Source organism: Hemicordylus capensis, chromosome 1, assembly GCF_027244095.1.
Source record: "Hemicordylus capensis ecotype Gifberg chromosome 1, rHemCap1.1.pri, whole genome shotgun sequence".
In the NCBI taxonomy this organism is placed as follows: Eukaryota; Metazoa; Chordata; class Lepidosauria; order Squamata; family Cordylidae; genus Hemicordylus; species Hemicordylus capensis.
Genome location: NC_069657.1, coordinates 210,388,433 through 210,514,143, shown reverse-complemented (window position 1 = coordinate 210,514,143; position 125,711 = coordinate 210,388,433). Strand labels below are relative to the sequence as shown.

The following is a 125,711-nucleotide window of genomic DNA, read 5'->3' as shown; positions in this document are numbered from 1 at the left end:
GTTAAATCTCTGGAAATATGTATTTCAAATGCAACTTACCTATTGAACATCTAGCTTGTAAGAAAACTACTTAGTTTGTTAAAATGTTACAGGTAATGTACTTCAATATGTGAACCCTGCTCAGGCAAAATTAGTGGTCTTCTGTCTCTTCATATATATCCCAGAGGGTTTAATACGTACAAGGTGAAACTGCCTACTTAAAAGAAGGATTCAGTCCAGGGAAGTGTAATTAAGTATTTTAAAATGAGGGTTCATTCAAACAAGCCTGGTTTGCACTGTTTAGAGAGGACTGAAATCAGGAGCACTTAGACAAGGATCTCTCTATTTATAGGTTTATCTCACTTTAGCTGTTCTCAAGTAATCTCTTGGAACAAAAGTTCCCCTAAAACTTCTCATCACTGCTATTCTTGAATGTATGGACCATTGGTCCAATAAAGAAATACCATACTTCATACTGTAGACCTATACCATACATGCATCCAGGCTAAATTATGACTATCTCTGAAAAAGCAGGATGTTAGTTTGTTCTTCTAGAAAGGCTCAGCTCCTGTTGTGTGCTGTGATCTGGGCAGGAAATAGCATGACCTGAAAAGTTGGAAGTGATGCAGCCTCTACTAGAAATGTTCAACCAAAAAAAACCCCACTCAAAGGAGTTTGCATAACAAAAGGAATGAGAAAATGATTCTCTGTTATGAGCGGACTAATCTGAAAAAGAAACAGAAGGTGGACTCCAACAGATACTGCAGAGATGCTGTTCTAGAGTTGAATAACTAAATGCAAGCCACCACTTCAAAAGGTCGTCTTGCCCAGTTAGCCATACTGATGGACAGTACTTTCTTATTGGTGAACAGCACTGTCTTTTTCCTACTTGCCAAAATGGTTATGCAGCTATCTTCAACAGGAAATAATCCATCAATGATGGAATGCAGAAATATAAGCAGTACATCAAAATATACACATGGAAGCTGTGTTAAATTTAAGCTGAAAGCAAATAAGGCTAATCGCAGTAGGTGGTCTTGGGAAAGCTGTGGGTTTTCCCCCCTGTAATGTAAGGATAACACTGACTTACCTTACATGCATTTACCTAAATCCAAGATGGGGTTCTTGCCAAGTTTTTTGATGTTAGAAATGGTGTGGGGAGGGGGCATCTTAAATTCAGAGTTCTCCAGGTAAATACAGTTAACTTTTAAAAAGGGAGTTGTCTTCAGTTTGGATAAATACAGTACTAAGGCTTACTGTGAACATAAAGGGAGTGGGTCTGAGCAATTGAAAATGTACTGCATAAATACTTATACTGAAACTATTAGACAATTCAGTGTTGTTTTTACAGTTGGTTACTCTCTTCCCTCTGTTTAAAACTTATTATCTATGGGACTAATGCGATTAAGTGCTGTCAAGTCGGTGTAGACTTCTAGCAACCACAGATAGATTATTTCCAGGATGATCTGTCTTCAACTTGGCCTTTAAGGTCGCTCAGCAGTGCATTCATTGCTGTCGTAGTAGAGTCCATCCACCTTACTGCTGGTTGTCCTCTTCTCTTCAACTTTCCCCAGCATTATGGACTTCTCAAGGGAGCTGAGTTTTCACATAATGAGCCCAAAGTATGATAGTTTGAGCCTGGTCATTTGTGCCTTGAGTGAAAATTCTGGATTGATTTGTTCTATGATCCATTTGTTTGTTTTCCTGACTGTCCATGGTATCCTCAAAAGTCTTCTCCAGCACCAAAGTTCAAAAGCAGCATGATTATTTAATAAAATTTATCCCACTGATTGGAATGCATTTCAGGATGCCTGAATTCTAAGTAAATGTGTTGGACTGGGTTTTGTTTCTAATGCAACCAAGTTAAAAATATTCCCCAAACAATTCTGTTCCTGGAAATCCATTAATCTAGAGTTAACGTGTCATGAGTAACCAAGCATCACTGCACTTCTTTGCCCTGGTGTGTGGTAGTTTGGTCGCTTCTATTTCTGCCTAAGAGCTGTACTCTTCATTTTGATACTCATTTTCAGCTGCAATAGAGGGACTTGTACATGTGGTTATCTGGTTGTCTTAAGGTTCAGTCCCTACCTGAGACCATGGAGAGTGACACAAAGTCAAGGGCAGTCACAGTAGTGGCAGTTCTTTGGCTGAGCTAGGCAAGAGTTCTCTCTTGGCAGACACATCTAGTGAGTGGCCAAAGAAGTGTCGTTGCTGTGCTGCCCTTGACTTTGGGAGCAGCAGAAGGTCCATACGGCTTTCCGCTCCTGCCAACCTACCTATGCCTTGGAGAAGTTGGAGCAGCTCCTTGCTTTACATTCTTGATGGTGTCTTCCTGAATTTTGGATTAGTAAGATTCCCTTTCCTTGATTCTCACTTGTGTGGATTGGTTTTCAGCAGTTGCAAAGCAAGTTGCAAGCAAATACCTGGTGAAAATAACCTGGGAGTCCAAAATTACATAAGCAGGCTCAAATATAAAATCCAAGTTTGAAAAACTATGTAGGAACAAGCAAGCTCGTCATTTAAAAGGTAAATGTGCTTTATTTTAACCTAATCAGTGGCTCATATCTTGAAGTGTGGGTGCTCCTAAGTGAAGCACTAGCCTCTGTACTAGTCTGTTGTTGTTATTATTATTTACATTTTATAACCTGCTCTTCCTCCAAGGAGCCCAGAGCGGTGTACTACATGCTCAAGTTTCTCCTCACAACAACCCTGTGAAGTAGGTTAGGCTGAAAGAGAAGTGATTGGCCAAGAGTCACCTAGCTAGCATCTTGGCTGAATGGGGTTTTGAACTCGGGTCTCCGCGGTCCTAGTCCAGCACTAACCACTACACCATGCTGGCTTCCACTCCTGTGCAAGAGTGCAAATCCTTTTTGGAGCTTCAGAGTGCTCTGCAAGACGGGAAACATGTTGCTTGTTGTTCAGCAACATGTCAGGATATCAACCAGTAGCTTTAAAGGGAGGGAGTCACAAAACTGCTTCATGTACAATTTTAGGGGGTCACACAATATCAAAACACTTGAGAACCCTGCTTCTGTTGCTGGTGTCATGTTTCTTTTAGATTGTGAGCCCTTTGGGGACAGGGATCCATCTTATTTATTTATTATTTCTCTGTGTAAACCACCCTGAGCCATTTTTGGAAGGGCGGTATAGAAATCGAATTCATCATCATCATCATCATCATCATCATCTCAAGTGGGTGGGATGACTGTAGCTATTCAGTGGCAAGAAGGAATGTATTTTGCATATGCTCAGACACACTCCCAGCAGTGAATATAGTTCGTGGGGCTAAAAGAGAGTCTTTAGGGTTCTTTGGGTCAGGATGTGTTAGGCTCCTCTCTGTTGATCTCATTAAGCCGATGCCCTGATGGCTTGAGCATCTGTGCAGAGAACCTTTTTGAAGCTACCTTGTGACATAGCAAGAAATCAGTTTCACTGTTTAGTTTGACACAGTGTCTTGCTTATGTTTAAAATCACTTAATTTCACCATCCACTAATTAACATCACCTAAAAGTGCTATTTGTGCTGCCTGCAGATTCTGCTGTGTGATGTGGGAACAAGCTTCTCACCTTAAAGAACTACAACTCCCAGCATGCACCTCCTACCACATAGCTTCCGCTCTGTATAACAAGAATTTCCGGCATCAATTGTGAAAGGGCATTTGACCATTCTGAGCATGCTCAGATGCACCGGGCAGGACTCGTTGAGGGGCAGGGGAAAGAACTGCTACATTTGTACCAGTACTTTCCCCTGCCCCTTAATGAGCCCTGCCTGGCAGGGTTTTCTGACACGCTAGTGCGTTCTTATCCCCTACCACTTCAGATTTCACTACTTCTTCCGTGTCGGTGCTCATGCTCAGTCCCCTTTTGTAGCCACTCAATTGCCCATACCTTGAAGAGACTTTTGCAGCAATGTAATGTTTAATGTTTAATATGTTTTAAATTTTTTTTTCTGAACAAAACATTAAAATATTTTGGTGCTTTGGAACAATGCATTATCTCTTTTAAAACTGATGTTTAAGATTGTTAAAAATTATGTCTAAGATGTTTTCGTTTGACCATTCTGAGCATGCTCAGATGCACCGGGCAGGACTCGTTGAGGGGCACGGGAAAGAACTGCTACACATGGACTTTGGCAGCTGTATGCTTCCCAACAGCCCTTGAGAAAGTGGTTGATGACAAATCCCAGAGTTCTGTGTGCTTGAGTTTTTGGAGGCGATAATTTGATCAGATTTTTCTTTTAAATCCTGCTTTTTGATTGACTAGAATATAATTTCCTCTTATCCCATCAGATTTTCTTCTTCTGGTACTGTTTTCTGATGAGCAGAAAGTACGTTTTCAGGATCCATTCCTGTCAGATTTTAGTCCAGAGGCACACTTTTTTTTAATGGGTGCTGGATTCTCAACGTCGGGTCCCCAGATGTTCTTGGACTTCAACTCCCATAATCCCCAACCAAAGGCCACTGGGGATTGTGGAAGTCCAATAATATCTGGGGACCCACATTGAGAATCTCTGGACTAGTCTGTACGTTTTCATGACCTGTCAGTCCTAGTAGTCCTGAGCCATTTTTGGAAGGGCAGTATAAAAATCGAATAAATAATAATAATATCCCCTCAGGTTTTAGAACTGGGGTAAGCTTTTATGATGCGTACGGCTTTCTTATAGACTGGACGCTATTGGTTTCCAGTACCTTGCCAGATTACAGTACTATAGGTTTTCTGGGCCTGTCAGAACCCCTTACTGCTGAGGTCCTGAAAACCTATGGTGTAGTCACATCAGAAAAGTGTACCTTGGTATTGGAATCGGTCAGAGTCCTGGGAACCAATGGGGTCCAGTCCATCAGAAATCAGCACTCATCAGAAAAACTTGCCTTGGCACTAAAATCTGAGTGGGGTACTAAGGACTGATAGGGACCTGAAAACTTATGGTTTAGTCCATCAGAAAACAGCATCCAGCAGAAAAGTGTACTTCAGTACTGAAATCTGACAGGGTACTGGAAACATGGACTAGTCTAAAACAAGGCAGGACAGGAACTCAGGACCTGCAAATTCATACAGCACTCTCTTCAGATTGGATAACTTTCCAGTAGAAAGTTATCATGGGTAGTCAGTTGTCCAACCCTTAAGTTGAGTCAGAAGTTCAAGATACTGTTCATCATCACTGTCTCATTAATTTGCAACTCCTGGTAACTAAAAAAAAATATTTAAAGGTCTCTGTGGCCAAATGCTTACAGTGCTATTTAATGTTTCAGTGTCATTCAAAATCCTACACAGTCATCTAACTTTCACGGGAATAAACTGTAACTAATTTTCAACAGCAAGAACATGCTCCACCCCCACGAAAAACTGTCTTCATAGTTTCTTGTAATTGTAGATTAACATAAGCTACCGTCACATTTGATATCAGCTTTATTTCGTCTGTAATCTAAGAAACCGAAGGCTTAACAATAATATTTAACAGTTTAGCAGTGTGACTGCCTAATTATCTCCACTCCATCTTCTTCCCATGTTGCACAGGAAGCAAAAGAAACCTGTAGAATGACACTATCAACATTATTATAGACAATTAATCCACTAGGTGGCGGCAAACAGCAAGATTGAGAGGAACCTGTTTTCCATCCCCAATACAACATTTTACAGAACATAAATTAAGAAATGTTCCCCAGTAGCTATTAATAAACATATGCAACTTCTGATCTTCATTACAAGCACGTGTGTTTCACTGATACTGAGGACTATGTTCAAGAATACAAGTTACTTTATCATAAACATTTCTCTGACCCGAATTCAGTTAATTCACCACCCTGCCTACTCAGGTCTGGCCACTCCCAAAACTGCATATCCAGGGCACAACTAGCATCATTCATATTTACTTGCCACTTTGGTACTTCAAACGTGCCAATGCCTCCTGACCGCTTTCACTACTACAGCTTCTATCAATGCTCAGACAGTATGTCCATAGTATCAGGAGTATCGGAACTCCTGATGGTGTCATTTCCTCCCTCCACCACAGGGAGGCACCAATCATGCGGCAAATACCCCAGGTAGTATTGGAGAGGGGATCCGGACCCAACACTGGCATGGGGAAGGCCAGGCAGCTGGGGAGAATAACCGCCAGGGGCGTCTGTTAGGGGAGCGGGGAGATGCCAGACAGTCAGACAGGGGACGCTGGGAATGAGCTGGGGGAAGCTGGGAGAAAGCGCAGGGCTGCCCAGAACTTCCCATAGGAATCCCTGTGTGGCTCTCTGACCTCCCCACAGACACTCCTGGCAATCTTGCCACCTGCCCAGCATTCCCCGCACCAGTCCTGGGTCCATATTTAAAGAACCCCATCCCTCATCCCCACCGTACTACTTGGGGCAACTGCCCCACAATCGGCTAGCACAGCTACCCCAGAAGATCTATGTGGGACATGGATAATTAAAATCTATTTTATTTTCTATCAGGCTAAAATTCATCCCCCCCCCCGCCCTGCCCCCCCCATCTTTAGGCCAAGAACATCTAAATCTAAATAAAAGGTTTTTGGGCCTACATTCAGGTCAGTGGCAGAGCACATGCGTTGCATGCAGAAGGTTCCAGAGTCAGTGCCTGGTTATCTCCTGGACTGGTAGTAGGACTAGGGAAAACCTCTTCTTGAAACCCTGGTAGTGAAGGCAGTTCTGAGCTACATGGACCACATTTGATCAAGCGTAGTTCTATTAATGGATATTAGCCACAATAGTTAAATGAAAGTTTTATGTCAAGAAAAATAGGATAGTAAACATAAAGTACATAGGAACATAGGAATCTGCCATATACTGAGTCAGACCATTGGTCTATCTAGCTCAATATTGTCTTCACAGACTGGCAGCGGCTACTCCAAGGTTGCAGGCAGGAATCTCTCTCAGCCCTATCTTGGAGAAGCTGCCAGGGAGGGAACTTGAAACCTTCTGCTCTTCCCAGAGTGGCTCCATCCCCCAAGGGGAATATCTTACAGTGCAGGGGCAGAGCCACTATTGGGCCAATGGGTTCAAAGAACCCAGACCGTGCCCAATCAGGGGCCGCACCTCATGGCCCCGACAAGCATGCAGCCCCTTCTGGAGTTAAAAGGCTGATGCTGAGAATGCAGCGCCAACCTTAGTTTAGCTCCTGAAGGGGCCATGTGGCCCCTTCGGGAGTTGAACTTCAACTCCCGAACGGAGCCTCAAGGCTCCACTCGAGAGCCAGACCATGTCAGACCGGGGTGGGGTGGGGGTCAGCAGGGCCGCTGTCACGGCCACACATGGGCCACCAGCGGTCAGGCTTCACGCCTGTTACAGTGCTCACACTTGTAGTCTCCCTTTCATATGCAACCAGAGCAGAACTTGCTTAGCTAAGAGGACAAGTCATGCTTGCTACCACAAGACCAGGTCTCCTCATTTACAAGCATCTCTATCATTTGCAAGCATCCCAGAGGCATCTGCCTAGCTGTTTCTGGAATGGTGGGACAGTGATGGACAGGTGGACTTTGTCTTGATCCAGGAAGGAAAGTATTATATTTTTACATCTTGCACACAAATTATAAACTGAGTTCAGCAACAACAGATGAAGCAATTTTGCTGTTACAATGGTTTACTATACCACTCCTTGCGAAGTCTCTTGAGGAGAGTGGTCTATAAATATATTAATATGTTTGTGGGCGCTAATTTCTTTGACATCAGCTTTGGGCATTAACAATATTCATGTAAAAGATGAATCACACTGCAGTTGCAACTCTCTTTTCAAATGATCAAGTCTAATGTTCTCACAAGATCTTCCAAGTGACTAGATCTTTATCTTCCCTGTGCTTTGCTTGAACTTGCTGTGATGTGCTCTTACAGTTCTGTATGTACCCAGTTGGAATGAGGAGTGAGCAAATGTTGCATAACTCTCCCATGGCTGTTAGAGCTACAGAGTTATAAATTATTTTGGGGGACTTATATGAGACTGACAATGACAACGTACTGTTTTATTACCCTTTGATAACAAATATGTTGATAACAAAACATTATATGGGGAAGCCATATAACTTTAGTTTCCTATGGACTGAAGCTGAAAAACCAGTCTTTCCATTGTGCTACCTTTCATTTGTTCTACGTAATTATACTGGCGCCATAATTAAGCATATGGGCACCATATACTGGATGTTGAAACTCCTCTTCATCTTAACTACAATGGCACTAGTATAGTTGGTGCCAGTATAGTTAAGATGAAGAGGAGTTTCAACATCCTACTATTATTTATACTGAACATTCTAGCCCCGTTCACACATCATGTTCAGCACTTGTACAATGAGTGTACACAGGTGCAGATCTGTACACAGGTACAATGATTCACGTTATGTTAAACACAGGTATAGCAGTACATTTGCTATTTGTGTCATGCATTTGAGGGGCCACCACCCAGGTTTACTCTAAAAATGAACCCAGGTACAGTCATTCACACAAAATGTTTGAATGGGGCTTCTATTGGTTATGAACCAAAAGTGTCTTCTGTCCAGCCTGCCTGAACACTTGCAGTTATCAGCTAGGTGACACAAGGGACAGTTACTGATCTGATATGAAATGTAGCTTTTTTTTTTTTTTAACCCACAACATATGTTATCTGATGACAAAAAGCAGCAAACAATTTGTTTTTAGAGCTTAAAAATCACATTTTAATGTCCCTTTAATTCTTTTTAATGAAGGTATGTACGGTATTGTTTTGAAAAATATTCATCCTGTATTTCCTGAGTTTTTAGCTCTGAAGTCCCCATAATTTTAAGGTGAAATCAATTAAAGGTGCAGAGCCATTTTGCCCACTGAGTGTTCTGAAGCCAGAGTTGGGAGGGTGAAAGTCCTGGAAAGTCCTAGATAGTGACTTCCTGGTTCTGAATACAGCTTCCCAATAAGGTACATTTCCAGAAGGAGGACGGCTTTGTTTGTTTATTTGCAAGAGGTTCAGCAAATTACCGCAAGAACTGCTTATCAGAGTCATTTTCGGGCATCCACACCCAAGCATTCCTTACAGTTTTCCCCACTTTTTTTCTTTCACCGGGGAGCAGATGTTGCAGATTGTGTTCCCTCCCTTTGTAGTCCCTTCCTAAGTCACCACCCCTTAAGGTGTTTTCTGTGCACATGTGTAGCAAGCCAGGGCACTGTGCTTTAATTCTTATGGTTACATAAGAATGCGATGCTGAACCTTCCCACATCCACAACTCCTTCCCATGTGTTTCCACTGCACTGGAGTTACAGAGATACCCCCAAACACATTTTTCAATACATTACTGCTCACATATAATAAATTTCCTCCAAATATACTTTAAGGTCGTTCACACATGCGGCCCTACCTGGGCTTGCACAGCTCTACCAGGTAGGGCTGCTCATGTGGAGTGCTGCTGGGATCAGTCCCAATCCTGGTGCTCTCCACTGGGGTAGTCTGGCTTTGGTACCTGGGCTTATAGTGAGGTATAAGGGCTCAAACGCACTCTTCTACCCCACTCCCCAGTTGTGTGGACACACTTGGGAAAGAAATCACGGATGTATTTGTTTTGTGTTTACCTGATGTGAAGAGAAAAGCTTAGGAATGCTATTGCAGCTGTGTGACACTAGACTGGTACAATGCAAGAACACTGAAGTTGAGAGAGAGAGAGAGAGAGAGAGAGAGAGAGAGAGAGAGAGAGAGAGAGAGAGAGAGAGAGAGAGAGAGGTTTTTCTGGAAATTTGCAAAGTGAAGAACCAGTGTTGCAATAGGGTGTTGACACTAAAATCAAACAAGCAAAGAAAAGAAAGTACCCTGGTCAGTTTCGGCTGTGAAATCCATGTCTTAAGGGGAAGAAAAAGTAGTATTAGTAGAGCAGCAGCAGCAGCAGATCAACCACTCCTGTACCGGTTGGAAACATAAGAATCTGTGGACTTGTCCCCTCAGGGGCCAATGCCATAAAGCAGAATGTGTGTTACCAAGAGGGATACTTTCACACCATATTAAAAATGACATGAAGTCATCATGTGAGCATGTATTATTATCAGTTACTCAGCATCATTTTTAGAAAGACTCTGAAGAAAACTAGAAAAAACCTAACACACATTCCAAGTAAGTTAAATGATCTATGCCTATTAGAGATGGTGTATAGAGTTTTGTTGTTGTTGTTGTTGTTGATGACGACTCATGTTTGTTTGCATCATCCATTCCCATCTTGTTGTATATACCAGATGAGTAAATAAGCCTTCTAGATTTCCTTCTCTCCTTTCCTTTCCCTCCCCATATCTTTTTGATTGGGTAGGTCCCGGAAGAGTAAAATTCCAGAAGCATTTGGAGTATGATCATATATTTGTATCACACATTAAATATTTACTTTTTGTGACCTTATAGGGGACGGGGAGCACTTCTGATTGTCCAAACGGGGAAAGGGGTTGATCATTGTAGGCAATGAAAGTACAGGAAGACAAGCTAGCCAATCAAAGAGACCAAAAAGCTGCAAAGTGAAAAAAACCACACATCCAAGAGACATTGAAGGACATTGCTAGAAGGGTTTCTATGCAAATGCTAGATGCCTCTGAGCCAAATTGGTGGAGCTGGAATGCTTGATTCTACGAGGAGAACATAGATCTAGAGCCAGGTCTCACGATCGGTGAGACCCGGTTTGGGAAGCACAGTGAGGAGAGCGGGCTATGTCCGCTCTCTCTGCAGACGATCCGGGCGGGAACCCTGGGCGGCCAGATCAGCCGCCCACACGACTGCCGGCTCCGTGATGGAGCCGGCGGGGGCTGGGGGGAGCAGGGATAAGTACACAGGGCATGTTGGCGAGACCCCCAGAGCCAGAAGGCAGCTTTTCGCCTTCCCTCTGGGGGTCTGCTCATGAGTAGCCACAGTGCGGAGCCGCGGCTACTCACGATAAAAAAACCCGGGTTTGCGGAGCACTCGCTCCGCAAACCCGGTTTTAGGGGAGGGGTATTTAGGCGGGTTAACCGCCGAGAGGCTCCCACGATTAGCCAAAATCAGGCTAGGCTCCCCTAGCCAGATTTTGGCTGATCGTGGGAATAGCCTCATAGTGTGCATAACTGAAACAGGATGACAGCAGGGTCAAGAAAGCTATTAAAATCAAGGCAGCATTCTTCAGAAAATGGAAGTACTGCCCAGATCTGTGTATCACATTTGTATACCGTCAGAAACTTGTGTCTTATGGTGGTTTGCACAAAAGTGGAAACAATAAAATTGCAGTTAAAAACGGAACTGCTAAAATGTAACAACAACCAACCAACCAAACAACCAAACAACAGTAAAGTCTATTTACAGCTAGTTGAAGAGGAGCTGGTGGCAACTGCAGGCAGACTAAATGAGGAGAACAAAAAGGAGCACACTCTGGCAAAGGAAATGCAAGCAGACAGTAAGAAATGCAAAACACGACTTTGGCGAAAAACATTAAGACCACCAGCAAGCAGTTCTTTAAGTAAATTAGAAGCAAAAAACTGACCAGAGAGGTGGTGGGACTGTTGGATGTCAAGAGAGTTAGAGGTATGTGCTAAAGGAAGATAAGGAGATTGTAGAGAACTTGAATGACTTCTACTGCTAGCCCCTTGTGGGCGCAGGGCTTGAATCAGGGCAATCAGTCACCCTGGGCCCCTCGTCATCTTAGGCCCTGTGCAACGTGGAGGTGTGGAGACCACATCACCCCCACTGAAGCCAGACCTGGAGCACAGCCCCCGCTGTAGGAGCCACAACCCAGCATAGCGCGCCATGGGGAGATGGAGTGAGCTGGAGGTGAGGAATGTTTTCCTTCCCACCTCCTACTTAAAGTAAAGTTGTACTCTCGAGTTGGTGTCAACTTCTGAGGACCACAGAGCCATGTGATTTTCTTTGGTAGAATACAGGAGGGGTTTACTTACAGGGACCAATATTAACATAACATGGAAATCTCTCCATGCTTATGTCCCAGCCTAATCTCTCAAAGGATGAGGGTGAGGATGTGTATGTAAAGCAAGTGGGATGCAGATTTTTATTTTAATTTTAACGCAAGTACATATAAGAACACCGAGTGTCAAGTGCCATCTTAGAAGAGGCAACCTCTTTTTCTTTCATACAGGAAAGGATGCCTCTGCTGAGATCTGTTTAGAAACTGTTGCCTTAGGTACCTGCTGCTAGATGTGCATACAACATTCAAAAGGAGACAATGCTTTTTCTCTCACAACCATTTTTTTTTGTTCCTATGCAAATCTGGGTAGCTTTTCCTCCTACCTTGCTTTTACACAATCACTTCTGCCCCGGTTTTCCTCTTACTTTACTTTACCTTTACTTCCACACAACCAAAAATTTGGAGCACACACAGCTCCCAAACCCAGGTAGAACACCATTTTTGACTGTGTGAATGACCTCTATACAGTATAAAGGCACAATTCTGAGAGGATTCAGAAAGCCTGCAGCAGAATGTTTTCCTCAGGAGAAGCCAGCCTGGGTTAAGGCCTATTGATAAGTGATGGTTGATTGATTAACTGCTTAACTATTGATTAACTATTTCAAATATTATTTATTTATTTATTTATTCAATTTCTATACCACCTTCCAAAAATGGCTCAGAGTGGTTTACACAGAGAAATAATAAATAAATAAGATGGATTTCCTGTCCCTAAAGGGCTCACAATCTAAAAAGAAACATAAGATAGATACCATCAACAGTCACTGGAGGTACTGTGCTGGGGGTGGATGGGGCCAGTTACTCTCCCCCTGCTAAATAAAGAGAATCACTACATTGGAAGGTGCCTATTTGCCAAGTTAGCAGGGGTATGAAATATGAGGGGCTTCTGCCTGATTTTTGCTTAAGGTGGGGTAGTGTAATAGTTATTTGCTATTTTATAGCTTGTATTTGTGTTATAACTGTGTTTATATAAACACAGTTATATAAATTGAGCAGAATTGAAGCAATTCTGAGAAGATTCAGAGGCCTGAGGCAGAAGGCTTTCATCAGGAGCAAGAGACACATCTAGGCAACAATTCAACATGTGCAGCTTCTCCAATCACTTCCTAGAGATGCCACTGGTGAATATCTGCCTGATGCATCTCTACAAGGCACAGTGCTCCCCCAAAATACCACCCATTTAGCAAAGGTACAGCTAAAAAGCCACAGTGTATAAAACGTATTTGTTTGGCCTGGCTTTGCAGGGTTTTTAAATTTTAACCCAATTTTGGGGCTTTTAATTACTGTAAACTGTTTAATCCTATTTTAAAATGTTTTTATATTGTTAATTGCTATATTGTTTTTAATTTGTTTTAGTTTTTATTGTTTTAGTGGCTTGTTTTAATTGTAAACCGCCCTGAGCCATTTTGGAAGGGTGGTATATAAATCAAATGAATGAATGAATGAATGAATGAATGTCTGATGTGTTGTGATACACCAACATTGTGATACACCCAACTGCTCATGAGTCTACAGCATTCCACAAATGCACTGCTAGGTGAATATGCCATTAATACCTGGCACTAAATTGCATTTTTCAGTTGTAGTCCTTAACAGTGTTCCCTCTAAGGCGTGCGTATGTGCACTCACTTGCACGGTTTTTGATGTCCACTCAGTCCGTTTTAGATCCTGTTGCTCAGGGTGAACCAGGAAGGCCCCACTCTGAATGCATGTGCACACACTGCCTCAATACTTGCTGCCCAGAACAAAACTCATTCCACGCACAGATGATGAAAAAAATTAGAGAGAACACTGGTCCTTAACAACCTGCACTGATCCAATGGGCAGTTTCAGTTCTAGAAATGTGTCTGGGCTGACACCAGTTCCCCACACCTCAGCCAGAAATGATAACAGCAGCTGCAGAAATTGCATATAGCTAGATCCAGTCTTTGATTCATCCCAAGCAGATAAGAAGAACTTTTTTCAAATCTGACAAGTGATATATTAATAGCATGGCTACAAATAGAAAAATATATGTTGAATAGCTGTTACCATTTATTTGGTTAATGGATCCATGAGCTCAGTGACATATTTTGATTATGGCACCTCTGACTAAAAATGGAAGGATAGAAGAAAACATTGAGGGTGTTCTCACGAGCAGCTAAGACTGGGCTAGGGAGGAGCTGCGTGGCTCCCAGTGGAGACTTGGCACCCGCCTAGGGAGCCCGCCAGTTAGCTGAGGTTAAAGGTATGAGTGTGCCCTTAACCCGGCCTAACTGCTCGTGTGTTGGTGCTGGCTTCTCCCAGCTGGTGCTGACACAAGAGTGGGCTCCTGGCCATTGCCAGGGGGTTCCCCATAATGCACCACTGGAGTGGTGCATTGTGGGATATTTATTATTTATTTATTTATTTGATTTGTATCAAATGGCTCAGGGCGGTTTACAATTAAAACAAACCACTAAAACAGTAAAGAGCTAAAACAAATTAAAAACAAATAACAATTAACAATTTAAAAACATTTTAAAACAACAATTAAACAATTACAGTGATCAACCCTCCCCCCGAAATTGGGTTTTCAATTTTAAAATAAACCAGATGTTAAAACCCCCCAAATTTAGGAAGCTGAGAAAGCTTGGGTGAAAAGATGGGTTTTCAGGTGTTTTTTGAAAATTGCCAGAGATATCCAAAGGTGTTTCAAATCCCGGTGAGGGTCAGGACGAAGTGTTCCGGCCCCCACGCTGCCTGGAATGGCAGCAGACCATCTGGCATGTGGTTCATGTGTCCACACAGTCCTGGGGATCATCCGCGGGGAAGGTGGGCTTTTCCGGCCTTCCCCGCTGCCCGCCAGCTAGCCCACTCATGGAATTGTGAGAAAAGGCTCAGTGGTCAACAAGAGCAGCAGCTAGTCCCTTCAGAGCAAGGTCAAATATATGTGAGTGTAATTCACAAATATGTTAGTCCCCATCCCCCGAATAAACATTTTTTGCTCATTTTGGGAAGGAAATAGTGTCACAGTGCTTCCTGGCATGTGCAGAAACGCAGATAAACACAGTGCAGAACATCAGGAAGAGTTCCCGCCTGGCAATCTTGTCTCTCTCCTCCATTGAGACTGGGGGACAAGAAAGCAGCGTGAAGAGAGAAAGGAGAAAGTTTTCCTGGATGAATGATATGTGGAACTGCTTCATGTCCTGAAGCATATGCTGAGAGCCCAGCAGAGCATAGTAGCTAGAGTGTTGGACTAGGACCGGGAAGATCCAAGTTAGAATCCCCATTCAACCATGGAACTTATTGGGTGACTCTGGGCCAGTCAAGTATCTCTCAGCCTAACCTAAACTGCATATGTTGAGCGTCTTTCTGGATGCATTCCTCCCGCGCTTAATCTTGAGCTGAAAAACCAAGGCAAAATGTAGGTGCATGGGGCTTTATTTCTAAAGCCAGCATAATATACCAGACTGTAGAAAGTCTTTACAGCTTATATGGCATGGAATTAAGATAGGCACCTTAACTTGCAATTTCCACACTTTTTAGAGCACAGTTGAAAATGTTAAAGCATCTTAGCTCCCATCGTAAACCGAAGATTTTGGGATTATTGAATACATTGGTCTAAATAGCACAATACCTGGCCTACTCATTTATAAAAAATTGTCTTGATTTTGCTTATCAAGAGAGTACCAGAAAAACTAATATGGTACCTCCTGCATACAGCAATACATCTGGCTGCTGACAGTTTTTGTTTGTTTTTATTTTGTTCCTCATCTGAACAGCAGGCAAAATGATCATAGGCTGAACTTAAACATTTTCCATGTGCTTAATGTTGTTCTTTGCCCCTGTGGGAAAACCTGTTCCATGGGCACAATTATTTCAAATCCCAAGATACTTGATGATAAACATTGCAGTAAACATTACCTCGATTAGAAATTATTTCTATGGTAGAACCAGTTTAGCTGTGAATAGCTTAGAAACACCTGTATAAGAATATTACCCTTGTGATAGTGAAATATTCACAAGCAGTTCCACTGATGCATTTCTAAACTTTTAAGTGGGACCATCACAAAATGTGTCTCTTTAATATTTCAAAAACATAAATAGGTGCATGAGCAAGCATCTCCATGGTTTAAAGTGAATATGTTAGACATCAATCTGTGTATCATCTGTGACAATCCCACATGCATGATAAATTGACTGACAAAGTTTTTGTGCTCGTGTGTTGCCACAGTTTGCGGCGACACATGAGCCCCTCCTGGGCTCGCATGCGTCATCCTGGAACTTCCAGGGGCGGTGTGGCCCCCGATCCCTGTAGCCCCCACTGGCTCTGTGATGTGTGGGAGGCCGATCTGGCTGTCTAGCTACGAGCATCTGCTCATCTGCAGGGAGAGCGGGCTTAGCCCACTCTCCCCACAGAACCCCGTCAGGTGCTTCGCATGTGTCGTGTGACGCACCTCAGTTTGTTTGTGTGTATTTTGAGCAAACAAAATGGCCAAAACATAAGAACAGCCCTGCTGGATCAGGCCCAACACTCATCTGGTCCAGTCCTGTTTCACACAGTGGCCCACCAGATGCCTCTGGAAAGCCCACAAGCAAGAGGTGAGGGCATGGCCTTTCTCCTGCTGTTGCTCCCCTGCAACTGGTATTTAGAGGCATTTGCCTATGAGGCTGGAGGTGGCCTACAGCCACCAGACTAGTAGCCATTGACTGACCTGTTCTCCATGAATTTGTCCAAGCCCATTTTAAAGCCATCCAAGCTAGTGGCCATCACCACATCCCTCAGCAGATCATTTCATATATTAATTATGCACTGTATGAAAGATCACTTCTTTTTGTCCATTCTGAATTTTCTAACCTTCAGTTTCATGGGATGACCCCTGGTTCTAGTGTTGAGAGGGAGAAAAATTCCTCTCTGCCCACTCTCTCTACTCCATGCATCATTTTATACAACTCTATCACATCTGCCCATAGCCACCTCTTCACCAAACTAAAGAGCCCCAAATGCGTCTTGCCTCATAAGGAAGGTGCTCCAGGCCCCTGATCATCTTGGTTGCCAGAGAAGGATAGTTCTTGAATTTAGGGGGCCCTTAATAAAATCTACAGCCCCCTCCTCTCACTTCAATTTTAGCCAAAAAATGTCCCCTTTGTCTACTAAAAACAATAGCTGGGGACTGTCCCCCACGATAAGAGGGCCTTCTCTGATTCCCCCCAAATTCATGCACTGAGGAGGCCCACCTTCTCTTCCCCTTCCCCACCTCGCTGTCTGCTGAGACTCTTTGTGCTTAAAAATAATAATAATAATAAAGAATAAGAGAATAGTTGGAGGCATGTCACATCAGTACTGATTGTGAAACGATCTCTTTCTAAAAGAGGAGACAGCAGGGAGGAGTGATTAGAACCGCAACCGCGGCTCTCCTTGCAAATTCTGCTGCAGCTCGTGGGTGTGAGCCAGAAGCAGCAGGAGACCCATCCAGAGAGCAGCAGCATCAGTCGGGGGAAAGGCTGGGTGGCACAAAGCCAGGCCAGCCAGCGAGGGCGGGCAAGGAGCAGAGGCTTCCCCTCGTTCTCTCCCCCTCCTCCTCTGACGTAGTTCACGCAAGTAACCTGATCTCGAACCTTGGCAGCCCGCGCAGACCCTGACTCACCAACTTTCGCCCCCTCATTCCCCGGCTCATCGTCTAGGGCTGGGCGAGGCTCCTCCCCTTGGAGGAGCAGCATTCCCCTCCACCCTGCTCTACTTTCAGATCCATCCAATTAAGTCATTTTCCTTGGGATTCCAGGGGAGAGAGCCGAGGAGGGTGGGGGTGGTGCTCTTGTCTCCCTCCTCCTCTTCCTATCTGGAGCTGGACTCTGCCCACACTGACTCTCAAGCCCGCTTGGCAAGCCTCCCTGCCTGCTTCTCTTCCCAGGCAGCAGCCATGAATCGGGTGGGAAGAAAGGACGAAGAAACCCTCATCGAGATGTCTTTGGCCGCCGATGGGGGTGAGTAGGGCGGAACTGGCAGCTCAGCACTTTGCAAGAGCGTGGGCATGCCGCTCAGCACCCGCACCCCCCTGGCGGTGTCAAGGGCGGACCTGCCTAGCCGGGACACTGCCGGTGGCCACAAGTCCCTGCAAATCCCGGGCTGCTCTGCCCCGCTCACTCTCCCAGTCCCGGTGCTGAAGGCTGCCCGCAAGCCACAGGGCCGGGAGGGACATAACGGTGCCGCCGGCCTGGGCAGGGTGCGGCTGGGAGGTGGTGCAGGCCAGCCCGTGCGTGAAGCGCCGCCGCCGCCGCCTGGTTGGCTGCTTGGGCTGGCGGTTCTTGACTCTGCCGTCGGGTGTTGAGCGGCAGAGAGAGGTGTCCGCCGCAGGGTCACTTTTTCCAGCCGGACACCGGCTGTGTGTGCAGGAAGGGCGGGCGGGGAAACACGCTTGGCTTGGTCGGGCCAAGGCATGGGCAGGAATGTCCCTAAGGCCGTGGGAGAAAGGAGGGCGGCGTCTCCTTCCGAAGGGACTAGCGGCTGCCTCGCATGTTCCTAAAGGTCTCTAGGAAGGCGCTGCCGTGGAGGAAGAATAAACATGCAGCAATATGTTTGTAGCTAGGTGGGAATGTGGCCATATGGTTCGACAGTCATTTGGGCCCTTCTCGTAGAATTTGTCACATTACATGGGCTGCCTTGTGCCAGCGTCCATTTCTAAAGGACAGTCCCCTCCCTTTAGGCATTTTTGAGGAGTGAGTGAAACAGCAAAAGGTACTTCACGTGGGCGTGGCGGGCAGTGCATTTGAGAAGGAGGGTCAGTCGGCTGTCTTTACCCGGGTCGAAGACAACTCTGAATTTAAAAGTAGAGGTTATAGCTGCATTTACTTGAAAGAAACAGGACTCTAAATTTAAGCCCATCTCCTATTAAAAAAAAAGGCTTGGGAAAAAACTATTCTTGGATTCAGGTAAATACAGTGAGGTCGTTCACACGACCGGGCTGGTGGGGCGGTAGGTGGGGGGAGGGAAGGCTGGTTTAACTCTCCTTCCCCCCAGGTGATGGCTGCCTGTGCCTGGGTGCTCGGAGCACGCTCCCAGGCGATCTGAACTGTGTGCCTTCAGCAGCACGGAGCTCTGGAGTCTGGGTCCGGGATGATGTATCCCAGCCTCCAGAGATCCCCCAGTGTATCATGTGACACCCATGGGATGCATTGGAAGATTCCCCCAGGAGACGGATACTCTAGGCACCAGTCTCTGAGTCCACTGGGGTTAAACATAGCCCCAGTGAACACACGAGCCCATAGCCCAGGTTAAGTGAGTTCTCTCTCCCTTTACCTCGGCCAACTGCCAGGCTAAGAAGGAGGGCTAGGCGGCGTTGCCCAGCTGGGATTGGGCCTGATCCTAGCAGTTCTCAATCCTAGTGCAGCCTAACTCAGGCTGGACATCCCTGAGTTAGGCTGCGTGTGAGAACAGCCTCAGTATATTTTCCATAAGGCAGGGGTTCCCAACCTGTGGTACTCCAGATGTTGCTGAACTATAACTCCCATCACCCCCAGCTACAATTTATTGTGGCTGGAAATGATGGGAGTTGTAGTTCAGCAACATCTGGAATAATGATGGGAGTTGTAGTTCAGCACTCAGGGTTGCCCAAAACAAAGCCTGAAAGAGGACTGATGTTTAGAAATGACTGCCTGAGTGTGCTGTTGCCGAATCTTTTTAAGCTGTTTTTTTTTTTGCCAATGTTGATTTCTGAAGGAAAGTCCCCTCCCAGGGCTGCTCAACTTTGGCCCGCCTGCAGATGTTGGCCTACAACTCCCATAATCTCTGGCTATTGGCCACTGTGGCTGGGGATTATGGGAGTTGTAGTCCAAAAACAGCTGGGGGGGCCTAAGTTGAGCAGGCCTGAATAGTGAAACAGCAAAGGTACTTCATGTCGGTTTGACCGTGCACTCGAGCATGATGGTCCGCAACGTATCTTTCTATTGAAACTAAGATGGTAGATTTCATTGACTCAGGGTTGCCCAAAACCAAGCCTGAAAGAATAATGATGTTTGCAAAGGGACCGCCTGAGTGTGCCACTGCTGAATCTTTGTGTGTAGAGGAAGCATGTGTGTGGAGGGAGCTGTGACTTTCTGTTGCCAAGTCAGTTGTGGGTGCTAGGGAAGGAGTGAAACTGAGTGAGGAAACCAAGTTTTGTTGTTGTTGTTGTTGTTTGGAGGTAGCTATGGGAGGGTTGGTGGTAGAACGAATAGTGCATGTTTGTATTACTGTTTTTTTGGGGCATGCCTCTAGTGATCTCCAACTGGGCAGAAAAGCCCAAGGCTGAAAAAACTCTCCTCATCTCTTATTACAAATCCTCCATTCTTAATTCCTTTTATAAGCTGGATCAAGTGGACTAATAGGACCTGAAAGGCAGAGTGTTTTGGAAAACACAAGTGTGAAACATCCTCAGGAGTGTTCCACATTACCACGCAGTAATTTTGAAATACTACCATAAGTGACTTCTTCTTCTTCTTCTTCTTCTTCTTCTTCTTCTTCTTCTTCTTCTTCTTCTTCTTCTTCTTCTTAATTTATTCGATTTCTATACCGCCCTTCCAAAAATGGCTCGGGGTGGTTTACACAGAGAAATAATAAATAAGATGGATCCCTGTCCCCAAAGGGCGCACAGTCTAAAAAGAAACATAAGATAGACACCAGCAACAGTCACTGGAGGGGTACTGTGCTGGGGGGTGCATAGGGCCAGTTACTCTCCCCCTGCTAACTAAAGAGAATCACCACATTAAAAGGTGCCTCTTTGCCAAGTTAGCCAGGGTTACCAAGTATCTTCATAACATAAGTCTCTAATGCAGGGCTGCTCAACTTCGGCTCTCCAGCAGATGTTGGCCTACAACTCCCATAATCCCTGGCTATTGGCCACTGTGGCTGGGGATTATGGGAGTTGTAGTCCAGAAACAGTTCCCCTTCCCGCTTGCATCCTTGTGCCTTTTGACTGGTGAGATTATTTTCAGACTTTTTTTTAAAGCTTTCCATGACATCATACAATGTCAGCTAGTGGCTTAGAGGCATCATATTTGAATATGCTCATATTTATGAACACGCTCATATAGAGGCATCATATTTGAATATTTTAGAAGCTCTGACCTAATGGCTTCTGACAAGGACCAGAGAGACCAAATTCGAACCACTGTTCCCGCTAACAGGGATTCCCAGATGTTGTTGACTACAACTCCCAGCATCCCCAGCTGCAGTGGCCTTTGGCTGGGGATTATGGGAGTTGTAGTCAACAACATCTGGGAATCCCTGTTAGAGGGAACACTGGTTCAGATCACTGTTCAGCCATGAAACCTACTGGATGATTCCGGGCCAATCATATATCTTTTAGCCTAACCTACCTCACAGGGTTGTTGTAAGGATAAATATAAGCATGTATACTGCTCTGGGCTCCATGGAGGAACAGCAGAATAGAAATGTAGTAAGTAAATAAATAACATTTCATTAATTTTAGACACTTTAAAAGTACTATTTCCAATTTTAAAATGGCCAGTATGCCACACTTGTGTGGTTTCTGGTCACATGTGTAGTTTCTGGTCTATGGGAAGAGAACTGGTCTTGTGGTAGCAAGCATGACTTGTCCCCTTAAGCTAAGCAGGATCTGCCCTGGTTGCATACGAAAGGGAGACTAGAAGTGTGAGCACTGTAAGATATTCCCCTTAGGGGATGGAGCCGCTCTGGGAAGAGTATCTAGGCATCTCCAAGATAGGACAAGATTTTTTTTTTTTTAATAGGACAAGATTTTTTTATTGAACCAACAAACTACCAAAGCATACAGTACGTTGCCAAAGTACAATTATATACAAAGTGGTTGTTTGTACATGATATATGTACAAAGATTTACACACAAGGATTTGGAAACACACAAGTTATGAAATATATGCAGGTAGTACTGTAACTCGGGGGTGGGGGATTTCAAGGCACATCAGGTTAGGGGGGGGGGTTTACGTCCGACGTCCATTTCCACAATTTGTCCCATTGCTGTTTAGAAGAGATACTCTTGTCTTTTTGCACATAACCATACAAACTTTTCCAGAAGAGATTTACTGTCTCATCTGCGTGAACCTCTTGGTCGCGTCTTCCCTCCCTATTCCTATGCACGAGCATTGCATAAATGACATACAAGTTTACTAACCTGATTACGAGAAGGGGAACGTTCCAATTCCCTAGTATGGGGGTACCCGTTCCGTCCCGTTTCCTTGAAGGTTTCTTTCTGGGACCTCGAAAGGAGGTTCTATCGCTCAAACCCGAAGTTAGTTCTTCCCAAGTCTGTTTTTCCAAATCAGGCCACTCTTAACAGCTTGCTTACTCCCTGCCACACTCTTTTGGCTACCACACACTCTTTTAAGAAATGTGAGTGGGTTTCCCTGAATGTTTTGCCTAGCTCACTAGCTTTCTGTTTGCAGGTGATTTTAGGGCACTCTTGCTGGTCCTCTGGGAGCCATGGCTTAGCCGCATTAAGTGGTAGTACTTGATGGTATAAGTTTCCCATAAATGGAAAGGGACTTTTTTCTCTTTAAAGAGAGCGATAGGGTGATCGGGTTGCAACTAGTAGTGTGAAGTGCGGTGTTTGTAGCGTTTACGTTCTAAATCAGGTTTTAAGAAACCCACTTCTAGAATCTCTCCATAAATTGTTTTCCTTAGCTGCTTAATTGAGGAGGATCCTTTAAATAGATCCGGTTCAACCTTCCATTTTTTAAGTGTGAATAACAAATCTCTCAAGTAGTCTGGGTGTTCTCTTTTTAATACTTGTGTGATATTGCCATTGAAAGATCCTTTCCCCCACCATGCTATGCCCCATGCTGACTTGCGCCAACGCAGAGCGAAAAGTGAGACCCAGGTTTTTTGCAGGAGGTTGGACATATCATGGACATTCACGAAAATCCAGTTTCCAAAATTGTAGGACATGAATTCAGTGACAAAATAAGATAGGGCTGAGAGAGATTCCTGCCTGCAACCTTGGAGAAGCCACTGCCAGTCTGTGTAGACAATACTGAGCGAGATGGACCTATGGTCTGACTCAGTATATGGCAGCTTCCTATGTTCCTATGTTCTTTCTCTTATATGAAGATATTCCTCTTCTGTTTGCACACCTACAGTTATGTGGAGCCAGAATGGTGCAGTGGTTAAAGTGTTGAACTAGGACCAGGGAGACCTGAGTTCTAATCTCAATTCAGCCATGAAACTAACTGGGTGACTCTGGGCCAGTCTTGTATCTCTCAGCCTAACCTACCACATAGGGTTGTGAGGATAAACATAACCATGTACACCACTTTGGGCTCCCTGGAGGAAGAGCGGGATATACATGTTTTTTAAAAAATGTCCAAACAGGTACATTTTCTTAAAAGCATAGCTGCTCAGAAGTATGAGCTTCCCTCTGTTAGGCAGTGATAGAATGAAGCAGATGAGAAACCATTTCTGGCATTCCTTTGATGGAAATTCATTGAGTCAGGCCCCAATTACAAAAATTCCTTTTCAAATTGTTAAGGATCCTTGAGATAAAACTGGGATAAGATTGTGTTGCATATTGCTTTCTATCTGTACATGTTTAATTGGAAGTAAGTCCCATGCTATTCAATGAGGCTTTCTCAACAGTAAATATGTATAGGCTATGGGAAAACACCAAGCCACATAGTCCCAAGCCATTTAGGGCTTTAAAGGTTAAAACTAGCACTTTGACTTGGGCCCGGCCAGAAATGGACTGGGAGCCAGTGCAGCTGACGAAGCACTGGCGCAATACAATCAAAACGTCCAGTCCCAGTTAATAATCTTGCAGCCCTATTTTGTACCAGCTGCAGTTTCTGGACCGCTTTCAATGGCAGCCCCATGTATAACACGTTGCAGTAGTCTAAGCGAGAGGTTACCAGAGTGTGAGTAACTGGCCAAGCTATCTCTGTCCAGGTAAGGTCGCAGTTGGCGTATCAGCCAAAGCTGATAAAAGGTGCTCTAAGCCACAGAGGCCACATGAGCCTCTAGTGACAGTGCTGGATCAAGGAGCACCCCCAAATTGCGGACCTGGTCCTACAGGGGGAGTGCAACCCCATGGCCTTAATCTTCAGCAAAGGCATAGTGATGTGGCAGGGGAGAATAAGGCAAGAGGCCCCCTAAGGCCCATCTTTTCTTCTTGTTCCAGGGCTCACTTCAAGCTTCCTATGCTCATGATTATATATGATGTTAAAACGCAAGCTCGGCCTCAGTGGCACAGTCAAGTATGTAGTCCTCCTCATAGAGCAGGGGAGTCAAACGCAATTAGGTGGAGGGTCGGATTTGATTTCACCGCACCGCTGGGGGGCTGCACATAGCGTATCAACCAAAAGCTACCATATTTCTATCCTAAGTTAGTTTAGCATATTAATATTATATTATACTAGTGACTGTTAAGCCCGTTACATTAACGGGCGCTAGAAGAGCTGTGAACAGGGGAGCCGGCTGCGCGCCTGCGCCGGCTCAGTCCTCTCTCTGACTCGCTGAAGAGAGGACGTCCGTAGCAGCTCCTAGGCCGGTCAGGAGCACGTGGCCAGGCCTAATAGGAGCAGCTGTGCTGGGGGCTGTAGCGGCGGCGGAGGGCTCTTAAGCCCCCCCGCCGAGAATCAAGGGCGGCCCCCTGCTTAGAGGCCGTGGGTGCGGCCTCCCTCAGCAGCGCCGCGGACGCGGCATAATCGAGCGGCCGCTCCCGGGGGCTGTAGTGGCGGCGGAGGGCTCTTAAGCCCTGCCGCCGGGGATCCAGGGTGGCGAGCGGCCTCCCCACCACCGGAGTGGCTGCTCCGGGCGGCGCCACAGACGCAGCCCAATCCGAGCGGCTGTTCTTGGGGGCTGTAGCGGCGGTGGAGGGCTCTTAAGCCCTGCCTCCGGGGATCCGAGCGGCCTCCTCACCAGCGGAGCGGCGCGCACGCCACGCATGCGCAGAACACCTGCAAGAGACACGGATGCAGGTACCTTAGGGTTTTATTATATAGGATAGGATTAATTATACAATATAATAATAATAAATAGTAATAAAAGAATTGTATTGTAAAAGAACATATTTATAGATTAAAATAGTAATAAAGAATTGTCAAATAAAATGTAGAACTAAAACAGAAATAACTTAAATAGGATAAGATAAAAATTAATAATAAAGTAAAAGATTTGTCACACATAAAATAACAGAAAGTAAAATAATTTCAGCAAAATAACATGACAATAAAAGTTAATAATAAGATATTAATAATAAAAAGATTTGTTACACATAATAATAACAAAGGTTAAAACAAAAATAACTTCAATAAAATAAAAGAGTGGCTCCCAGCTTTTCATTGGTGATACAGGACAACAAATCCAAAGGGCAAGAAGAGAAACCAAACTCAGCCACAAAGCAAAGATTCTACTCCCCAGCAAGGTTCAAGCTTTGATATATGCAAAGGGCAAGGGTGGGGGGAACCCCTCAGAAACCAACCATTCCACCATGGCAAGAGTGGGTCCCAGAATTTAGCCCCATGGCTTACCCAGTTCTGGTAAGCAGCAAAGGTTTCTCTGCTATACTTAAGCTTTGCGCTTAAGAGCCAGAAGGACTGAGTTGGGGAGGAGTGTGGTTGCGCCAGGAAGCAAGCCTCATCATGCTTCCGCTTCTGAGCATGGCTTAGAAGGAGAAGGATCCAGCCAGTGCAGCAAGTGGGAAGGAGCTGGGAAGGCTGCTGCTTCTGTGCTGGGTGGAAGATGGGTGGAAGATGGGGTGGGCTGGGTGGAAGATGGGGACGTGGCAGCAGGGGACAGAGGCTTGTCAGCTGTGGCTTGTCCACAGCCGTTACAGTATTTCCAGGCCGATGATCGGCTTCCTGCCCCAATGTTCAGAGGCTGGACAATGGAGCCCCACAGGCAGCATCTGTCCTGTGGACTGGGAATTTGACAGCCCTGTCACAGAGGAAGACCTTCCTTAATTTGGCTGCTACTTTGCAAACTATGATTTGCTGGGATTCAGCATTGCCTCTTTAATAGGACAGTGTTTGTGCAGGCCTAATTGCTTTTGTGATATTGGCAGTTAGCAGGTATTTTGCAAACCCAGGCCCAAATAATGACAAGACACATGTAGTTGGAAAAAACTAGGGCCACTTTATTGAATATTTACAAAACCTGCAATGAGGAATCTTAACTAAAGTGCGAGTATCCCATATGCGGGTCAATCTCATAGGAGGTATGCCCATAGGAGGGCGAAGGACCGGGCTTTGATTTGGCTCTGATCCAGTCTGAACCTCTTCTCTACCATGAGGTTACCCCCGTTGAGGGGATGCATGCCAGCCCACCTCAACCCAGGTTGCGAGGCACTGAGCGATGTTCACTGGCATGCATCCAAGTGGGAGCAGATCCAGTCTGAGAGTCATGAGATTACCAAGCCTCTTTCCATATTCCCACTCACCATAATGGCCCTCTAGCCCAGCACCAATGTAAATTAACCTACCCTGACCCGCACTCTTCTGCAAAGTGACCAATTAACCCCAGGGACTACCTCAACAAAATCAGTGAGAAATAGGTGAAAAAAGGCCCCAACATTAGCCAATCAGTTGAGACACCAAAAATTCCTACTTGGCCCCAGTGGCAACTGGAATATCCTTCACTGAGTCCAGGGACGGGTGGGAGGGTGACTGCCCATAGAGCAACTGAGAGACAGAGCGAAGGAGCCGGCTGTTTTATGCAGCCATTCCTCGCGCCTGATTTGTCTGCCAGCATCACGTGTTAGGGGACCAAGATGGCAGCCCGCATATCTGTCTCTCTGGCCGGTCCCACAACTCTCTGCCCCCCGCTCCTTTGATATCGCCACTAATGCAGTGAAAGGGGCAGGGAGCAGGTTTTCATCCATTAGTTTTAAGAGATCAATAAATTTTCTTTGAAAGTCAATATCCCTCAATTAAGATGAGCTCACTGGCCAATGGGCATTCTTTAAAACAAACACATTCAAATAGACAAAGTTGTCACTAAGATGGCCACATATTAGTAGGATTACTGCTTTGTTTCTCAGGCTACCTTGTGTGCTAGTGAACTGCAATTTAGTGAATTGTTGAGTTTTAGAGATGAATCGGAGGCAGAGACAAAATGCAATGATCCTTCAAGACACTCCAGTTTCAAGAAAAATAGTTTTCTTAGATTAGTTTTGTGTGTACAAGTCTGCAAAAAGGAGATAACTTCTGGCCTTGGCTTTGACATGTTTTAAAGAACTTGCTTCACCGTGTTTGTATCAATCTGAGCGAGAACTCTTAACAATTAGAGTTTATGGAAACAATGCTAAAGTAAATCACTAGTTCTGTGTCTGCTAAACACGGATCACTAAACACAGGCAGCTTCCTGCAGGAAAAGGGAAGGGGACTCTTGTTACTAATTCTGACCAAATATAGCCTCGGTGTGGAGCTGAGTCATGACAAGTAGAAGAGGAATGCATATTCTCATAGAGTATTAATGAAAAATCATCCACTCCTCCCCGCCAACGAATAAATAAAACCAATAACAACTTAGAAGTCCAGCCTTTTGGCAAGCTTCTCAAAAGTAGTGAAAGAGTGAGTTTGAGACATATCCTCAAATCAATTGTATATCTGGGACTGGTGGCATACTTACCTTAGGATCAGTGCAGATGTTGGTTCAAAACCTGGCAAACTATTAAAAAAACCTACCCTTATAAGTCCTGATCCCTATACTGCTCTTTTGAAACGCCATGCATGGGATTTAACGAGGCGATTTAAAGAGGGGATTTAATGCGGGCAAGACAATAATGGAGGTTCTTAAATAAAACTCCTCTAAGCAAACTCTGACTGTTTACACTGGCGAGAAGTTGATGTTTGGATGGGGATCTTCTGCAATTCCTCTCCTTTGTCAGATGAACAGTGCCCACACAAAATCTTTCTGGGTCAAGGACAGCTTCGGATTGGGTTGCACATATAACTAGAACAGAATAAAAAGGCATAAGGCCCTATTCACACTTTATGTTCAACACTTGTACAATGAGTGCACAGTGTACACAGGTAAAGTTTTTTACAAGTTATGCTGAACCCAGGTACCATGTGATAATGTCAGGGCTGTGGCGAGAACACATCCGCTCCAACATCACTGGCAGACCTGCTGGTGCACCCTCAGCATCAGTGCTGAGGCATTTTTTTGCATCTGTGTGCGGGGTGAGTTTTGTTCTGGGTGGCAGTATCAAGGCAGCGTGCGCGCACATCCATCCAGAGTGGGGCCTTCCTGATTCAACATGAGCGGGATCTAAAATTAATTGAGAAGACATAAAAAAACCTTGTGTATGCGCACGCCTTAGAGGGAACACTGTTCACATTTGGATGGGGCAGTATAAAAATGTAATAAATAATAATAGCGTGTGAGGGGTGTTCTCTATGCACACTACAAAACATAGTTAAATATGTACTACAGTCCATGAATGCTTATGCTACCAAAAGGTGGGGGTGGGGAGAGAGAGAGAAAAGAAAATAACAGTCAGATGGAAGGGGAAATGAGAAAGGCCTAGTCTCCATCACTATAGGCCTCAATTGGAGACAAAGGGGTGTTTTTTTTACCACATTATGAAGATTTTTTTAAACTGCATTTCTAATCGCATGGGCAAGTAATATATCATATCACCTGCCCTTGTGGTTAGAAAGGAGACATGCCGAGTGCTCTCCTGTTGTGATGAATTCTGTGATCATTCCAATGCCCTCTTGACGTGTCCTTTTATCACATGGGACTATCCCTGTGGAAATTGTTTTTGCATGTATTATAATATTTCTTGCTCTCAGCCACAATCTCCACATGTACATATTAAAAATATATAAGAGGTGTTATTGTTGCTTTAGAAAAACATAACTGAGTTAAAGGATCTAATTAGGCATTGCAAGTTATTCCTTCTAACAATTGTCAAATATTGTAAAAAGAAATGGGAGGATATTCCCACGTATGTAGTTGCAATTATGAAATGATTTTATGAGGCATAAAGTATACCACAAAGTGAAAAATATCAACATATTGAAACAAGAATATTTGGGGATTTGGAAACACCGGAGTGGTTTGTGGTTTTGTGTTTTCTAGCTGTGCAACTTTTTTTGAATGGGTTGACTACAAGGTATAACAGCTGCTTAAACATTTGTGACAAACACTGTTCAAATATGTTTGACACTTAGGCATTGTCTGTTTACTAGGAACATTTCCCTCTGTTGACAGTGGATGTCAACAACAGCTGTATTACACACAGATGGTGCTACACTCTAGAGCAAATGGTATTCAACACAATCATTTCTTATATAGTCCTTCAGAGTATTCCAAGCACTTCACATCCAATATCTCAGAAACCTTTACAACCACCCTATAATATAGGTCAGTATTATTATCCCCATAATTGAAATGAAGGAATGAGAGAGACTCCCTAGTCAGTTCATAGTGGGGGGAGATTGGAACTGGTTCATGGTTCTGTCTCCAAGCCATTGAGCTGGGAATTAAGGATACCCAAGAACTTGAAAACCATAGCAGAGGTGATTCTTATCTGGTCCTAAAATTCAGCGTATACAGTGGTAACTGAATTGTTCTTACTTTATGTTCATTCTATTTTATACTATTTTATTAATTTATTTGAAATATTTATTTTTTGGGGAATGTTTTATTTATTTGAAATATTTGTATTCTATAGTAATAAAATGCAAAGGCAAAATCAACATAAGAGGGCTAGTATTATTACTGATAAAAAAATGTTCCTGAGAGCATACTCTTAAATAGAAAACAGTATCTTAGGTGTGGTACAGGATTACCATGCCTAATATGGTCTCCACAGGGTAATTAGGAATTTCATAATCACCAAGAATGTGGCAAGATGGCAGAAGCCCCCAAGCCAGGAAAGCTTTTGGTGGAGTACATGCTGGCAAGCAGCTAAATTTAACTTTTTTCAGACCTTTAATTTTTCTGTCGTTTGACTTTGAAATTACACAGTGACATGCGGTTTGTTTTTCAAAGAGGATTTCTTAGCTAGAAGTTGGGAGAGTTGAAAGACTAGAATCAAATTTAGAACAAGCCTGACATGCATCATGTTGACCCCTAGAAACGAAAAACAAACCCTCAGAAAAAGGACTTTTGCAAGGCCAGAGTGGATTTTGTGTGTCCAGTGTTTTCTTTGCTATGGGCGTAACCTTCTGCTATTAAAGAACTGGAATGATCGACATTAACTCTAGGGAGGTGTGGGTGACACTTCTTCTAAGTTTCAAAACAATGCTTTTAGATTTGATACAGAAAACCGTTTTCTGATTCCTTATTGTAAGGCCTGGGAGCCAGTGATGGGTCCTATCAACCCTGAGTGCAGCTCCCTGACTAATTATTTGTTAGGCTTTTGTGAAGCTTTGGCCAAAGCTGAAAACTCTGCACAACCCCCTTGGCACCGCATGGAGGTGATGTTTCCCACTGCACAGTGCCGCTCTTTGCCCGGCACCAGTGGGGCTCCTTTAATGGAAACAGAGCAGCTCTCTTGGAAGGCAGTGTAGTTTTCCCCCTGTATACAGAGCTGGATGGGGAAAGCATTTGGAAAAACTACACTTCCCAGCACACCTTCCAAGTGCACACCTTCCAAGATAGTGTTGGGGCTCAGTTGGAGGTCAGGGTGATGGGAAATGACTTGCACACTGAAGCCTTTTTGCCAAAGTGGCCCCCGCTTTAAAAATAGTGATTATTCCCACCTTGTTTCTATTGGCTGTTCTTGTCCAGATAATCTTTGTATCTAATCAAATGATCTAGAATTTCCAAGTAGCTATGGCAATAAGCTTGACTGACTAAAGTAAGGTACTTTATAGTACCTTACTTCAGTCAGTCAAGCTTATTGCCATAGTTCCAAGGCTGTTGCAAGTAAATAAGAATGGGTGTGGGGGAGGGAGATAATAAAAACAGAATAAAAGACTATATATATCCATATATATATCCATATATATATATATGGATTATACATATCCATATATATATGGATTTATCCATATATATATGGAGAAAAAGAAATTAAAACTACATACTCAAGATATTCCTGATAACAGTTCAAATCAAGTCATCATTGTGATAATCAACGGAAACCTTGGAGATTATTTTTGCTTGCTAGCAGAATAATGCTCAGGATCATCTAACACAGATTAGAGCCCTACGTGGAAAGGGAAATGCTGGATGTTCAAGCTGGTTTCAGAAAAGCCTGAGGCACAAGATACATCATTGCTGATGCTCGCTGGATAATTGAGACAGCCAAAGAATACCAAAAAGAAGTCAATATGCGCTTTATTGACTACAGAAAAGCCTTCTATGTCAAGTTGTGGAATATCCTTAGGAAAATGGGTGTCCCAGAACATCTCATTGTCCTCATGAGAAATGTATAGACAGGACAGGAAGCCACAGCCCAGACGGAACATGGTGAAACAGACTGGTTCCAGATTGGCAAAGGAGTAAGACAAGCCTGTATACTTTCTCCTTATTTATTCAACTTATATGCTGAACATATACTGAGGGAAGCTGGATTGGAAGAAGATGAGCGTGGTTTTAAAGTTGGAGGAAGAAACGTCAATAACCTGCGATACGCTGACTACACCCCTCTGATAGCTGAGAATGCAGATGATCTGCAACCTCTAGTAATGAAAGTCAAAGAGCACAGTGAGAAAATGGGACTACGACTAAATGTAAAGAGAACTAAACTAATGACAACGGTACAGCAACCAGCCTCAGAATTGACAATGAAGACATTGAAGTGGTGGATAGCTTCTGCCTTTTAGGATCGACCATCAACAGTAAAGGATCCAGCAGTAAAGAAATATGCCATAGACTTGTACTTGGCAGGGTTGCAATGAAGGCCTCAGAAAGGATATTTAGATGCCGCGATGTGTCTATACCTACAAAGATTAGAATCGTTCGGACAATGGTTTTCCCCATGACACTATGAATACGAAAGCTGGACTTTGAAGAAGCAAGATAGAAAAAGTATTGACGCTTTTGAACATTGGAAGACTTTTGAGGATACCATGGACAGCCAGAAAAACAAACAAATGGATTATAGAAGAAATCAATCCATAATTTTCACTCGAGGCACAAATGACCAGGCTCAAACTATCATACTTCAGACACATTATGCGAAAACCCAGCTCCCTTGAGAAGTCCATAATGCTGCGAAAAGTTGAAGGAAAGAGAAGAGGACGACCAGCAGCAAGGTGGATGGACTCGATTACGACAGCAATGAATGCACCACTGAGAGACCTTAAAGGCCAAGTTGAAGACAGATCATCCTGGAGGAAATCTATCTATGTGGTCGCTAAGAGTTGACACCTACTTGATGGCATTTTATCAATGAATCAATCAGCCTCAGACACTTGAATCTATTTGTCACAGGGATGGTAAACAACCAAGAATTAATCTGACAAAATGGTCAATTTTAAGTTGTTTCTGGTCAGCTGATAGAAAGCTGCCTTGGGCTGTTATTTGCTCGCTTCTTAGGACTCATAACCACCACAAATTAAGATTAAAAACAGCAGCACCACCACCCTTCCAGAGCAGAACAAGATTAGATTGCAGCAAAATGCAACAATTGAAGGTGCCTCAGGCCAAATCTCTGCGGCAGCCACTTTGACAGATATGGGGAGGGGGGAGGAGATGAGATGGTATCTTCTTTGTAGAAACCTCTAGCCACTTCCCACTTGTTCACCACACGCTGAGAGGCAAAGGACAAGAGTCCTTGGGCTCTCACCAAGGGATCATGCCTCTGGCAGGCATCAGGCTAAAATCCCTATGTGTGAGGGATGTGCAAGTCAAACACTCACAGCTGGCCCAGATGCACACAGTCCTCCCCAGCCCCATGTAAAGTAGGAATTAACCAAAGCAAATGGGGCATTTAAATGTTTGATTGCATTTTTAGTTCACAAGCTAAATAAAATGTTCTAAATTCAAATGTAAGCAGAATTAAAAGAGACTTCTGCTGTTGTGTGTTAAGGAATGCAACACTGTTTCACGTTTCCCCATTAACTTGCCTGCTGCAGCTACATGTTGGAATTTAGTGAGCCTGGCTGGAAAAAGACTTCGTGCCTGAAGCAGTAGTGCTGCGAGATGTAGAAACCTAAAACAGGACTCTGGTGGGGTAGTCCATGGATTGTGGCCCAGGCTGGGAAAAAGCAGCAGTGACTTACAGTGCTGGAGGGGAAACGAAGAGAAGGGATGATGTTTCTGAAGGGATTAGGAAGAAGTTATGCTGAAGATGTTTTGGTGACAGAGGATTAGAAAGACTTCGTCAAGGATTCAGGAGCAGTGGTAGAATGGTGCGTATTGTGGTGACTCTTGGAGTTATGAATATCTGTGTAATGCAAAACTGTGTGTGTGAATACATGATGGTTGTATCCCCACAAATACCTGACAGATTCACATCCAGTAACTGTGTGACTCAGACTGCATTCCTGTGCACACTTAACCAGGCGAAGTTATTTCTGATGAAATATGCATAGGATTTCTCAGCATGTGAGTTAGGTGAGAAAGTTAAGAGGTGTGCTTGAATCAGGAAGTTGAGAACCAAGTGAGGAAGAGAAAGGATGGTCCAACCGCTGCAAGCAGCAGCTAAATCAGTACTTGAGAAACAGTGCAGAACATACAGGCCTCCAGAACCTATATCCACATGGCTGTGATGTTTCTAAATCTCTGGTCACTTGTGGCAGGACTTCTTCATTGCACAGGTTTTAGTCATTTACATTGTGGAGAAAAGCAAAATGTTTGTTCAGTGTGGCTCTATAAACAAACTCCCAGAGTTATTCCAAAGAGCAGTGTGATGATACTTACACAAAGAAGCAAGATGGGCAGCAGTTGGGGATTATACATCCCTCACATCCTTCAGGGTACAAACAGCATTGCTTTTGCCATTTCCTCCATGGAATACTAGCCCTGCTTCTTGTGGCTGCCTGGCTGCCTACCATTCAGCACCTCATAGTCTCATCAAGTCAGGGATAGGTTTCATGTATTATTATCTGTCTTACATAAGAAACAAAGTACATGCACTTTAATTAGGGTTTGATTTCTTTGTGGGAGGGAAAGAACAAGCTAAGCAACACAGTGTTCACTGCATTACAAAGAGCCAGGGATGTTTGTGGGGACTGAACAATTTGTTCATAGCTAAAGCAAAAAAGTATCTGGGTGAAGCTGGTTCAAATTAGATTTATTATCAAGTATTCTGTCAAGGCCACTTAAATTCATTTACTACAAGAGAATTCTCATTCTGCTTTAGAAACATAAATCATTTTCCTGTAAGGAGTATACACACAACACTGGGTATTGTAAAATGAAAACTCGGTTCCTTTGACATCAGCTCTGTTTAAGTGAGACTGTGTTAGCCAGACATCTCTGCAAACCAGGTAGAGTGTGTGCTGCTTAGTAGATCAAACCTAAATTGATTATTCGCTCTTTTCTGTCTAATGAAGAATGATGTGCTTGTAAGAGTCAAGAGAACATTAAAGCATTTTCTATATATTTGGGGAGAAAGTTGTGGGGTGGGCTTGCATCTCAAAATCTGTGTAAGTATGTGTTGTATTTGCTTCAGCCCTAGGCTTCCAGTGGGGTTGTTGTGTGTTTCTTCTCATTTACTTGTATCAAAGAGGCTTTGTATATGCGAAAGAAGTGATGGGAAGAGAAATGCCAAGTGAAATACATTTCCTTGTACCATATCATGTTAAATGTTTTTTTAAAAAATGAACTTGGATGAGATATTAGCTAATTGTTTTTGCATCAGTCTGCTTGCACTCCCTACCTCCCAAATGCAAATTCCTTTTAAAACACACGGGGAAGCATAGAATGAGGAAGTGTTTCTTCTTCTACTGATTCTGCAGAATATCCAAACCTGTTCTTAGTTAGGCATGAGTATCTCAGGTAAAGTGTGCCGTCAAGTTGCTTTTGACTCCTGGCACCCACAGAGCCTTGTGGCTTTTTTGGGTAGAATACAGGAGGGGTTTACCATTGCCACCTCCCGCGCAGTATGAGATGATGCATTCCAGCATCTTCCTATATCGCTGCTGCCTGATATAGTACCAGCAGGGATTCGAACCGGCAAACTTCTGCTTGGTAGTCAAGCATTTCCCCGCTGCGCCACTTAAATAGTTAAACTCATTATATGCATTAAACAACTCACTACTCAGTTATAGGGTTAGTGACCAACTTCCTGACTAATGAAGAGCAGGTGCAAAGAAGGGCTGTGGGGATGTGATGGTGGCCCACATGCAATGTCCTCAGTCACTCCACATGTGTCTTGTTATGCAAGCAGACGGAACAGGTTTTCTCTTTTCCAAGCATATGCAGAGGGGGCACATTTCATCCCCCCCATTGCACTTGAGCAATAGTGCACCCATGGAGGGACTGGTGGAGTCACATGTGGGCCTCTGTTACATCCCTGAAGTCCCTCTTTACACGTGTGCTTCATTCATCAGGAGATCAGCCACTGTTTTTGAATAATTGCCATCACCTGCCAGCAATACCCTTCTTCTATCCACACTAGGACAAACAGTCTCTAACAAATACGTGGACACAGATCTGACCAAAAAAAATAAAATAAAAAAATTCAGTCTCCCAGGACACTCCACTGCTGACCTAAATTTACCATTTTACAATAAGGGAACTTCAAAGTGAGATTCTAGCAGGAAATAGTTGAGCTAGAATGTATTCGTGGTTTTTGCCCCCCTTGTTACTTATGTGAAGTAAATTAGTTCAGCCAGGAAGTCAGTATTTTCACCTATGATTGCTGATGTCAATTATCATTGTACTTCTCTTATGCATTTATCCTCACTTAAGAATGGTCACTCACTGTATCCTTGGCATTCTATGGTCACCTTATATTTGAGTAGTTTTGCTGTCACATTCTGTCTCCAGCTTTCCTTTAGTTAATTGAAAGCTTGTCATTGTAAATAAAGTCGTAACAGAAGCAAGTTGCATAGTGCCCAACAGTGACATGCACAAACTCAGTAACAAACACAGTAGTTTGTTCAAAACGCTCCTCTGATATCCATCAGATTTTACAAGGCAAAGCTTTTAATTAGAAGAGTGCAAGCACTTGTAGCTAACGATTGTCATAGTAACTTGCATCTATGATAAAGTGAGATACTAAGTTAAAACATGCATCTGCCTAACCATGACTTGCACTTCCCTTAGAGGAGAGCTTGACAAATCCCAGGCATTAGGGAGCCATAGAGCTTAAAAATGTAACCATGGTGTCCATGCTAGGATATTCAGAAGTAGCAATAGCAATAGCAATAGCAATAGCACTTACATTTATATACCGCTCTATAGCCGGAGCTCTCTAAGCGGTTTACAATGATTTAGCATATTGCCCCCAACATGATTTAGCATATTGCCCCCTGAAGAGCTTACCTCCCTACACATGAGCAATTTCCATTCCTTGGGCGGGCGGATTGCCCCAGATGAGCAGTGGCTGCTCCCGGTAGCTCCGAGGGTTGGGATGTTGAGGTTTGGGATGCATCGCCCCACGTCATCCACCCCCCAGAGTTCCAGTAATGCTCTGCGGGAATGTGCAATGCATTATGGGGATCCCGCCTTCCCGAGAGCACCTCAGTCTTCTAGCCGCAGCTGCTTGCAGGCATGGCGGGTAGACGAGCAAAAACAAAACCATCCCCCCCCCATAAGGGCACGCTCCCTTAACCTCATTTTAGAGGGAGGCTCCATTGGTGGGTTTGCTGCTGTGGTGCTGCCGGGATCCTGATCCCGGATCCTGATCCCAGTGGTACACACGTGCATGCAAAACTGGGCTGGTCTTCCTTAGCCCAGTTTTGCATGCACATGTGAATAACCTCTTTATTTCCCCCAGGGAGGCAGGTTTCTGTTCTAAGAATGTGACTTCTAAAGGGGATAAAAAGAGAAGCCCATTTGGCCTCCCCACTCTGTCATGAAATCCTTTAATTTTGTCAAGTGTCTGGCTCCTGAATTTTGGAGGCTGGCTCCTAGATGCTAAGAAAATTTGTCAAGACCTGCCTTATAGAGGCCTTTGAGAACTATGAAGATAAGCAGGCTGTTTTCTTAGACATCTGATGTTCTGTGGCAGTGAAAGTATCTGATTTGAGAGCTCTGACTATACTCGGCATGTGGAAGAAAGAATTCATCCTCTTGTATTTTCTTTGGCAAGAGGAAATGCAATGCTGAGTGCAGATGCAACTGTCATGTACTGCTGGTTGAACACTGAATAAGATGTCTGTGGAAGAGAGTAATCATGGATATAAATGCTAGAGCTTTGTAAGGGGTAGCTTTTTCAGACGATGCTTTTGTCAGATCTGTTTATTTATTTGCATGCTAAGTATTTTGGTGGTGGTTGTTTTCTCATTGAGCAAGTAAGAGTATATGTGGAAAGCAAGAATATATGTGGACTAAACGTGGGGAAATGGCTTGAATACCAAGGAGGTTGTTGGTTCGAATCCCTGCTGGTGTATTTCTCAGAATATGGAAAACTCCTATATTGGGCAGCAGTGATATAGGAAGGTGCTGAAAGGCATAATCTCACACTGCATGAGTGAAGGCAATGGTAAACCACTCCTGTATTCTACCAAAAAAGCCCCATGGCTCTGTGGTCTCCAGGAGTCAACACTGACTCGAAGGCACAATCTTTCCTTTCCTTTATGAACAAAGTAATGTTAATTAGAATATCTATTGCATAAGATTTCTGCCTTTCCCCCCTCACATAATAAAATGTGAGGTTTCTCACATAATAAAACAGTATAATGACTGGCGCAACAGGGAAATGACTTGACTAGCAAGCCAGAGCTTGCCGGTTTGAATCCCCGCTGGCCTATATCGGGCAGCAGCAATGTAGGAAGATGCTGAAAGGCATCATCTCCTGTATTCTACCATAGACAGCCACAGGGCTCTGTGTTCACCAGGAGTCGAAACTGACTTGATGGCACACTTTACCTTTAAACATGGAAAAGCCCCCCACCCCCCCAAAAAAGTGGATGCTTTTTGAGGGTTTGGTTCATATACTAATTTTGTCATCCCCCCGCCCCCTTTTAAGATGATGAGATAGTTCTCACCAAGTTCAAGTCATTGAGCCTGTCGGGTATTGTAACTAATCAGTAATGCTCCTTCCACATGTGTGTGTTCCACCTTTCCACCTCTTTCTGTGAAAGAGTGTTGGAAGTCAAGATTTCAATCAAATCATGGTGGATAAAAATCAATGATTTTTTTTAAAAAATCTAAAAATTAGGATTTTTTAAAATTTAAATTGGATTTTTTAAATTTAAATTGGATTTTTTATTTAAATCAGATTTTTAAAAAATAAAATGCTTTTTGAGGAAAAAATCTATCTAAAGATAGTTTTCTATATAAGATACATTATAGTTCAAAGGTATCCATCATGAAATAAAGATTAGTTTTTAATTATGTAGCATGAGGCTGTATATATGCAACGTTTAAATTTTTTGGAAAATGAATTCCATTAATCCATTCACAATGTCATGCTCTTCCAGAGGTTTCTGTAAGATTATTTTGGGCAATTTTTCTATCTAGAAGAGGACCAAAAACCTTCATCTGGTTGTAAATATTAAGATTATACCAGCAAGAATGAGTCTTTATGTAAAAAAACAAACCCCATGATTTAAATCTAGTTTTACTGACTAGTGATTAAAATCGTGATTTAAATCGATTTGATTTAAATCAAATCCACCCTGATCAAAAGTATATTACATCACTGCTTTATTTGAAATACATGGATATAGACTATGATCCAAAGCACCATGTTCCTCATGTATAGTAGGACTTTTCCAGTCCCTTTACTGCTGCAACCCTTCACACTTCCCAAAAGCCAGCCTTCTGGAGCCATAGGGGAGCAGCTATTGGAAAAAGGGTAAAATAAAACCCCAATGAAATGCATGTGGATCTGGAAGTGCTTTCTGCTCACACATGGGGCTGTTTGGATCCCAGGCATAGAAGGTCTTTCTTTATTGAAGCACTTTATGATGGATGCTCCTATGAAAGTGTTAATGCAGGGCTGTACAACTTCAGCCCTCCAGCTGTTGTTGGACTACAACTCCCATCATCCCCAGCCACAGTTGCCAGTAGTTAGGGATGGTGGAAGTTATAGGCCAACATCTGCAGGAGGGCCAAAGTTGGGCAGCCCTGTGCTAATGGGATGGGTGGTAATTAGATATGTGCATTAGGTACTGGACCAACATATTAATACTAACAACATTTGTTCAAATTTCACACTTAAGTACTATTTTCCTGTGCTGTTTCTTATGTTAAGTGTAATTTCAGTATTGTTGTGTATGGTATATGTGTGTTGCATTTGAGGTGTGCCAAATTAAAAGTTTGTTGGAAATAGATTTTATTCTCTTTGTCATTCTGAAAAATTCCACTGGTCCTTATTTATCTTAACAACAACAAAAATCTAAAATGGGAAGTCTTGCTTCTAGACACAACAATATTTTGTTTTTCACACAGGAATATCTTCACCATAATCCTAAATGCGCGCATTTGGAACTAAGTTACATGACCCAATCAGAATTGAGCCTGCACCAGTTTCAATGTGTTGACAGACCTCATTCTGTCTGTGATCATAGCAAGCAGACAACTGCTTTTCATCATAGCTAAGCATAATATGCTTTGAAGCTTCCTCTGACTTAATGATTTCAGTGAACAACTTTCTATATGTGTGGGCTTAGGATCACTGCCTAGGAGTGAGTCCACACATGCATATTAGTTTGCCCTGACTACAGCATCTAGTGTAGCGCTTCATGTGTGAAGCAGATTATAAATTAGACACCACATAATGCCTATTCATAGGATCCCAACCACTACACCTTTTTGATCAAAGCAGTACAGAAATCTGTGAGTCTCTGAGATATGATACATCATTCCATAGCAACATCAGGTCAGGGGAAGTCTATCCATGTGGGTGCCAGTGTAATTTGGTTAGTGCTAAGGCAACAAAAGTAAAAAATCATGCTAATCTGGTGCTGGTATTTCAAAAGCGCTTTACACATTGACTCCGTAAGTTTAGCTAATAGGTTTTGCATGTTCAAACACATGCATTTTAGTTTACAAATACTACTAGCCTCAGGAATACAAGTTATTGTTAGTCACACTTGACTATGAATGCAGTAGGCTGATGTTCTAATCACATTTTGAAAAGTCTAATGAAATCATTGGTGCCTACAAATAAATGCTTATTTTCCAGAATGGTCAGTGTACTCTTCAGTGTGCACATAAAACTTCTCCTTTAGTGCCCTTCAGTGTATAGGTTTTCTCCTCAAATGGGAAAACCTTTGCAGATGGGGGATTCCATTGCCTTGTTTCCTTATTAAACTGTGGCTATACTCTACCCAGGTATAGTGTCAATGGGAGTGCACCAGCAAGCACTGAGCAAAATGACCCTTTAACCATGCTGCCCAGCATCCCACATATACAGCATTTGTCCGAGACACAAACCCTCTATTCAGAGGAAGATTTTCTCTGTGATGGAGTATAGCATTCCAAAATTCTCAGTTGTGGGAAGGTACAGCCTCTCTGCAGATAAACACTGTATGTATGGAGAGGAGGGCATGTAGTTTAAATGTTGTCAGTAACAAAGGAGGTAAGATTTGCTGGCATGCTCCCATGGGCACTGTATATAGTCCAACATCCATGATATTAATAACAAATGAGCAGGGCTTATATGTGCAGTGACACTTCCATGACCACTATAAATTGGAAAGAGATGGTCAACATGTTTTGGAAGTGTTTCCATTTAGTCAAACTGGTGTAAGCTGTTTTGAGGCCATGGGATAGAGCAGGATGTGAATAAAATAAAATCAGTAAATGAATATTTGGATTGGCTTACATATAGTGCAGTGAGCTGTGCACCCAAGAGGGAGGCAGGCTTGCTGGTTCCACAGTAGTCCCCACTCTGTTGTCACTCATTCATTCATTTGTTCATTCGATTTCTATACCGCCCTTCCAAAAATGGCTCAGGGCGGTTTACACAAAGATATAACAAACAAATAAGATGGAACCCTGTCCCCGAAGGGTTCACAGTCTAAAAGAAACATAAGATAGACACCATCAACAGTCACTGGAGGGATACTGTGCTGGGGTTGGATAGGGCCAGTTACTCTCCCCCTGCTAAATAAAGAGAATCACCACATTAAAAGGTGCCTCTTTGCCAAGTTAGCAGGGGAGTGCAGGTAGGGGTCTGTGCCAAAGACACTGTGTGTCGGAGCAGCTTCACCCAACTCCCAGCATTCCCATGTGCAGCTGCTCTGACACAAAGCATGATTGGGAGTACTAGTAATTTATTTTCAGTCACCGAGCAGCAAAAATACAGGGAAAAAATACCCAAGATTCATAAAAGTATTTGGAAAAAAAGAAAATAGTAATACTCAGCTATTCAACTACATAACATGGTCCTATGAATCCTACTAGTGATTAAGCAGAACTTGGCAACTGCATAAGAAATCTTGTCATAATGGTCCAATAAAAGAGATATATAAAAATCATCAGAGCAGCCCAGAAAATTTGAGAAATATGGAGTATTATATACACTGCAGATGTCACTGTAAAAGCTACAATTTAATAATACATGTGCTGTCGTTTCAGTGGCCCCCGAATCGCAGGGGCAGAATCGCTTCACTAATGGGACTTTGTTAAATCTACTTTCAAGTACTGCAGTGTGCAGAATGTTGAACCGTGCCTGGGTAAATACCCTGTGATACTTAGCTATTGTGATCTGGTATATCTAGCAGGGCGTGTATTCAAGATTTGATTTCCTAATGCTGCTCCTTTTGGGATAAGGCTGTGATCAGCCTGCCGTTCTACATCCAAGACCCTTTGGCAGAGCGTCAGCTTAGCCTGATCAAAGCCCATTGCTATTAGTGCTTGCAGTGATAGGCCATAAGTATGCAACTTCTGCTTGAGTGAGCATTCCCATTTAGAAATGAATCGTCCAACAGCATCAACTGAGTCAACCCCAGGGGATAAAGATTTAATGTAAGCCAGAATTTAAATATAGACAGCCAAATCTTGGATTCTACCCTGAGAAGATCAGCCTTTAGCCGAAGGGCTGCACTGGGGACACTATAAGCTATTTGGAATAACTTCCTAATGAATTTAGATTGTACTGCTTCTAATACTGAAAAATTGGAGTATGGACCAAGTTGGGCTCCATATAGCTATTTGGATTCAAACAGCCGTATTTCCGGGTCTTCAGATTTAAAACCAGCAAATGGAGTTTGTGCCAACAATTACATTATTTGGTCCAAAAGCTACGAAAATCATTTGTGAAGAAAGTCTGTCATTTCAAGATGCTAAATTAAGGTTGTACTGATAAAAGTATATGCAACTAATAAAATGCAAATCTGGTTAACAGAGGTTTACAGGTAGCAACATTTGAATAATGGACTGGAGTGCAATATACTAAATTTATTTCAGTTTTACCTTCAAACATAGACATCTTGGAAAGAGAAGCATACATTGCAAGTAAATGCATTTTTTTCTTCTATATTGTTTAGGAGAAGAGAGCAATGGGCCATTATACGAAAATTTATCAAACACTGATTCAGAACATCCTGGTAACTCTGAGGTAAGTGCTAACTGTCTATACAACTTGCTTGATAAAAATGAGATTTTAAAGCTGAAGGGAAGTAATGATGTGGCAAGAAAAAACCAAGCAATGATGTGGTAAGCAAAAGCCACAAATCTCTTCTGGAGGCCACACCCCATTTGGAAATCACTTAAATGTCTTATCTTGTAGTCAACATTTAGTTATTATTTCTCAACCATTGTTACTATGACAAACTTCTACATTAATGTAAGCTTCTAATGGTGCAATCCTATGCATGCCTTTTCAGAAGAGAGTCCCATAGGGTTGTATTGTAAGATTTCCTTCATAGAAGGTTCTCAACCTTGGGTCACGAAAAGTTGTTGGACAACAACCCCATGCCAAGTGACTGTGTAGATAAAACACTGACTGATATTGTGTGCAGTGTTAGAACTGCATATGTGTCAGTGGAAAATTCTTCATTGCAGCTCTGCCCTGCATATTGCTGAGCAGGGAAGTGCGTGCTGACGGGGAGTAATTTTTGCTGCTCTCTCCTCCCTCCAAAAAGGATGTCATCAGAATATCTTTGAGGGCCTCACAGAGTGAGAATACTTGTACTTTGTGGCATTAATTATGCAGCTGTCTCCATGATTGCTTTCACCCATGTGCTTTTCTCAGCATGGAATTTTCAAGTATAGAAAAAAAGATAAAAATTAACTATCCATTAATTTAAAAAAGAACAAGAGGCAAAATAATGTAATGGGCAAAATTGCTCATGCGCTCAGCTTACTTGCGAGCGGGGGTGGTGAGAGTGAATAGGAATGAATGAATGAATGTTAGGATTAGTGGATGGCCACATTCTGTAATTTAATTGTAGAAGTTTTCCGAGGAAATCAAAAGATAGGGATACAGGGCATCACCTGTCTATTGATGACAAATAAAATGGAACCAGGGAAATCTGCCCACTCTTAATTCTGATGTGGATTTGGATGCTTATCAGATTGATGCCAATGATTTCTCATCCAACAAAGTGATGTAGATGTAGAAGCCAGGTTACTTAACATGTGTGGGTCTCCTTAGCTGATTTTGGTGATGTAAAGAGAACCACAGGGCTCTGTGGTTGCCAGGAGTCGACACCGACTTGACAGCACACTTGACTTGACTTTACATACAGCACATTCAAAAAATGTACAGTGAATTTTTTTTAAATGCCTTGGACATCATGTGTTTAGTCTCATATGATCATATAACTGATGTTTTGCTCATTAACAGTGCTCATTACATTTTCCTGTAAAAGCATTGAGCTCTTTATTATTTTTTTAAAATGTATAATAAACTGTTTCTTATGTAACTATCGGCAAGTTTTAGAACTGATCAGCTGCAGTGTTTGATTTTAGATTATTTACTAGCAGACTGTCATATGTTTGTCACTCTGGATACTGTATTAGTGAACTTGCTGTTGGAAACAGACAATGATTTGTATTCATGTTCACTTTATAGCTCCTGTGAAATTATTCATGAGATGAATCATTATTGGTAGGAAAGTACATACATTTGGGGTAATGGCACTGAAGCATTTGAGCTATGTACAGGTGAAACTCGGAAAATTAGAATATTGTGCAAAAGTCCATTAATTTCAGTAATGCAAATTAAAAGGTGAAACTGATATATGAGACAGACGCATTACATGCAAAGCGAGATAAGTCAAGCCTTAATTTGTTATAATTGTGATGATCATGGCATACAGCTCATGAAAACCCCAAATCCACAATCCCAGAAAATTAGAATATTACATGGAACCAAGAAGACAAGGATTGTAGAATAGAACAATATCGGACCTCTGAAAAGTATACAGTGTACTGTGCTTGATTGGCCAGCAAACTCGCCTGACCTGACCCCATAGAGAATCTATGGGGCATTGCCAAGAGAAGGATGAGAGACATGAGACCAAACAATGCAGAAGAGCTGAAGGCCGCTAATGAAGCATCCTGGTCTTCCATAACACCTCAGCAGTGCCACAGGCTGATAGCATCCATGCCACGCCGCATTGAGGTAGTAATTGCTGCAAAAGGGGCCCAAACCAAGTACTGAATACATATGCATGCTTATACTTTTCGGAGGTCCGATATTATTCTATTGTACAATCCTTGTCTTCTTGGTTCCATGTAATATTCTAATTTTCTGGGATTGTGGATTTGGGGTTTTCATGAGCTGTACACCATGATCATCACAATTACAACAAATTAAGGCTTGACTTCTCTCACTTTGCATGTAATGCGTCTGTCTCATATATCAGTTTCACCTTTTAATTTGCATTACTGAAATTAATGGACTTTTGCACGATATTCTAATTTTCCGAGTTTCACCTGTATTATGTAAACAATGTGATCACCATAGTGGGAATCAGAACTAGCTGACTTGTATCATCAAAAGTGGTTTCCTATGCAACAAGAGCCAGCAAGTGGAGAGCGGCAGTGGCTGTGGCTGTGGCTTCAGAAGCAGAATCCCCCCCCCCCTCCTCTCTCTCTATATACACACACATGCATATAGAAGTCTTGTGTGTGTATATATACCAAAGCTTTGCATACACAGAAAACTAGCATGTCGGTGGGGGGGAATTGTCTCTAAACTAGCCTGACATAGTAGAATTTTATTTGCAGGCGATTATTTGAGGAGTGGGAGGCATTCAATACTGTGATCCTTATCTGCAGTATGAACTGTTTTGCTTAGGGGGAAACATGCTGTCTGTCAGGGGTTTTCAAACTTGGGTCTCTAGATGTTGGACTAAATTCCCATCATCCTCAGCCACAATAGTCTTCAGCCATTGTGGCTGGAGGTGATGGGAGTTGTAGTCCAACAGCATCTGGGGACCCAAGTTTGAAAACCCCTGTTTTAATGGGATTGTTCTCGTTGTAAGTTTCAGCTCTAAGGGCCAAATGAGAGGTGATCTGCATTGGGCAACATCTGGACTAAGACTTCTTCTCACATGAAAGGAGAATGGCCATTTTTTCCAGATCTCCCTCCATCCCACTGCAGCCTCCTGTGTTATCTGAAAATGTGTTCTTGAGTGTTCAGGAGCCCTCCAAGGCAGAGTTTTGAGGGGGCATGGGGCTGCAGAAGCTGGGTTTTTTTTTGATGAAAGTTATCTTTTGTACAAGCAGAGCATCTTCCAGTCTGTATACAAAAGTCATAGTCTGAGTGCTGTCCATTGTTTAGCCCTGCATATTTGGAGCTTTTTAAAAATCTGGATTGGGTTTACAACATGGATGGATGGAAGATTTACTCTTTTGCCCCACTGAGGTCCAAATCTGGATTGGGGTCACTACAGCTGCTAGTTACAGAAAAAAGGGAAGAAAAACAAGAAGAAGCAAACAAAAACCCTGCAAACGTGCAGGATCAAATGACATACTTAAAAGCACAACTAATTTGATCTGTAATTATGTCTGGAAAAAGAAGGGGAGGGGGCATTTGTCTTGGATTAGGACGTACGGGGCCCTTATATAGATAAGTACTTGTTTATGACTTTGAGAACTGTAGGAAAATTTTAAAAGTGATTTGCTGTTGCAACATGAGCCAGTGAGTGGAGAGCAGCCGGGGCTGCAGTTTCAAAAACAGATACCCATGTGCACGTGGAACTATTTAGGAACATTTCAGTTCAGGCTAGGGTACTACAGAACCTTATTTTGATTTTGGTTTTGGTGTCTAAAGATACATGAAAGCGAAGCAATAGAGATGAAAATCAAGATACCAATATAATTATTTTTCAAGGCAAAGCTCTTTCATATCAGGTCAAGTTTCAGCTTATGGAGCCGGGTTCTCTGATGTCTTATCTGAAAGTAAATGTGTGTTGAATGTAAATTTCAAAATGATCTAAATTTTTTTGACAATATAAACATTGCTTATCTGTTATAAAATGCCAAGTGAATAATGATAGAGGCAGAAGGTTATTTCAATACAAGTTTCAAGATGTTTAATTCCACTTTATTGACAACAGGTTTCATACTTGTAATGCACAATATGCAAGGTGAATTATGGAAAAGCCATTACCAAAATGCTATGACTACATGTTCAAGTAATTTTTTTAATCGTAATGTAAGTAGTTCTCTCTGCCCAGAATTAGTTTTCCTAGACTTCTATATTTCACATCATGCTTCATCTTTCTTTAAAACAATTTTTTTAATAATGTATTGGACATCTTCACTATAATGCAAGTTATTAGCTAACCCAAGTGCAGAGATTATTCCCCCCCCATATACTCAGTCACAAACAAGTTACGCTGGATTCGTTAACTAATTTGTGGATCAAGATACCTAGTGAACTGTCCTCATCTGGTATCATAACCCTTATTTATTCACTCAATGCATTCTGCTTCAGTAAATCTAGCCCAAATTAAACTAATTTTGTTTCATGTGCTGTACTCATATTAGAAACTAACACTTGAATCCTAAACATTGGTGTTTATGTCTTTTTCATGTTGCATCTTTATACATAACCCAGGATGCCAGCGTAACTACCTGTTTTGTGATGTTGCACTATCATAGCCACTGGTACACCTAATAACATTAAATATTTGATCATTTTTCATAGCAAATTCACCAGCTGACATCCTGGCTAAATTTTCTAGAGAAGTCCTATTGAAATTTAGTACAGTAACTCCTGGGTAGTCTATATTGAGTAATTTAGTCAGGATATCAGCCACTGTCTTCCTGAGGGACACAATGATTTCTGATTTACATGGTAAAACTTGAATATATTAAAAAAAACCCCAACAATTCTAGAAACCTTTTGGTGACTTAAGTGAAATAAATAAAAATTTGGAAAATGCTCTGTCTCATCACATTCAAGCATGTGTGGGTTTACTTTTTGCTGAGAGTTTTTGCAGCAAAAATACTAAAAAGGTTATTGGCTGGCACCTTTTAAAAATTGCATTCTTTTTATTTGCAAATGTGCACATAACCATGTAAAACACGAAATGCTGTGATCTAAGCACCCAGTCTTCTCTAAGGAAATAAAGATGACAAATGACTTCATCGATTTATTATTTCTTTGGGAATTAATATGGAAATTACTCACTGCAGATTTAAACTTTAAAAACAAAACCACAAAGCTTCATGGTGGTAGACTTTTTTTTTTTTTTTTTTTGGTAAAGCATCCTGCTGCTTTGGCATCAACACTAACAACATTGTATCTTTCCCATAATGCCACTGGCAGGGCCTAAGTACCACTGAGACTACATTACTCATCTCTGACCTTCAAGGGGTAAGCAGCAAGCAGTGGTAGTGGTTATGCATCCCTGCATGAATGGTGTTTCCTCTTCTTACTATGTGCCAAAATGCAACCTTCCTGAAAAAAAGGAATTTTCCAGTTTTTGTAAGATACCTTCCACTACTGTATATCGATTTCCAGATTTAATTGACATCTAATGTAATATGGTCTTCTGTAGTTTTAGCATGGGAGGGTAACATTTTAAAATAATTTTTCCTTGGGCACCCAAAAACATTGAGACATTGCTTCATGTCTTAGTGCGTTCAGTTAGCTTCCTTTTTCTGGGACTATCAAAATGGGCAGTTGTACCAGGGATAAATAGTAAACATCAACATAAAGTTGAAAACTGGAAATTTCCTTTTTTTAATTGGTGGGCTTGCGGTGAAAGGAGTTCATATTAGGTGTTTGGTCCTGTTCTATTGTTCTTAACAACTGTTGGTATTTCCTACTGACATAATGGTCTAGCGTGGTGGGAGTCTGCATGTTATTTCTAAATAAAGGAACTACTTAGAGACTTAGGAACATAGGAAGCTGCCTTATAGAGAGTCAGACCATTGGTCCACCTAGCTCAGTGTTGTCTATCCAGACTGGCAGCGGCTTCTCCGAGGTTACAAGCAGGAGTCTTTCCTCCAAGCCCTTTCTGGAGATGCCATGGAGAGAAGGTGGAACTGTCTGCATGCAAGCATGCAGATTCTATTCCACAGTGGCTCCTTCCCCTAAGGGGAGTGTCTTATAGTGCTCACATGTAGTTTCCCATTCAAATGCAAACTAGGGTTGACCCTGCTTAGTACAAGACCAGCTCCCCCCATATCCCCGTGTCTTGCATTTGAGCAAGCCTCTCTGATATCTGTTTCGTTCCGTACATTTTTATTCTCCTCTTTCTCCAGGACCATGCATGGTGCCCCTATTTTATCCTGTAACATAGGTTGGGCTGCGAGATGATGATTGGCTGAAGGTCACCCAATGAGCTTCATGGCCAACTGGAGAATTAAACCTAAGTCTCCCTGATCTAAGTCAGTAGAGAGTATGTTGATTTACTGTGTAACTCTAGTTACCTGTGAGAGCTGGTAATGGATCAGTTGGAGAATGTTGTCAAAGCAAGCATCATGCATCTACTTTACAACTATATGCAGTCAGTAAAAGCAGGATAAAAGTTGCACCTGCTTACATCCTCCTCTTTCCATAATCAAAGAACTGCTGCCAGTCCATTCAGAATGTCACCTTTATATCTCATTATTAGCCCAAGGGTGGAATTTTGCCACAGCTCTCCTCCAGGATCACCTAGATGTCCTTCGCATCAGAGAGATGGAATTATATCATTGCCTACTGACTTCTATCTTGCATTGGGTATTGTTATTAATATAATTTTCTGTGTAATGGGTCTTTCTAGTTCTTTGAGTACCTCCTCTGGTCACAATTTTAATGCAGAGCACAGCAGAATTGTGTTCAACAGAAATGGTTATTACAGCCTTCCCTCTTGTAATTAGCTGAATACAAATGTAAAAATTATGATTAAATTGCAGGAAAGTATTGGAAATTCCTAGAAGCCTGTAACATGACAGTAACATTTAAGTCTTTCCGTTTTGTGCTATCTGCATGAATCAGTATGTGAAACAGTGATATGCATGTATCTATAATTTTTTAGTTGCTATTTGTCAATTGTAAACTCCTTCAAAGTTATACTGCTTCTGTGTTTTAAGCAATCTGATGGGCACTTGATGTTGATGCAGTCTGTACTGTAGTAACTCTGTTGAAGTAATTTCAGAGGTAACATGCAAGGATATGTTCCTTTGATCATTTAGAATGTGTTGATATTTATCTGTGCCTGTATCATTTTGACTGGATTTTGCTGTGGAAATGAATTTTATAGTTATCTACTTAAGAATCCATGTTTCTTTCTGTTTCAAAAACTCAACCATCCGAGTCAGGTAACTTAGCAGATTACCATCACATGGAAGAGGTCTCCCATGGGGTCCCTCTCAATGGACACTGAGCTTCCAGGTATCAAGGACAGGGAAGAAAATTTCCCCCCAAGTGTAGCAAGAGTAAATGAGAAGTAAAAGGATGTTTTTAGGGACACTAGTCCTTCCTCTGGCCACCCTAATTTCTTTCGGGGAGATCTTGCCCTGAACATTACCTTTCCAGCTAATTTTTCTGCTTGAAGACCTTTTACTTTGCCCTGTGGCCCTAATTGGAAGTCACTGAAAGCAGATACCATCCCTCTCTGTGCAGCCCCATTCTATGTTCTATTTCTTGATTATTATGCTAGACCACGGTTTCCTAAACTCTTGGTACCTAGGGTGTGGATTTTTTTTGGATTAAAATAGGAGGCACACATTGTTCTTACACTAAAAACAAACAAAAGACCATCAATTAATATTTTCTCCCACCATCTTACCCATGGAACCCTGCCTTGTGAGCAGTAGTGATGCTTCTAGGATTTCATAGTGCCTGTCATCAGTGGTACAGACTGTGTCAGGGAATCATAGTGGATTCCTTATTCCCCCATTAGGATGATGTCACTGTCACTATATTGGCAGAGAGTATGGGGTGGGATCAATGCTGAATGGTACCTCCTGCTCCAGTGGCAAAAGCATAATGGGATGTATCCCATGTAGTGACTTAATTTTTCAAGGCACCTTCAGTCTGTCTTGCAGCACGCCCCAGTGCTACTTGAAATACTACTACTGGAGCTGCTAAGCACACAGCTGTATTTATTTAATAATTTTTAATATACTGCTCCCCAACAAAAATTTTCCTCAAAGTGGTTTAGACAGCAAAGGAAATGAGAAAGCAAACTTGTTTGCTGTCTCCAATGCAATATTTTGTGAATTTGAAAGCTTAGAAAAATGTGGCTGTGAAACTGCTGCTTTTTATGATTCTGCTCTTCCAGATAGACTTCCTTGGTGTTCCTGGTCAATTGATCATTCATAAATCCACATCATCCCAGAATGTCATCAGACTTTAGTAACATTTGGACAGAACAGTCATGTAACATTTTCTTTCACTTTTATAAGCCGATTTTGTATGCAATAAATATTTTTTACATTATGCAGCTGACACAATACATTCCTAAGAAACCAAGCCTTTCTTTTCTTTTCTTTTTTAAATTAAAATTTTCTGCTAACTTTTTTCACTGGTGTAAGTCATAACCATAATTTGCTTTTCTCTTCTGTATTATTGGTGGTTGGCCTCCCTGGTTGTTTTGGATTTTGAGAGTCAGCCAACTCCCTTCAGAGAGTGAGATGCTAAAAATTTGTACTACAGCCTGCAAAGCTGTTAAGAGACAGATGGTTTATATTTTACTTTTACTACTGCATGTAGGTATAAGGAGAACCGTGAGCCTTTATTTAACAAACGCATGGTAAAAACTCCAGGATAGCAATGAAATGTGAGGCTTCACAGCTGTTTTTAGCTCTCTGCAGTGGATCTCACATCCACGCTCCCATTTCTGCTCTGTAGCACACAACTGGAAACATGGAAAGTGTCCTAGCAAAGAGAAGTCTTTCTTCCCTTGGAAAAGTCCTGGGTTGACAGCAGGGACCCTGCCATGCAGATTGCATTGCTATTATTCCTACATTATTCCTATTTGTCATATGGACAAATAGGAATACACAATGTCACATTTGAGCTGGGGCAAGTCCAAACACTCAGAATCTTCTCCATCTGATTTACCCTTACTCTCCTCAAGCATTCTTTCTCTGTGAAGAACAATAATGTGATCTGGAATGTCTGCAGATACAGCTGTAGCTTCCTGGCAGCAATTTCCATGATTGCAACAGGATGTGTTTCGGCTGCTGCAATCACGGATTTGATGCCAAGCTGCTATGACTGTATCCATGGAAGTCTTTTGGATCATATTACTTTGTCAGCATGACCCTGGAGACCTTGAAGACTCTGAACATTGGAAACAAACCTGAGAGTATCTGATGTGCTACAGGGTGTGCACATCTAGTTTCTAAAATCAGTGCTGTTTGTTCTGAAATTGCCAGCCCTGGTCCTCAGTCCAGAAAAGGTCCCTGGTGTTGAGCAATGCCAGTCTTAGAATTTTTAATCTGTGTGCTCACGTGCTAACTTCCTATTGGTTATTCCAGCAGAGTGGAAGGAGATTCAATCTGTTCCTGAAGCGACGTCTCAGGGTAAACTAATGATGAACGCTGCTGCTACTAATGGCTTGGATGTGATAACAAGCTTCACTATGTGGTGTGTCTAGTCAATTGGAAACCAGCTTTGCAATCAGAGAAATACTTCCATGATTTTTGTATTTACACTTATGTAGCCGTTTACCTAATATAAATACTTTATATCATGTTTGAAGCAGGCAAAGAATTTAGAGCAGAAAAAACGGCAACAGGTTTAAAAAAAAAGTTAATTCAGGCTCTTCCAAAATAACATTTTGACAGATTTTTTTGGTATTAGACCAAGAAATACCATCTTCTTGGTATTTTATTTATTTATTTATTCATTCATTCATATATCAAATTTGTACACCGCCCCAAACCTTTGTCTCTGGGCGGTGTACAAATTCTCGGCTCTTTATACATATACATGTATAAAATATAGCACAGTATAGATATAAAATCCAGATGCAAAATTGCAAGGTGGTTCACATTTCAAAGTCAGCTGGAATCACAGGCCTGTGTGTGGAATGGATATTCTCTTTTGTACTCATGAGGAACAGATCATAGTAGCAGTGCTTGCCCTCTATGTGCACCTGTTTCCATGATTAGTTAAACATTTGCAAAGCAGCTTATACATGCAGATCAAGTTGCACAGTCTGTACGCAACATTTTTCCAGTGCACAAATCATGCAGTAGGTGCTTACGCATATATACTCCCTACATACACATTTGACCAACTCTTAGAAATCGGGCTCATGGGTGATGCAGGACCTTCTGCTAGGATCATTGGCCATATCCTTGACAAGCAAAAAAAGATCATCTGTACAGTGTGACTCTTTCCCCGGTTCTGGAATCTTAGGCAGTAAAACTCAATTGGATAAACTGAGTGGAGTGTTGAATATCTTGGGTCACTCCAGCCACATTCTTTTCCCTGGACTTCCACCCTGCTTTTCTAATCCATTTTCTAGAATGGGATGGACAATTTGTAAGTGCTCAGGGCACTCTCGGGGGAAGGCTAGGATCATGGAATGGATACACCGTAAGTGGTACATCACTGGAATGTATTGACCAAGTAGCTACTTATTAGCTTCACTGATTAAACAGTGAATGTAGAAGAAATGAGTTGTCTTTTCACTCAAATTGAGTGCTCAGATAGATGCACAACAGATTTTAAAAAATTAAAAACATTACAGCAGTACAGATTTTGTTAATAAAAACAAAAGCAGAACACAAATAATAAAGCAAGCATCATTGACTAGCAGTAGCACCTGCAACAACAGCAAAAAAAGCAGGTTCAGCTGTCAGAAGAAATAGTGCAAGGGTGCAAAAGGATCGCTCAGGGAAGGGCATTTCATAGTGTGAGCACCACAGCAGAGAACTGGAATGATGAACCAGCTTGTAGAACTGTTGTGAGGATGAATCAAATCAGGATTAAAAAGCAGTTGACACTATCACGTAAGTGGCTATATGTGGTTACTACTACTACTGATAGCTCCAAGTTGTAATTGGGGAGTTTGGAATGGCAGGCATCCCTTCCTCTCCCTGAGCCCATTTTAAAGTGAACCCAAACCCTCACCGAATGCAGCCCATGAAGGATTAAATTTAGTCCTCTCCTTTCTCTTACTACTCCAGTGGATAGCATTGGAAGTATCAGTCCATTGCCCCCAGAAAGCCTGCGGGGAGAGGATGCTATGGAGCCAGGAGAAATTGAAAACTGTCCTTCTCAGGCTTACCTGTGACAATGGAAGCTTCAAAGCATGCTCTAAGCCTCTGCTGCTGCTCCAGAGTCTGAGAAGATGAGTATGAGGCTTTCACTGTTGTCAGACTTCTTTGCCCTTGTTTTCCTTGCCATCCCAACACACATGCTAAGCTTGGGTGATGATGGCTGAAGACTGGTGATGGTGGAGCACTGGTGACAAGCTTCCCTGGGCCGTGCATTCTTGGAGATCTCAGGGAGACTGAACCAACCAACCATTCATTCATTCATTCATTCATTCATTCATTCATTCATTCATTCAAATAATCTCAGGGCAGTTTACAAAACATTTAAATCTATATAAAACCATAAAAACTACACAATAATAATTAAAATGGAATATAAAAATACAAATTAATTAAAAGTTTAAAAAATATGTACAATGTAACCATAAGATACAAAGAAGCAGGAAACAAAATACTCATTTCAAAGCCTGGGTAAAAAACCAAGGTTTTGCTTGCTTTCTAAAAACTGTGATGGAGACTGGAGAGCAGAAGCTTACCAGAAGGGCATTCCAAAGTCTGGGGGAAATTACTGAGAAGGCCTTGTCCTGCATGGATGACAGGCAATAGGGGTGTGCAAATGAAATGGTTTGATGTTGAACTGGTATGGTTCGAAGGTTTGGGGTAGAGCCAAACCCCCAGAGGTTTGGCTCGGCCCCAAACTGAAACACCCGCGCACCCCCCCCCCCATTTTGGGGGTTCGAGCCTTTAATTTTTTTAAAACTTATCCCTTCCAGGGGGCTTCTCCAAGGTTGTGGGGGGTGGGTGGGTGTCTGCAGAGGTCTCCCCCACCCCCGCCAGCTTTCCTTCTTTTAAAATTCACCCTGTTCAGGTGTCTTCGGCCTATTCCAGGCCTATTCCCTGGCGCGGTGGCCATTTTGGAGGCTGCCGCGACTGCGCAGTGAGACCCTGTGTGGCCGGGTCATGACCCAGGCCATGCAGGGTCCCACTGCACAGGCAAGGGGGGGATGGTTTCAAAGGGGGCCCCAAACAAACTTGAACTGAACTGGGCCAGGTGGTTTTGTGCACATCCCTAACAGGTGAGCCTCCCTCATTGTCGGCACTCGGGGCAGGCCCACACCTCGATGACCTCATTGAGTGGGCAGAAACCCTTGGGAGCAGATGGTTCCTCAGGTATCCAGGGCCCCCAAAATTTAGGACTTTAAAGATCAAAACCAGCACCTTGAATTGGACTCAGAAACAGATGGCTAGCCAGTGCGGTTCTTTCAAAATGGCGGTAATATGGTCCCAGCAGGCAGCTCCGGATAACATGTTAGCTGCTGCATTTTGCACCAGCTGCTTTTTCCAAATATTCTTCAAGGGCAGCCCTTAATTATGAGCAAATTTTGATTAATTATGAACAAATTAAGAAGAGTTTACTCATCACTAATATTCCTTTTAAAATTATCTCCTTTTTAATGTGTGTGTGTGTGTGTGTGTGTGTGTGTTTGTGTGTATTTCTCTCTCTCTCTCTGTCTCTCTGTCTCTCTCTCTCTCTGAAAAGACACCCAGGAGTTCTACTATAGGACTACTTAATTTCAGTAGGGCTACTCAGGAGTAATCTAGTCTGGATGTCAGCCACTGTTCTCAGGTTTGTGGAATCTTTCTGGAAGCCACATGCAAAATTACTTTTGTTGGTTCCCAGTCAACTAGCTAGGTTTCTATGCTGGGCATATATTGCTTCCCTAAATCTTAATATAAAAGAGGAAACTGATTTTTCTGTATTTTCAGAGCCACTGCTGTGCTTCCTGCTTTCACATATTTCAACTGGTGTTTTGGGTTTTTGTTCTTTTTTTTTTGGCAGCAGAATACTATTATTTTACCTTGCAAAATTACACAGGCACTCTAATGCTTGCTTTCAAAACATTTGCAGGTGCTTCTAAAAACAGGCATTCGGCAAATAATAAAAGGCTTTTAAAGATGGCAGTCTTTCGTCAATGTTGCCTCAATGTATGTTGTGTTTAATAACTTGTATGGTGTATGTGCAACAATACATGAAGTAGTCTTCAGATGTTATTATTATTTATTAAATCTCGAACAACAATAGAGGATGTTCAAATTATTTTAGAGCCTTAGTGTTCGTGTGAGTGAGAGTGAGTGTACAAAGTGAGTTGGTGTGTTTTTGTGTTGACATTTGCTCGTGCATGAAGGGGAGTCAGCAGTGTGAGCCTCAGGGAGATTAGTGGTGGACAACTACAATGGGAGCAAGTATAAAGGAGTCAGGGAATATGTAAAATATATATACTACCAACCCCCACCCCCATCTCCATGAGTTATATGAAGTTTCTTGTTACTTCATTAATCTTCATTAACAGAAGGAATAGCCAAACTTTATTACAGTCATAGACTTCATATGGAACAAGAAGCCCATGTCCCTGAAACAAACTGAAAGAAGTGTCTTGTGCCACCTTCAGCTTTCAAGAACTACAGTTCACTTCATCAGATGCATGAGGTGAAATCGTCAGTAGGCATGTTATATATAAACTAGCTGGGCCGGGTGCAGAGCATCTGTGCCTCTAGTTTCCTCCACTCGCCCACCACCGCTGATGCCGCTTCCTTCTCCTGCCCGCCTGCCCGCCTCTGCCATTTTCTCCCCCCACCCGCCGCTGCTTTCTTCTCCTGCCCGTCACCATTGTTTTTTTCTCCCCAACCCCCATCATTTTCTACCCCCCCCCTGCTGTTTCGTCCCCTCTGCCCACCATTTTGTTTTCCGCCTTGCCTCCAGTGCTGCTGCTTTCCCCTGCTGGCAGCTTGTTCGCAAACTCTCGTGAGAACTGCCACGCATGGGATTAGCAACAGGTACACCTAAGAGAAACACACACACACAGACATATATAAATATTCATGGATATAAGGACTTTAAAAAAAGGAAAACAGTGGAGTGGAGTTCAAGAGGAAAAGCAAAAGGCCTAATGAGGATTTCACTTCATGCAGCTGATGAAGTGGACTGTAGTCCACAAAAACTCATGCTTCAATAAATTTGTTAGTCTCTAAGGTGCCCCAAGATGCTTTGTTGTTTTTGCTGCCCTAGGCAACTATGAAAACAATGTGGTTTCTGAAGTGTTTATGAACATCCATAGATGTTGATTGTGTGTGCTGTATTCTCTCTAGATTGACAAGCGACATCAAAGCAAAGACTCAATTTTCTTCAGAGATGGTGTCCGACAGATAGATTTTGTACTTGCTTATGTGGACGATGCAAATAAAGAACTGGAAAAGAAAATGGTAAGTTTCTTTGGTAACAGCTTCTAAAATGGTAACTTAGGAACATCTATAAATCCTTTTTGCCTCTTCTATTTCATCAGAACAAAGCAATTTGTCTAGAAGGCCTAAAATCAACTCTGGTTCAGAGGCAGGATGAACCTATGCTTGATATTTTGTTACAAGTTAGTTCCTGAAATGTCAGGATGTCATTCTAAATGGCAGCTTTTGCTGAAGTTGATAACTCTGTTAATAACATCTGAAATGTTGTTTCTAACTATAGTCAGAAGTAGAATTCTTTGACTTGCGTGTAGCAGGAGAGAGGGGAACATATGCTCTGGAGACTGGGAGATATCACGTGGAATAAAGATTTAATTGCGATTCCCTGTGATATTAGAACCAGCCCTCTGAACTTTATTGAACCCACCCTAAGTAGCTGCAATTTACATGAACTTTGAATTACCTTCAATATACATCAAAAAAGATAAACTAACCACAGTAACAGATGAAAACAACTTTCCCATAGGTATGTATCATCAGTTGCGTTATAGTGGAGGACATGTCCAACTACCAGAATCTGGAAACAAGCTGGGAGGGCTAATTCCTTTTTGTGAGCTTCTCAGATCTCATTTCTTGGGCTCTAAACTTCCCACAGGCAGCTAACTAGCACAACTGGAAACAGAATGGAAAGATTTCCTTCTGTTTCCCCAATATTCTCTTTCCTCTTAATCCCTCCCTCCATTCTTTTCCCTTCTTTTCCCTCTCTCTTCACTTTCCCCATTCTCTCACTAACTCTCTCCCCACATATGCATATTTTGGTCTGTTCTCTGTTACCCCTCTCCCATTTCTCTCTTGATTTACACAGAATCAACTTAGGCTAGCTGGTGTTTGTTAGCTAGCTAAACTGTGAATGGCTGGCTGTTGCTATGAAGTCTCCCTTCCCCACACCTGGCTGTAATACAGAAGCAGGGATCAGTGTGCACTGTGCTATGTCGCAAGATAGGCTTTCACCACCAAACTCAGGATAATGTGTTCAGGAACAAGAGAAGCCTGGAAATCTGTTAGAAAACACATTAGAAGAAGTCCATACCAGTGCTGCTTGTTTTCTTCATCAAAAATATATTTCTGAACATACATGTGTGAACATCTAATAGATGTGAACTGCTAGAAGTTGTCACGGATCTAGTAAATTATTTAACCCTTCTTGTATACCTGATTACCCCCAAACATCAGCACTTCAGCAAGTGCTTTCCGTTATTGCTGCTGGCGAAATAGTTTGAAGGCCAGATTGTGAGTGATTTGTGTTTCCTTATCCAGCATATGGCCATAGAAATAATCTTATCTCCTTAGATGTGAGGGAAACTTTGGTCATTGCACTTTGTGTCTTCACGCAATAAAAGGTTTTACCAATCTTTTAGGTCAGTTTTGAAATGATTCTTTAGAACGTTTTTCATATCATTACAAATACAAAGGAGCCAGCGTGGTGTAGTGGTTAGAGTGCTGGATTAGGACCAGGGAGACCTGAGTTCAAATCCCCATTCAGCCATGATACTAGCTGGGTGACTCTGGGCCAGTCACTTCTCTCTCAGCCTAGCCTACATCACAGGGTTGTTGTGAAAGAGAAACTCAAGTATGTAGTACACCGCTCTGGGCTCCTTGGAGGAAGAGCAGGATATAAATGTTGTAGTAGTAGTAGTAGTAGTAGTAGTAGTAATAATAATAATAATAATAGTAATAATAATACGAGACCCAAGATATTTTATACAGAGCAGAGAAGCTTTACATGTTGCTCATCTTTAAAAGGAAAGTTGATCCAATTCCCCCCCCACTATTTAAAGCAGGAAAGAAAAAAAGAGTATTTTGGAAAATCTCAGGATTTGCAGTAATCAGCAAGGGTTTCTGACTCCATAGCAAGCTGCCTTTACTGAGTCAGACCATTGGTCCAACTAGCTCCTATTGTCTATATTGACTGACAGTAGCTCTTCTTAAGGAAACAAGTTTAGGCATGTAACAAGCTTAGACATGCACTTGGCCATGAGTAGACTGGTAATGCATAGTCAACTCACTGCATCACCAGAGCTCATTTCTGTTGCGTGAAGTGATCCTTAATCTCTTCTCCTGATAAAAGAGGAATATATCTGGATACCTGACTACCATCCTCTGCTGACAATATTTTTCTCTCTGGGAAACAGGCTTATGTGGAGTCAAATAAATAATATATGAATCCATTAAGTTAATCATATCTTTAAGTTAATCATATTGTGCAGCATATAAGCCTCTAGTTTTTGTACTTGTGCTGCATTTTATAAAGCAGCCGGAAGCCATGCAACCTCCAGAACAGTTACTATTTTTTTCTGAGTTATTTGGTAGTTTCCTGGACTTTATTGTAAATGGTTTCCTGTTGCCTTGTACTATGCAGAACAACCAAAACCAAAATGTACCAGGATCTGAAATCCAACCAGACAAAAACCAGAAAAAAGATGCACCAACCAATAATTGTAACATTTAATACCTAGTTAAAATACTTAGTTAAAATAGACACATTAGAATCCAGGTGGAATAGAGTTAGTACTCAATATATGGATCTAAATATAAACATACTTGAAAAGGAACCATGATGTTTACAAAACAAGAAGTCCTGAGATGAACAATATTTCATAAAGCAGAAAGTGAGTCTATAAATCAATGACTGTCCATAAAAACCACAACTAAGATCTGGTGTGCAACTGTTTTGAAGCATTTTTTCCAAATGGATCAGATGTTCATAATGATGTATCTTCTTTTCCAAAATGATGTATTCTTTTATAAGAGATGTCTTGATCTTCTTAATAACAACAACAAATATTTATATACTGCTTTTCAACAAAAGTTTCCAAAGCGTTCTACACAGAGAAATAATAAATAAGATGGATCCCTGTCCTGAAAAGGGCTCACAGTCTAAAAACAAACATAAGATAGACACTGAAACAGTCACATGCTGGGGTTGGATAGAGCCAGTTACTCTCCCCCTGCTAAATAAAGAGAACCACCATGTTAAAAAAGTGCCTCTTTACCAATTTAGCAACACTTGTCGTAGACCCAGGCGCGTAACAACGATAGGGCAAGGGGAGACAGTTGTCTGGGGGCCCCACTGCCTGGAGGGGCCCCCCAGAGGCACCTCACGTGACTCCCCATTGCCCCCTGCCCAGCCCCAAGGCTCCTCAGCCACTTGCCCTGTTCGCCGTCTCTCCAGCTTGTTCTCCTGGCCGGCAATCGAGGCAGCAGACAGGCTGCAAAGAGCTGCTTTTCTCCCGCCTCTCAGCTGATCGGCGGGTGGGCGGGGCTTCCACGGAGGTCTGGTGTAGGCCTCTGTGAATCCTGAACTCGAGTAGGGCCCAAGCCAGCCAGGAAGGAGGAGGCAGCCAGAGAGGCCTCCACTGTTCTCTGCAGCAGAAGACCCCCTGCTGCCAGGTAGAGTGTGAACTCCTTTTTGTGGTTACCTTCCCAACCCCCCCCCCGGATATATAGGCATCTGCTTGCCATAGGGCTTTGATATGGGGGGGGAGGGACTGAGAAGTCTCTGAATATTTATTTTTAAACAGCTTGGAAAATTTGCTGGCTTAAAAAAAACTATCTAAAAAGTCCTATAAGTGGCTTGTTTCATGGCAGAAAATTACAAAAACTTCTGGAAGAAACAGTATTATATTTATTTTATTCATTCATTTATAAATGCACTTATGTTCAAGTTGTTTTGCAACCCAGAAGGTCTGAGTGAGAACTGTGAAGCATGTCTTCTGCTTTTATTTTATTTTATTTTTCTTGTGTGTGAACTGCTCCCCAATAACTTTCAGGGACTTCAGGGTAAATCTGGCCAACATGTGAATGCAGCACCTCCCTTCCAGAGGAGATGTGTGTTAAAGGGCTTTAAAAGCCTCCTGTGAAAAACCTCCTGGAATCAAACTTGACTGAATTTGTTCAGAATTCTGAGAAAGCAAACATAGGCTCACCCTGCATGGTTGAAAGTCTCCTTGGCTAATCTGCAGCGAGGGGCCCATTTTAATCATTCATCTTTCTAGTGTGTTCTAGGCATTAAAAGTAAAACAAATGTATAGTACTCAATGTATATCACTATATATTGTGACGTGTGCGTGTGTGTATTCAGTGAAATGTATTTCCAGGCAGCATACTTATTTTGGAATATCAGACTTAAATCCTTGGGGGCCTGGGGTGTGCGGAGGCCCTGGACTTTGAGTGGGGGGGCCCCATTTTAAAATCTTGTCTCTGGGCCCACTCCAACCTTGCTACGCCCCTGCGTAGACCATAATCTCTGTGTTCCTATGTGAAAAGTCTCTTAATCTTCTAAAAAGTTTAAATGCATTTAATGCTTCCTCCTCAAACTCAAAGTCCAAGATCTTCACTCATTGAAGCCAACTTAAATCAATGTATGCTTATATTAAAAAAAAAATTGAGTACTAATTCTTATCCATCTAATTGGTCGTGTCTATTTTTTATGAGGTATTAAATGTTACAGTTATTAATTGGTGGATATTTTTTTCTGGTTTTTGCCTTGTAATATGTACCTCTAGCCAAAAGGCCTCTTCACTCTTCAGCATTATTTGTTTTACAAGTTGAATTTGTTACTGTATTCAAATTTACCTGTTGTGCAGCTCCTAATATCTGTTTGCAGAGAAGTTTGAGAGCAATTTGGATGCTCTTACCCACAAAAGCATAAAAATAATGCCATACAATGCTCCACATTCTATATTGTTCTGCATACTGGTGGGCCTTCCTCCCCTTTGGAATGGCTGCAGGTGTTTTTTTTAAATATTTCATTTTTGGTATTAATTTTACATATTGATAGTTCTTTCCTCTTAGAGGGCAAAGAAGGGAGACAGGCAAATAAATGGCATGGCGCAGTGGGGAAGCAACCTGCTTAGAGAGCAGGAGGCTGTTGGTTCAAATCCCTGCTGGTGTGTTCCCCAGAATATGGAAAACTCCTATACTGGGCAGCAGTGATATAGGAAGATGCTGAAAGGCATCATCTCATACTGCGTGGGTGAAGGCAATAGTAAACCACTCCTGTATTCTCCCAAGAAAGCCACAGGGCTCTGTGGTCTCCAGGAGTCAATACTGACTCGAAGGCACAATCTTTCCTTTCCTTTATGAACAAAGTAATGTTAATTAGAATATCTATTGCATAAGATTTCTGCCTTCAGTTTCCTCACATAATAAAACAGTATAATGACTGGCGCAGTGGGGAAATGACTTGACTAGCAAGCCAGAGCTTGCCGGTCTGAATCCCCGCTGGTATGTTTCCCAGACTATGGGAAACATCTATATCGGGCAGCAGCAATATAGGAAGATGCTGAAAGGCATAATCTCAGACTGCATGGGAGAGGCAGTGGTAAACCCCTCCTGCATTCTACCAAAGAAAACCACAGGGCTCTGTGGTCACCAGGAGTCGACACCAACTCAACGGCACACTTTACCTTTAAAATGACTGCAGGTACAACCCTCTGCATGCATGGAAACAAGATTACATGTGAACTTAGCTCTAGTCGGAACATTTTGTAAATGAGGTTCTTTGGCAACCACCTGGTCCTATCTTCCCTTTTACTGAATCTTTGTTTAAAGGACTTCCAAGCTCACTCAATAAACATGCTGCCACTATGCTGACTCTGTGAGAAAAGAAAACTCAAGTTCACATACAGCCTCACCTTGGTTAAGATACTATGTTTCTCTTCTTCCAATCCTCCCCTTATAGATTTCTGTTCCTGCTAGAATGTAACCTTTTAGGTAGTGTGGTGTGGCCTTTTAAAAAATAAAATAAAATAAAGGGATTTTACAAAGCAGAACTCCACATAAGTTTAAAACAACTAGGTTTTACTATTTTGTTAATAACATATGTGGTTCATTTCTGATAGCTGTATGCAAATATATATTGAGGTCATTCTCATGACCAGCCCTACCTGGATGGGGAAACTGTAGCCCGGGTAGGGCTGGTTGTGAGAATAGCCGGGTTTGAAACCTGGGCTAAAAGTGAGGTAGGAGGATGCGTGCAGCCCTTTTACCTCGTGGCCTGGTTGTGTGGAAGGTCGGGCTGCCAGCAGCTCCTTTAGGGCTGCTGGCAGCCAGAGCTTCCCTAGAGCCGGAGGGAAGGAGTGGCCTGGCAGCCGGGAGATATTGCAGTGCACTGCATGAGCAGCACAGTGCATTGTGGGATACCCCCACCTCCGTATTGCTGCACATGTTCACTGCTTGCAACATGTGGGCAGATGGTGCAGCAGAGTCCAGGAGCAGGAGGGGTAGTGTGGGGGAAGGTAAGTATGCTCCTGCCTTCCCCCTCCCCGCCAGCCTTCCCTAGCCCCAGTCTCCACAGTCGTTAGAACGACCTCATTGTCTGATACTTTTAATTTACTGAAAGCTAACAAACAATTGAGATCAAGCTTCTTATGAAGTAAAAGGAGGGAAATGTATTCATATCTAACTTTCTAACTCATACTGTTTTCCCTATCCTATCTGACACTTTCCTAACCTTTCATAACTTATCCTTCTTCAGAGAAATCCTCTCTCTCCTCTCAGGTGGTCCGGCTTGCCAATCTTTATGCATCACCAGGTTGTTAGGAACTGTCCCTTATGAACAGCGTTGTGCTTCTGTCTCTTATACACTCCAACTCACCTTCCAAAAGTCACTAATGTCACTCTTCCCCCACCGAACATTCCATCCCACTCTACTAATCCTGTCAGAGGACTCAAGCTCCTTCTCCTGCAGAGGCGTAACTATAGGGGGGGCAGGGGGGCACGTGCCCCGGGCGCCATCTTTTCTGGTCACGTGGGGGGCGCCGCCATGACAATTTTTTTTTTTAATTTTTAAATTTTTTTTTGTTAATACAAATGTTTCCTGCTCAGTGCAGCAGCGCTGCAGCAGTCAAGGGAGCGCATCGGCGCCCCCTCCCCCCCGAGCGGTCCCTTCCGCGCCACCCGCGGCCCCCCCCCATTGCTTTGCTGGTGCCTGGCGGCCAGTCAGTGGCCTGGCTTGGCGGCGGGCGCTTGTGAGGAAAAACCTAAGTATAATGTAGTATGTTGGGGGGGCAGGGGGGGCGCCATTTCAGTGCTTGCCCCGGGCGCCGTTTTTCCTAGTTACGCCTCTGTTCTCCTGTTTGTATATCTTCGATATACATTAATATTAACATACTAGTATTAAAATAACGGGCGCTAGTCCCTTTTTGTTGTTGTTGTTTCCTTTATTCCTTCTCCCTCTCTCTTTCGCCCTCCTTTCCTTTTTTCTTTCTCTCTCTCTCTCTTTCACTCCTTCCTTTTCTCTCCCTCTTCCTTTGTTTTCTTTCCTTCCTTTCTTCTCTCTCCTTTCCTTCCTTTCTTCCACCTCTTCTCACTCCCGTCTTTCTGTTTTATTTCTCTTTTCCTCTTTTCTTTCTTTAACGGGCTCACTCTTTGGGGCTGGCTGCTCCTCCCTCCCCTCTGTCTTTTTTTTTTTTTTGTCCTTCTCCCTCATTCCTTTCTCCTTTTTCTTTCTTCTTCCTTCTTTCCTTACTTCTCTCTTTCCTACTTCCCCTCCCTCCCTCCCCCCTTGTTTTTTTTGTCCTTTTCCTTCCCTTCTCTCTCTTTTCTCTCCTTCTTTCTTTCCTTCTTTCCATCTTTCTATTGTCCTGTCTCCCTTCCTCCCTCTTCTCTCTCTCTCTCTCTCTCTCTCTGTCTTTGCCTTCCTCCCTCAGTCCCTTGAACGTAATGTTGAGGAGGTATCTTTTCCGCTTCCCTCCAACTTACTTTTTGGCAGACCATGCAGACCTGCCCATTGTACCATGCACTTTTTGAACTTAAGTCTGCTAAATAACTGCTTTAGCTTTTTAGAAATGCAGGACAGAATTGTTTTTTTTTTTTTTAAAAACCAACGCAACATAGCAAAAATAAACATGGGAGGGCAGCGCTACTTCTCTCCACAAAAGCCTCAGTTGAGAGGTGAGGGGATTGAGTTCTTTTGGACACTCCCTCCTCCCATCAGACTGAATTTGCTGCTGCTGGTTTGATCTGGGACATTTTCCTCAGTCTTATGGTATGGATTTGGGCGGGGTGGTGGTGGTTGCTTTTTGTCAGCAACGTTTGTCAGCCGGGTTTTTTTGAGTTGAGGACTGCTTGCATATGGATACAGAGGTGAGGGACCAAAAGGTTATGGAACAGAAAGGGCAGCAGCTGTAGGTTTGTGACACTTGCATGCAGCATTCAAATGTATACATTTGATAAGGGCAGTGGCCTTATTATCCGTAACATCTTGGGGGGCAGCATCACCTTTCTCGGCAGAACCTGAGGACACGTGCAGCAGCCGCTTTGCTGCGCTGAAGTGAAGCAGGTCTCAGTCCCGACTCGGTGGGCAAAGGGTCACCTTTCAAAGTGGTTGTGAACAAACGCGTTTGTTTAGCAAGGGGAGAGCAACTGTCCCTCTTCAGCCCACCACAGCATCCCTCTCAGAGGCTGTTGTGTTGCTTCTTAAATTGTGCCTTTGGGACAGGAACCATTTTCGTTTTATTATGGTGTCTTGTTCTATTTTCCTGCGTAAGCCACTTTGATAACTTTATTTGAAAAGCAGTATATACAGATCAACATATAAGGTCTGGTCAGTGCCAGGATGGGGCCCCATGTGTGCTGTCTTGAGTTCCGTCACACTCAAGTTGCTGTTTTGGCGGGCGGGGGGTGTAGTGCTTAATGCAAACTTTGTGTGTGTGTGTGTTCCTTGCAACCGGCTGGAGTCGCTGTCAATTATTACCCACCCGCCTCTGCCGTCAGTGCCCTCCCCGGTCCACGCTTCTTATTAGTTTTAGCGGCAGGGCTGGTCCCGCCGCTGCCGCATCTGCCCTCGCCGGTTTCTGCCGGGGGAGGGGATAGATTTCGGGCGGCTGAGCTGGCGGGGAACACTTTTGTTTGCGGCACTGTGTGTGTGTTTTACATGTTTTCATACAGTTTGTTCGTTTGGGGGTGTGTGTGTGCTTGTGTGTTACTTTGTTCCCCGCCTCTACTTTCCCCGCATGGCTGGTCCTCTTGTCGCCGCCTCTACCCTCCCCCCGGCTTGTTCTGGCGGCACTGAGAAAGCCAGGCGGGGGGAAGAGGACCCCCCCACCCGGAAAAGGAGGCAGAGGAAGAAGCCGTGCAGAGGCGCCGCTGCGGCCGCTGCCGGACGGGGTGAGGAGGCGGCAGGGAAGCCGGAAAGGGGAGGGTAGAGGTGGCGGCAAGAGGTCCGGTGCGCATGCGTCAATTCTTCAACTGATTTTCCTGGTCTTGGCCGTTTCGAGGGGGGTGGGGACTTCTGTTCTTCTTTGTGTAGTGCTTTGTGTTACTTTATGTTACTTTTTGTGTTTTGGGGGTTTGTGTAGTGCTTAGTGCTACTTTTGGTAATTTTTTGTTTCCGTGGGTGTTTTGTTGCCTCCGCCGCCTCTGCCTTACAGTGGCTGACACAGCCACTTTTCTGACTGCTGTCTGCGGGTGGTCCCGGTGCCGCCTCTGCTTCCAAGCGGCTGCCGCAGCCGCATCTGTCTTCACTGTGGCAGGCCAGTGGAAGAAGGAGAATGGGGGCTGTTTCTGATGCCCCTGTGGCTTGGGGGCGGCCGCTGCTGCTGCGGGCCGCCCTCTGCGTGCTGCTCCTCCCGCCGGTAAGGGGAGCTTGCCTGGCCCGGGAGTGGTCTTCGGGACTGTGGAGTTCCCTCCGCTTCCTTGCTCCGCCAGGACTGACACAGGCGGGGCTGGATCCGATGCCGCCTCTGCCTCTTTGCGGCCGCCGCAGCCGCTTCTGCCCTCCCCATTGTCGTCTTAGTTGTCTCTGGGGGCGGGCCAGCTGCTGCCGTCTTTGCTCTTCCAGTGCCCGCCTGTGTCAGTTTTGCGGCCAGTCAAGCAACTGCCTCCTGTGGGTGGCCTGGAGCCGCCGCCTGTGGCTCCCTGCAGCTGCAGCAGCCGCTTCTTCCCTCCCCGTGGCCGCCTATGTCCACTCCTGGTCCACTCTCCGTAGCCGCCTTTGTCCACTCCTGCCTGGTGCCTTTGGCCTCCCTGCGGGCTCCCCTGCGGCTCCCGCAGCTGCTTCTTCCCTCCCCATGGCGGCAAAACAACAAACATGGCTGCCTGGTGCCTTTGTCCATGTTTGACTCAGCTGTTCTGCCCATGCGCTCCGCGCATGCTCAGAACGGCCAAGGGAGGCACGAACGCACGCTTGGTGTCCGTCCACGGACGGACACCAAGCGTTTTATTAGAGAGGATTAACCCCATATGGCCTCCAACAGAATTTGCAGTAATTAAATATTTCAATCACTGCAAGATTAAACTTTCCCCAACAATTTTCTGTGCTTTACTATCTATCCTTTCTTCCTCAGTGACTGTTCTTAGTTTTAGTTTTTGGTAGTCCTATTTAGATCTGTGAAAAACCTTCCTTTATTTAATGCAACATCCAACTCTCTCACTGGTGACAGGCTGGTCTCCGTGGGAAAGCTGTCCCAGTTTCCCATCCCAATTTTCACCAGCTCCATAGGTTTCAAAGGCTAAATTCCATGGGAAGATTTTGTGTGTTCAAATGATGCTTTGTCCTTTTTTTTTTTTTTTAGTGCTCACTCTCTCTCAACATTTTATTTATTCAGTTTTTATACTGCTTTTCATAAAGCATCCCAAGGTGCTTTACAAAAGTTAAAATACAATTAGATTCCGTAAAAATCACATTTAAAACCTTAAAATCAGTTAAACAGTAAAAACCATAAAACACCAAAACAACAACAACAACATCCATAAAAAAGACAACAGAAGCAGGAGAGCTGAGAGACTGGCAGCCCCTAAGGAGTAAAAAGCCTGAACAAATAAAAAGGTCTTTAGTTGTTTTTTAAAAGCAGCCACAGATGTCAGAAAGTGGACATTCACTGGGCGAGCATTCCAGAGCCTGAGGGCAGCAGCAGAGAAGGCCCTGTTCTGTGTGCACAACAATTTAGCCTCTCTCAACATCGGCACATGGAGCAAAGGCCCCTCTGATGACCTTGTTGGGCAAGCAGAAACCCTTGGGAGTAGGCAGTCATTCAGGTATCCAGGGGTCAATCTTTAAAGGTTTTAAAGGTAATAACCAACACCTTGAATTGGATCCAGAAACAAATCAGCAGCTAGTGCGGCTCTTTCAAAATATGTGCAATATGCTCTGAGCAAGCAGTTCCAGAGAGAACCCTGGCAGCTGCATTCTGCACTAACTGAAGTTTCGAAATATTCTTCAAGGGCAGCCCCACGTAAAATGCATTGCAGTAATCCATGTGCAACATAACTAAGGCATGGATAACTGGCCAGATCTGCCTTCTTGAGAAAGGGCTGCAGCTGGTGCTGGCCACCGCCTCCACGTGAGGATCTAAAAGCAGAGCTGGGTCCAGCAACATTTGACATATTCATGTGGAATATTGTTTGGTGACATCCACATTGGGCTTGACATTTTAAAATAAGGAATAAGGAAGTGTGCATACTGTGTTGTGTTGTACACAGTAACCCCTGTGAAGCCTCTCAGGCATTCCTCTTTCTGCAGCACAGTGACTTGGTCAAGTTCCATGAACCAAAAATAGAATCATTCTTGGGAAAACATTTGATGAGTGCACATTTTGGAAATCTGCAAGCATTAAAACCAAATAGAAGACATGGCATGTGCCTTTCTCTACTCTTGCACCACTGTTTAGGAAAGTGGGATTGTTGAAAATAACCACAGATGCAAAATGCCCTTCACAATTTAGGATGTCTGAGAGATCTGAAGAAAGGAAGATTTATGAATCTGTTAGAAGGAGCTCAGTAAAGCAAACAGCATTATGTGAGATCCTGTGTCTAAGAGTAAGCATGTTATAAAAATATTCCCTCTTACATGTCACTCCTTTGTTTATTTATTTCTTTAATGTTAGCAATAAGCCTCATTATTCTTCAAAAGTGGACTGATGTTTACATTTCTAACATATCTTTTTAAAGATCACGTGTATCAGAATCACTAACTACTGAACTTTGAGTCTGGGTTTTCTTTCTCTTCTCCCTTTTCGTCTTTATCAAACTGTAGCAGAATTGAATGTCTGCTTTCTACTACTATTTTGAAAGTTTGTAAGGGTGAACTTGGGATCCATCTGCATACAAAAGAGGAACCTGTTAAACAAACTGTGCAGGTCATCCCACATAGCTGCTAATAAGCATTTATTCTCATAGCAACATCACAAGAGAGCAATATGCATATTACAATATGCTGCAACTTGTATTTGGATTTGGGATCTTGGTGGGGGGCATGCTTTGCTTGTTCTGGTGGGGATTTGTACTTCTTCTGAAGGGGCCAATATGGAGTCTGGACATGCTTCTTTATCTGGTTTTGGTGCTTGGATGCTCAAGGGATGGTGCTGCCCAGGAACATCTTTTAACAGCTTTGGCTGGTGAGCTTGCTGTTCTCGCTGACCTGAACCTGGCGCCTGTTTTCCATGCAAAAATAACCTTGGGCAGCATCTAGACAAGCTCATCATAACTAATAATTAAAATAAATAAGAAGTTAGTCTTGACTAACATAAATCCTAGGGCTGGGAATATAGGATCCCACAAATCTTCAGATATTGGCAATGGGAGGGATCAGAGAGCACCCGGATCTGAAATAGGGAAGACTACTTCGGTCTGGAAGCCATCTATCTGCCTGCCTGCCCACCCGCCCATGCATTTATTTCTTAATTTAGCTGATTATTGTACTTACAAATTAAAAAATAAAGTGGTAGATTCTCAGATGTTACATCACTTCCCCCCAAATGGATGTTACATTACTTTCCATGCAGTTTTCGGTTGTTACATCACTTTTCTTCAACGATTCTCTAATGGAGGCCTGCTCAACTTTGGCCTTCCTGCAGATGTTGGCCTATAACTCCCATAATCCCTGTCTACTGTCTACTGTGACTGGGGATTATGGGAGTTGTAGTCCAAAAACAGCTGGGGGGCCTAAGTAGAGCAGGCCTGCTCTAATGTGAATACAATTTCTGTGTTATTTAAAAAAAATAATTTAAGAACATTAAATAGCCAGACTCACTTGTAATTAAATACACAGAGTCCTGCCATCCTTACCTACTTGTATGGCAGATTTTGAAGCTCCCTGTCTTGCTGTTTTTCTCTCAACATTTTTTTTTTTTAATTCCCCATAGACTTCTATGGGAATTTTTGCTGAAATTAATTGGATTTCTCGAAGGAAATCTGATACCAAGCCCGAGATCAAAATTTTGAAAGGGTCCAACAGAACCAAAACTTATATTAATGGTTCCAGATTGAATTAGGATCCAATCTGGAATGTGTGATCTCTAATAAATTCCATTAATTCCAAAAGGACTTTGGAGTCTTTCCTGCTAACTCGTCAAAGAGACACCTTTTAATATGGTGATTCTCTTTATTTAGCAGAGGGAGAGTAACTGGCCCTATCCACCTCTAGCACAGTACCTCCAGTAACTGTTGCTGGTGTCTGTCTTGTATTTCTTTTTAGATTGTGAGCCCTTTGGGGACAGGAATCCATTTTATTTATTTATTATTTCTCTGTGTAAACCACCCTGAGCCATTTTTGGAAGGGCAGTATAGAAATTGAATTAATCATCATCATCATCATCATCATCATCATCATCATCATCATCATCTTCATTATTCCAGCATGAACACTGATTCTTACTGTGATTTTGTGGGTGATCCAGATGATGTTTTGCACAATCTATAGTATTCTTGCATGATCTGACTGCAAATCCATGAAACACCACTCTCTTTTCATTACTACATTTGTTCTAACTAGACCATAGAAAGGGGAGAACCTGCATAAGGAAAAAAGGGTGTAGATGGGCCATAGCACAACTTGTAGTGGAGTGGTTTCCTGTGTAGGTGTGGTGATGAATGAGAGGTTGGTTCTCAAGGGTATACCCTTGCAGATCCTGTCACTTCCAAACTTGAGTTCACCCTTTCAGTTCTCACCTTGTGCAGTCGGTCCTCCTTTCCCCCTTTTAAAAAAACTGAAATCAGTTTGTTTATATTATATTATATTATATTATATTATATTATATTATATTATATTATATTATATTATATTATATTATATTTTTATTTGCAGTTGCGCTCTTTTAGGAAAATAAATCTCTCTCTGCTCAGCCTATTTTCTCTGTCTGTCCACATGACTGCTGCTGCTCTTTATTCAGTATTTTAACCAAGAGAACTCTAAACCACATCAAAAGCCCATTAGTGACTGTTTCATTGTTCTAACTTTGCTGCGATTGTGCAAGGATTTAAGTGGGAAAAGTTAAGCCTCAAAACTAAAGTGTATGGAAATACATATGGTATAAACACATAATGGTCTACCCATGCATGCTATTTTCATGCTATTATGACAAGAAACAAACTAGTCATGAGCATTTTAGTGATTTCCTATTATAATCTGTGTCCAAAGCACTGGTGAAAGAGGCAAGGACAGCTAAATGTAGCAGTCTCCTTAGGTGTTGAGCAATTACGTGTGTGTGTGTGTGTGTGTGTGTGTGTGTGTGTGTGTGTGTGTGACTTACTCCCAAGAAAGTGTGCATAGGATTACAGCCAAGGCAATCAAGCAGGAGGTAAGGTAACAATTTAGGGTGTTTTCAGGACCTGATTTATTAAGTGGGATTTTCAGGACGTGATTTATTAAGAGAACAAGGAGACTCTGAAAACCACATTCAGACATGGTTTCTCCCATTCCAAACTACACAGGAGTATCAGTAGGAGTGTGTATGTGTGAGTGTGTGGCATGGGGGAAAAGAATGCTGTATAAGTCTGGTAAGGCAAAAGTAAACTTTAGTATGAGGGATCCCATCCTGCAGTGTTCCCCAATACTCTGTCTCTGTTGCAGGCAGAAAATAGATAAACTGTTAGGCAAAGACTCCATATGGTTAATGGCACAAACCCACAGAAACTTACATTAAAAAGCCCTCTGTTTCAAAACATTGATGACTAACTCAGTTGTATGCTTGTGTTTATAGTGGCCACCTTCAGATATAGTGGCCGCCAGTGGACCTGTGGTTCTGCACCCCCTTCCCCTGCTCTCCCATCTGCTTTCTGGCATTCAAGAGAGAGCAGTCTCTCTGCAGTCAGCGAGACTGCAGAGAGGTGGGGGAGCTGGCTGTGTGGGCTTCCTGCTTGACTGAAGAACAGCCTGTACAGCCAATGAGGCCGGAGTGAGTGAACCAGGCTGCACAGCCAATCAGGCCTTTCAACTCTAGTTCTGTGGAGCCCAAACTGCGGTGCCAGTGTTTGAGTGTAATGCTGGTGCTGCAGAACCAGAGGTAAGGGTGGTGAAACTCCACTCTGACTGAAGGTTCAGAGTGGGGTTTGGGAAGGGAAACCGCAGGTCCCTTCTCACCCTTGACTCCGGTTTCATCAATTCAGACATGCGGCTTGGGAAACTGGAGGTGAAGAGACCTCCTAGTACATTTGAATTTGGCTGTTGGGTTTATACTGTGCCTTATGTTGGAGGGCCCTTGAAAATATTTCAGAATGCAGATAGTCCCACTTGGTTTAGGACATAAAGGAGAAATAACATATCACCACATTATTGGCAGTTTGCACTGCCTTCTAGTTAGGTTGGGCCCACTTCCTGGTGCTGGTGAACCTGTGGCCTGGGATCCTGCATACCTCCTCCCATATATGCCTCCCTCCTCTTTCAGATCATCAGATGGAAGCCTGCTGCATGTTCCAGATCTGTGAGAACATACAACAGCACTTCCTCTGTGGTGACACCGTCTCTTTGTGACTCCCTCTTTGAGGGATCTGGCTAGCCCTCCTCTTCTGTTGGTGACTGAAAATGTGTTTGTTTTCTTAGTCCTTCTCTGGTCAGTGGTGACGGTTTCCCTATCCCCCTTGAGATGCATGTGTCGTTTTTAGTGATTTTTGCTTTAAAAAATTACTTTAGTATCCTTACAGGAAACATTAATGAAAAGAAAAAAGATGTTTCTCTCTCTCTCTCTAAGTCTTCTTTAAATAAAAAACAATATCCTGCCTGCTTTTCTTTAGGAAAGGAGACGAGAATTTGAGAACAATCTAATGAAGGCAGGTCTGGAACTAGAAGTTGAAGACAAAAAGGTAAAGAAGCATTGTGGGTTATTATCTCTTAAAAGGCTATAATGAAATAAGATGGGGATGAAATAAGTTGGGACCCAGCTCATTGTTTTATGCCTTACTGCTTCAAATGCTGGCTTGCAAAATCAGTTACCTAATACACAAATTGTTTTAACAGTTTTGTTAATTGTTTGAGCTGTTTTGTTTTAACGGGAAGTGGCTGAAGTTCATTTGCTGGTGATAAGGATATGTTTCCAAAATAACTGAGTGTAAACTTTGCAGAGTAACGGTAAAAGGAAATGGGCCTGGAGTCCTAGTTCTCACTCCCTATGCCCATATATTTATTTATTTAGTACATTTATATACCGCCTCATACAAAAAAAGGTCCCTGGGTGGTTCTTAATATCAAACCAATTAAAATATCAACACAATCAAAACAATTTAAAATGCAATAAAACCTCTAAAATGAAGCTTTAAAACTATAAACCAAAAACCTGACTATTTTAGATGACCCTTTGCTTGGCTCTCCCTACGTGATAAAGATGTGAGCACATCATGAGCATGCATGCTTCTCTTCCCAGGGTACCACTTCTTAATTGCAGTTCATCTGAGTATTCCCTAAATACGACTGAAAATATTAATCAAATGATCCATCCGCCCCTATGATTAAGGAGCAACATGACTGTATGGTGGGAGGAGAGGGGAAGGATGTGCTCTCATGGTCACCCTGTCTTTATCACAAGTAGCAGACTGATCAGGCAAAGTATTATCCAAGCCAACCCTATGAGAGAATTTGTCCTTCGCTCTTATCAGGATAATTGAGAAGGCTAGAATATTAGAACGTGCGGTGCTTCTTTTTTTCCATGTGTGTGGCAGAATATGGAGCATTTCTTTGATCAGCACTATGAGCTGTTCTTGATCTGAATTACATGCTCATAGTGGTTCATATCCATAGAAAATTAGTCATGCTTAACCCACCAGAATTAATGTGCAGGTTAGCCACAACCAATTTAAAGTCCATTGATTTCAGTGAGGTTTAAATGGAACTAACTTTCTCTGGATCAGGATCTAAATGTGGTGTGTGCTTCACAATACAACAGAAGTGGCAAAACAGCACCTTGAATCTGTCATTTGCAGTGCTTTGCCTGCCCATCCATTGCCACCAGTTGCACCCATTTTCTGCCCTTGGGAAGTTCTTCCAACTAAAAACTTCTAAACTAAAAGGTTATTCCAACTAAAAATGCAAGGAAAAAGGACGATGGTAAAATTGGTAAGTTTATAATAAACGTTGACAGACCAATGCCTGTTAGTGAAGTATATTCAATTTTTCCAGTTAAGTTTGTATGCCAGCATTTAAAAGAGGTACCTGCAAATTAAGGTGTCTAGGGACATCGGAAACTGCCTTATACTGAGTCAGACCCTTGGTTCATCTAGCTCAGTTTTGTCTATGCTGACTGGCAGCAGTTTCTCCAAGGTTTCAGTCAGGAATCTTTCCCAGTCCTACTTGGAGATGCCAGGGATTGAACCTGGGACCTTCTGCATGTGAAGCAAATGCTCTAATGCACTGAGCTGTGCCCCCATCCCCCCAAGAATGTGTTAATTAGGGAACTCAGCATTGCTTCCTACACTGCAGCATAGCCAGCACCCCCCCCTGCACATTGAGTGTACACTCCTTCTGCCTCATTGTGTTATTTCATTCATTGCATCTGCACTATGTGCGCAAGTGCTAGGTGACCACAATTGGCTTCAGCTCTCCACCATGTGTGCTCATGCATGCGATGAAAAAACAGATGTGTAACTTCTGCAGACATTCTGGGGTTCACTATATGGATATAGAAAATGTTGCTTAGTTTAACTTCGAACCTTACTTTTTCCTCATTTGTAGGAATCTGAAAATGGTAAAACTTGCTTTGTGAAGATTCATGCACCCTGGGAGGTCCTAACCACATATGCCGAAGTGCTGAACATCAAAGTGCCCATCAAGGAAAACGATATTTCTTGTGCTGTAGAGAATCCCTTCGACTGTGTGTTTCAGCCATTTAAGCTACCAGAGATTGTGATGCACCCAGAACCAGACTACTTCACAGCCCCGTTCAGCCAGGAAAGGCAGGAACTCTACCTCATTGAGGACAAGGATACATTTTTCCCTCCATCTGTCAGAAACAGAATTGTGAGTACACCAATTCTTGTACACATACACATGCCCTTTAATAATGCTCAGATGCACACCCAGTGGCTTGGGCAGGTTACAGAGAAAGGCCTATAAGGTTTCTGCAGCTACTCAGTGTCTACACAAGACAACGCTGTTCCTAGGAAAACATCACATAGGTTTAAGAAAATGAATATCATGAGCAGGTGAGGCAGGTGTTTAGTCTACAGAAGGGTTTCATAACCTTGGGCCTCCAGATGTTTTTGGACTATAACTCCCATCATCCTCAGCCACAAAGGCCTTATCTGGGGATGATGGGAGTTGTAGTCCAACAACATCTGGGGGCCCAAGGTTAAGAAACCCTGGTCCACAGTATTTGTCACTAACTGTCACCATTTCCTAAATGGCTGGCTTGGAATGTAGAATAGCAGTATAAAAAGATGCATAAATGACTGCACTCTCTCTCCTTAAGTTCATGTTATAAGAACATGAAAGCACTAATACTATTTGCATAAACCTCCTTCGCTGCTTGTGATTTATGTTTTCTTTATGCACGGTTTCCGGTCTTAGGGGAAACTCTGTGTGTGTGTGTGTGTGTGTGTGGGCATGCATGCGCGCGCGCACACACACACACGTGTATCCTTCTAAACTACAGGAACGTGGGGAGGAACAATAGAACAATAGAAAAATAGAGTCCTATTTTGAATAGGACTGTAAGCTTTAATCAAGTAATTGGTAGGATTAAGCAACTAAATAAGAGCCCCTGGTGGCGCAGTGGTAAAACTGCCGCCCTGTAACCAGAAGGTTACAAGTTCGATCCTGACCAGGGGCTCAAGGTTGACTCAGCCTTCCATCCTTCTGAGGTCGGTAAAATGAGTACCCAGAATGTTGGGGGCAATATGCTAAAATCATTGTAAACCGCTTAGAGAGCTCCGGCTATAGAGTGGTAAATGTAAGTGCTAAATAATAACGAGCAGATTTGAGAAGCATCCTGTATATCATTTTGCTAGCTTTGTTTTTTTGCTCCAAAAAGCACCCTTCCTTGAGCAAAGACAAGGAAAGGTCTCTGTATCTTGGCTTCATCTGCACCCTGCCGATAAAGCTACATGCATTGTTAATAAGCTAAACTGAAAATCTTGTCAAAAGAACATCCATAGTAATTATTGAAGGGATTAACATTTCAATGCCCTGATCCAGTTAGCTTTCTGCTTGGTTCTCTAGCTGCTTGAGGAACATGGGTGCAACTGGGTGTTGCATGCATGCCCCCCTGTCATCCAATTCAGCAACCAGGAATATGTGCATGGAGCATTTTCATAGCAGTGGTTCAGGTGATCTCTGGCAAGGGGTGCTAGGGGCACAGTTCTGCCACCCCACTTCCCCTTCCCCACCAAACAGCTAACTGGTGAGATGTAATTTTTTAAAAAAAGATTCTTTATTTGGTCAAAGCAAGAAACTGGAGGACTCAATCCTAAAATCTCATAAAGTACTTCATATAATAAATTATAAAATGATCAAATAATAATGATAGCTGTCATCTTAAATGAGGAAGTGCACATGTACAGAGGGATTGCAGGGAACATAGGAAGCTGCCATATACTGAGTCAGACCATTGGTCTATCTAGCTCATGTGCTAGATATGTGCCGGGGGATGTGCCGGGGGCCCACACACATGCTGTTGCACAAGCAGGCCAAACACCCCAACTTTCCCAGTGTTCTAGAAGTGATCAGTAAGAGAGATTTTTGCAGTGTAGGGAAGAAAGATATTAGCTGAGATCCTACCTGAGGGAGTAAGGACCCTCTCAGGGACATATTTTCAGAAAATAGGAAGCTGCCTTCTACTGAGTCAGACCATTGGTCAGTCTAGCTCAGTATTGTCTGCACAGACTGGCAGCAGCTTCTCTAAGGTTGCAGGCAGGAATCTCTCTCAGCCCTATCTTGGAGAAGCTGCCAGGGAGGGAACTTGAAACCTTCTGCTCTTCCCAGAGCAGCTCCATCTCCTAAGGGGAATATCTTACCGTGCTCACACATGTAGTCTCCCATTCAAATGCAAACCAGGGTAGACCTTGCTTAGCAAAGGGGACAATCCATGCCAATGACCACCAGACCAACTCTCTGGAGGCAGAGAAGAGCAGCAAAAATCACCCTCCCCCAATGCATGGTGCTAGTGGAAAAGCCACTGCCTGCATTCAGAGCAGCCTCCAGCTCCAAGGACACCCCTCCTGCTGCATCCTTGTTCCCTTACCCAGGCGGATCTCCGCCATTTTGTTTTGCATTCTACACTGCAGTGACATACCATTCACATTTGAAAAGCTTAATATAGTAGTAATTTTAAACTGTGGGTCTGTTCCTTCTTCCATCTAGGTTTTCTATATTTTAACAAGGTGCCCATATGGATCAGAAGAAGGGAAGAAGAAATTTGGGATCAGAAGACTGCTAAATAATGGTACCTACACTGCTGCTTACCCACTTCATGATGTATGTATTTTAACCATTCATTCTTTTATTCATTTCCTTGAATGTCCCAGTTTTCCCCAGGATCCCCCCCCCCGCCCCTAGCTTTGTGGCTTTTAAACTGACATCGTGATTTACGCTGCTTTGTAGTATACAATAATATCTGTGACTATTACTGCACAAATCGCCTGTGACATGTACTCTGTACATCTGATGTGAAGGCGTTAGCTGAGCTAAGACAACACCTGTGCAGGCCTCGGGAAGGGAGAGGAAGAAGAGAACAAGGAAGACTATGGTTGTACGAGACTTCACTCACCCAAGTCACACCTTTATGAATTCAACCAAAAAATAACAGTCATGAACAGCTTCCTTTTGAGTTCTTTATCAGACTGGGTGATTAGAAAAGCCAAAAGCGTGGATGAGGAATCTGAGACTACTGAAATTGGGCTTAAAAGATCTGAAACTCAGTGGCAGAGCATCTGCTTAGGTTCATCTGGTCCCAGGTTCAATACTTGGCATCTCCAGGTAAGGTCGGGAATGACTTCTGCCTGAAAGCTTGGAGAAGCCACTCCCAGTCAGTGCAGACAATACTGAGCTAGATGGACCATTGTTCTGACTCCATATAAGGCAGCTTTCTGGGTTCCTATGTAATTTTATCATAGGTGGGGCCAGAGGGGTTCTGCAGTGCAGATTTATTCTGATTAGTCTCTCTAGGTTTTGTCAATGATCAGGTTGCACCAAGCGCTTCTGGCATGAAGAATAAGTGGCAATGGCTGTAAACCAGGGTTTAGAAAATATAAAATCTAGTTTTTTACTTTTTCCATCTTCAGTGTGAATCAGTTTAAACAATACCTTCTTCAACATGAACAGGAAGCGGGTGCACTGAGAGTGTGTCTGTTGGGACTTCCTCCACAGACATCCCCACACCCTTCTGACCCCACCTATGATAACATTACATAGGAACACAGAAAGCTGCCTTATACTGATTTATATGTCCCTGTATTGCTTATGGGGGCTGTTCATCCAAGTGGCCCCTGAACTGATTCTCCCAACATCACCTGCCAACAGTTGTAGTACTAGAATTTAATATCACAGTGCCCTCTGCTGACAGAGATTTAGAACATGTTTCCATTTCTTTTTTGATTGTGTAAAAAGGATCTGTTCATATAATTGTGTTTTTTTTTAAAAGCTATTTTCGGTTCATAACTGATATTTTAAGTTAGTCCTTTGAGAATTCAAAAATAATTATTTCTTTTGTTTGTAATAATTTAAGTCATATCCTTTGTACTGTGTCAGAGGTGCCAGTTAGGTGGGTGTTTGCTGTATAACACATTTAGGAAAACTCTCCTTCAGAGACAACTGTGAAGACAATTTGCCAAATACTATACAAACTGTGAAGACAATTTGCCAAATACTATACAAAATTTATACATATATTTATATAAGAATGATAAAAACTCAAAGCATAAAAACATCAAAAGCCTTCATATATTAAAACTATGCTGTGAATAATCTTTCCATAGTCTGATCATTCTCCATTACTTAGCACAATTATACAAGAAAACAATCAGTTATCTTGTATACAAAATGCATTTCTTACACTAAAATAGGCAGCCTTCAAAATAAATTTTGAATATAAGGAACATTTCTCAAGTATAAAAACATATAGTAATGAATCTGAAAGGTGATCAAAAAATGATCACATGAAACTCGAGAACAACTATATATCCACACACACACACACACTGGGGTTTCTAAGTTAATCTGTTCAATTTCTTTTCTTTACTCTTATTCTTCCCCCCTCTCTGGTTTTTAAAGAGAAATTGAAGTAGTTGAGCTACTGAACAGATTATTTCAGCGGTCATTTTTTGTTAGTTCTCCAAGAATGTCTGCATTGCTAGTCTGCAGTATGAATAGTGGCATGTTACTATCCCAATCCTGTCAAACACACCAAAACTTACTGACACAATGGTGGTGCTGTGGGGAGGGGCAGTTTTTCAGCTCTTCCCTTCCCTTGTGCAACCCACAGGTACATATTTTTGGGAGGCACAGTGGGCTTCAGAGGGAAGGGGAGATTGGTGAACATCACTCCTCTCTCATAGCACCAGTTCTGTGTTAGTCTTGGTGTCAGCCTTGGAAACAGAACCAGCACTCCTGGCATATATTCAGAAAAAGACAAATTTTGCAGAACATATGTTGTCCCCTGCTAACTGAGCAAAGAGGCATCTTTTAAAAGTGGTGATCTTCTTTATTGAGCAGGGGGAGAGCAACTGACCCTATCCATCCCCAGCACAGCATCGGTCCAGTGGCTGTAGCTGGTGTCTATCTTATGTTTCTTTTTTAGATTGTGAGCCCTTTGAAAGTGATATATAAATATTTGTCGTGTTTGTCATATATGTTGCCATTTACTTGTCTGTGTTTCTCCGCCCCCCCCTCTGTTTGTTTATCTACATTATTGCAGTGTCAATATTGGAAGAAGGCAAATGATCCAAAGTGTGAAAATGAAAGATACACGCTATACAGGGAGTGGGCAAGGTTTCCTCAGTTTTTCAAAGAACAGCCCTTGGATCTTATCAGGTGAGTGCTTGACACTGATATGCTTATGGACTCTGGGACTTTTGCAGTGAATGCAATATTGGTAAACTATTCAAGATGCAACGAGCCCTTATGTGTCATAAAAGGCCTTTATCATTTGTGTCTATATAATTCGCCAGCCTGGGTGTAGGCCAGCTTTTATTGAAATAATTTCATCTCAGACCCAGCAACAGCATATTCTAAAGCAGAAGATATTTTCTGAAAAATGTTCTCCATGATATTTTTGGATTCAACTTGGGAAAAAAAATAATCTGTTCAAAACTTCATTACTTGGGGCTTTTCCCGCAAATGCAATGAGTATACTTTCTGATCCCACAGTCAGGTTTGCTTCATAAGCCACCCACCATGCTGTTTTTGATGGAAAAGAATAATATACAGTTGCCAAATGGCCTACTTAGGTCTCTTTTCTATACTGCCCTTCCAAAAATGGCTCAGGGCAGTTTACACAGAGAAATAACAAATAAATAAGATGGCTCCCTGCCCCCAAAGGGCTCACAGTCTAAAATGAAACATAAGACAGACACCAGCAACAGTCACTGGAGGTACTGTGCTGGGGGTGGATAGGGCCAGTTACTCTTCCCCTGCTAAATAAAGAGAATCACCACATTAAAAGGCACACAAGCAAACAAACTCTGGACATTTCTCTCCCTATTCTGAAGTTCTGCTTGAGTTAGAAGTGATGGTAAGTGTTGCTGGTCATGTCTGTACCATCACTTCCATGGCTTCATTCTGGTCAGGCTCAGTAAGTGTTAAACTGGAACGTGAGGGGAGATGAAAATGGGAGCCAGGGATGGATGGGAATCAAATGGTTGCTGAACAAAGACTCAAACAGGGGGAGGGGGGAAGTGCCCTCTCAGATAAGTAGCTGACTCTACCTGCCCCCCTCCATTTCTTTTTCAGAAATCTAACATGTGGGATACAGTTCACCCACCCAGAAATGTATTTTGCTCCTTCTGTGCCCCCCCCCCTTGCTGATACTGTGAAGACTAGCTATATTTTTTAAGTTATTGGGGCACAAATATTTTGTTTGGCCATCCTGTGCAGTTTTCACGCACAAATCAGGTTTAGGGCAGGGAGCAAATTGTCAACAGATTTTTTTTTTTTACATCAGTAGGATCTTTTGTTTTGTTTAATAACGTTACAAACAATTTTTGGTTTTCACTTTCATCTACAATTAGTCTTATGCACTTTCCCCCAAAGATTCTGACTGTCTCTTGTATTACTTTATCCCACTGCATTACTTTTCTGCAGAAAATATTATGGAGAAAGGATTGGAATCTATTTTGCCTGGCTGGGTTTCTACACCGAGATGCTATTCTTTGCAGCTCTTGTTGGCGTTATCTGCTTTCTGTATGGCTTATTCACAATGAATGAAAATATGAGTAGGTAGGTGTAATTGACATGACAACATTGGCTAAAGTGAATTTTTTGAAGTTGTCCTAACCATTCTATTGCTTGCTGTTCTGGATCTGTTGATTTATTTTAATCTGTTTTTCCTTCCTGATAAGACACTCTTATTTGCCTTCCTCAGCAAAGAAATCTGTGACATTAATATTGGGGGAAATATCATCATGTGCCCACTGTGTGATGACAAATGTGAATACTGGTGGCTGAACTCCACTTGTAAGTCTTCAGAGGTCTGTAGCCATTCCTGCAATTATGGTAAAAAGAAATTTGTATTGGTTTTTCAGAGTTGTTTTAACTCAAATGTTGGCTTGTGTTTCTGTTCCAGTACTCCCATTTGTTTGATAACGTGGCAACTCTCTTCTTTGCAATCTTTATGGGCATCTGGGGTGAGTATATGTGGTAGTCCTGCTCTGATAACTCTCTAGTCCTGGGGGTTGGCTCACTCCCTGGGCCAGCCCTAGGTCTCTCTCTCACAGGGCCAGCTCTAACATGAAGCAGGGTGAAGTAGGCAACTTCGGGCGGTGGATGATGAGGCCGTTCTCAGAGGCAGGTCTCCTCATAGATGGCCTGCAGAGGAAGGAAAGCAAAATGGTACCATGCCGCTTTTCATCATGCGCCCTTCCTTCCTTTTCTTTTAGGAAGGGGGGAAATTTGAGAGAAGGAATCAGAGATATCATTTTTAACAAAACAGAAAAGGGAAGGGAAGGAAAAGGAGGGGGTGCTGTTCATTGGTCCACTTCAGGCAGCCAAATGTCATTAGCCAGCAGAGCTGTCACATACTGCACACAGCCACTCAGTATCACTTTTCATGACAGAACTATGTAAACAGTCATAGGTACATTATGAACACTTCCAGCCCCATGCTGAGTGCAAGCGCAATCCAAAGATGCATATGCATAACATTCAGGATTTCCACATTTTTAAGCCTGTCCTGTGGTGAACCCCACAATGTGGAAAACATGTATGCACATCTGCAGTAATGACTTTGACTGTTTTTGTCAGGGACCCCAAAGATCTGATATTTGATTCAGAACTGAAGAATGGATTTCTCCAACAAACTTCAAAGCAGCAGGTCGTATTTTATGTGCAAGTGACGCAATAGATAAACATCTTCTCAGTAACAAAGATCATCGCATCCAAAGATATATTTGGAAGTGTAGACATTTAACTGTCAAAAAATTATTTTGCATGAGCATTAGTTCTTGACTGCTTAATATTTTCAGTGACACTTTTCTTGGAGTTTTGGAAACGGCGGCAAGCTCGACTTGAATATGAGTGGGATTTAGTTGATTTTGAAGAGGAACAGCAACAGCTCCAGCTGAGGCCAGAGTATGAAGCAAAGTGTACCCAAAAAAGAAAGAATCCAGTCACTCAGGTAATGTGAAACAAATAGGAATGTAGGAAGCTGCCTTATACCAAGTCAGACCCTTGATTCATCTAGCTCAGTATTGTCTACACTGGCTGGCAGCTGATAGGTTGCCGGCAGGGGTTTCTCCCAGCCCGACCTGGATATATCAGGGATGGAACCTGGGACCTTCTGCATGCAAGCAGATGCTCTACCACGGAGCTATGGCCTCATCTCCTAAGAAGCCTAAGAAGAATGTCTTTCAAACAGACAGTGCTCACATGTAGTCACCAATCCAAATGCAAGTAATTCAGACCCTACTTAGCACAGAAAACAATTCACGTTCACGATCGCAAGACCAGCTCACTCAGAGTTTGGGAGACAAACATGAAGCCAGCTGTGACTCTTACATCTTGATCTTAAAGGAGCTTTCCCTAGTCTCCAGTACTTATGTGTTTAGAATGGACTGATGCCGGTATAAAAATATGTTGGATAAATAAATAAAACAGCATTACAGAAGCGTGTTGTTCTGCACATGTCAAATTAAAAATGAAGTTTTATATTTGTTTAAGTTTAAGGTGCATTTGAATAAGTGATTATACTTGGAGTGTTACCACCATTGATTTTAAAATAATCAGAATTTATGTGAATGCCAGAACATAGCATTTCAACAGGGAAACCTTTAGCTGAAGAGAATTGAAGACGTGATTTGCACTTTTCTAGGAAGTGGTCCAACCATTCAGAAAGACGTATGCGTGACACTTTTCTAGGAAAAATAATAGCAGTTAGCAGGAGTTTTTAACCGAAAAAGAAATGCAAAGGAGGTTCCAGTCACATCTACTGAGAGTGATGTTATTCTGGGATATATGGGGGAAATCACTCTGCCCCACTAAATGCAAGAGAGCCACAAGTTTAAAAGGTGCTTCTTTACTCAGCGGCAGTGTGGTGGGGTGGTGGGTTGTGACCTTCCCTGAGACCAGATTAATTCAGAATGCAGCTTGAGAGTTACCTATTGAATGCTTCTCCACACCAGAAACTCCTTGCAATTGAAAAGCTAGCATTTCAGAGAGAAGAGTGGTCTAGTATTTTTATCTATCTATCAAATTTGTACCCTGCCCCAAACTTTCATCTCTGCGTGGTTAACAATAACATAAAAGTAAAGTGTGTCGTCAAGTTGATTTCGACTTCTGGCGCCCACAGAGCCCTGTGGTTTTCTTTGGTAGAATACAGGAGGGGATTACCATTGCCATCTCCTGCACAGTATGCCTTTCAGCATCTTATCGCTGCTGCCCAATATAGTAGCAGCATGAATTCGAACCAGCAACCTTCTGCTTATTAGTAAAGCATTTCCGTGCTGCGTCACTTAAGGTGATAACAATAGCATACAACAAGCTAAATCATACATAAAACTTAAAAACAATTTAAACAATTTAAAAAGTCAAAACAGATTAAAACCTAAAAATTTAAAAAGCCGAAAAAGTTGGGTGAAGTGGTGGGTTTTGAAATGCTTTTAAAAAATTGCCAGAGATGGGGAGGATCAGTGAGTAGGCAGTGCATTCCACAATCTTGGGGCAGCAACCGAGAAGGCCCGTCCCCGTGTGACTCCCAGCTGAGCTGGCAGCAACTGGAGACGGGTCTCTCCAGATTACCTCAGTGCGTGGTAGGGCTCATAATGAAGAAGACGTTCTCTTAAATACCCAGGGCCTAAGCCATTTAGGGCTTTGTAGGTTTTAAGCAGTACTTTGTATTTTGCCCGGAAACCTATTGGCAGCCAGTGTAGTTCTATCAGCAGAAGAGTGATATGGACTCTCCGAGATGACTCAGAGACAAACCTGGCCGCCGCATTCTGTACCAACTGGAGTTTCCAGACTATGTACAATGGCAGCCCCACATAGAGTGCATTGCAGAAGAAGTCTGAAGATTGCCAGCATATGTACCACTGTTTTGAGGTCACTCATCTCAAGAAATTAATGCAGCTGGCGTATCCGCTGAAGCTGATAGAAAGCCCCTCTGGCCACCGCCTCAACCTGAGAAACCAGGGAGAGGTGTGGATCCAGAAGTACTCCCAGACGGTATACCTGTTCCTTTTGGGGAAGTGTGACCCCATCTAGAACAGGGAGATCAAAATTGTTTCTGGAGTTCTGACCCCACACAATAAGTACCTCTGTCTTATCTGGATTCAGTCTCAGTTTATTCTCCCTCATCCAGCCCATCACCAACTCCAGGCAAGCATTTAGAGAGATTATGCCAACTCCTGATGATGTTGACGTGGAGAAGTAGATCTGGGTGTCATCAGCATACTGATAACTCCCCACACCAAATCCCCTGATGATCTCTCCCAGCGGTTTCATGTAGATGTTAAAGAGCATTGGAGACAGTATGGAGCCCTGTGGGATGCCATATATTAGCTCATACATTTCCCCTGGCATCCTGGCTTTTCAAGTGCAGAGAGTTTTTGATATGCTGGGTAATTCAAACATGCAGTTTTTCTACTGCATTCTGGAGACACTACTTTTGCAAGTAGGATTATACCACATGATTTTTCTGAACTCTTAAATTGCCTCTAAGCTTTTGTCTGCATGCCCAGACTACTAAACCAAAGGAGGAACACAGTAGACCTAATGATTAGAATTTTACTTTAAGGTGGAGGAATGATCCATCCAGCATTTTTAATCCTATTGCTTTCCCATTCTAGCTTATAACACCGGACTATTGTTAACATGTTATGATCCCAAGTATGTATTTGTTGGTTCAGAAAATCTTAGGATCAAACTGCATTGACGGCCCACAGGAACAAGTGAGGAAAGTCCTGCACTTAATTTTTTTTTTAAAAGGGAGAGAAGTGCTGGCGCTAAGGCCTGTGAGATGCCATATGTACTTTAAGCTTAGCGCCTCAATTTGACATGTGTAAATAAACTGTAATTCTTCAGTCAGGAGGGAAATGCATTCTGCATCTGTGGCACTTTCATTCCTATATTCCAGAACAGATTCCTGGATTGAATTTAGATGAGGTTTGGCATATAGGAAGCTCTAATTTTTTAATGTTTTTTTTAAAAATTTGCTTTAATCACTAAAAGGAAGCTGTAAGAGAGGAAGAGGTAAAAATGCCCACTCATGCATATGTGCCAGAAATAACAATTGGCGCCTTGCCCTTTTCTCCCTCAGTTCTGTCAGGGATGCCTTATTTGATCCTTCCCTCATAATTTGTTGCAGGCCTCAGGGCAGGGTTTTATCAGTTCCGACCCTTCGTGCTCTAAGTAGTTGCTTCTCACCACAGGATTTATCTTCCTTTCATTCCCTACCAGGAGTGAAAGTTAAGAAATATCACCCCCCACTGAATAAGTTCTTCCTCATCTACTACAACTGAACTGAAGGAGGTTGGCCCTAGTTTGAAAAACATTCAGTTCTCTGCCCACCTACTCCACATTTTACCAGGTGAACAGCAGAGAATTGGTAGCAGCTTAAGACCTGGAGGTGAACTGTTCTTATGCACGTGCTTCCACATGATAACAGAGGAAAGCACCTTCATTACTTATGGCACAATAAATTGGTTAGTCCTTAAAGTGCCACAGGTCTCTTCGTTAGATAAAATCATTGATTTTTTTTTCTTTTGAAAAATTAACAGTGCCTTTTCCAGCGTTTCACCACTTGGGTGTGCATTCATAAGAACAAATAGCCACGTAGTGATAACAGGGGTTTCTAAAATTACAGTAAAACTTTTTGTGCAGTATTGATTACATGAATATGTTCTTCTCCCTGTTGATTTCAGATGTGTATAGGAACAGCATATATCCAGAACTTGCAAGTTTGTGGATTTGGCTGTAGTACAATACAAAGTAGCATTGATATCAGTGATTGCTATACAGCAAAATCTTTTTTTAAAAATTCCTGAACTGTTCTTCCTGGTTAAACTGTCTGGTCTGATATTTTAGGAAGTAGAATTGGTTAAGAGGAAGACCGTACATGACTATGGGAAACTGAGCTTGTTGTACTTTGGAATATTGTTTTGGGTAAGACTGGGCTGCCCGTTCCCTACAGCTTAGAGCGGAAACTAATGATATAAGCCATTTCTTCAAGTGGGAAAGTAAAACAAAACAAAACAAAAAAACTTGAGAAGATGGAGGACAATGTCTATACATCTTTGCTGTAAAACAGTTTGGGATGAGACCTATTGGAAACTGAGTAGGTTTAACTACATTAGCTCCTTTCTTTTTGCATATTGTGTTTAATTCCATTGAACTATCAAGAAGCAGACATGTGTAGCATCTCCACATGTGCACTTCATTTCACGCTAGACAAATGAGGAGGGAAACAAAATGGCCCTTTGGCCACCTCATAAATGGGTAAAACCTTAAGAGTTCTTGATTACTTGCTTTCCTTTCTTTATATATTTTTCACAGGCTCCTCCATTCCTGTCTTTTTCCCATTAGAAGAAATGTGCCCTGTGCATTTTTGGGAGCAATAAAAATTGTTTTCTTGGGGTGTGTTTGCTTTTCCCCAATGGTTGAGGTTGCTTTCTGCAGTGGTCAGTAAAATAATATGAGAGTGGGTGGTGAAATGTGCTGTGCTTGCTTAACTGTTTCAGGAGATGGAGCCTTATTTGCCTCTAACTAGCCAGGCTGTACGGTTCTGCATCTCAGGAACGACAGTGTTGTTCTGGGTGAGCATCTTTTTGAATCATCACTTTAACATGTGTAACAAGAAACTGAACACCTTCTACGCTTGAATTTTAACACATCTAAAGCTTTTGCGTTGGGTCTCATTTTGGGTGTACTCTTTCCTGTAACGGCTACTAACTCACATTTGCCTGTCTGTTTTCATGCAAAGTATACACACTGAATTGCATAGTATGCAATCCACTGACATCCTGTTTCAGATTGATCCCTTTGGTTTTAATAAACCGCCCAGGAACTTAGGTATGGGGTGGTATACAAATGTGTCAGAATGAATGAATGAATAAATAAAATTTCTTCTGAGTAATGGCAAACTTCAAGATTCCAATCCTGTGCATGCCTACTCAGAAGTAAGTGCCACTGAATTTAGTCGGATTTATTCCTAGGTAAGTGAGCATTGATTTGCAACCTTAGGCATTTGTCTATCATTGACTAATAATAGTTTGTTACATGTAGACCAAACTCTGGTCTCTAATTGAAACTAGGAGTGTGCACGGAACCGCCAAACTGCGGTCCAGCACTGGGGTGGGGGGTGGCTTTAAGAGCGGGTGGAAGGTTTACTTACCCCTCCCGCCTCTTTCCCATTCTGGCACCGTTAGTTTAGTAGTAATTGGGACGGCAGGAGACCTCCCTGCCGCCCCTTCCCCGATGCTGCTCTGCAAAACTCCCAGAAGTCCTTTGCGCGCACGCAAAGCCCCCCACCCACCCGAACCGGACCGCCCAGGTGCGGACCATTCCGGAGGCCTTTAGAATGGCCTCCGGACCGGTCCGGGCCCATCTCTAATTGAAACCCCAGCATTGCCAGCTCTTGTTATTTCACATTGAAAAATTATGCCCAGCATCCAAAACTGGGCCTTTAAAAAAAAAAAAAGCTTCTACTTTGGGTGATTGTTAGTTCTCTAGCAATCCTAAACTAGAGGTTCATTTTGCCAAAATATTTTTACTTTCTCAGCACCTAATTACATACTATGTGTCTGTAATTACCAGTCCTTAACCTGAACCCAACCTAATTGAACTTAACACTTCGGAGAAATGGGGTTGCTGATTGCATCTGTTGTGTTTAATTCCATTGAACTATCAAGAAGCAGACTGTATGGTATCCTCTACATGTGCACGCCATTTCATGATAGACAAATGAGAATACTGTAGAGACTTGTAAATAAGAAGAAACATATTTATAATGAATAGCTATTATATTTACATAATGAATTCTGCAGCTCTTGTTGGAACACAGCATTCTTGGATTTGTAATAGCATTACAAAATAATGCTATTATAATAGTAATGGATTTAGATAATAGCATTAATAGAAATAGCATTGCTATCAGTGGTATGCTTTGCATGAATTTACATGGCATTCTTAGAGTTAATCTAAAATGTCAGAATAATACGGTGTGTCAGCTTTGTTGGAACTGTACTGCTTCAAACTAAAGGTGGAAGACTACATATTTAACCACTTCTGAGAGAGAGAGAGAGAGAGAGAGCGAACACTCTAAATAAAAAGGTGACCTCTGGGCTGCTGGGGGTGTCAAACCAGAACTTTCAGCAGCTGGTCTCCAATGCCTTAGCTTCTGCACCATTATATTAGGCACTTTGGCAAGCCAGGCAAAGTAAACCTCTATGGAGGAATGATACTCAATATTCTCTAGACTGCAGTGGTGTCATCTGACGCTTGGGCACAATGGGAATGCATCAGGCCCTATGAAACCAGTGCCTCCATGCTGGCCAGATAGTATCAACAACCTGAGTAGCAACAAAGACTTCCTCATCCTGCCTTGCCTCCTCTGGTACCTGACCATCAGTGTGGCTCTGAGAGCATCTTCTGCTTCTGGCTCTGAGAGCATCTTCTGCTTCGGTCTCACCAGGCATCTGATCCTGGCCCCTCCTCAACCACAATTCCTGTTTATGGCCCTCTGTTCCCTATTTGCCTAATCCAGCATCCAACCTTGGCCCCTTTCTTAACCGTGTGTCCTGTCTTCAACCCTGCTGTGGCCTGTCTTGGCACTCAGTCAAGGCTAAGGCACCAGGAGAAAAGGTTCTAGCTCAACTCTCTTTCTCATGTATTAGATTTTTATTTTCAGGGAAGATATGGGCATGGGCATTGGAGTTTCATTCAGACTCAACCCCCAAATGGAGCCTGAAATGGTATGGTCCTGACAGGGCCATATCACATAATTACATAATTATTCACAATGTATAGATTGGCTCTTAGAATCCTCTCTCCCTCTCCCTCCATATACGCGCATTGAAGTCTGTTCTTATGAATTTTCCGTGGCTGAGTACAATCCTGATACAATAGTAGTGCTCTTAACTCTCTGGTTTTCCTTAGATCTCCTTGATCATAGCGAGTATGATAGCTGTGATAGCTTATCGCCTTACCGTCTATGCTACTTTTGCCAGTATCATGGAGCACACACAAACCCTGAAGCCCATTCAAAGTTTACTGACACCACAGCTGGCAACATCAGTCACTGCGTCATGCCTGAATTTTGTCATCATCATGATCTTGAATTTCTTATATGAGAGGATAGCTGTCTGGATCACAGATATGGGTAGGTATTATGCACAAAAGCAGAACTGACAGAGATAGGTTTCTGCCCATGGTCACTGGCATTTAGAAGCAGAATATGGATGCAAGGTTGGCTCTCATCCTTGAGTTTTTTGGGCCCCTCCTCTATATCATGTCGCTTGACTCCTTAGGTGTATTCCAACTTTGATCTTATCAACAAGAACTGGCAAGGTTGATATTGCAGCTGGCTTACCATTGCTAATTGCTTACACTGTGCTAATTGCAGTGTGCTTACATAACCAGCATCACATCAGAGAAGACTAATAAAAAAATCCCTTTTCCTTCTCTTCGATTAGAATCTTACAGTTTTCCTAATTACAGAGAAAGAGGAAGATCTCCCATGAGTCCCTAAAAGTTATATTGCTCACAGAAGTGGATCACCACAACTGGTTAATTCTCACAAATAATATTTGTACCAGCATGAAGACTGACTGTAAAGTCTTTGTTAACTACCTCACCAGAATGATTTTTATTTCACAGCTATACTGTTGGTCAGCAAATGAGAATTTCCCAACCCATTACTTTCTGAACTAAGAAAGTGATCCCAGGTTAACATTTTCATTTCATAATTATTCACAATTGTTTTATTGATTGGATACATGCTAGAATAATTATATCGTGTGTCTATACTTTAATATAAAGGACTGCTTCCACGTTAATAAATACTAAGTCTATGCATTGGAACGTCTGATTCCAGTGAAGCTGTAGGATACCCCCGTACCATGGGTGTGTGTATGTGTGTGTGTCCACTTCCTTCATGGCTCTCCCGGTGCAGTTCTGCTTGCTTCTCGCAGTGGGTTGCCCTCTTTTACAGGAGCTGGAGTGGCATGAGGGCAGCTGGGAATGGTAGTTCCTCCCAGAGCTATTCTCATGGGAAAAATTCTGGGAGGAAATACAGTTCCCAGCTGTCTTCGCGTGGCTTCCCGACTGACCCTGCACAGCTTCCTGGACAGCTGTGCACAACTCTGGTTCCCATTTAAAAAGTGCATGCGCGTGCGTGCGCGCACACACACACACACATCCCCACAGTACCAAAAATGTGCAGAACTGTGCAGGGAGGGCTGCAGTGGGAACCTCCCTGCAGCACCAGGGTGTCCTACAGATTTATCAGAATAGGATGTAGTGATGCATGGGCCGAATAAACCCTATTGATCTGTAGGAATAATTCTGTGGTTATCTTGTTGTTCAGAGCAGGCTATGCACTTGACTCACCGTTGTGCAGCTGCTGCCATCTGCTGGTGTATATTTAATTCACAGTCTTGCATTCCTTTTGCTAACCCTTAGTCATAATAGGTCGGCACTATTGAAGTCAAATTCTAATTGTCACCCATTGCTGAAGGCTAGGTGAACTTGCATGCTCCATATGGTGCAAAGGGAATTAAATGGCTATTTACTTGTTGGTCTTTCAGAAATCCCAAGAACTCACCTTGAGTATGAGAACAGACTCACCATGAAGATGTTCCTGTTTCAGTTTGTCAACTACTACTCTGCATGTTTCTATGTGGCTTTCTTCAAAGGGAAATTTGTGGGCTACCCTAGTGGTTACACCTACATGTTTGGTACCCTGAGAAATGAAGAGGTATGGAGTCGTTTGGAGTGAATTAGGGAGGCAGGGTTACCTGCCATCCTGATATTTGTCAGGGCAGTCCAAAACAGCACTATGTTCTGGATAAAAAGCCATCATTTCCAAGGAGGGAAATGTCTTGAGTTCATAACTTATAGCCCCAAAAGGAAATATACAGTTACTAAGAACTATAGTAATTCACTGAAGAGTAATACACACCCTGCTCATGACTGACTGGAATCAGCCATCATCAAACAATAATGCTTGTCCCTGTCTTAGAGTAACCCACTGAATTCTTTGCTCTGAAACAGTCAGGTGAACATAGGAAGATGTCTTCTGCCATGTGTCCATCTAAGTCAGTATTGTTTTGTGTTGACTGGCTCTCTAGGGTTTTAGACCAGAATCTTCCCTAGCCCTACCAGCAGATGCTGGAAATGGATTTTGAGAATTTCTATACAGAACACGTATAGAGTAAATCATGTATTCTATTATTGAGCAACAGCTGATCCCCAAGTATGCTGAGGAGATTATTAGCCAAGATTCTGACAGACACTAAGGTGTTTGTGTTCCCTCCAAATTCTTGTAAATTGTAATGCACAAAGATTATTGTGGCTGAGGATGATGGGAGATGTACTCCAACATAACCAGGGGATCCACCCAAGGTTGGGTACCCCTGCTTTAGAAGGAATTTTGTGGTGGAAGTGGCGATCCTCCTAGAAGTGATTGGCTAAGCTGCCCAAATGTCAGAGGAGAACACGCAGAAGGCCTCTGGTTGCTATTGGCTTGGCTGCTCTGATCCTAAGAGTCCCTCGCTGCTCAGATCTGGGAAAGAAACACAACATGCAGGCAAGTAGGAAACAAGGGTGTAGAAGCAGTAAGGATCTAGGAAAACAAGAGCCAGGTGACTTGAGAAGACAGCAGCCCAAGGAAAGGTGGTAGACTTCGGGAAGAAGGGTTTTGAGTGAGAAAGTGAATATTCCAGAGGAATAAGGGCAAGAGGGGAAGACTGGTAAGTGGAGTCTGAGAGGAGGAGAAAAATTGGAGAGAGAATGGGCAGAATGAAGAGCTGCATCTGGCACGAAGCAAAAAGCTATTGATCTGTTCTTATTAATGTTATTAATTTCCTATTAATGTTTTAAATTGTTAATCTGGTCTGTGACCGCAATAAACTTACTATTACTACTAATAATCTGAAATAGCCAGCCAAAGTTTTGGCTGCAGTCCTCTAATAACATCCAAAACTGGTATACACTGTATACAGGGGTGTAGCAAGGTTGGAGTGGGCCCAGAGACAAGATTTTAAAATGGGCCCCTCGTTGATACACACACACACACACACAATATATATATATATATATATATATATATATATATATATATATATATATATATAGTGCACTCACACTCACATCCCCATTATGAATACGGTGAATATCTAGTTCACATTGAATCTATTTTTTTTACTCTCTGCTCCTGCCGATCTCCAAGAGACTCAACATAATTCATAGGAGGTGCAACATGGGCGGGTGGGGAGTCATGTGATGTGCCTCTGGGGGGCCCCTCGAGGCGGTGGGGCACCAAGACGACTGCCTCCCCTTGCCTAATGGTAGTTACGCCACTGACTGTATATACTTTATATATGTTCCTGACCATAATTCAGCCTCCCTCCTCTGAACCAGATCTCTGGACTCCGATGTATCTAGGAAGTCAAGCACCAATAAGCTTTTTTTAAACATCTCTGCTCCAGAATTCCCAAGCATCATGTATGCACTCCAGAAGCTTTGCATGACCTTTGATAGCTGCAAACTGTCAACTCACTGATGAGGGTTGGGGTATATAGCAAGTGCACCCGGCTAACAGCATCTCCTTGGCATCAGTTATGAGGAACAGTCACTATACAGTTGAGCAATTCCAGTACCAAACCTTTGTGGCTTTCCTTTTAGTTGTTTTCTCCTTTAAAAAAACTTATATTATTAGGGAAGTGCTCACGAGAAAGGCAAGCTGCTCATTTGCTTAAGCATTTTTTTAAATGGTCTTCCATGTTAATGGATGTTTTGCAAAGCACAGAACAGTTGTGATTTGCTTTTTTGTTTGTCCCATCAGTGTGACCCTGCAGGATGCCTGATTGAACTGACGACACAGCTTACCATTGTCATGGCTGGCAAACAGATCTGGGGCAATATCCAAGAAGCGATTGTACCGTAAGTGATGCATTCATGCTATTGAATTGATTTTTTAAAAGATACTCCAAAATACATTTGAACAGTACCATCCCCTTCATCAAGTTCAGAGAAACACTAACCAGGTATGTTAAGCACTGGTAGGCAAGTTGCAGCCATTTCTGTCCTCCATTGCTAGTAGTCCCTGCCTTCAGTAAGTGGTTATGTCCTCATGCTACATCGCTACATATTTATTTATATTTATTTATTTTTACATTTCTATCCCGCTCTTTCTCCAAAGAGCCCAGAGTGGTATACATGATTGTGTTTATCCTCACAACAACCCTGTGAGGTAGGTTAGACTGAGATAGAAGTGACTGGCCCAGAGTCACCCAGTAAGTTCCATGACTGAATGGGGATTTGAATTCAGGTCTCCCCAGTCCTAGTCCAACTGTCTAACCACTACACTACTTGCCCAACACTCTAATATCTGCACCATTTCACCTCAGGATGGAACTTCTCTCCAGATTGTGTCTTAACTATCAGATTATTAATAATGGGATTTTGGAACTGGGTCTGTTATGTATTATAATAGTGATGGTTGTAACAGTTTAAAGAAAATTATGTTAATTCTGGTTCACTATTAGAGTGTAGGTCTTCATATTCCTTTATTTTAAATGTAGGCACCATAAGTTGACTAGAAAAAAAGGAAACTTATAAGCATCAGAACCAAATGTTTAGGCAACATGGTGACCTGGACTTTTCCAGGCTTAAACAAGTCATGAATGGTTTCCTTTTATGGGAGAAGTGTTTTGGAAATACATGTGGTATCCTATAATGTGATACATGATTTCCTCTGTTGGGTGTCTGTTGCAACTTGCCATATCCTGGGATTTCTGTTTTCCCAAACCACAGCTGGATCTTCAATTGGTGGGGCCGTCGGAAAGCCAGGAGCAGCCCAGAGAATTTGTACAGTCGATGGGAGCAAGACCATGATCTGCAGAACTTTGGAGCCCTGGGCCTGTTTTATGAATACCTAGAAATGGGTAAACAAAGAACATGTTTGTGAAATGGAAAATGCCTCTGTACAGAGAAAACAAACATCAAAACTTGAAAGTGTCCCTGCTCAACCCCCCCGGACTGATTTGTCTGCAATTTGGGGGGCTTCGTGTGCTCAGAATGCTATCTGTTAAAGAGTTAAAAGCAGAAATTAAAATCTCTCAGAAACAATCAAGAAGCACATACAGTTTATAATGGTTTAAATCTGGTTTTGGCCTTAGTCGCAATGCATGGTATCAGTTAATGTTAAACACTGCTGAATTGACTTCCATTTTACACATGTGAGCTAGTTTGTATTGTGGCAAATCACAAACCAGTAACTAGGGATGTGTGAGCTGGCTCGATTTGAACTATGGTTCGAATTGAACTGGCCTGGTTCTGACGGTCTGAGTTTGAACCGGACCAGCTGCAGTTTTAAGAATCAGTTTGGGTATACTTGTAAAGGATAATCCGGTGAGAATTCTCCTTTACAAGTAAAGGCGGATTCCCTAACATAAGGTAGGGCGGGAGTGAAAGTACCTTTTATGTTAAGCCTGCGGCAGTGGAGAGTCTCCAGAGGTGGCGGTGTGGGCAACGGGGGCTTCTACAAGCATGCCTCTGTGCATGTGCAGAGGTCACAGAAATGGCCTCCATGCGTGTGCAGAGACCTGAACTGGGCTGCAGCTCCCTGTCATTTGGGAGGCCAGTGGATGGCTTGGAGGAGCTGCTGCCACCACCCCCCACTGCCTCTGGAGACTCGCTGCTGTGGGCTTAAAATAGAAGGTGGTGATTCCTTATGTTAGGGGAAAGTATAACCCCTTTAAAAGTCTAACCCTGAGCCTTCCCGTGAACTGATTCGGCCCAGGTTGATGACTGAACCAAACCAGACCTGGTTGATCCAAGCCCAAAGCTGGACTAGATTGAGTCGGTTTGAATTTGGTCGAATCTGGGTCAGATTTGAACCGAACTGGCCAAACCAGTTCTGTGCACATCCGTACCAGTAATCATACAAATATTTAGGTTCCCCACCCCCATTTATCTGAAAACTCTAAAAACCTGTAAATATTAGTTCATTTGTGATGGTGGATTAGCCAATGAACATGGAAACCTAAGGGACAGAAAGATTATAAGACAAAGGCCAAGACTGAGAGTAGTCATGACTAACTAAGACTAATTATGACTAACTTATTTCCCATTAATTTCAATGGGACTTAGTCATGACTAACTGTGTTTGGCCATCACCTAAAGAGTATTCTGTCCTGTAGGCTTAGTTTAGCTTGATTTGTCTCAACATTTCCTAACCATCTCTAAACTCTCTTTGAAATATAAGATATGTTTTCACCTCAGCCATGCCTACTTTGACAGCCCCATAAAGGCAACAGCTTGCAAGGACACAAAGCCCCCATGAAGGCCTTTGAGCCAAGGATAGGTTGGAAGAGCTGGAGTCACTCACAGGGGCCTAGCAAGGTTGGAGTGAGCCCTGGGACAAAAAGTGAAGATGGGCTTCTGCCCCCACTTCCTGCTTTTTTCTTCAAAGAGGTGGGAGAAGGAGAGCAAAGAGCAAGCTGTCACTTAGTGGTGGGCGCCCTCCCTGCCTCAGGGGGCATTTGTTCCTCCTTATTCAATTGTAGCTATGTCCCTGGCCGCTCAGCTTCTTGGCAGGAGTAGGACTTGGTCTTCTATGGTGCGACCACACTTGGAGTACTGCGTACAGTTCTGGTCACCACATCTTAAAAAGGACATTGTAGAACTGGAAAAGGTACAGAAGAGGGGCAACCAAGATGATCAGGGCCTAGAGCACCTTTCTTATGAGGCAAGACTACAACACCTGGGGCTTTTTAGTTTAGAAAAAAGACGACTGCGGGGAGACATGATAGAGGTCTATAAAAGCATGCATGGTGTGGAGAAATTGGAGAGAGAGAAATTCTTTTCCCTCACACAACACTAGAACCAGGGGTCACTCCATGAAACTGATTGCAAGGAGGTCTAGGACCAACAAACGGAAGTACTTTTTCACACAACGTGTGATCCACTTGTGGAACTCTCTGCCACAGGATGTGGTGACAGCCAACAACTTGGATGGCTTTTAGAGGGGTTTGGATGACTTCATGGAGGTCTATCAATGGCTAGCAGTCAGAGGGCTGTGGGCCACCTCCAGCCTCAAAGGCAGGATGCCTCTGAGTACCAGTTGTAGGGGAGTAATGGCAGGAGAGAGGGCATGCCCTCAACTCCTGCCTGTGGCTTCCAGTGGCATCTGGTGGGCCACTGTGCGAAACAGGATGCTGGACTAGATGGGCCTTGGGCCTGATCCAGCAGGGCTGTTCTTATGTTCTGCCTCAGGTGTTTTTTCAAGCAACAGGCTTTTAACCTATGCTGAAATTACATCTTATACATTCAGTCTGTGTTGAAGCAGCGACTTGACTTCTATTTCAGCATAGACATATCCTTCCTTTTCTTCAGGAATGCTTGCATACTCTAATTTTAATATCTCCATGTTCTTATGCTCAGGGGCGTATCTAGGGTAGGGCAGGCAGGGCACGTGCCCCGGGCGCCACTTGAAGGGGTTGCCATTTTTAAAAATTAAAAAATGGCCACTGAAAACAAAATGGCCAGCACGCATGCTCAAATGACCTCTGTGAGGCCCCAGGCCATGCCAGACCTCACAGAGGCCATTTGAGCATGTGCAGTGGCCATTTTGTTTTCAGCGGCCATTTATTTTTTTAAAAAAATATTTTAAAAATGGCCCCGCACATGCTCAAATGGTCCCTGCGAGGCCCTAGAGGCCAGCGGAGGGAGGGGAAACCTTTTCAGACCGCTCCCCCACGGCCTTTAGGAAGGCCCCCAAAGGGGCTACAGGTAAATATTTTTTTTAAAATAAATGGTACTATGTACAGAGAATCAGGGCTTGTGAATACTGAGCTGAAGCTTATGAGCTAGGATTGTATTCATTTGCTCTTACTCTGCTTCTTGTGATAAGTGAGTTAAATGCAATGTTGAATCAGTGTGAAATCCTTAGTATTAAGGCCCACTGGGAGTTTCTTGCTCTGTTACTCCCATTTTAACTGTCTTTCTGAAATACTAGAATATATTCCAAGCAGTGACACAGTTTACTCTGCATATCCTTTAATTATTGTCAGAGTATCTGGGAAAAGTCAAATTCTCCATTTATTTTTAAAACTTATGTAATAGTGATGCTACAATGCATAGTAGAGAATTAGATAGGCACTTCTGTTTAGTTTTCCAAGTACATCTCCACATAGTATTTGAGTATTTCATGAGCCCCAGCATACTGAAATATGTAGTTTTCCAGCATTTTTTGGTCTGGCTATGTCCACTGCTAAATAGGTTTTGAAATATTAAAAGATGAACGAGCTTGACTTGTATTTTTCAGCTGATATTATGGCAAAGTTATCTGAAATATGGGTGTCAGATGTTTGGACAGGGGGCGCAATTTCAGTTCTTGCCCTAGGCGCTATTTTCCCTAGATATGCCTCTGCTTATGCTCCAAATTGAGAAACTGTTAATGAATATTCTGATATGCCAGTAACCATATATAATTTCTCTTGAGTTCCATTCCAATGTTTAGTGTAATTTTTTTCCTTTTCATATAGTTATTCAGTTTGGATTTATTACTCTATTTGTGGCCTCTTTTCCTTTGGCCCCACTACTTGCTCTGATGAACAATATCTTGGAGATTCGAGTAGATTCCTGGAAACTTACTACCCAGTTTAGAAGACCGGTGGCAGCCAAAGCCCATAGCATAGGAATTTGGCAAGAAATTCTGAATGGAATGGCTATCTTGTCTGTTGTCACAAACGTAAGTACACAAAACAAAACGGAGAGTGAGAGAGAGAGAGGAAGAGAGTTAAGATAGTTTACTATATTTGAAAAAGCAGTTTGGAGACACTTATGGGGTTTTCATACTTTAAAAGTTTAATATTCATGGATTTCCTCAGGGTACTTTTGTAATTTTAGCCCTACAAAGTTGCTATCTAAGCACTGCAACAGAACCAATTTTTCCCCTAGAGGAAATAAGAACATGTTTTTGAGTGTATAAGTTAGTCATGACTCCATTAACACCAGTGGAACAACTTATTTGTGACTAAATCAAGTCCCATCGCTTTTAGTGGAACTTAGCCGCTATTAATGTGAGTGAGACTGGAACCTAGGTATTGCTTTCAGCCAGCAGCTGTTCTTCACAGCTTCTGCGCTTGTGCTCTTCTGCAAGAAATCCATGCAGGCTCATAGGTGAGGGTGCTTCAGAAGTGACAGTCTATTCTTTTTCAGGATGGCAGGACACTGGAAATGAAGCCTCTGTTTGGCAGGGTGCTGCTGGCACCCAATTTTGTTTTTAATGAGCTTTGCTGTTGATAAACCATTGATTAGCAAGGATAGCCCTTTGAATCTGGCCTTGTTTGTGATCTGATGTGTGTCAAGCATCTTCAGTTCAACCTGTGGCCATCACAGACATTAAGAAAATATAATAAATGAATGCAGCCAGGAAATCCCATTCAAACACATGCCTGGGAGTTCACCCAAATGGAAGCTTCTCCAATAGGGAGAAGCCCCTTCAGGGCAAAAAATGCTCCATTAATATCAATGTATAATCCAACTTCATTGGATCATTTGTAGTCAATAATCCATCCTATTGGCTGGGTTGCAGTTATTTATTCAGTTGTTATATTCTGTTTCCACTATTCCTCTGAGGAGCTCAGAGTTCCTTAGTGAGTTCTCCTTACCCCATTTTATTCTTACAACAACCCTGTGTGGTAGATTAGGCTGAGAAGTAATGACTGGTTGAGTGTGGGTTTCAATCCAGGTCTCCCCAGTTCTTGTCTAGCACTTTCCCCTATACCACACTGGTGCCTGTGCATGACACAAATGACTTCTCCCATCTCCTGTAGATTTCTTAGTAATTTGCCCAGAGGCATTGTATGTTTAAACCCTTTCAATTTTTTTTGAAAAGATCGTTTCATTCAGCAGAAAGCCCCTCTGCATATGCACAGAGGCAGTGTGCCTTTAAATGAAGAACTACACTAATTAAAGATGTAACTAGTGACTGTTTTCTCACTTTTCATTGCATGCCTCTTGGAGATGGGATGAGGGAGTTGTGTTGGGAGGGCAGCAGCAATTAAAACTCCCCCAAGTTTTACTGCCCCTGTTTTAGCAAATAATCCTTTCTCATGGATGTAGGAGTGGGGAGTTAACATTTTAAATGTTGGCTACTAAAGATCTGGTTAGGGTAGATTTCCATTGAAACTAATGGAAAATGGATCCTCTTGTGCCCTGAAAGCCCATGAATGGAGAAGCTTCCATTTGTGTGTGTTAGAAAGTTACATATAAGGGCTTGGTGCCTACATTCAGAACGTGGCCGGGCTCCACTCACTGTCGGTCCTGTCGCCTCCATATGTACATGTGGGGACTTAAATAACTCTCGTTTATCCTCCAGCTCCTCTGAACAGACAATATTCATTTTTTTAACATTATAAACTAAAGCACAATTCACCCATTCGTTTTATCCAGTGTTACTGATATATGTAAAAAAAGGGAAGAACTGAAATGCTCCTCATGCAGCATGCCTGCCTGCCTGTCTCTCAGGCTCTAAAATGACAAATGTCAATCCTTCCCTATGGCAAGGATTCAGGAAGCCAGAAGGTGATTTATTAAGGACTGGACTACTCTCAGCTGTATTGATAAACTGAAGAGAAACAGTAGATCGGTTTCATTTTCCATTAGCATTTTGTACCCATGGAATATACCTCTGGGGACAGGGAGTTCTTTATAACTCAAGTTGAAGTGGGAGAAGATTTTGAGGGTTTGAGAATAATATTTGAAGGCTAACTAAATGTGGAACAGGTCAAATTAAGACTTGGAAATTTTGCTGCTACCCTACCACCATTCCTTTCTGTTGTTAAATCCATATATTGGATTTAATTTAACAATAGAGTACCTCCTCCATTGTATACCCTCCCATTCTCTGACCTGGTCCATGTGCCACACTTTACAGAAGTGAGAGCTATAAGGATTTGAAGCCATGCCTTCTGGACTTTCAGCACTAAGTGAAGATAGGGCTCTTTGAGGAAGCACTTATTGCTACTTAATGGCAGTTGGAGATCATATGTCTCTGTTGGGATTTAAAATGAAATACTTTGGGGTATGTCATATGATGAATGTGTTTAAGAGTTCTTGTTTAGGAAAATAGGTTGTTATTATTTAAAATATGTATATCCCATCCCTCCAATGCACTACTGCTTGAGGTAGCTCACCAAATTAGTAAAACAGATAAAATAAATATAAAATTTAAAACAAAATTGTAATTTTATTGTTTTATAAAATCCCTACACATCCCTACAGCAAGGCTATTAAAACCTTTTGTGGGGTAGTACCTTTCCTGAAATTGTTTGCAGAAGTGGTGTAAATATTAGGGGTGTGCACAGACCAGTTCTCAGTCAAACTAGTCCACTGTGAACCGGGCCGATTCGAGCAGTTCAGCCAGCACTAAGAACCTCTTCGAGCTGGTACATTGATTCAACTGGCCCAGCCGGGCAGTCCAATCAGACTGGTTCATGATTCAGTCTGAATTCAGACCGAACCGCTGCAAATGGTCCATGCACACCCCTAATCCATATACAGTAGATCTATAAAGTGCAGTGTTCCCAGTTCTGCCTTCTGTCATACATAGGTAGCTAGATACTTCACTCGCAGGAAACATTAAATGAATGATGTAACATGCAGTGCAATTATTTTCTGCAGGCATTCATTGTAGCCTTCACATCGGATATGATTCCTCGATTAGTTTTCTATTATGCTTATTCTACGGATCCTAATTCACCCATGTCTGGATACATTAACAGCAGCCTTTCTGTATTCAACATCTCAGATTTTACATCAAAAAATAACTCTGGGTTGGAATTCGAAACCTGCAGGTTAGTTGTAATGAATTTGTTTTACATTTTAAATTTAGGCTTCTATGATATATTATTTTTACTATTATTGAGAAGTGTTACATACCATTTCCCAGCAAAATTGTTCCTGAAGTGGTTTGCATGGGGGAGAGAATGAGGTTTCTTAGAAGTTCTCAAAGTGGTTTACATATCCAAAAAAAGAAAGAAGATGGTTCCCTGACCCAAAAGGGCACACAAGCTAAAAAGAAACACGAAGAAACACCAGGAACAGTGACTGTTGTTGAGGGATGCTGCACTGGGCTTGAATTGGGACAGTTGCTCTCCCTCTGCTAATATAAGAGCATTCCCCACTTTTAAAAAGTGCCTCTTTGTCCAGTTAGCAGCAGTAAATCAATTCACGATTATATTAGTCTTAATCCTGAAATTCAAATCTTTACCTACATTCTACTTCAGATGATTTAGGCTTCTTAAGGCCTCCAGATAAAGATGTGTTTTATTACAGGAGATTAAGAGAATGAGATTTTGTGTCACTTTACAAGAAAGGTATAAATATGGTATATATGATAGCAAAAAACCCCCAAAGTAGTACAAATGGTAAGAGTAAAGGAGTGTAGTGATTCCAGCTTTTTACTGCCTTATCATCAGTTCAACATTTAAGTAGTTTCTTAAATAGCTGTATCTATTATTGCTATTCTTAAACAGCTACATCTTAAATAGCTGTATCTATTAAATATTTTGAAGAATTTATTTGTGTGAAATAAATAAATATTTGTGAAATAAAGTCATACTTCCCAATACGAATTTCGCATACACAATCCTGCCACTGAAATTAGCTGAATGCACTCCTTTTTACACCTGAAGGATTTTATTTTTGGCGGGGGGGCCGGTCAGTGACAAGCCTCATCTACTAGGTTGCATGTAAATGCCTCAGAACTTGTAGTCTGTCTATATTTGGGCATGGCCCATCACCTTTACATGTTTGTATCCAACAGATACAGGGACTACCGATATCCACCAGACCATGAGAGGAAATACACACACACAATGCAGTTCTGGCACATTCTGGCTGCCAAAATGGCATTTATAATTATTATGGAGGTAAGTCCTCTCTTTGTATACTGCAATCAATAAGCTGAGGTGTCATTGTAGATTTATTGAAGTTTTAATGAAGACAAGTGGAGCTCTTGATAGTACAAAATGTTTTTTTAGCACACTGTACAAGTTGCTTTTCCTAAAAAAAATGGAAAGGAATTGCTTCCTTAGGAAAACACTAAGTAAACACGTTATATATGCAATTTATATTGAAGTCCAGAGATCTTTAGATATTTAAAAAAATGTTTTCTACAAATATTAGAGATAGTAGGAACAAATCCAGTGGCAAGTAAAATGGAAATAACTTGTACATACATGCACACCAACCATTAAGAAATATTAAATTAAGGTTGACATCCCAGAATATTTAGAGTTCAGATGATTAAATTGCACCTCTTATAATGTTTATACAAATACTTGAAGGGCTGTACATAGAAGGTGATGAAGACTTGCTCTGTGTTGTCCCAGAGGGCAGAACTAAATCTTGTGAGTTTAAGTGACAGGGATAGATTCAGTTGAACATTAGGAGAAACTCCTTAACTGTAAGATCAGTTTGACAATGCAGCCTTTTAGGTAGGAGTGGCTGGGCTCTCCCTCACTTCTCCTTTAGTCAGAAGCTGGGCAGCCATCTGCTGGAAATGCTCTTACCATCAAAACGGGGAGGACTAGCTGGCCTACAAGAACTCCTCCAACTCTCTGACTCTATTATTCCAATTTACATTCATATTTAATTAGAACAATTAAATATTTTGATATATATGTAGATTACCAAGGAGCTACAAAATTTCACAAGCTTCACTTCACGGCAGATTCCATGGTCTGACCTCTCATAACCTTGCTTGTGGCATTGGTCTGAATGCAGTTCAAACTTCTAAAATTAGCAAGCATGGTGTGCTGTTATCCATTTCCCTGCTCTCTAACACAATATGCTAAGAGAGGCAGTAACTCTTAGAGGATCTTCTTCTTGATGAAAATGCTTTAGAACTCAGGAGAGGCACGTGGTGAGGCGGGGTGTGAGTGGAGAAGAGAGATGGCTCCCGAGACTGGTCTCTCTCATATTTGCAAAGCCCCTTGTAATCAGAGATGGCATGAAACCAAGGTTGGGATGAATGAAACCAGCATGTGAATAGGCCACAATAAGGCGGCCCCTCAGTAACAAAACTTAGCACAAGAACTCTTTAACACTTGGCAACTCTGGAATGCTCTCCCGGTGGCTATTCGCTCCTCAGTCTCCATCACAGTTTTTAGAAAGCATGTTAAATCTTGGCTTTTTACCCAGGCTTTTATATGATTGTCTCTACTGCTGCTTCTTTGTATTTTGTACAGTTTTTATGCTTGTATTTTAAATCTTTATAATCAGATTTGTTTTATATTTTAGCTTAATATTTTAATTGTCTTTTAAAAATAGTCTTGTTTTTAATTTTTGTGTAAACCGCCTTAAGATTGTTTTAATGAAAGGTGGTATATAAATTTAACAATCAATCAATCAATCAATCAATTAAAAAAAATGTTTGGGGAATCACAGTACCACAAGGGCAACCCATCCAGATCCCAAAGGTGTTCTGGACAGGTGATGGTTATTTCTTCTGTGCCTCTTTATTGATTTACAATGAGATTAAATGCTGTGTGGTATACATCCAGTTCAGACTGACCTTCCTCCAATCAGCTCTGTTCCTCTCTTCCTCTTGTCTGTGGCTTGTCCCAAATTAAGTAAATTCTTTTCCTCAAGAGGGACACCTAAGGGAAATTGTTGGCAGCTCAACGGAGAAGCAGAGAAAACAGAATGACAACGTTCACATTTTATTTGTTTATCTATTATATTAATTCTCCTGGGTGTGCCTTGGAATGTGTGTCCCAGCGCCCAGCTGATTGGCTGGGCAGCGGTTGAGCCTGATTGGCTGAGGCGCACCCAGGAGGATTGGTTGCCGCAGCAGCAGCAGGCCTGGCCACAGAGGCCAGAGGCAGCGGCCAGCCCAGCCCAGCCGCGGAGGCAAGGCCCGGTGGGGGGGGGAGTGGGCGGGGGGGGGGAGAAGTGGCGGTGGGGAGGAGAGGTGGCTGGGCCTGGAAGTGGAGACTGGGGCAGAAGGTCGGGGGGGGGGAGAGGTAACCGCCAGCCCCAAAGAGCACACAGATGCTCTGTGCGGGGTCGGCTAGTTATATGTATATAATGTACTGCCCACTTCAAATATCTCTGGGCAGTTTACCTTTTGGAGAGCAGGACCAGTCTCCCACAAATTTAGTGTAACTCAAGAGCAGAAAGCAGCCTCTAGCTGTGCCTTACCCATCATAGCAACACATTAGTACTTTTCACCAGAAAATCAAAGTGTAGCTGCGGAAGTAATTTAATGCTTAGGGTTTGTACTGGCATTGTGCATTCATGTAAAAGAAGGAGCAGTTCACTGTCACTGCTGTTTAAAGTGCAAAACTGTTCCAGGGATTGGGGTGGAGTGTTTGTGACGAGATCTTGTAGAACAGCTAATTAGAGGTGCACAAACAGCTTCTGCTTGAAATCTTTAGAAGCATCATTTCAAGAAGCCATTTCCAGAGGAGCATCACTCCTTTGAAAATGTTGCATGTCTTTACCCAGTCATTTCCACTGTCAGATGTAAACGCTATTGTGACAAGAGTTATTTATCATGATGATAAATAACATATAAAGGCTGGTGCTAACGCAAATGCAACGTTGGATAGCTTTCACAGAAGGCTAAAGGTTCTCCTGTTTTATGGTGTACTTCCTCTTTGTTAGATGTTGTTAAACAATAGAAATGCAAGTTTGTTTTCTGTTTTTTATATTTCTGCCTTGAAAGTGCACTTATTTCTAGGATGTAACATCTTATCTTGAAATCATAGCTACATTACAATTTTGTTTTATCCATGAGGGAATTGTCTACTTAAAAGGCCACTCAAATGTTTAGGTCAAGTGTTACTTTGGACACCCTCACATTCTTATGCTTGCTTCCTTCATAAGAGCTGTACGTTTTCATGAGTAATCTAATTTATCAAAATAATTATGTACAGTAGCTTTTCTGTGTTATAAGTTCTTAATAAAAATACTTTATATTTATTGTTTAACCGGGAACTCACAATGTGCAGCTATTTTGTGATCATTGTGACCTTTTAGTGATAACAGAAATTACTGTGGAAGGAACTGTGATCTCCCATATCATTTTAACCTGTTTGTGCGAGTACATCATTCTAATGACTAAATAACACAGCCAGAAGTAATGTATGAATGAGCCCTAAGATTTGTTGTACCGAGCAATGAATATTGAAATAACTTGGAGATTTATGGACAGGAAGGGTGAAGTAATGTTTGATGATAGCATCTTGACTCCATATACATCTTCCATCTTATTGATTGTCCCCTGTCTTGCAGCACGTTGTTTTCAGTGTCAAATTCTTCGTGGCCTGGTTGATCCCTGATGTCCCATCTGAGGTGAAAGCCAAAATAAAGCGTGAGAAGTACTTGACGCAAAAAATCCTACACGAGTATGAACTCGATAAACTTAAGCAGAAGCTGTGCGAAGGCAAGACCTATGCCAGCATGGAAAAGGAAGTCATTGCCTCTGAAGGGAGAGTGGAGTTATCAGAAGTTATGTAGCCTGCGGAGAGGCTGCCTGCCTGAACGTTTAGCCTGTGAAAAATGTGTGATTTGATATCCTGAGCTGCTCACTATCCTGTGAAAGCCACCTGGTATTTCGCCACCTTTCTTTCAGGCTTGAAAGGTTGACTAAAGCAGATGGAGGGAGACATCATGGATTGCTGTTGGGCAGTCCGCATGCCTATCTTTTCCAGTTCTGTACACTTGGAAACCTTGTGTGACTTTGGAAAACAAGCTTCAGCTCATGGAATTGCAATGTCTCTTCCACTGCCTTGCCTTTCTAAGTCCTCCCGCTTTTTGGAACTAGGACTGTCTTCAGTTGTTTTAATAATGAAATAGCCCCAGACCTCCATGTTTTCAGCTGTGGCTCAGCAACAGCTTCCAGAGTGGGAGAAGGACCTCCCTAAAGTGACTCGGGCAGTTGTCAGGAGGAGCACAAACTCCTTCCTCACTCAGCCTAGATTTTGTGTTCATGTGTGTGCATGCTGATAAAGCCAAGAGGTTGAAAATACATGGGATGTGCACTCCGCTACTCATTGCACCACCGACTGCTGGTGCCAGAGCCAAAAGGGAATTTTTAATCCTATAATTTGTACTTTCTTTGGATCTTAACACCACAGAGTGTCCCATTTTTGTCTGCCTGTTCCGGAACACTAGATATTGAGCTGCCAGAATGCTAGCCGTAGTTAACCTTGGAAAGATAGAAAAGATTTTGTACAGCAAGTACAGAAAGGTTTGAGAAACCTTGGCTGAAAGGCACTGCCAACAGGCAAACTAACAATCAGATCTGGCTTTTAGAAAATGAGATGCCTTACTCAGTATTAACGAAGTACTGGCCTGTAATTTTCTGCTTGCTAGCAGTGGCTAGCAAGAGAGCATGTAGTTTTCTAGCTTTGGACTACATAATGGATTTGAGCATATGATACTTGAAAGGTTACTTAGAAAACCCTATACATTATCATGTGCACATTTGTGCCACACATATCTGCACCTTTTAAATGCCTCTTCAGGTATTGAGATTATTTTGTTGGTTATTTTAAAGGCTCAGCTATCCTAACTGTAATTTTACTGTATAGCAACTCTGGTGCAATATTTGTTAATTGCACAGCCTAACAACAACAACAAAAAAATTATGGAAATACTTTTTCCTAATTTATTTTTAAGCCTAATAATTTCCATCAAGGAAACTTTCCTATAGTAATAGTTAATTAGGCAAAATACGTGTGATTATCTTATTTCAGTACTCTGGAAAAGATACAATGATTTACCTCAGAATTCACATTTTAGAGAAAAATGAAGTTTTTAATTTTTGCTCTTGTATTACATGAGTAGCCGAGGGGATGCAGATGAAAGAACAATTCTTAAAAATTAGTAAAATATCGCATTGTGAATATATTTTGCAAAGGCCTGAATTAGTGGAGTTTGGCCTTTGACATCTGTGCTGTTAGTTAAGGTCTGGAGTCCTTATTCCTGAAGAACTGAAGTTTTCCTCCTGAAAATATTAAAACAGTTTTGCAAGCTCAAAATCCCTGAAGAAGTCATCAACTGGTCTATAAAAAAGCTATTCATTGTGAATCTGCCTTAATAGTGATTATTTGTGTTTGTATATGAAGTGTCTTTGCTGAAAGACATATGTATTCTTAATATTTAATTAATGAAAAATTATGTAAAACTCTAGTGCTAAGAAATTTTTCTTAAAAGTCAAATAAACATTTGCTATTTTTTTCTTGTTTTCAGTCACTTTTACAGATTTATGAAGTCTACTCAGAGTAGGCTATCCATGCAAATCTAACTGCAAGCCATTTACAGGTGGTGGGCTGACATCCTGATTAATTTACCAGACAACGTCCTATTGAAATTTAGTAATACTGTTGAGCAACAGTCTGGATGTCAGCTAGTATACTTGTCCTTTTATATAATTTTACAAGTATTTTTGAGGCTTTGCTATGTTTTTATAGCCAATTTACCCTACTCTGCTTGGTGCCTTGTTCAGGTGAATTTTTTTTTAAGGATGTGAAATGTATGTAGTGTAATGTATCTTACAAGTTTATTCAGTCACAGGCATTGTGAAAATCAGCTTTCACGCAATAGTGTGCTGCATTTGCTGAAAACTTCTGTGTTGGTTAGTTCTATGCAAACTATATGAATGCTAAATGAGAGAAGCAAAGTACCTGCTGAATTAAAAAAGACACATATTGGGCATAATGCTGTTGAAAGCAATGTTTGATTGTCAAGTATTGAAACAAAATTCCCAGGCTGTGCTATATGCAAGCAGTAAACATTCTAAATACATTAGTAAAATGCCCAGAGTAGGTCAACAGTGTCCACTTTTAATGGAAAATATATGCTTATCATAGCAACCAAGAATGATACGCATTGTAAGGCACTGTGGGCTTCCCTGCTGGATCAGGGAGTTCATCTCTAACTACCGTAGACATTGGCTACATAATTTGATTTATGTTGTCCAGATTTCTATGAAAGGGAACATAATTTCATAGTTTTCCATGCTTTAGGGCAGGTATGGGTCCTGCACTTTAAGAAGGATTTTGAGGAACTGGAAGGGGTTCAGAGGAGGGCAGCAGAAATGATGAGGGGTCTGGAAACCAAACCCTTTGAGGAATGGTTGAAGGAGCCGGGTATGTTTAGCCTGGAGAAAAGACTAAGAGAAGATATGATAGCCGTCTTGAAATATCTGAAGGGCCATCACGCAGAAAAAGGAGCAGACATTTTCTCTGTTCCTCTTTGGGGCAGGACTAGAACCCATAGGTTGAAATGAAAAGGAAGCAGATTTAGACTAGACATGAGTGAGAATTTTCTAACTGTATGATCTGTTTGGCAAAGGAAGAGTGTGCCTCGTGCAGTGGTGGGCTCTCTGCTGGAGGTTTTCAAACAGAAGCTGGAGGGCAGCCACCTTCAGAGATGCTGTACAAGCTTCCTGCACCGAGTAGGGGGTTGGACTAGAAGACTTCCAAGGTCCCTTCCAACTCTTAAAATTCTAGGATTCTGTATTAAGGAGCATCAGAAAGAAGGTTCTTTGTGTCGGGGGGGAAAGATTCCAGTTCAGGCATTCAAATTGCTCTGAAATCTCTGTTCAGACTCCTTTCCATACCCACTATTATAGTTGGAGAACAACCAGGCCCTCTACATGTCGAAGCGGCTCTGGAAGCTGCTAAATCTCTACCTTGCAGATTGGTAGGAGAGTGAACTGCCTAATCCCTGTGGTCACAGGGTTGCTCTTATTGTTGCATCACCCCTGCTCTCCTTGGTTGGATTCATGGGCATTTGTTGGACCATATGAATCCACACACCCTGCATGCGTAGAGCTCTGCATGGAGCCGAGGAGCAGAATGACAGAGCATTCTCTGAACAGTACTTGAGCCCAAATTCAATATTTATAGGATATAAATCACAATCCTTCTGACACCAGACTGACATTTTGCTTGGCATGAGCTCAGTTTGCTCACATACCATCATCTCTGATGCACTTTGCAGAAGTGTATGTAAAATGAATAAATAATCATATCATGTAACGTTCAGTACACCAAAGATGTGTTGCACTTGCCAAAAATCTACTTACTGAAAACCAAATGCACTGCTGCTTCCTTAAAAATGTTCTTTGTTGATCTACATGGAAAATGTTGAATTGTATTGCTCTCATATTTAACTTAATTGTATAACTGCTTTTGGTAGCAAACTGCAGGGTTTGAAAAACAGTATAGCAAACAGTGCTCCTAATGGCCAACAGTGTTACAGTTCCATCATGTACACTGCTTTATAGTTCTGTTTGACATGAAAATGCCATTGGACTCAAATGTATTAGTGCAGTATCTGTTAAAAAAATTACCTTGCCACCTTGTAAATTTAAATTGTATAGAATCAGTTAAAACAAATAAGACGGGAGATGCAGAAAGAAATAATTCATGTAAAGCATACAAGTGAATAATATGTGACTATGGTTACACTCCAAATGCTGCGGTTTCAGAAGCCCAATTGAGATAGACGCAGTGTTTTTGCTGTTATAATCCCTAGCCATGGTTGCCCAATCTCTCCCACCGAAGGCAGAAGGATGAAGAGGATAAAGTTTAAGCCGTGGTATGTTTACTTGAATACTGGGAGCTGTTGCTTGGGTGATTATGAGGGAAGCCCTGAGTGTGTGCAGGGATCTGGGTCAGGACTGCTCTGTTTTTCATGCAGAAAGCCGAACACAGCCCACCAGCTAAGTATAGTATTGTGCTTTATAATCTCCCTGTTTCCCCAGTTCCAACCAGGAAGTAAAAGCAAGAGGTTAATTGAGTGACTGGGGAACCATGTTTGGTTTTGTGGTCACAAGTTGTATGGAGCTGTCTTATTGTAACCCTTGCTCCATATTTCTATAAAGGTAAAGTGTGCCATCAAGTCAATTTCGACTCCTGGCACCCACAGAGCCCTGTGGTTTTCTTTGGTAGAATACAGGAGGGGTTTACCATTGCCTCCGCCCACACAATATGAGATGATGCCTTTCAGCATCTTCCTATGTCACTGCTGCCTGATATATTACCAGTGGGGATTTGAACCGGCAACCTTCTGCTTGCTAGTCAAGCATTTTCCCGCTTCGCCACTTAAGTTGACCCATATTTCTATGCTATTTCCTTTTTGAGCAATGGTTTCACTCTGTATGATTGTTAGAGTTGAGCTACCAGCCTATTATACTTTGTCCATCAAATATATTCTGTTCTATTTTCCCCATCATTCTCCATGGTTGTGCTACACCTAATTTAATTTTCCACTTAATTTTTCTTTGACCTTACCAGAGCCTTCAGGGCTGTCTTTGGAGAGCTTTGGCGGAGTGCAGGGCCTGGGGCAAAAGAGATGCTGTGAGGCCCCTTCCATTTTAACCCCTTAATTTTAAGAGGGGTTAAAAGAGTGGGGCCTGAGGCAGTCACCCTGCTTGCTGTGCCCTAAGGACAGCCCTGTCTCTTTCTCATCTGGCAGAGTCCCAGGCAGTCATGTTTATGCCCATAGCTTGAATAATGTTTGGTGGTCTACAGGACCAGCTCTGACCCTTTGAGCTTGAAGCAGAATAGCCTTGTGTTGCAAAGTCTTCCTGTACGGTAGGTACTGTATGCAGGCCCCTGTGAGTGCTGAATGTGGCAGTAGTGACTGAATTTGTGAAATGCTGCTTGTTTTATACACACCATAGTCATGTTTCAGAAGTTGTCTTTGAAACCGTAAGGGCTAGACACTTTTGTTTTAGTTTATAAAACGGAAGCTCTGCTTTTATTTTAAGTTTTCTTGGGACTGCAAACTTTGAGTTTTTTCCAATGCATTTAAAGTGACTCAGGCTCCAGTCCTCAGATGCTTCTGTGTAGCAGTAGGTTTGGATGACTTGTCTGAGCAGGTCTCACCCACCTCATGATTAGGGACATGCACAAGCACGTCTCACTCCCCCTTCCCACCACACATCCCCTTCTAACTTCATCCAAAGCATCCCTCACATGCATTCTAAATATGTAGATTGCATATGAAGAGTGGTTTGGGTGAATCTGTCCCCTGCATGATTACAAGGAGGAAGATGTGTGGATGGGGATGGTTTAGGCCGGGGTAGACAACCTTGGCTCTCCAGCTGTTGCTGAATTGCAGCTCCCATCATCCTGAGCCATTGTGGCTTGGGATGATGGGACTTGTAGTCCAACATTATTTGAGGGCTCAAGGTTGGGAATCCCTGGCTTTGGCGTATCATCCAAACTGGCCTTCCCTCTTATACATTTTTCAGTACAACTAGAGTACATAAGACAGCCTTAAATATTGAGTGTGTCTGTGTGATCTGGGATTTTGTTTTTTCACTTGTTACGGAGTAGAAACTGCTGTAAAATAAATTGACATGAAGTAAAAGTACCTTTTTCTAGCTGTTTTTAAATTGTGCTTTTAACGAAATGTGTGGATGTTGCCAATTTCAAATCTCTGGAAGAGAGATGAAATATGTTATCTTGTTTTCTTTCTTTATGCCAAACCTGTTCAACTTCTGAAGAATGTGGCATGTCAGACTGTTAGACATTATGCTGATGTATGCAATGCACTAATGGATTTTAAAAATGTAAGTGTTGAATTAAGCTTTCTGATATGTATGGATAATGGATTTGAAATGTGTCAGCAAATAAATCGGTCTGCATTTTTAAAATACATTGTCAGCTGCAAATGTATTCAACCGATTCTGTGAAATGTTGACTGTCTGTAGATAAAGGATTTTGTTTACATTTACTTTCTCTCTCTCTCATTTCTGTCAATGGATGCAATATACATAAGTCTTTTATTAATTTTTTTGGTCTTTTCTTTAAGAAACTTCACACAGTTTTTGTAGCCTATGCATTGTTGTGGACTTGAGGTATTTCTAAGAATTTAACCATGTTGCACCTAAACTGCATGTTATTATTTGCAAGATGCTCCCAGAAGTCCCTTTAAGTGACAGATTATCTTGTATAAGTTGGAGAAAAACTGTTGCTGCAGTGCTATTTCCTCTTTTTATTTATTACATACTCTTATTAAAGAGACAGATGGAAATTGATTCCAGGCCAGGAATTGGATAACACTTAAGCCCTATTCACAGGTTATGAGGACCAGCACGCTTACACAACTGCAAAAGTGGGGAAAGTCCTGCCCCACTCTGTCACACCTCCTCCATTCACACTTATGGGCCTGTTTGTCTGAAGGGGGCGGCACTGTAAGCGTGATGGCCAGTGCTTCAATGAGCTGCAACTTGGATCGGCCAAGGTTGCAGCTCATGGAAGTGTGGGCCATCATGCTTACGGCGCCTTTCTCTTCAAACGAGCCCGTAAGCACGAATGGGCGGCCGGAGAGGGTGAATAACACTGTGGGGTGGGACTTCCTCTCTGATTTTGCAGTTGTATGGATGAACATGGCTGACACTCATAGCATGTGACCAGGATTTTATGCTCCAGCCCTCAGAGAAGAAGACTTAAACAGAAAGATGTGGCTTCCAGCCTGTTCTAGTTCATACACTTGCTTCTTAAGGGTCATACTGGAAGTATGGCTAATCATGTTGTTGTTGTTGTTGTTGTTGTTAACACTATATCCCGCTCTTCCTCCAAGGAGCCCAGAGCAGTGTACTGCATACTTAAGTTTCTCCTCACAACAACCCTGTGAAGTAGGTTAGGCTGAGAGAGAAGTGACTGGCCCATGATTTAAACCACACGTGCGCCTTAACTGGCCAAAAGTAACAGTGGTAGCACCGGAAAATTAAAAAAACAGAGGGAGAGGCAAAGTACATGTTTGGGTGTGCAAGCTGTGTCCCACATATTAGGTTTCTGAAGCAGAAATGGGGGCAGGTAGGGGGCAGTAAACTACTCGGGGCACTTGCCACCCATGGGAAGTAGCACTAGTTTGGGGAGGAGAACAAGTTTTTGGAAGGAAAACAGTACAGTGTGTTAGAAGCCAGGGATTTTCCCTGTGTTCATTCCTTGGTTGCGTAATTTACGCCCGGCACCAGTATCAGACTTTCAAATAGAGCTTTATTTAAGTTTTGCTAGCAATCAAAGCTCACTGGATGCGGCCGTGCCCTCTAGCAGTTTCTACGTCTCTTTTATATTGAGATAACAGTACATTCCACACTTGCACATTGCATACAAGCCAATACATCCCCTTTTAACCCAAAAGGTCCCAGATGCTTTCAAGTGTGACTTCTCTCACCCACACAGACATAATAATCAAGCACCTTCAAGGCAAGGGACAGAATGTACCAGATACGAAAAGCACCATCTGACTTTGCTAGCTTGATTCTATTCAATCTAAACTTTTTCGCTGCTGAAGCACGTTTCAAAATATTCTCCCACAATTGGGAAAGGGCTAAGCTCCCACTTCTTGCATTGTGTGTTACCAAAAAACAACCCCCCCAAAAAAAACCCCCAAACACACACACACAAACCAACAGTGTGCCCCTGAGGTGGCTGTTTGCTGGAAATAGCATGTAGAACTAAACCTCACAGCAGCCTTCTGCCAAACCCCCTAGAGCAGGCCTGCTCAACATAGGCCCCCAGCTGTTTTTGAACTACAACTCCCATAATCCCCAGCCACAGTGGCCAATAGCCAGGGAATATGGGAATTGTAGGCTAACATCTGTAGGAGGGCCAAAGTTGAGCAGCAACTGTCTAGGCAGAGACAGACATCTTCCAGCTCTATCAGACCAAGAGTGAGCGACTGTTGCTCACTCTCCTCCACAACAGTGTAGTGTCTCACTGTTACCGTGCCAGAGTAGGCAATCCCTGCATTGACTATTTTCTTTTCTTTTTGCCGTCAGCTTCTTTTGGAGACCCGGAAAAAGCCATGTGAGAGCAGGGATTAATTTATTTTTGTATTTGAACTATGTAAGCTCCACCTGCTAACCAAAGTTCTCAAGGTGGCTTATATTGTGTTTTAATTTATTTAAAACATAATAACTGAAACAAGCAGTCAGTGTCAGATCTAGGGACAAGCTGAGTAAGCTACAGTTTATGGCCTCATACTATGCGGGTCCTAAATACCAAAAAAGACTAAATTTTCAAGTTTTGCATAATATATTTTTCTTCAGATGTATTAGCTGCAAATAGGCTTATTGTGAGATACTGTTTTTGTTGCATATTTGCCAAGTAAAAATAAAGCTTTATTGTTTTTATTTTCAAAGTCCTTTTTGTTCGAATATGTGTGTGCGTGCGTACAATGCTATGGGGTCTTTTTATAGCTTGACATAACTTAGGGCTTCAGCATGTGACCCTACAAGCAGTATGTCTCACTGGATGGAGCTTACTAAAGGCTACTGCAGAGGTCTCTTGTGCCTTCTGGCTCCTAGCAGCAGATGCAAGACCCATGGGATTTGGTGTGTGTGTGTGGGGGTGGTGGTGCTCCCCATAGCCTTCAGATAGTCCCAACTGCTATCTGATGCCAATCTCTGGGCCACAGCCATTTATAGGAAATAATTGTATATCGGTAATGGTAGCTGAAGCTGCCAGTGTTGGAATTGCTGACGGTGTGGCTTCAGCACCGGAGCCAAGGATGATGTCTCTTGCAACAACTGCCCCTGACGGATTGCCTTGTTCTTTTGGCAAACTCAGGGCCAACCTACATGTCATGTGAAGCACATCATTAGAACTGACTTGCTTTCCCCCCGAATAGGAGCCACAGGGACCAGTTTGGCCACCGTGTGTGTAGGAGAGGGCTTTGGACCTTCTCCATCCTATTCCCAATCCAGATCAGCTGGTTACTCAATGAATGGCAGCAGCTTTCTCCTGGCTTGGAGCACCGCTAGCTGCAGCTGCCTGCAGTGACTTTGGAAAATGGTTGCCAGCTGTGTTCTAGTCTGCCAGATTGTGTGCCAGATGGAGCCTCTAAGTGGCACAAGGCTAAAGCCAGGAGTGGGAGAGTCAGCCAAGAACAAGGGGGCAAGAGTCAGAGTTGTGCTAGGGACCAGAAAGTCGATAGAATGATTGAGCAGGATCGTGCAGAGAGCCAAAGGCCAGGAGCAGTTGAGCCATGTGGACAACTAAGGAAACCAGCAGCAAGGCAGCAGTCAGGGACAAAGCCAAAGGTCAAACTGCAGATAAGTCAAGAGCCAGAGGTCAGGGATAAAACCAAGAGTTAGGAAGCCAACTAGACCATCAGAAGGAACTGAGGCAAGGGCTATACCAGACAAGAAGGCTCTAATATTCATCTTGGTGGAGGGGGAGCCAATGACAGGCCTCACTGGGTAGGGCCACCACTCTAGGACCTTGAGATTCAAAAATGCTGCAGTGCAGCAAATCACCACAAGGGACACCAGCAAACAGGGTCCCAACATCAAGCTCTGGTGAATGTTGACAGTCTACATGTATCAGAAAAAGAACAGAAATGAATACAGTGACAATTGCAGTGTTGCCACTGACACCAGCCAGGAGAGCTAAGCAGGGTCCATCCTGGTTTGCATTTGAATGGGAGGCCACATGTGAGCACTGTAAGAGATTCTGTTTAGGGGGTGGGGCCACTCTAGGAAAGGCATCTGCATGCTTGCATGCAGAAGGTTCCACGTTCCCTCCCTGGCATCTCCAGATAGGGCTGAGAAAGACTCCTGCCTGCAACCTTGGAGAAGCCGCTGCCAGTCTGTGTAGATAATACTGAGCTAGATGGACCAATGGTCTGACTCTCTATAAGGCAGCTTCCTATGTTTCTAAGTTTCTAAGTAGTTCCTTTATTTAGAAGTAACATGCAGACCTCCCACCATGACAGACCATTATGTCAGTAGGAAATGCCCAAAGTCGTTAAGAACAATAGAATAGGACCAAACACATAATATGAACTCCTGTCATCACTAGATGGCCCAGTGGTCTGACTTGGTAGAGGCAGCTTCCTATGTTCCTGTCTATGGAGTAAACAATATTGGCTTCAAGTGGATTTTATTACATAGTTTGCAGAAAGCTATCAAAAAGAAAGGCCAATCAATAGGATTTTCCATGGTTCCAGAAATACCAGAACATATCTCAGTGAATTGGATAATAGAAGTTACTTTAAATTTTGCTAATAACATTCAATCAAGACTCATAAAACCTGTAAATGAAACATCCACTTTAAAAAGGATATTAAAATTCAGGAAATTAAAGTAAGGGTGTTCCAATTAGAAAAAGAGATTAAGTATACTGGGTCTAATGAGAGTGCGAGAGCAGGGTTTTGGAGCATGTGTAGAGGGGTGATTCAGATGAAAGCTCCCCTCACACAATTAGACACTCTGAGATCTCATTGGGACATCCTACAGTCAGGTCAGGAGGGGTATTGCCTTGACACGTTCCCAGCTTCATTGTGTGTGCTGACCGGCAATCATTAGAACTAGCCCCTGCCTTCTAAAAACGAGAAGCACCGTTATTTCTACTATACGTTATATGGCTGGACATGTTTACACATGATCCATGTTCCCAAAGCTTTATTTCATCGTATTAGAAATGCTTAGCAGCAGACACAGCAGCGTGGACTGTGTCTCTGAGCATGTCCAGTGTTCCCTTTCCTCCCACAACTGGAAAGGAATTTTTCAGATAAGGGCCTAAGGGAAAGTCTCCCTGAGCAGGTACCAAATGTCTTCTGTGGGTTTTTCTTCCACCTGGTTGTGCTGTCGAATACGGTGTCCTGCTCCTGTCTGTACCGGCCACATGTGGCAGTGGCTGCTCGGGGCTTGAACGGCCAGAGAAGGAAACTGGGATGAACTGGCAAGTCAGTGCCATGCAGCTGAGGGGGAGGGATTTCGAGCCTATTCTGGGGCAAGAGCCTGTGTGTTGTAGGCCACAAGTTGTGAGTTTTCTCAAACTGAGCTCAGTTATAACTCAGTTCATTGTGTGATACTTGGGCCAGCCATGCATTCTTATTGTACCAGAACTGTTGGGAGTAAGCCCGTATAATCCCCTGCTAAATGGGCAAAAGAATAACTTTTATAGCGATGGCTCCCATATTTAGCAGGGAACAGCAACTGCCCCATTCAGTTTAGCTAGAGCCCCTCCCAGTGGCTGTTGTTAGTGTCCCTCTTGTGTTACTTTTTAGATTCAGGTATAGCTACAGTAGTGCCTGATAGAGCATGTGCACTACCAACCTCAACCCTTTAGTTACTGTGCACTACCAGTGCTGGTAGCTGCATTGCTTCCTGTTTGCTTATATGGAGTGCAAAACCCCCACACACAGTCACCACCACCCCCTTCAGTCTATCAGCTCTAGTTTGGCAGAGCCAATATATTTTGACTTTTATTTCAGCCCTCTTCTTTGGGGATATAAATGTGAGACCCAGACACTCCAGGTCTTGTTCATCAATCAAGTCACCAATGGGGTTGATTCCTTCCTAGCAACTGTGTTCCTCGTTTTGTGAATCTTCCTCACTTTGTGAATCTAAGCTTTTGTCCTGCCTACTCCAGCCTGGATTGGTGAAGTCACATGATCTCTCACCCCACCTTTGTTCCCTCTCCTGGTGACCTGTAGTCAGCCCTGTATGTTCCTCCATAGCTAAGCGGGCCTAAAAAGACTATAGACGAATTCAGACATAACATGAAACAGGACTTAAACGGGGCAGAGGGTGGAACCCCCAGTACATCCGAATTTGTGAAACTGCAGTTTCAAGCTGAAAGCGAACTGTGATTTGCCTCGCCAAACTCTAATTTGAACTTTCGGTTTGCACAAGGTTCGCTGCTGAGACCTCCAGTTTGGCCACTGAAGTGCTATGTCTGATCCCGGGTGCCACCATAACTGTGGTTTCATGCCAATTTTGAAACCACAATCATAGAGATGGCAGTGCAGACCCACCCAGGATAGCGGCTGCTCCATGAATATGGCGCTTCTCACTGGCTGCCTCTCTGAGCACCAGCCTGGCCCCTCCTGTCATCTATCCACCTATGGAGTTGCCTGGCAACAGGGATGCCACCACGTCCCATTCCAAGCGTGTCAGCCTGTAAAGCGGCACAGTCACGCAGGGGCATTCTCTCTTCCCACTCTGTTCCTTGCTCCGCCCACCTGGCAAACAGGAGGGAGAGGGAATGGGATGACAGGATGGACATGAAGTGCTTTGCTCTCCAAGAATGAAGCGACAAGGATGTATCTTCACAAGCATGAACACTGCAGGTGGCAACACAAGCAGGTGGCATCACAGTGCTGGGAGGGGAACAAAAGGCCTTGTCCCCTGTCCTCCCCAGAGCTGGGTTTAAATGGCAGCCCCAACCAGGCATTCTAGAGCAGCCAAGTTCTATTTTTTTCACAGAAAGGTTGGGGAAGGCGGGACTCCGCCTCTTCCCTGTTGCAATCCCTAGGCTTAATCACGAGCATTGCTCCAGTGAAAAGAATGACTCCTCATATGTGATGAGGAGGATGGATGCCGGGGTGGACCCCTTGACCCAGGGCGGACTGCTCAAGCGAGTGCAAGGCCATGGGGCACACAACTCCATGAGAAGGCCCTCACAATTCATGAAAAGATCTGTCAGAGGGGAGAGAGTTGCCAAGCAAAAATCTCTAAAAATGTATGATGACCAAATAACGGACAGCCCTCACACAAGAGTGACAGACCTTTGGGGCTCTATATCAAGCCAGGTTTCTCTATAGAGGAAAGCCGCGGTGACGGGTACCCCAGCAACTGCTCTTCCTGTCTTGGTAACTGTGGCCAAGTAGCTGTCAAAGCTTGCCCCTTGCCAGCCCGTCCACCCATGTGGGCATGTGTACCCTTGCTTGTGCCCCCAAACCACGGCTCCTCTCTCCAAGGGTCCCTGGAAATCAGCCCCCCACCCGGTGATTCCCCATGCCGGCAGATCTGCATACAGTGCAACGCCAGACCGAACCCGGAAATTTTGAAGAGGGCTTAAAGATCTGTCCAGGTATACCCCTGTCCACGTGCATGGCTAGGTTGTGACACATGGAAGGTCTAAATCTGTTTTGGGTGTTTGCAAGATTTCCCAGGGAAGGTGGTGGGAGGAAGGTTTTCAGCGCTTCTGTTCCATCTTTTACCATGAAGAGTTAGTTGGGTTAGCTCAACCCATGAGTGTGCAGTCCAATGGGAGACCTAGGGCTCACCACCCCATGGTCTTGTCCCTGGAGAGGAGAGCTGGTCTTGTGGTAGCAAGCACGACATGTCCCCAAAGCTAAGCAGAGTCTGCCCCGGTTGCATATAAATGGGAGACTTGATGTTTGAGCACTGCAAGATATTCCCCTCAGGGGATGGAGCTGCTCTGGGAAGAGCAGGAGGTTCCAAGTTCCCTCCCTGGCATCATCTCCAAGAGAGGGCTGAGAGAGATTCCTGCCTGCAACCTTGGAGAAGCTGCTGCCAGTCTGTGAAGACAATACTGAGCTAGATGGACCAATGGTCTGACTCAGTATATGGCAACTTCCTATGTTCCTCCAAGAGGATTGCTGGTCTTGTGGTAGCAAGCATGAATTGTCCCCTTAGCTAAGCAGGGTCTGCCCTGGTTGCATATGAATGGGAGACTTGATGTGTGAGCACTGCAAGATATTCCCCTCAGGGGATGGAGCCGCTCTGGGAAGAGCAGAAGCTTTCAAGTTCCCTCCCTGGCAGCTTCTCCAAGATAGGGCTGAGAGAGATTCCTGCCTGCAACCTTGGAGAAGCCGCTGCCAGTCTGTGAAGACAATACTGGGCTAGATAGACCAATGGTCTGACTCAGTAGATGGCAGCTTCCTATGTTCCTATGGTCCTTCCCAGTAGACTAGCCCTCTTATGAGAGGGATAGGCTACTGGCAGCAAGCTGCCAGCAGAGCATGAGTGTGGTTTGGACTGTTTTGATGGGGTGCTTACTTGCAACAGCATCCTAGGTCACGGCAGTACAGTCCCTCAGGATCCTTTGCCCTCCCTCATATGCATACCCCCACCTCCTAGGAAGTCTTCATGTTCCCTTCCATTCCCCTAGTAACAGGGAAATAGTGCCCGCCCCAGACCCCTCCCCAAAATCATGCTTGTGCGGGACGATTTCAGTGCAGGGCTCTTTGGAGGGCGGCAGTGCCATTGCAGTCTGAAGAAGCGCTGGGATGGCATGACATTTAAAGGGAATGAAATGCCCTTTCCATGCCTAGGGCAGGTGGACGGCTCCAAAAATGCATGATTGCGCTGGGCATGCCCCCTTAAGGACCATGGCCAATAGCGGCCGCTCAGCTGAATATGTGGCACCAGTGGAAGATTTCATCCAGGGATAAATAGCAGTTTGGGGTGCCCTCCCCTTTTAAAACAGGACTACAGTGTGAGGGGAAAGGGTTAAGAATCCCTCCCGCACATACCACAGTCCCAGGCCTAATTCTCCCACTCCCTGCAGCTTATTTATTTCTTTAACTTAAAAGCCTCGGTGATTCGCATTTAGTAGGCATCAGTTCCTGTGGGCTGCAAGGTCTGGCACAAAATTCCAGTGCATGCCTCAACACTATGTGGGTGCCTTCACTGGGGTCAGGCAGTTCATTCAACAGCAATTGAGATCATTGTCTGTTGCAGCCTACTCCCCTCCGGTTCCATTTCAAAGATCTCTGTGGGGGATTTCTTTTCCAATGATGTGCAACCTTGTTAACAATCAACCAAATGTCACTGGAAGACTCTTCTTTTGCTCTCTTAAGTGGTTTACAAGGGGGAAAAATGGAATCTCGGGACAGAGCTGAGCAAAGGAAAAGTAAGTCTGAGTACTGGGGGAGGAAATTCCTAACGGTGAGATCATTCAGACTGTGGGATAGCTCTTGGAGTGAAATGGTGGTGGTGGGGGAATCATTGAGTCATTTCAAACTAGACTGGAAGAAAATACTCGAAGGGATGAGACTGCTTTGGTCTGGGGGAATGGAACACAACATGTTAGGCTGTTTCTTCCATCTCTGGTCTCTTTGGTGTTGAACTTCGAATGAGACAGGGAAGGCTTGAAGGAAGACAACGTCAATATTATCCTAAATAAATGAAGCTTTCTGTGATTGGTCTACATGAGCACAGCAGACCAGGGACGCTTCCAGATTCCACTCCTTCTGAAATTCTCATCTGAATCAGCGGTTCCAAAGAGTCTGATTCTGGCAATGGAACAGCCGCTGCCTGAGTCAAATGGAAGTTGATTCCAGGCAAGCCAACAGAGGGGGCTTCATTTACCACCTCTCCTTTGGGTAGGATGACTGCTAATGGACTGGAGACAGGGGAAGTGCCAAATGACATGTGGTTCCAGCCAGGCCAGTGGAGTGGGCCTTGCTGGGTCAATTCTCCTGCAGATGCAGCCAAGATCTTTTTAAACAGTCATCTGGGGTGTGTGTGTGTGTGTGTGTGTGTAGAGGGGCCATTCAGATGAACAGTCCCTCCGTGTGATAAAAGGACATGACAGGAGCACACTGGGACACCCTTCACCAGCATCATGGCGGATCTACTCTTGGCCTGACCTTTTCCTTATCACGTTTGCCGGGCTGTATATCATCTGTACCGGCCTCTTGGTTCCCAACCAGGGTTTCTCCAGATGTGGCTGAACGACAACTCCCATCACCTCCAGCCACAATAAATTCTGGCGGGGAACGATGGGAGTTGTAGTTCAGCAACAACTGGAGGAACCCTGGTTGGGTACCACGAGTACCAGCCCAAAGATTCTATCCCATTCTTCGGGCGTTGGTTCCAAGAGATGTAAGGTCATGTGGGTGTCTGCCTTGTCTTGTGTGTGGAGTTGAGGGGGTCCATGTTTCTTCCAGCAGAAGAGGCAGCACAACCATAATTATCACCACGGGTTATCACTTTCTAACCACTCCTGTGCCTCCTGCTATTGCTCTGAAAGTTTTTGTATCCCCTCACTTTGTGTGGCAGCCAGCCACTCGCCAAAATTGTATAAGGTTAATGGCCATCATAGTCCTTTCCAATACTTTTTCTGGGAAGCTTTTTCCCTTCCCTGAGGGCTTTCAGAAGAACCCTGCCCGTATGCAGGGAAGGAAGCCTGTATTCTCCTTCACTGTGATGCTATAGGGAAAGAGCAGGCTTGCCTCAGAACTGGGACAACTTTTCATCTAGTGAACCACCCTTAGGTTCTTTGTCTTCACCTGCACTCCTCAAAGGCAGTAGAAACGATGCAGAATATTTGGCTGACAGTTTATTTCTGTTCTGTCCACCAGGTGTCAGTAGAAGATCACTTGAAACCTTGTTGACGCCTAGCTCCCTTGGATTGGGCTAGGCTATTGCAAAATGCTCACCTTAGAAAAATCAGATATATGTACACAAGATTAGCAGTACAGATCAGTATGAGATCAGCAGTAGAGCATATAACAGCAAACATTCTCATTCACACAAAACAGCACAGTACTCCACCAACAACTCCTGCTCTCACTTATGAGGACATCCTGTTGCCCTCGAGTGGCAAATTTTGAGAGCTCTGATCAGCTGAGTATACAGAGGTGGATATTTTGAATATGTATATGGTGTGAAGGCTTTTGCTGGGCAATATACATTCAGCTGTCACAACACCACAGTCCAGAAGGACTTGAATGAGCATATCTGCCTATATGGTGCAATTGTCTTGAATTGGGCATTTAATTGTTTTTTACTTTATTATATATTTTTGAGAAACACAATCAAATTGGTGGCTTGTTGCTTCTGTCATGACTGAGGAAGTTATTGTACTCAATGTGGAAGGGAGGGAGGAACAAGGAAAAGGAAGTCTTTGATTAATAAAAGTGTGGTTGTATAACACCCTCTGTAGTCATGCAAGTGAAAGTGCAATTAAGTGCTCCTTATTAATTCCAGTTCTGTGGTTCTCCCTTCCACTTATTTGACTTTTCATGAGAATTTATTTTAATTAATGAGACATGGGATTTTCCTCCCTTTAAATGAATTACCAAATTTATGGCATTGAATCCTAGCAGTTAAACAAAAGTGCCTTTAAGCATATGCAGAGTGATTTTCTTTCACCACAATGTTGCAAGAGGGAGATTGCTAAATCAGCACATATTTTGGTTCCTCTTTGGGAGGTAAATTAGGGAGCAGCTGCAATTTTTCAAAAATCCCAGGCACTATGCCAGTGAAGGGGTTATCAGCAGGAAGGGAGGGGCATGCAGATTAGAGCAAAGTACTGAGTGAGGGGAAGAGATTGTGGATTGTGGCCATGAATTAAATTAGTTTTCCAAAATGCTGCTAGACCAGCATGCCAGATACCATGTGTTGCACAGATTTCTAGGAGGAGAGCTGGTCTTGTAGTAGCAAGCGTGACTTGTCCCCATAGCTAAGCAGGGTCTGCCCTGGTTGCATATGAATGGGAGACTACATGTGTGAGCACTGTAAGATATTCCCCTCAGGGGATGAAGCTGCTCTGGGAAGAGCAGAAGGTTCCAAGTTCCCTCCCTGGCTTCTCCAAGATAGGGCTGAGAGAGATTCCTGCCTGCAACCTTGGAGAAGCCGCTGCCAGTCTGTGAAGACCATACTGAGCTAGATAGACCAATGGTCTGACTCAGTATATGGCAGTTTCCTATGTTCCTATTCCCTTTAGAGGATGGAGCTGATCGTGAAAGAGCATCTAGGTTCCAAGTTCCCACCCTGGCATCTCCAAGATAGGGCTGAGAGAGATTCCTGCCTGCAACCTTGGAGAAACTGCTGCCAGTCAGTGTAGACAATACTGAGAGAGATAGGCCAATGGTCTAACTCAGTATATGACAACTTCCTACTTTCCTATGTTCACACCAGATTTTCAAGATGGTGCTGGAGCACTGCAAAGGGCTTTAGATGGGCAGAATGGAGTTGTGGATAATAGATCTGAAGAAAGAATACGAGCTGACGGAACCACCATTAAGAACTACTTGTCTGTTTTCAGTTGCCATCTGCTCAGCACTCCCACCATCTGATGCAGTAGTCTCCAGTGGTAGATCACAATCATTAGGTTTGAGCCTGAAACGGCTCAGCCACGTTTCGGTGGCAGTGGGGGTGGTCCTTAAGGGTGGGGGAGGGTGCACTTACCCCTCCCGCCCCTTTCCCCCCACTGGGCTCCGTTTATACCAAAATCCATGGGGTGGCAGCATACCTCCCCTACCCTTAAAGGACCCTCCCGCCGGCGCCGAACCACCGAAATGGTCCCGGAGCCAAAACGTTTCGGAGGCCTCTATAATGGCCTCAGAAGTGTTTTGGGCTCAAGCCTAATTATGATGCTTTGTCAGTACAGATGTTCTCAAAAACCATACTTAGTGGAACTCAAAGTTTGCAAATTTGCTTTCTTATTTTGATGCAGCTGATAACAAATGATGGTATGGCTACTTAGACAATGGCTAACCATAGCTAAACTTCTTTCTGCATTATTTCATGTTGCACTGGAATTTAAATGGTTTTTTAAAAAATGTTTATATAAAATACATTTTTTTCCAAATTCACAGATCTATAAATGTCATGATTAAGTTTTCAAGCAGATAACTGGATGATTTACTGATTCAGTAACATTGGAATTACGTTCATAGAAGCTAACGAGAGCATTCTTCCTCATGATAAGACTTTTACTCTTGCACGTAATAGAGTGCTGTGTTTGAAATCTATTTTCAGCCTACTTATAGAACGGAGCTGTGTCTTCTCGCCCTCAAAAAACTGGCCTTGTACTGTTGGGAAGAAAACCAGCTGGTTTATAGCTCAAGTATTGAGTTTCTAAGCACAGAAGTCTTCAAATGTTCATTTAGTAATGTCTCGCGGCATAAAACACATGGTTGAACTGGCAGGCAACTTCTTCAGTGCAAAGAAGTTTGTATTTTAAAACTTGGTCAAACTTGTGGATGTTTTTCACCCGCCCCAGCACCACCCTTATGGATTTCTTTTCAGTTGACTACATGGCCTTCCACATAATTTGGTACAGCCATAGGAACAACCCTGGGTCTAAGATATTTTGTTGTGTTTCCCTTTTTAAATTATGTAGTATAGAGCAGTGTTTCTCAACTATGTCCTTGAGGCATCACTAATAACTCCCCCACAAACCAATTTTGGGCTGCCGGGGGCTGCCGGCGGGA

At 42.9% G+C, this 125,711-nt stretch overlaps 1 protein-coding gene across 8 annotated transcripts; it reads left to right on the top strand.

Moving 5' to 3' along the window:
- Window positions 1–17,541: 17,541 nt before the first annotated feature.
- On the top strand, window positions 17,542–112,517 carry LOC128335059 (anoctamin-5-like). 8 transcript variants are annotated; one of them, XM_053272838.1, is made up of 22 exons: window positions 17,542–17,808; window positions 42,304–42,374; window positions 47,544–47,591; window positions 51,692–51,736; window positions 56,588–56,701; window positions 72,689–72,757; window positions 74,619–74,903; window positions 77,244–77,357; window positions 79,795–79,910; window positions 81,180–81,314; window positions 81,460–81,565; window positions 81,661–81,721; window positions 82,559–82,710; window positions 87,266–87,340; window positions 89,682–89,904; window positions 91,331–91,500; window positions 93,589–93,686; window positions 94,560–94,690; window positions 98,294–98,499; window positions 101,436–101,608; window positions 102,580–102,685; window positions 106,056–112,517. In XM_053272838.1, exons 1-22 carry the CDS (start codon window positions 17,745–17,747, stop codon window positions 106,278–106,280), a joined length of 2,787 nt encoding a protein of 928 aa, XP_053128813.1. In that variant the 5' UTR covers window positions 17,542–17,744; the 3' UTR covers window positions 106,281–112,517. The 8 variants fall into 8 exon arrangements, with proteins under 8 accessions (XP_053128813.1, XP_053128803.1, XP_053128822.1 ...); XM_053272828.1 differs by lacking the exon at window positions 87,266–87,340 and adding an exon at window positions 86,613–86,690; XM_053272847.1 differs by lacking the exons at window positions 51,692–51,736; window positions 87,266–87,340 and adding an exon at window positions 86,613–86,690.
- Window positions 112,518–125,711: the final 13,194 nt, after the last annotated feature.

Excerpts from the sequence above, each read along its gene's own strand:
- LOC128335059 (XM_053272828.1), top strand. The coding sequence starts at position 17,745 with ATGAATCGGGTGGGAAGAAAGGACGAAGAAACCCTCATCGAGATGTCT. Across the intron at positions 56,702-72,688 it reads AAGAACTGGAAAAGAAAATG|GAAAGGAGACGAGAATTTGA; the intron begins GTAAGTTTCTTT and ends GCTTTTCTTTAG. Across the intron at positions 101,609-102,579 it reads TTGGAATTCGAAACCTGCAG|ATACAGGGACTACCGATATC; the intron begins GTTAGTTGTAAT and ends TGTATCCAACAG.